Genomic DNA, 121,896 nt, shown 5'->3' on the forward strand with positions numbered 1-121,896 from the left:
TTTCTTGCATTTGGTTTATTAAAAGTAGAATCCTAAGTGAAACTCAAACTAACTCTTAGAAACATATTATTATGAACTTATCCATTTATAGGGTTAATTAAAAGTGGAATCCTTGATGAAACTCAAACTAACCCCTTGAAAGAAATTGGGATACGTCCCTAAACACTTCGGCCAATTAATTTATAAAACATGTATAAAATATATGTATTTTATGTTTCAAATATCTTTTTTTTTTTAAATGAGGATCTATCAGAAACATAATCTTTTCTCTTTATCCCGCAAAAGTAGGGATAAAGTTTGTGTACACCCTACCTTTTGTTGGGATCGAAAGAATCATGGTGTCATGCAGAAGCTTATAGTTATAAATCATGTCGGCGACAAATCAGACGACACATCAAACTATACTAAAAGAAACATAATATTATTATATGATATGGCCAATTGACCTATAAATTTAAAAATTAATAAAAAACATAAAAAATTGTAGAGAGAAAATCTCTCCATAAACAAAACACTTAAACGTCTACATTGTAGAAGCTATTGTATTATGTTATGAGAAGAGGAATCTTCAAGTTATAGAGCTCCAAACTTTTTCCAAAAAGAAAGAATAACCAAATATGAAAGAAAATTATTCAGAAAAAGTAAAAACAATTATGATAATACTTTGACTTTTCTTCTAGAAAAAAATAAAACTCAAATATGGTATGAAAATAAGGAAAAAACTCTAAACACTTTTTACACACTCCACTTGTGATACTATATTGGGTATGTTGATATTGTACGAATGTATATGTTGTTAATACACATATACTATAAATTTACATAATCAATATATAGATTGTGCACATTTCAATCATATTGATAAATTAGTTGGCCGGACTAACAAGTTCGTCATTTATTTAATTACATTTTGTGACAATTTTCTTGTCCCTATTAAAATATTATTTTTGTGATAAAATAATGAATCGTCTTTCTTTACATTTAATGAGTCAACCATATGGCTACGACGGATTGATAAATAAATTTTAAAAAAATAATTAAGAAAGACATACAATGACGAAATATAATATTTTAGAATGACAATTATTTTAAGATAAGTATTTTTAATAAGAGCGATAATTATTTTGTGAGGAATTAGGTAATAGAAAGAACAACTAAACATATAATTACGCATGATTGAACTTTAAAAACAAAACAAAAAAAATAAAATCTGACATCCTTCTTTATTTTATTTTATTTGTTTAATTTCGAACAAGTAGTGTACTAAGGTAAACAAATAATATGTTTGTTGGCAAAAGAGGGACTCCATTAAACAATGTAAACTTTTAACTAATCCATATGTATGATTAATTAAGGGCCTAAAATGTATATAGTCGGATTTAAAATTTTAATTTGTATAGTGATGTTAAGTTAATAGACTATAATAATTGATTTTAAGGTACTATTTAATTATGGATAATTTAGTGACAACACTTTTTTCTAGATCTGAGAGAATTTCTTAATAAGTGTACTAAAACACAATATAATATTCCACACAAGCGATAAAACCATGAACAAAAGGTTTGAATTAACGAGAAAATTACTGAATTTTTCTAAACTCGTACGCAGTACGCAACACTTTGTATATTTTGATTAAAAGAAATTGGAGTACGTGTAGATGATGGGAGACAAATGCATGGAAATTCACCTTGTACAACATTGTCAGTCTATGTATAACTTCTATATATATATATTTTGTACACCATCTTTTTACTACAAATCATATGACATACCTTTGTCCGACAGGACTAAAAAAGGTTGTTTGTCTATTTGATTTTACCTATGGTTTTGTCTAATTTTCCCTTCCATTTACAAACCTTTTTTTATTGACTATTTTTCCATTTTGTGATGTTAGCCAAACAAAATTAAGGAATTAGAAAGAAATGTAGAGTTTTGTTTTATATTAATTTTCTTCATGTATGGTATATATATGTTGTACAATGTATCTTTTTCTTGCGATTCCAGGTAAGAGCGGTTCAGAATTATGAGGTACCATTTTATCAAATAGAAAAGGTTGTAACACAAAATATACTTCTTAGTAATTATTTCATAGATCTACAATTATCTATAAGAAGAAGAAATACAAGTAGAAAGACCATATTAATGTAGATTGTAATGTGATGCATGATTGATTGAGATTTCTTCACTCTTAATCAAAGGTTTCGGGTTCGAGCTTTTGGGAAAAGAATAAAATCTTCTTGATAGTGTTGCCCCCCAAAATGGGTCCTGCAATGAGCAAATTTAAATTTAATCAAATTTTAATGCGAATATCGAACACCGAATGAGAAACAAAAAAGAAACGAGACTTAGAGCCCGTTTGGATTGGCTTAAAAAAAAGTAGCTTTTAAGTCAAAAATAAAAAGTCAAACTTAAATGACTTTTGAGTCAAAAAATAAAAAATAGGAGGATGCCTACTTTTGGTTTTTAACTTATTTTAAGTCATTTAAAACTTATTTAAAGTTATTTTTATATTTGTCAAACACTTTTAAAAGTCAAAAACTAATTTAAAATTAGATTTGACCAATTTTTAAGCCAATCCAAACGGGTTCTTAATGTATCATTATTCATTGGTTTTAAAAAAAAATAGCCTCATCCACATCATGATTGATATTAATAGTATTTTCCTCACTAAAAGGCCAAATTGGGTAATTTTCTCTTCTTTAAGATTTGGGTCAGCCCAATAATTGGGACAACAAGCCTGCTTTTAGCAGCCAAGTTGACTATTAAGCTTGGACATTCATAAGCTATCTATTTGGCTGGGCTGGAGACTTGAATACAGACACACATGACTAAAATTTTAGCCATTTTTAACATGCACTTCAGCCATACATAACTAAAGTGCATAGTCATACGTAACTAAATAGACACATTCATTTTACATGACATTCTGCATGGAAATTTTGTATCCTATGTAGTGTTCTATGTGTATTATGTCACGTAAGATGCGTGTGTTTACTTATTCAATTTTACACAAGTTTAAGTGTCTACTTGAGTATACCCAAAGTTGGAGGGCATAGATACTAGGTGAACCTAAGTTAAAAGGCATATTTATGTATTATGCCTAAAATTTTAGCCAACTTTTACATGTATGACTGAAGTGCAAACATACATGAAAATTTCAGACACACGATTGAGATTTTAGCCAATTCTTACATGCACCTCAGTCAAAAATGTCTGAAGTTAGCTTGAAAAGTTGGATAAATATCCAGAATCTGAGCTTGTCAAGTTCACAATTTCAGTAAAAAATATTTGAACTTGCCCTAGATCACCTTAAGGTTTGCGTAAGATACCTATATGGTTTCAATAGAGCATTTAGGAAAGAAGTTCTTGTATTAGTTCATATATATATGTATATATGTATATCATTGTATACTTTGTCAACTAGAGTATTCTACTTCTTCAATTATATAAGTTTATTTCTTGTTGTCCATTTATTCCATTACAGAATAAATTTGAGTACTTCCATTGCACTTTTTTCTACTTGATAGCTTTGTTATTCTATGTAATAGCTAATTACTTTCTTATTTTTTCAGAATACATTTACAAATATAATTAAGGAGAAGGTGGGTGAGACTTCAACATTAAGGAATAAAGAAGGTCTTGAACCACCACCAGATGGATCTGGTTCTACCCCAAACAAACCTTAGATAGTTTATGTTATGATTTTTAAGTTTTAAAACATGTTTTTTTTTCCTTTCTAGTTAATTGACCATTCAAAACAGTTGCTTCATATACTCCTTAACTCATTATATGGCTAGTGCCTAAAAGATGCAAAATTGGTACGGTAATGTGTATACCTGCGAATTTAAAAGTTTATTTTGCAAACCCGCAACCCGCTCTGATAAATTTTGAAAAAATATATTTATACTCGCTCCATCCCGTTGTTGGAAAAATGAGGACTAACATAAAAATATATACGGTCAAAATAATGAAATAAAATGAAAAAAATAATGACACCAAGATTTTATGTGGAAACCCTTTTAAATAAGGAAAAAATCACGGGTCAAGAGGATCAACTGATATCATTATAGTAAGGAATTTTACACTGGATAGTACCAAGTACAACAATAAAAAATGACTAACACACATTCAAAAGGAATAACATTCTTTTAATAGTCCACCTTACTAAAATATCGCTCACACTCTATTTTTCTTCATAGACTATTTTCTTATAGTATATGGAATACCTCACAGCTCAAATATATTTCTCTCTGTATATGAATTGGATGATGTTGAATGAGGAGCTGAAGAGCTCTTTTATAGGTGAAATTTTTATTTCACCGTATTGCTTTTCCACCGAAAAAAGGCTGCTTTGCTGCAATTTGTTTACAAACAAATGCAGCTATTATTGACAAGAAAAAGTATGCCAAATTGTTGCAATTTATTGACAAAACAAATGCAGCTAATGTTGACAAGAAAAATATGGGATGGACCGCACAAATCTCCCCCTCCAGTCCCATGAACTAAAGGGAGGTATCTTCATCGTCTCAGAAAGAGCTCATGCCAACAAGTTCTTTGCACAATTCGAACTTGTCTCTTGTTACCACTTTGATCAGCATATATGCAGGATTCTTATTTGTAGATATCTTTTCAATCTGCATAGATTCGTCTTTTATCTTTTCTCGAATCCAACGATATCTCACGTCTTTGTGTTTTGTCCTTCCATGGTACGGAGAGTTCTTGCTCAATTCTATTGCACTTTGACTGACAGAATAGATGACATATTTTTCCTGATGCAGGACAAGCTCTTGAAGAAATTGCTTGAGCTATATCATCTCATTACCAGCTTTAGTAGCCGCAAGATACCCAGCTTCAGTTGTAGACAGTGCAACACACTTCTGCAACTTTGACTGCCATGATATAGCTCCCCCTGAAAAAGTAAACAAATATTCAGTAGTGGATTTTCTGTTATCAAGGTCACCTGCCATAACAGCATTTGTATAGCCCTTCAAGATTGGATTTGATCCTCCAAAACACAAGCATTTATCTGAGCTTCCTCTCAGATACTTGAGTATCCACTTTACAACTTTCCAATGTTGTTTTCCTGAATTGTCAAGAAACCTGCTGACAACACAAACTACATGAGCAATATCAGGTCTAGTGCACACCATTGTATACATTAGACTTTCGACGATGGAAGAATATGGAACTTTGGTCATGCTCTGTTTTTCCTCCCAAACTGTAGGACACATTTTTTTTCTCAATTTCATATGACTAGCAAGAGGATAATAAAATCATTATCAACTTATCATCCACATATAGCAAGAGGATGATAAAATCATTGTCAAATTTTTTTTGTACAAATACACAATGATCTAAAGAAGTCTTTTTGTAGCCTTGCTCCTCCATAACAAATTTAAACTTTTTATACCACTGTCTAAGATCTTGCTTTAGTCCATAGAGACTCTTCTTAATTTTGCACACAAAATTTTCTTTACCATTTACTTTGAAACCCTCATGTTATTCCATATAAATCTCTTCTTCTAGGTAACCGTGAAGAAAAGCCGTCTTCACATCTATTTGCTCAATCTCTAAATTAAGACTAGCAGCCAAATCAAGAACTATACGAATGGACGATATTTTCACGATAGGAGGAAATATTTCGTTAAAGTCGATACCCTTTCTTTGACTAAATCCCTTAACAACCAATCTAGCTTTGTATTTGGGCTTCAAACTGTGTTCTTCAACTTTGACTTTGAACACCCACTTGTTCTTCAAAGCTCTCATGCCCTTAGGTAATTTCACCAACTCATAAGTGTGGTTCTCATACAAAGATTTCATCTCATCTTGCATGGCTTCAATCCATTTATCCTTATGCTCATTTTTCATGCCTCCACATAACACCCAGATTCATTCCCGTTAGTGAGTAGCACATACTCATTAGGTGAATAACAAGAAGAGGAAATACGTTGTCTTGTGGATCTCCTAATAGGAATATTTGATTCGTCCACAACTTCATGAGCAGGAGCATCATCAAGAACAACATCATTATTATCATCAATATCAACATGTTGATTTGGGACTTGATTCTGAGCATCACCATGATCATCATACCTATTAACAGCATGCACACTTGATTTTTCATGAAGACAATATCACAGCTTCTCACAAGCTTCTTCTCAATTGGAACATATAGACTATAACCAAATTCATCAAAGTCATATCCAACAAAGATGCACTGCATTGTCTTGGCATCTAACTTTGACCTCTCATCTTTTGGCACATGTACAAAGGTTTTGCAGTCAAATACTTTCAAATGGTCATAGAAAACATCTTTTCCATACGAAACTCTATTTGGAACATCACTTTGCAAAGCAACAACAGGAGATAAGTTAATAATATATGCAGCGGTCAATAAAGCTTCACCCCAAAAGAAGTTCGGCAACTTTTCTTCAGAAAGCAAACATCTAACTCTTTCCATTAAGGCCTTGTTCATCCTCTCAGCTAACCCATTAAGTTGAGGAGTCTTAAGAGGAGTCTTTTGGTGTCTAATACCTTGATGCTTGCAGTATTCGTCAAATAGTCCACAATATTCACCATCATTTTCAGTACGAATACATTTCTGTTTCCTTCAAATTTCTCTTTCAACTGAAGCCTGAAACTGCTTAAAGACACCTAACACTTGGTCTTTAGTATTCAAGACATTGACCCAAAGCTTTCTTGAGCAGTCATCAATGAAAGTGAAAAACTAGAATGCACCACCCTGAGTCATTGTCTTCATTGGACTGCATAAATCAGAGTGCACCAATTCAAGCAACTCTGTCTTTCTTGAAGAAGGGTTAGACTAAAAGGAAACTCTATTTTGTTTTCCAGCCAAGCAATGCTCACACTTTTCTAATTTAGCACTTTGAAAATCTGACAATAATTTCTTCTTGGCTAGAACATTAAGCTCTTTTTCACTGATATGACTAAGCCTTTTGTGCCATAATGTAGAAGAGTTATCGCTCTTAACTGCATTCACCATATTGGCATAAGTAGAAGTCATAGTCCCGTATAGACCACGATATTTGTTACCACGAGCCACAACCAAGAAACCCTTAATGAGTTTCCACTTTCCACCATCATTGGTACTAACATATCTTTCATCGTCTAGAACACCAACAAAAATTAGGTGCAGACAAACATTAGGTGCATGTTTTACATTGTTCAAAACTAGTTTAGTTCTAATACTAATTTTCAAACAGATTTTACCAACCCAACCACCCTAGATACAGTTTCATTACCCATACTCAAGGTTTCAAAGTCACCAGGAGTATAGGAAGAGAAAATTTTCTTCCTTGATGTCACATGTGATGTAGCATCAATGCCCACAACCTAAATTGATTCATCACAAGCAATATTCTGCATCAAGGACTGTAACAAGATCCTCAGTGGAGACGGTGGCTAGGCAATTTCATTTCCATCTTTTTTATTTTCCTCTTTGTCTTTGTTCTCCCTCTTCAATTTCTGGCAGAACTTCTTTGTGTGCCCTTTCATGCCACAATGATAGAACTCAATATCCCCAAGTCTGCCTCTAAATTTTCTCCTGCTCTGTTCTCTATTCTAAGAATCACGATTTTTATTTCTCTCCCTGGAGCCAGTTACTAGGACATCTGACGAAGAAGAAGAACTTTGAAATTTTCTTCTCATCTCTTCGTTCAAGACACTACTCTTGGCGGAATCCATAGAAATCACACCATCCGGAGCAGAATTTGACAATTAAGTTCTAAATGTTTTCCAAGAGTCTGGTAGGAAACCAAGTAAAAGCAAGCCTTGAATTTCTTCATCAAATTTAATGCCCATAGTATATAACTGGTTCATGATTCCCGAAAATTATTCAGGTGATCTATCATTGGAGAACCATCATGATATTTTAAACTTAATCTACTTTATTAAGAACATTTTATTGTTCACAGTCTTCCGAGCATACAAGCTTTCAAGATGCTCGCATAGGGTACGAGCATGTGTCTTTCCAGAAATATGGTTCAACACATTATTGTCGATCCTAATAAATTCACACATCTGTCTATGCAGCAGATTTCATTCTTCATCTGTTTTATTATCAGACTTTACAGTGGTAAAGATTAGTTAATAAAATTTCTTGATATAAAGCAAATCTTCTATTTTCTCTTTCCAAATGACATAATTAACACCATTCAAAGTAATCATTCTACTAGTGTTGACTTTCATCGTTTTTCCCCCAAAAAATATAACTATAGCAAATCAAAGTAAATCTTTTTTGATGTGAAAGTTCAGACTATGCTGCAACCACAAAGCATACTCAGATAAAACCTTGCTCTAATACTAGTTTGTTGGAAAATGCAGAATAACACAAAAATATATATGGTTAAAATAATAAAATAAAATGGGGAAAATAATTACACCAAGAATTTACGTGAAAATCCTTTTAAATAAGGAAAAAATCACGTTTCAAGAGGAGCAACTGATATCACTATAGTAAGAAATTTTACACTGGGTAATACCAAGTACAATACTCAAAAATGACTACCACAAACTCAAAAGGAATAACATTCTTTTAATATCCCACATTACTAAAATATCTTTCACACTCTATTTTTTTCACAAACTATTTTTTTATAATCTATGAAATACCTCACAGCTCATTTCACCGTGTTGCTTTTTCACTGAAAAAAGGTTGCTTTGATGCAGTTTGTTGACAAAACAAATGCAGTTATTATTGACAAAAAAAAAGTATGTCAATTTGCTGCAATTTGTTGACAAAACAAATACAACTATTGTTGACAAGAAAAATAGGAGATGGGGCCCACACCCGCAACCGCAAAACTTTAACCTACCCTGCCCCCAAAACACCACAACCCGCCCCGCCCCGCTATTGCCCCGCCTCATTGCCATTTCTGCTTACTTTTTCTTTCAGAATTTGATTATTGAAGTGTTAAAAAAATTTACACGAGTATGACAGTTATATTACTATTCTTTTCGAAAAATCTACAACTTTACCAGGATAGATATCAAAAAGAATATTTTATAAGTAGAAAAGCTTATAAGGAAGAAAATATATTAAAACTGATTGCATGTTTCCTAATAATGCAAAAATTAGCTCATTACACATCAGACCTACCTAACAAAATTTAGTTATTCCAATTTTTCATTTTATATCTAATTATTTAGCATATAATAATCAAGACATTTGATAAGCTACTATTTATCACTTTTGAGTATAATTTTTCCCTTCAAATCTATTTACTGATTATACTGTAGTTTTAATATTATCTATATCGTTTTAAAAAGTATGTATTAATAAACATGGACGCATATGCAATACACATGTCCAGATATTAATAAGACAATATAAGGAGAAATAGGATATTCCCTTAACTTTGGGACATTTGTAACAATATTTTTGGAATAGAAGCAACAAAGGTTTCTTTTTCCGCACTCATTTTTTTGTTCTAGTAATTTGTTCCTTCTCTGTGCATATGTTGTCTCTTTGTGCCTGTGATTTTTCACAAAGTTCAAGAATAGAGGGTGACAGATGCAAATGGTAAACCATGTATTGGGAAACAAAGAATAGCGGTTGAACTAATTGGTCGCCATTTAGAGTTGGTACCAATTATTTTTTAGACATCTTAATTAAATTTTGTTTATTTTAGATAATTTATGTCATGTCTTGTTGTGTCATTTTGATACTTTTTTTTACAATCAGCAAAATATATAAGGTGTGTGTAACACACTCGTCAATGATGTGTCAAAATGACAAATTAAAAAGACATGTGGCATATATACCAAAAATAATTTTTATGTGATAAATTTCGAGTTGAAAAAAAGGACCAATGACTCAATGACATGTAGAATTTTTATCCAAATAATTAAAAAAAGGAATTTAACCACTTTTTCAAAAAAATAAATATGAAAAGCACAACCCCGCCCCAAATTGTCTTCTCCACTACTGCCACCCCCGAACCCGAACCCCAACCCCTTCCCCACCCAGATCGTCTTCTGACTGAATGTAGCAAGTATGCTAGCTCCTTTTTGATGTCCTATTTGAAAAGATAAACAAAGATCGAGTGTTCAAATTTTGTTATCTTTATAAATGTATGCCAAAAGGAAAATTTTGAGCATCTATCGTTGCTTATTTTTAGCAGAGAAAGATAAATTTCACTTCGCAACCATACATTATCGCGTAATATTTTCTAGTTACTTTGGTGAAATGCGACACCATAAACAGCTTGTTACTTTTGCACTCCTTACCCACATAAGCTCACTTGAAGCAAGTTTTGGCACAATATAGATCAAATTAGTCCATCATAGGGAGAAACATAATAATTATGTGATACTAAAAATTACTTCGCTAAATTTACACAACACGATGATAACATACATCAATGGCACCTCTGTCATGACAATCTTCAACATCATACAGAAAACATCAATGGCATCTGGCCATCTGCACAACACCCTCCGCCCCACTTAACAACCACCTCTCCCTCCAGTGACAATCTTCAGTAGCATGCATATAAGGCATACAGAAAAGAGAGACAAAACGAAAAATGAACACTTCAAGATGCGAGGAATGATATTTGAGGTAGTTTTGATGCCTCCAACATACTTGATTTCTGGTCTTTGAATACATTCAGCAAAAGACAAAAATGAACCAAGAACCTTTAGAACTCCTGATAACCAAGCAGCAGGTGAAAAGGCAACTTTTTATGTCTTAACTCAGGAGCAATCGTCAGGGAAAATTAGTTGGAGTCTATTCACATACCGGAAGAGAGAGAGGACACTAACCTAATCTTGGGAGTTACATTCAACCCAGCCAGCAGCACTAGCTGCTACGCTGAATTCACCTTTTTGGGTCTGGCAAAACGAAAGGTAAATGAATAGGAAACAGAGATATCTGAGCATGTAACCACTGGCTGTGGCCAAAGAATGTTGTCCATAGGTCCATTTTCATTGATATAGACACAAAGAATGCTTCATCTGGATAAGTTATCTTCATATAACTTTTGCAAATAATAGAATCACAGAATGAATATACAGATGGCGAACCAATGAGTTCACTATGTCATGTCAGCAAAAAGTGTCAAAATGACACGGCAAAGTATGTCATGAGGTGTCTAAAATGAACAAAGTGTAATAAATGTGTCTAAGTGAAAGTTGGTGCCAACTTTAGGTGGTCACCGATGAATTTAGCCAAGAAGAGCACTATAAATGCATATGTAATGCAACTACAAAGTCTAAATGGCCAATCTACCCATGTCAAGTGTAAACAGTTACAGCATATTCCAGGCTGACTACATAGAGATAAAGCTACTAAAAGGAAAAAGAACGTATATGTCAAGAAAAGCAAATATTTTTGTGAATAATCATACAAGAACAGCTTTTTCTTATCAAAAGGTTCCAAAATATCTTAAAACAAAACCACAACTAAGTTAAAAACAAAAGAAAAACAATAAAATATACTCACGTCTAGCAATACTGATGAAATGATTGTCACTATATGAGTAATTTTTCATTTACTGTATGGCTTGCTATTGAATATGGCCTTGTTTTCGTCATTATCCAAATTGCACTGGTTGAGTGTAGCTAATCAGCTTTCTGACCAGAGGAAGCAAGCTAATCAAGGCAATTTGAAGCTGTTCTGAGCTGTTCAGGCGAATACTGACTTGTCCAGACCCTTTATTATTAATGTTGACACGTCCAATCAAGTTTGTGTATCGTCCAACAGGTATTTGGGTTTGTGAATTGCATCCAATAGCAAGATCTCCATGCCAGTCCATGACCGAGAGCCCCAACGTTGATAGGAAACGACCAAGAGGATGATCTTTGTCCCTTAATGTTGCTTCCAAGCTACCCCCATAAGCAACATCACCACGACCAAACATAGCACCCCCAGATATGACCAGCAGTCCTCGTTTGTTAACAATCAATTTGTCCTCAACTTTCACCCCACCTGTCATGACATCACCTAAGAGAGTTACTGAAAGACCAGCTGTTGCCTTATTTTTTCTGTAATTGCTGAATCTTGTCTCACCGCGTAGAGTGTAAGCAAGGTCTTTACCAACCGACTGCATATCAAAACCTAAAGAAGTTGCTTTCCCATTTCCATGCTTCACCGAACTTGCAATTTCCATTTGAAGATTGGTGTCCTTTTTGTCCTTAGAAAGCTGACTGGAAAAAGACAGAGGTATCTTGTCTTTGATAACAAACAACCTTTCTACATTAATGCCCTCATAACCAACATCGTGATCCCAACCATTAGGCTCTAGAACAGGCCTCACAAGCCACTGATTTGAAGAATCAAGATAACGGTATCTATGAGTTGGGTTATCAGAATCAAATGAAGCAGGTAAGGCCAAGTCTGGCATTGGAACTGGAACAGAAGCTGCACTGCCATTCTCCTCTTCCACTGTTTCGTTGGTATCAGTAGGCAAATCCTTAGCTGCAGCCTGGATTTTCTTCATCATTCTCCGTCTCTTTCTCACCTCCTTCAATTGCTTTTTCATAAAAAGCTTTTCCCTGTATTCTAGTTCATCATTGTATGCCTTCTTTTGCTCTTGGGTCAACTTTGCTAGCTGGGCTTTGGTCAACCGTTTGAAAGCTGGCAGTTGATCATATTCTGATTCATCTTCAGAATCCGAAGACTCATCCAGATCATCATCTAAAATCTCATTATCATCACTAAATTGGTCTGCTGGTAGCTTAACCTGTGGTCTTGACTGGAGAAGGGATGAAAGCAGGAAAGGTAAAGGAGGTGATCTTGATCGAGTGGCATAAGTCTGACCTGGTGGACTATCTTGTAACTTCAGCAGTGTATTTGCTTCAGCCAAAATTTTGGATGCAAATGACAGAAGCAACAAGTGAGGCTTCCAAACCTGACCATTCGGTAACACTCTCTGCCCAACCCTGTTTGTCCTGCATGCCAAGTGATTCTCGACCAGAGACACAGGATTCATAAGCCGCATATCTCCAGCTGCCTGCCGTATTGCTTGCTGAACAACATGAGACCGCTGAGTTACAAACATGTCATAACTTGTTGTAGTACCATTGGGGCCTTCAGGAGGAGCAGATGCAGCATGCGTAAGAACAACTATTGCATTGAACCATATTGATGGGCCAAAAACTTCAGTAATTGTCCGCAACAATGGCGTGTCACCATAATCTCTACTTTGCATATCTAACCTGTCGAGATACAGTACAATATCTGGTGACGTTTTCTTAATAAATCTTTTAACAGAACGAAGGATTTTCTCATTCCGTCGCTGGTCTGCCCAGGAAGGCAGAAGCCCAGGAGTGTCAATTACCCGAACTTTAATTCCCTGCACAGTCCCAATAACATCCTGAACCTTCTTTGTCCCTATCTGAAATGCATCAGTACCAAACTTAGCTTCATCAAATATCGAATTTATGGTCGCACTTTTACCAACACCTGTTTTCCCAAGAACCATAATTGTGCACGAGAAGTCCAAGGCTTCCTGTCCAGCTGCCTCAAGTTGCTCGGCCATGGCACTTGCACGATCAAAGCTAAAAGCAGCAACACGACTTCCATTTCTACCCCTCAGCTGTTCAGCCAACCCCAATCTATAAAGGACCTGGGCAACAACCACATTATGTGGATTCTGACCAAGCCTATGAGCAAGACGCAAAAACTTGACTCTTATCATCTGGAGTTTCTCACGTGTCTCATCATATTCCTCAGATTCTCCATTTGTGGGTTCTCCAACAAGTTGGTTTTGTACTGAAGACGCCGCTCCATTCACTCGAGTCTGCTGAACCACTCGGGGAGTAGGTTCCAATAGTGGGGCAGCACGACTAAGGCCAGCCGGTCGAGCAGGTAGTGGTGTACGAGTGACGGATGAACCAGAGGATGATGAGAGATCTCTTGCAGATCCAGCTTCTGGTTCTCTCACTCCAGTAACATTTTGCTTCAGTTCTTTTATATCAAGCTTTTCTGACTCCTGCGCTACAGCTTTTTTTACTGCAATAATTGCATCACCTAGTGGAGGTTGAGAAACCTTGGAACTTACTGACACAAACTCATGTGTGCTAACACCAACCTTTTCATTGTTGTTGGATACTGAACCTTCTGATGATTTCCAGTTCTCATCCTCCGCAGTCACCATCTCTCCTGATGAATTTTCTGTATGGTCTTCAGAAGCTGAAATGCAAGATACAGAAACATCTTTCTGCTCATCAACCTTGTCATTTGAAATCACTAGCCCCACAGCAGGTGACTCTTTAACATTTAGGATTTGATCATCAGTAGGATCACTACTCAGAACATCCTTTTGCTGCTCCACGTATAGCTGAACCTTGTAATTCACAGCAGGTGAATCTTTTCCTGTTGATACTTGATGATCAATAGCATCATTTTGCTCCTCGGCGTACTCCTGAACCTTGTCATTTGAATTCACTAAAGCCACAGCAGGTGACTCTTCTCCTTTCAGATCTTGAGGATCAGTAGCATCACAGTTCAGAACATCCTCCTGCTCCTTAATGTACTCCTGAACATTGTCATTCAAATTTACAAGTTCCACAGCAGGTGACTCTGTTTCGTTTAGACCTTGATAAGTCGTAACATCGTCACTCACAATGTCCTGCTCGTCCAGGCACTCCTGACTTATCAGCACTGCAACAGTTAATTCTTCTTCTTTCACTTCGGCATTTACGCCGGGCCTGCCTATTTGGGCAATAGGAGCAGCAGTATCAATTGGACAATCCATTTGCTCTTCATTCTTATTACTACCATTAATGGGCTCTGTACTAATTACTGATTTTTCTTTCTCATCACTTGGGTTCAAGCTTTCTCTGAGGTGACCATTTGTTGAATTATCATTAGGGGAAGGATCTTCCTGTTCTTTATCCTTAACATCAGATTTTAAAAGTTTGAAACGATGTGACTGCGCTTCCTCCAGTTGAATATCCCTTTCATCTTTCAGAATAGAGCCAGAACTAACTGAAACATCCTTGTGAACATTAACAAAGTCTTGATGCTCAGCGGGCTGAATATTAGATGTTCCAATCACGTGAGCATTCACTTCATCCCCGAGTAAAGCATCTCTGCATGAATGAACCTGCTTCTGAACATAATCATTACCTCCTTTTGCCTCATTAGCATCCTCAGTAGCTAAAATTTTATGCACCTCTCCATCCTGCCAATCCTTAATTGTTTCCTGTGCATCATGATGACTTTGAGTATTACCCAAATTCAAATGATCTAAACTTCCATTCTCAGACTTTGCAACTGAAGGCTCTTGATCTCCCTTAGCTTCCTTTGTCTCATGAGACCCATCATCAGTTTGTTGTATCTCGTGGGAGGCTTCAACCGCTTCCTCAAAGTTATCAACTTCATCCCTCGAATCTGAGTTCACATTCCCAAAATATCCAGCATTTCCACCCTCACTTACAACTCCAGGAGTCTCCGACTCTATTGCCTCCTCAAACACTTCATCCCCTTCTGATTCTTTCACTTCAACTAACCCCACTGCTTCCTTATCCTTTACAATGCCATCTTGTTCACCTTTTCTCTCCCCATCAAATACTTCCACCCCATTTTCCATCAGAAATCAACCTAGATTCACATAACATCCAGTAAACAAAATCAGCAACACACGTTAAAGTCTAATCTCAACAAACAACTGTTCCTGAAACCAAAACTAGTTTGGGTTCCGATATATGAATCATGCTGTACTACGATTCCATTTTAATCCAAAACCATATATTCATTAAAACTAACAATCAATTAACTCAATTTGGTTAGATTCAGCTATATCCATTCTGCTTTATTCAGTCTCATATCATTCCAGTACTGGAAAATGCATTAAAAGCAACAAGCTCCGCAAAATCAGATCAATCAATATTAGGGTTTTGAGATAATTAAGAAAGATTGACTGATTAGAAAAATAAATAAGGAAGAATAGAAGAAAGACTTACCCCAGCCTATGTCTGTGGCTGCTACAGTGAAAAAGGAGGATAAGGGTTTATGGATGGAAGGATGAGTAGCGGGTTTTGAGATGCAACCTCGGTACCTATACCTGCAACGTGAAGGTTTGCTGCTTGTATTCTAAGAATATACTTTTATCACCTTTTGGATGATTGTTATCTGAAAAAGATTCATTTTATATAATGATTGATGTGATATGATTACATCTTTATTTTAATATATTTTTTTTATTTTTTGTTTTTAATCATACATTTTTACAGGAGTTCTACTTCATATTCTATTTTTTTTATAAGTTTATTATTCAAATCATGAATATGTGATATTATGTAACTTTATAAACGAAAAAAGAATATCATATAAACTCATGAAAAATATATTCATCATCATTTATAAAATTCAATTTCAGATTTGACTAGGGGGTCACGAGTTTGAATTGTGAAAATAATCTTGCAGAAATGCTGGATAAAGTAGCGTACAATAGCATTTTGTGGTCTGATCTTTTATGATTCTCGCGCATAGCACACTATTAAAAAAAAGTCAAAATTGACCTCAATTCATAATTCAAAAAAGCTTGTGTCGAAAATCAAACGATCTGGGGAGAATGACTTTTTAGAAAAAAAAATTCTGAAAAATACCGACCTTAAAAGATTGATTGTTTTTTATGCAAGAATCAACCTCCGGAGATCAGATTTTGAAAAATAATAATGATACCTTTTTTGAAAAAAAAATTAAAACAAAGAGGTCGGGAGGTCAATTTTGCAATTTGTTTTGAATAAAATAATTTTTTGTGGTGGCATTTAAAAAAATCGTCTTTCTAAGATCGATTTGGATTTTTCTAATTTTTGTGCTAAAAAAAATTACCTTTAGGAGTCCTTTATATTTTATAAAATTTCGACTTTGCGAGGTTGGTTTTTCTGACCTCTTTTGAAATTGGATTTTTTAGGTTGATTTTAGGCATTTTTTTCGTTGTGGCGGGAGTTTAGTGCATCGAGCAGCCTTTTTTAAATTTTTGATTTTTCATATCAAAAAATTCCAACACCAAAAAGAATATAATAAAACATACCATCAAAGAATGTGGTGCAGTGGATGGGGCTGCTCCTTCCTTAATCAGTGTCTCGAGTTCGAGCCTTAGGTATGAAAAAGTTCTTAGTAGGGAGCGCTACCCCCTCCTGAATGGGGCCCTATCCGACATAAAATTCGAATTAGTCGAACTCTAATGCGGGTACTAGACATCAGGTGAAAAATAAAAAAAAGAATACAATAAAACATAATTACTATTGTGGTCAAATTGACCAAAAAAATATCTAAGAGGAAGTAAATGTTACGCTCCAACGCTACATCCTGAATTGTCACGCCACAACCTTACACGCTGAACGTGGTCGGCACTTTATGCCATTGATGGCCCAAGCGTACCCATATCATGGTAAGACATGAGTATATATCTAGACATGAGCGAAAATATAGTTATAAAGCATTTGGAAAGACATGTCTTACAAAGGAAACACTTTACATAAACATAAGTCATAGAATTTAAATCACCGTCAAAGGACACGAAGGGATAAACTAAAACATAACTAAATGTCCATCTATGAAGCCTCTAAAAATAATTGAGTAATATCTATCGGGACAAGGCCTCCGGTATACCTTGAACTCATAAAACATAAAGCACTAGAAAAATGTTGATTAAGCCCCTAGAAAGAGAGAGGAGCTCACCAATAACAGATGTGTCACGACCCAAGCTAGACCCTAGACATGACACAATAAATAGGATTCCGAAAGACCCTAAACAAGTCTTAAAACATTCTTATCATAGCAATCTCAAATAAAAGAAATATGGGAGTAACATCTTAAATGCGGAAGATAACATACTAGTCTGACATAGACTCTAACTACCATAGATGGGGGCATATGACAAGCCTTAGCTTACCCAAAACAAATCCGAGACTAAACGTCATGAAATGAAAGACATCATAAAAGGTGGTGCCCTCGAAGCATGAGGACTCACCAAAGTAGCAATGTCGATAGGAGCCAATACTAACTGCGAATCGGATGAGGAGCGTCGTGACCTATATTATAAAATAATATAGGCAAAAATATTATGTGGTCAGTATTATAGAATGTATTGAGTATGGAGAATGTCAATGCATGACATAAAATATGATAATGCAGTGACCAAGCTAAAACATGACATAGTCCTTAAAACATTATAAGAAAGATAAAACATGGTCAATGTAATGTCCGCAAGAAAATCATAAACATAACAGAAGTGACAGATACGGTAACCGACATAAACTATGTGAGTTATAACATGGGATCTGGTGTCATCCCTTCCATGCCGAAAAGTGATTGTCCTACTTGCCAAGGTAAGGACCATTAACATGAGCTATTATTGGATCCACTAGATTAAGCTTTGATTGTCCAATTTGGGACATCTGATGGGGGGCACGTAGTTATGGGACCTAGGCAATTGCTCCTAGTCCACTCGCTGCTAGGTAAACTTTCTACAAGAATATCATAAATAAACAAATGATAATCTTCGAGAGAAAAAGGTAAGAATCTAGTAATACCAAGTTCTTTATAAAATACATAAAACCATAAGAATAACTCCTTAAATCATATCATGAACTTCGCCCCAATCAAAGTCGATACTTAATCAAAAGCATCTAGATCATGATAAGCTTTTCATAGAAATCACACTTAAATCAAGTGGCTAAATCATGAAAAACTTTCATGATGAGATTACTTTTCTTTTGAAGCTGTCACGACCCAACCCCGTGGGCCGCGATTGGGGTCCGACCTGGACCCTCTCATGCGTATTTATCAACTACACTTAAGTTGAACCGTGTGTGATGTGATACTATATACAAAAACCCCAATAGGTTAAAACTTTTTCATGTATATGTAGCCTCTTTCATTCGTATCATATCATGAAAGGGCACGCAAGCCGACAAGGCTGCTATAATAAAAACATTCACAACATATCGAATAGGTAACACCGAAACTAACTCACAAACAACCCACATATACATATGTCTACAGACCTCTAAGAATAGTAACAGCAACATATGGCGGGACAAGACCCCCGCCGTACCCCTGAATGTACAAATATATACATTAAGTGACCAGCATCAAAATTTAGGCTCCAGAACAGTGAAGCACTTCCGACACAGCTGAGAGGAACTCCTATGCTGATGGATCTCCAGAATAAACATATGTACTTGCGGGTATGAAACGCAGCCCCCCGAGAAAAGCGGGGTCAGTACGATATATGTACTGAGTATGTAAAGCATAACACATCGTAACTGAGATCATAACTGAAATAGGGATGCAGGGGACAAGTATAATAACTAAATGAATTACTGTACCTGCACCTTAGGACACGTAAATCATACACATCATCATATGCTGTGCCCGGCCCTCTAGTGAACTCGGTGTTATAATCACTTCTTCATAATCACATATCATCATATCATAATGCATTTCATTTCATCATATCATCGTATACGGTATCATACCATCGTATACGGTATCATCTTATCATGTATATCATCGTATCACACCCGGTTCACTGCGGGGCTCAGGGTCACAATGTATTGCTTTAATCTCATATGCATGCCTACATAAAGTATCCGGCCTTTTAGTGAGGGACTCGGTGAATGGAGTGGTGTACGTCTATAGCGTACCATCATAATATACATATGTATCCGACCCTCTTAGGAGGGACTCGGTGTTCCTTCCTTATTTTACCACATATACTATCATATTACAGCCGGCCCGGGACTCGGTGAATAATTGTATCGTCATAACATATAACATATATCACACCTCACGTACGGCATCGTCTCCTCGTGCGTGGAACTATATACATCCGGCCCGGGATGCGGTGAAAGAAGCAGTAACACTGTGCACGATAACATATCCCAGCCCATCGTGGGACTCGAGGAAGGATGGGTTACAGTATGCACGAGTAGAGTAGTGAGAAACCATATGCAACTAAGTCATTATCTAAGACTCGATGAAACAGTCAAGCGAACCGTCACCTGAAGACTGGGGAGTAATTATCCGAGGTATCCCTTTAGATGTCATTAGGGCTTACATCAGTTAGGGCCTCAAGAATCACAGACATGCATCCAGACAATGCCATATAGCTTATGCAATCAGAAACATGGTTTATGCAATCAAAGACACAGTTATGCAATCAGAGACACAGTTATGTAATCAGTGACATTGATCATTCCAGAGATTTCAAGAAAAGGAGCTTGTATCTCCACTTACTATTCACTGTATAGCAGTCTTGAGAATAATTGTTTGACTACTTTCAGACTCTTAATATTCAGGAGTAACTACAAGTCACGAGTTACAATCAAAGCTCATAAATGGAATTACCTCTAAACCTATATCATATACCATTTAACTTAAAATTAAGCCATTCCAAAGGAAAGAAGAAATAGGCTTTACATGTACTAGTTTTCATCACATAAAAGACTTAAGGATAACAACTCAGCTATTGCAGGAGTTCTAACATCAAAAAGTAAATAAGAGTTTCGACTTATATTCAGGGCTTTATGAATGGATTGAATCCCACATATCATATACATATCATTTATAACTTACATCTAAGACATGCCAAAAGAAAAGAAAGATAGTTCTACATACTAATTCCAAAAACATGCCAAAAGAAAGCTTCCCATACATTGTATGAACTTCTCTTAATCACGTCCACATCGTTGTCCTCGAAACCTATTTAACATGGAAGTAATGTAAGTATTAACAACCTTGGACTTTTCAGCAACTTAAACTACCCACGAGTATTCATAACATTCATCCCTTCGCTCGCCTTCTCGACTAGTTCCTTAACTAGTTAGGATGTTAACGAAAATCGGACAGCGCCTCCCCTATAATGTGCCCTATCCGAAATCCCAACCATGTCCTTAGAACCTGCAGTCAACCAACAATGCAACCATCAGCCCATACATATACATATTATGACAAAATTACTCAATATGAACCCCCAATAATTCACTCGAAACTAAGATACCAAAACTAGAGTTTTTAATTTTTCTTTCGCGAATTCTTTAATTACAAAAGCGGAGGGTCATGTGGCTGCAACCAGCAGCTACCACACCTCATTTAGATAACTTTTAAACCCTGCAACATGCCACAACACAACCAGAAGCATCCCCTACGCGTACAACACCTTATTTCGATAATAACTTAACTATAGCGATTCTAAATTCGTTTATTCCGAACGCTGAACTTTTCAAACCTTTTCCCTAACTTCCATCAGGTCCTAAGGTGTGTAATACACCATAATCTAACATTATAAACTTAAAATTAGAGGGTAAGAACTTACCTTTCCTGAAATTGGCTAGAACTCGCCAAAATCGCGCCTCGGAAATATTTTCAGCGTGCTGTAACGTCGTGGCAGCTTGCTGTCCGTTTTTTGCTGCACCAAATCCTAATTTTGTACTACTAATACTTCCATATCATCGTAGTATATGCTAATTAATTAATTTACGGAATGAAAACGGGACTTACCTATTTTTCTCCCAAAGCCGTCGCAATTTTCTCTCTTTAGCTTTAGGGTTTTTTGTTCACGTTGCTGCTGGAAATTTTGATGAACAAGCTGAAGATTTTTGGATACATATCAACTAATATAGGTGGTCCCAAGGGGTGACACGTGTCAGCCCCTAAGGATGACACGTGTCAAGCCATGATTGGCCACCGTGTCATGCTGCCAATTAGGGGCTGCCACATGGCAGCGGGGTCTACCTCCCCCAAGCAGCTGCATCACCTACTTGACCCTAAGTAGGTGCATCACCTGCTTGCTTAAGGTGCTGCCACGTGTCGCTCCTCCATTGGTTGCCACGCATCGTCTTTTTCCCTTCCTCGCGGGTTCGTAATTTCGTCTCACTTTAAGAGCCTATATAATCCGTACTACGTAAGCTTGATATATCCTTAAGTAACTTAAGTGTATAAGACTCTTAACTTAGTGTATTACGTAGGTAAATCGAGTCCTACGACTCATTTCTTAGCCTCCAACTCTTTCCGGATTCTTATGACTCTATCTCCAACCTCCCTTCTCGCGAGGTATCACAATCTTCTTTCCTTAGAGTTGTTTGATAGTGTCGTAGTTTATCCGGCTCACATGATAGTGTCTAAGGAACTCAAGAAGACATTCCGAGCTCAAGAGTGCGGGGTATAACATCATTCCCTCCTTTAGAACATTCGTCCCCAAATGTTGAATAAAACTTTCCTTAAGACTTTATACGGATCATAGGGAGATTCATTTCTATGGCGATAACCTACATTTTCATCCAAGTAGTTTATATGTGAGTTCCAGGAGTGGGGGTTATCCGTAGAAATCGGAAATAGGTATGGACACTTGTGTTTCATGTCCTTTTCAACCTCCCAGTTTATGTCTTCACGATTCTTATTCCGCCACAGTACCTTGACGGAAGCTATGTCCTTAGTTCGCAACCCGTTTAATCTGCTGATCCCGGATGGAGATAGGTTTCCCCTCGTAGGATAACTCCCTGTTACGTGGACCTCCTCCACGGGAAATATTCTGGAAGCGTAGTTCCCATTCTTACGGAGCATTGATCTGTGAAAACTGAATGTATTATTTCAAATCGGACGGTAAGTCCCACTCATAGGCATCTTTATCTATTCTAAAAATGCCCAGCGAAGGATCAATGTATCCCCTTCTTGCTGACTTTAGGCTGCTAATCGATATCTTGTCCCGGAATAAGTTTTACTTCATCAATAATTTAATGGATCACTTCTGGGCCTGTCCCTTAATCGAAGGGAAAAATGTCATACTAAGATTCATCTGGGTTCCTCAATCCCTTTCGAAATGATTTCCAGTAGTTAGCTGTAAATTAAACTTTTCTATCTAAGATAATAGATGTGGGGACTCCGTGAAATCTTATTGTCTCCCTACTATGTCATTTCGCAGAACCCTCAGCTGAATATGCCTTTTTAACTGGAGGGGAACAGGTTGATTCTGTCAGCCCATCTACTATAGCCCGTATGAACTTCCAGTTCCTTAGAATGCAAGGTCAGCTCGTACTATAATACATATTAACTGCTTTTCACCTCTGAGTCGGGGTTTCCATTCCCTGAGATAGGCTATCAGACTGCTGATGCTTCTTTTAACTTAAGCTATTGTACAACTCCTCTTAATCCAACTTGTAATACCTTAGGTATGCTATATTTCTCTTTTACTCAGATCTTTTTTCCAGTTTTCTTACCATACATCATATTGTAATCCTTACATAAACGTGTGTACGGACATAGAGCAGTCCAAAAGAATTCCTTAGCGTTGCTATACTAGTGTCTTACCTCCTTTAGTCGGGGTCAAGGCTCCACTATGGCTCTTGTCCTTAATACCGATTATATCTGAATAGTTCTGCCTCGAACCATCTTACATTTTTCTTAAATAGATTCTAAATATGGCAATCATATTGTTATTACTGACTTTCTTTTATCGAGTAATCATTTGACCTCGCTTTTAGTATGCCAATATTCATAGGTTGCACAACTATTCTTGTGCCATTTTCACGAGGTGCATTGTATTTCAGTCATAATCTTTTTTGCTCTTGGCTTACTCTGTTCTATATGTGTCGTTGTACTAACCCGCTTTTATAATCTCTTTTTGTCATACTTATTTTGTTCTCTTTCTCACTTCTAGGGGGTCACCCATCCCAGTGCTACTCTCATTCGAGCACGCTTAACTTTGGAGTTTTGATAGAATCCGGTGCATCAGTTTGGGTATGATCACGTTCATCCCTTATGGGGTCTCGTTTGACGTTTAAGCGTCCCCATTTACATGCGATAGCATCAGTTGATTTTCTCTTACGCTTGTACTTCTCCTGTCCACTTCCCCCCTTTTAGGGTGTACCCATGTCATCCTCTGTTTATTTTCATCCATTCATATACGAATGATTCCACTCCACTATAGTTAACGTGTTATACCATATCTACTTCTTCTGTTAAATCATCCACACGTTAGGTTGCCTTTCTAGGAAATCCTAACATACTCGTAGGGTGCTTTAGTATTCGCAATGTATCGTATAAAATTTCATCTAACAATTGATATTCGAGTAATATCCGTAATGTAGCAGTACATTCAAAGCCATATTTCATTCATCCCAATCAGTAATTAGGGAGGGCTCATAATTGGTGCACATTCCCACTCGAGTGTACTTATACTTTAATGACTCATATTTCGAGCTTCGTCATTATACTAACTTTATTCCAGTGGATACCACTAATTATTAGAGTGGAGTCACGTGTACACCATACTTCTTTACGCCTCCTGAGCTTGCACCTTTGTCGTGTGCTTAAGGCTCATTTCTAATCCTGCTTAAAACCACATCAACTTCGTGGTAGTAGTGGCCTTGTCTTAATACTTTTTCATCGTACTATACCTCCAGTTCGTAACTGTATATATCTCTTTTTGTTTGATACTTATACTTAATTAATCACATCTATCTTGAGTGCCTCTATTAGAACTTCTGTATTATTCCTTCAACTCATTTCCATTTTTTGTTGGGCGTAAGGAATTCCATATTATCCTTTATTTCCTTGCACTAGCCATCCTTTTCATCATCATATAACCTTTATTCGAAACTTTCCTTATGGAACTTGATAAATCTTCCTTATTTGTTCCATAGCTTGCTTTTCCGTTCCACACCTATCTTTACATTCCATTTACATGGACCATATCATACCTTTTAGTTAATTCCTTACTAAGTTTTGCTTATTCTAATAATGGTTTTTATTATGTTCACCTGGTACCTTGTTCGCACTCAGACCCATAGTATAATACCGCTTGACTTTCTTCACGATTCTTACTATGGGTTACTTACCCTTCTTAGCTAGTCTTGTCCTTAATGTCTCACAAGCTATCTTATTAACACTTCATATCCGTCACAATTCTTTTCCCTTTGTACTCTTGTCTTACTCTTGTCTTAACCATACGGTTACTTCCTTCAACTATCACTTGTCATAGTTTATCCCTATGTATCAATTCAGGCAATGCCTTACTATCTCATTTTATCCCGATCTATCATTCCTCTCAGAGTCATTTTCTTTGGCTTATAGGTCCTTTCTAACTTATTCTACTATTCCAGTATCGTCCTCCTAGTTTCTATTGCCATTAACTCAGCAATTAACTTATTTCTCGAGGTCAGCCATACTTGTTTAGTCAAATCTCATCATTGTTGTGAGGACAACCTTTCAAGACATACTATAGCCTTATATCTCATTCTCCTCTTATTTCTAGGAAAATTTGGGCAGAGTTTCCTCTGTATTTCTTACTATCTCAACACCTGCATGCAGAAAATACCAACAATGCCTCACAGGGCACACATATATACATTCATATTGTATAACATCTCAGCCACATAGGGCATACATATATAGTCATATCATCTCATATCGCAGTCGCACAGGGCGCCCATAATTAACAGTATGGAAATGAACTTACCTGTTATGTCCACTCAAGTTGCACCTGTTATACTTTCCTGTTTACATTTCTTTTCACTTTTCAATTGTATCTGTCAATCGCATTTCAATACCTTACCTGACATAGGGCTTTCGTGCCTTTGCTTACCTGCGTGCTTCGTAACATCCAATATTGTCAGTTACTTTCTTCTATCGGCGTTGTCTTCCTGCTAAAATCGCAGGTTAGTATGAGGAATTTCATTTCCTATAGCTCTACTCTATCTCACGATCTTAGATATGAAAGAAAGTAACATCCTAAATGTCCTGTAGCCTCTTGTCTATAGATGTGGTGCACAACACACCGATAAACAAGACTCTACTAGACACGGTCTGTAGACATTCCAAGGATGAACTGCTCTGATACCACTTCTGTCATGACCCAACCCCGTGGGCCGCGACTGGGGTCCGACCTGGACCCTCTCATGCGTATTTATCAACTACACTTAAGTTGAACCGTGTGTGATGTGATACTATATACAAAAACCCCAATAGGTTAAAACTTTTTCATGTATATGTAGCCTCTTTCATTCGTATTATATAATGAAAGGGCACGCAAGGCGACAAGGCTGCTATAATAAAAACATTCACAACATATCGAATAGGTAACACCGAAACTAACTCACAAACAACCCACATATACATATGTCTACAGACCTCTAAGAATAGTAACAGCAACATATGGCGGGACAAGACCCCCGCCGTACCCCTGAATGTACAAATATATACATTAAGTGACCAGCATCAAAATTTAGGCTCCAGAACAGTGAAGCACTTCCGACACAGCTGAGAGGAACTCCTATGCTGATGGATCTCCAGAATAAACATATGTACTTGCGGGTATGAAACGCAGCCCCCCGAGAAAAGCGGGGTCAGTACGATATATGTACTGAGTATGTAAAGCATAACACATCGTAACTGAGATCATAACTGAAATAGGGATGCAGGGGACAAGTATAATAACTAAATGAATTACTGTACCTGCACCTTAGGACACGTAAATCATACACATCATCATATGCTGTGCCCGGCCCTCTAGTGAACTCGGTGTTATAATCACTTCTTCATAATCACATATCATCATATCATAATGCATTTTATTTCATCATATCATCGTATACGGTATCATACCATCGTATACGGTATCATCTTATCATGTATATCATCGTATCACACCCGGTTCACTGCGGGGCTCAGGGTCACAATGTATTGCTTTAATCTCATATGCATGCCTACATAAAGTATCCGGCCTTTTAGTGAGGGACTCGGTGAATGGAGTGGTGTACGTCTATAGCGTACTATCATAATATACATATGTATTCGACCCTCTTAGGAGGGACTCGGTGTTCCTTCCTTATTTTACCACATATACTATCATATTACAGCCGGCCCGGGACTCGGTGAATAATCGTATCGTCATAACATATAACATATATCACACCTCACGTACGGCATCGTCTCCTCGTGCGTGGAACTATATACATCCGGCCCGGGACGCGGTGAAAGAAGCAGTAACACTGTGCACGATAACATATCCCGGCCCATCGTGGGACTCGAGGAAGGATGGGTTACAGTATGCACGAGTAGAGTAGTGAGAAACCATATGCAACTAAGTCATTATCTAAGACTCGATGAAACAGTCAAGCGAACCGTCACCTGAAGACTGCGGAGTAATTATCTGAGGTATCCCTTTAGATGTCATTACGGCTTACATCAGTTAGGGCCTCGAGAATCACAGACATGCATCCAAACAATGCCATATAGCTTATGCAATCAAAAACATGGTTTATGCAATCAAAGACACAATTATGCAATCAGAGACACAGTTATGTAATCAGTGACATTGATCATTCCAGAGATTTCAAGAAAAGGAGCTTGTATCTCCACTTACTATTCACTGTATAGCAGTCTTGAGAATAATTGTTTGACTACTTTCAGACTCTTAATATTCAGGAGTAACTACAAGTCACGAGTTACAATCAAAGCTCATAAATGGAATTACCTCTAAACCTATATCATATACCATTTAACTTAAAATTAAGTCATTCCAAAGGAAAGAAGAAATAGGCTTTACATGTACTAGTTTTCATCACATAAAAGACTTAAGGATAACAACTCAGCTATTGCAGGAGTTCTAACATCAAGAAGTAAATAAGAGTTTCGACTTATATTCAGGGCTTTATGAATGGATTTAATCCCACATATCATATACATATCATTTATAACTTACATCTAAGACATGCCAAAAGAAAAGAAAGATAGTTCTACATACTAATTCCAAAAACATGCCAAAAGAAAGCTTCACATACCTTGTATGGACTTCTCTTAATCACGTCCACATCGTTGTCCTCGAAACCTATTTAACATGGAAGTAATGTAAGTATTAACAACCTTGGACTTTTAAGCAACTTAAACTACCCACGAGTATTCATAACATTCATCCCTTCGCTCGCCTTCTCGACTAGTTCCTTAACTAGTTAGGATGTTAACGAAAATCGGACAGCGCCTCCCCTATAATGTGCCCTATCCGAACTCCCAACCATGTCCTTAGAATCTGCAGCCAACCAACAATGCAACCATCAGCCCATACATATACATATTATGACAAAATTACTCAATATGAACCCCCAATAATTCACTCGAAACTAAGATACCAAAACTAGAGTTTTTAATTTTTCTTTCGCGAATTCTTTAATATCAAAAGCGGAGGGTCATGTGGTTGCAACCAGCAGCTACCACACCTCATTTAGATAACTTTTAGACCCTGCAACACGCCACAACACAACCAGTAGCATCCCCTATGCGTACAACACCTTATTTCGACAATAACTTAACTATAGCGATTCCAAATTCGTTTATTCCGAACGCTGAACTTTTCAAACCTTTTTCCCAACTTCCAGTAGGTCCTAAGGTGTGTAATACACCATAATCTAACATTATAAACTTCAAATTAGAGGGTAAGAACTTTCCTTTCCTAAAATTGGCTAGAACTCGCCAAAATCGCGCCTCGGAAATATTTTCAGCGTGCTGTAACATCGTGGCAGCTTGCTGTCCGTTTTTTGCTGCACCAAATCCTAATTTTGTACTACTAATACTTCTATATCATCGTAGTATACGCTAATTAATTAATTTACGGAATGAAAATGGGACTTACCTATTTTTCTCCCAAAGCCGTCGCAATTTTCTCTCTTTAGCTTTAGGGTTTTTTGTTCACGTTGCTGCTGGAAATTTTGATGAACAAGCTGAAGATTTTTGGATACATATCAACTAATATAGGTGGTCCCAAGGGGTGACACGTGTCAGCCCCTAAGGATGACACGTGTCAAGCCATGATTGGCCACCGTGTCATGCTGCCAATTAGGGGCTGCCACATGGCAGCGGGGTCCACCTCCCCCAAGCAGCTGCATCACCTACTTGACCCTAAGTAGGTGCATCACCTGCTTGCTTAAGGTGCTGCCACGTGTCTCTCCTCCATTGGTTGCCACGCATCGTCTTTTTTCCTTCCTCGCGGGTTCGTAATTTCGTCTTACTTTAAGAGCCTATATAATCCGTACTACGTAAGCTTGATATATCCTTAAGTAACTTAAGTGTATAAGACTCCTAAATTAGTGTATTACGTAGGTAAATCGAGTCCTACGACTCATTTCTTAGCCTCCAACTCTTTCCGGATTCTTATGACTCTATCTCCAACCTCCCTTCTCGCGAGGTATCACAATCTTCTTTCCTTAGAGTTGTTTGATAGTGTCGTAGTTTATCCGGCTCACATGATAGTGTCTAAGGAACTCAAGAAGACGTTCCAAGCTCAAGAGTGCGGGGTGTAACAGAAGCAAACATTAAATTCATAAAATTCATGATGACACTTTGTCTAAAGCATCGTTAAAATCATAGTTCATAAAGTCATGATGCATGCATAATTCTTCAAACTTAATTCATAATCATAAAATAGGCATAATGCTTGAGTTTATATAAATTTCATCAAAAACGTGTAATTAAGATCAATTCATATATAAAGAGATCATGGAGATTGAATAAAAACATAATTGAATGACTCAAATGCAAGATCATAAAAATTTAAGAAAATTGGATTAAATTTCATGAAAAAAGTAGGAAAATCTTTAGGACTCCATGGATGGAAGAAGATCCATGGATGAAACTCCCACATACCTTGATGAATCAAAGCCTTAAAAAGGTATTGTAATGGAGACTTGAGCTTGAAACCCGAGCTTGACTTGAAAAAAAGACTTGAGAGAATTTTAGAGAGAAGATTTTTGAGTTGGAGAGTTTGAGAGAGAATGGGGAGAAATTAGAGGATGTGGATATTTATAGTTTGTGGAAAAAAATTCCAAAACGATTTGGTATTGAAATTAAAAGAGTGGACAGAGATTAAATTCCTAGAAAATAGCTATCGAAATTCCTTTCATGGGAGCCCTCCACAGACCGTACAACCCTCCACGATCCGTGAAGGTGCTCGTACACAAAAGGGACTGGGTTCCTAAAAGGTCGATGTCCATGAACCCTTCCACGATCCGTGTAACTTCCCACGGGTCGTATAGGTGCCCATGAGGGATAACTTCCCTGAGTCCTTGTGGGGTCAAGTTCATAGACCATTACAAGGCCCGTGAAAACTTCCACGGTCTGTGGACCCTCCCGTGGAACCTCGCCTCAATTTCCAACTCCTAGGTCCAACTACGTGGATCCTTTCATGGTCCGTACAAGGGCCCCTACAAGCCCGTCTTTTGCAATACTTCAGTTCCTTTGCATTTTTCAACTTCATCTAAGTTGTTTCCTTCCATTTCGACTATCCGACTTTCAAGGTATAATAATATCTCCCTCCCGGGAACATTCATCCTCGCATGAAACTCAAGCTAGAATGAATAGAGTTGGAAAAGAGATCTAGCAACCGAACATGGTGCAAAACATAGCAAAAATGCATAAAACCAAAGAGTAACCAACTCCAAGCTATAAAATGGCTTTTCAAATCAATTTCATGAACATACATGCATATGGAAACATGAGAATAATCGAGATGCATGAATCCAAAAAAAAAAAAGTAAACACGAGGAACTAATGCCTCAGGCTAGACTGAAGTGGAGGAAAAGAAATGAGGATAACGGGACATCATATCGACTTTAGCCTCCCGTGTAACACCCTCAACTAGTTGATTCCTCCAAACACTATACTGAAGTAGTTTTTAATACTGAGTATCATCCATTATACAAATTAAAAATAACAAAATACTAAAAGAAGCAATATAATAATAAAAAACCACTGTAAAAAGCAAACCTTTTCACCCATTAATTGAGCTTTTAGCTTTAGCTATACGTTGAAGGAAAAAGCTAAAATTTGTAAGAGATTGGTAGATTGTAACAACTATTCACACAATAATTGTGTGCGCGTAATTTTTAATTTGAAAACTGAGTAGCAGCAGCAAAGTGGAATGAATTTCTACTAAGACTACTTTAATTATAGTACATAACTCGATATTTTTTTTGGTCGAAAGCTTAACTTTTATTCAACTAGTATAAACTTTGTGTTAGGAAGAGGAAGCACCACAACTAAAGTTTGATATGACAATAAATATGAAAATAAATTGAATACGAGAATTTTACGTGGAAACTTCTCTAACAGATAGAAGGAAAAAACCACGGGGTAGAAGGATCTCACTATTAAAATATGGAGTACACTGCTCTCAAATACAAGGAGAAAACAACAATTAATACTTTTCTCTTGTAAAAGGAACAACTACTAAAAAGGACACTCAAGACTACAATATTTTTCTTGGTGTATAACTCTCTTTGTATTCTTACTCTTTCTTTTTGGGATGAATTAAATGAGGGCAAGAGGCCCTCTATTTATATGAGATTGAAAACGTGTGAAATGATTTTACGTGTTTAATGAAATGCGTTGCTGACATAATTTTTCAACAAAAACTGCTAGCAATTTCAACAAAAACTGTTGTCTGTTGTGCCTACCTTTTGTCCCTTTTTGACTTTTCTTTTCACTTTGGACACCAATTATCAGTTTGAACTCTTAGCTCGCAAAAGGGAGTGAGTTGGTTGAGATCCGCAGGGGAACTGCTCCAAATAAATCCAAAAATAAACAAGTCCAATGAAAGCTCCTTCCTCCAGAGCCCTCACCTGATCCTCAGCTAGAGCACTCCTTTTCAAATCTCATAAATCTATAAAATCTGTCAACTCTAAACTCTACCACTCTACAATTTTAATGGGAAAATTGTTTAGTCTTTGAAGGAGATTCCTCCATTGGGCCTGATGTTGTCCTTTTGTATGGAGTTGGAAGATAATTTCTCGAGCTCTATGCTTGCTTTCTTATTGGTGCTGCTGAAATCTTCTAGTATTTTTCTCAGTCCAAACATGATATATGAAAACTTTAAACAACGATTCTAGTACCTATAATTTTGATTTCCTTTGTTTCACCCTATGTGACAACCATTAGATATCAGCCTTTCATTTTAATTATTTGTCTCTGTATCTATTTCCAGCCAATTCATTAGTGAGTTCCACAACTTTCTTGCATAACTACAGTTAACGAATAGATGTATGAAAGATTCCACTTCTCTTGTGTTACATATCATGCAATCTAGTGGCACATGTATTCACCACATACCTCTCTAATCTATCTACCATAGCTAATCTTCCTTGTAATGCTAATCATAGAATGAACTGGAGTTTCGCTACTGCCTCTGAGATCATTGTCAGACTCTTCTAGTTCACTTTCTAAAATTTTGACATAAAAATAGGTAAACTTGTTGATATTGTACTTTCCTTTTCAGCCTAACTACTGTTTCTGATTAGTGAGTAGTTATGTTATGATTGAATCATATTCTACCATTGAAAATCTTTCTCACAAGCCAACAAGTTTGTTTAGGAGTCTCCATTGTACGTGCCTATATCTTGTCGTGTAGCCATTTTTGGGTTATTATGTTTTAAGGACACAATCCATAAAAGCTTAGCAGCCTTGTTACACACTTAACAATCAATCGGCCTCCTCGAAAGAAGTGAATTGCTTCCTTAATTTCATTGAACTTGGTCAATATATATACAAATTACAAGATATGCTAAATACAAAGATTGATACTAATAGTTAAAACTAAAGAACCTAAATATATGATTGCTATAAATACAAAAGTACAATATTAATTAGAATATATTCAAAATATATTATTAAAGGCATAATATATTTAACATATTCTAACATATGCTTGCTATAAATATAAAAGTACAATATTAATTAGAATATATTCAAAATATATTATTAAAGGCATAATATATTTTAACATATACTTTTAAATTTGCACAGTTACCCTTCTTGATAACCAGTTATTCTTTTTAACTAGAATTGTGCATCTCAACTTGAAAAATAATATTAAATTAATTATTTAATTTATATTTGCAGAAGAATTATTCTTTTTCTGGTGAAGATAAAGTACTTAATTGTTCGAAAAACTTTTAATCGAGTGGGTAGTGAAAGATTGAGTGACAGTTTAGGAAAAGCAAAGAAAGCATTTTCAAGAACAAAGAAAATACCCAAGTTCATTGGGACCGTTTGATGCGATATTGGAACTCAGATGATTTTAAGAAAATATCAGCAATCAACTCGAAGAATAGAATGTCATCTAATAATGGAGAAGGTCCTTCCTTACACACTGGAGAAGAAGACTTGTAATTCTTTATTTTTTTTTAGTATTAATTTTATGTTATTCTATGATTTATGCTGAAAATTAACAATATCTTTAATGGTTGTACAAGGAACTAACTGGTGAAGAGGATGAATTATTTCTAAAGACTCACAAAATCAAAAACGAAAAGAAGTGGATCTGTGAAAAGTCAGAAAGGATGTGGGTATGTTTTTATCTCATTCCGATATTTATTCTGAATATTGTTTTTGTTTAACTTTAAATCCATGTGAATTGTTTTCTAAGAAGAAAAAAGAAATTGCTCTGTTACTGAGATTTTTTCCATTTTTTTAATTCTTGGGCATAACACCACGAAAGTGAAAGAACTTCGTGTATATTTGGTTGTCAGTTTAGGTGTTAGGTGCACTTGTTCATCAAACTCTAAAAAGATAAGTTGCTGATGTAATTTTTAATCGATAAAGTTGCAGATCAGGAGATTACGGATTCAAGCCTTGGAAACAGCCTCCGACAGAAATATAAGATAAGGCTGTGTACAATATATCTTTGTGTTCAGGCCCTTCTTCGGACCCTGTGCATAGCGGGAGCTTTAGTGCATCGGGCTGCCCTTTTATTTCCATGGGGGATGATTTTTGTGACAATTTAGTTTGAAAAGTTTTCCGAGTGCGGTGAGGGATAGTTGTAATAGTGTTTGATACTATTAGCATAATTTTAATAGAAAATCTTGACAAGTTGCACAGTACAATTACCTAAACATGTTAAAGAATTATCTGGTGAAGCTTTATTGATTTAAACAAGGAATAATAATGAATATAAACATGCAAGTACACATGTTTATGTGTTGCATACAATAATCTATCTTTTGCAGTCATGATTTATTTTAAAGTACTGCATGAAATGTTAAAAGTTTTTCATTAGAATTGGTGTCTTTATGAAATTGTATGTCTTCATTAGAATTCAAATTTAGTTAGACTTGCATTTTTAGTGAGTTAAGTCTGCAATTTTTAGGAGTCTCTAGTGTGTCTATATCTTGTCTCTTAATGTAGAAGTCATGTAGCCATTGAACCCAAAGATAGAGTACTTTTATTCCTCAATATTTGACCGTCTTATGAATTGAAATTTATTGACAATACACACTTGTATACATATATATACAAAGAGAGTTATATTTAGAGTTCAAACGTGAGATGTAACTGATAAGACACTTTTTAGTTAGAACTTTTGTCATTCAGTAAACGAAAAATTGCAAATATTCAGTTATGATATGATTATCAATTATAGGGGCATGTGATTATACAAAATTGACAACTTATTTTAAAATATAATTTTAACTCAATTGTTAGCAGCAAAATTGATTAGTGAGGTAAGTCTTTAATTCCCTCACATTATATCTATTTGATATGAATCTAGCTATTCTGGATAGTTAGAGGGTGAATTTTCTTCAAACTATTGACATGACATTACTTTTACAATGAAACTGTGTTTATTTTTACACGATAGAAATTACATTAAACGATGCAGGTCATCGCTGCTAGATTTGGTTATGTAACTTGATATAGGTTTATAGCTTGTTTGGATGGACTTATTTTAGGCAACTTGTAAATTGAAAACTGCTTATAAGTTAAAAAAATAAGTAGGTGTAGTCCAACTTACTTTTTTTTGACTTATAAATTATTTATAAGCTGCTTAAAATAAGTTCATCCAAACAAATCCAAATATTTATTGGGGCTTGTTTTAAGCACAAAATGACTTAAGTTGGCCAGTAAAATTCTCAAAAAAAACTAAAAACAACTTATAAACAGCTTATAAGTCAATTCAAACGGACTCTTACTATTGTTTTCACCATTCTACTAGTATATTTCTTATTGAACTCCATGTATTTCGTTTCTGTGTGACTCTTGTTCTAGTCAAACCATACCAAACTTTAGGCAAAAATATCTGATATTTAACCTTCACTCCTTCACAAAGTTAAACTTTAAACGAGATTATCTAATGTTATGCTGAACCGGGTAAACTTGCAACAAAAAATCAACCTAAAGTAAAAATACATGTCGATCCCAAAAACAGGTATTTATACACTTCGTCCTAAATTCTATGCTTTATTGGTCCAAAGAGTGAATAATAAGCACCCAATTTTTTTATTTTTTATTTTTACCCCCATTTTGGAGGATTTACAGTGTTTCCACACTTCCCCTCCAGTGTGATCTGTGTGTTACAAAGTTAGAGCCTTTAAGTGGTTTACATACGGTAGACTTGAGCAATCTGGAAAAAAAAGTCATAATACATAAATATGTCATTTAATTTAGTTTAGCTGTCATTTATGTCCTTCAACTTTAGGTGTACACAAAGAGACACTTAAACTTGTATAAAATTGACCAAGTAGACATATGCGTCCTCCGTGACATAATACACGGACACAAAATTGTCATATAGGACGTCACATAAAATGAATGTGTTTATTTGTTCAATTTTATACAAGTTTAAGTGTCTACTTGTGCACACCCAAAATTGGAGGGCATAGATGTCAGTTGAATCCAAGTTGAATGGCACATTCATGTATTATGCCTTGAAAAGAAGACATACAACCTTACCAGGAACAATGTTCCGCGAAATATACGATTCATGCTCCTTTAGATTCTTTCAATTTGGTGTGTAGTGTAGCTACTGAAATCAATGTAATCTTATCTTAAAATCAAACTAGGTAGCGATTATTATCGATGCTTAAGTATTAGCCAATCTTTACAAATTATTTAAGTTTAGATTTAATTTAAAGAGTAGGTAGAGATCAACTTATTTTTCTCAGCTTCCTCAAATTTCAAGACATTATATCATGAAGTTTAGTCTCAATTCAATACTTAAGGACATTTTATTGTCAAATTTCAGGACAATTCAATATACTTTGGGAAACATTATATGTGTTCTATGAGAATTTAGATAGCAAACTCATTAAGTTTTATTTTGTAGCAATAAAATCAATCAACTTAATAAGTTTTCTTTATCTTCCAAAACCATTCAACTTATAATGATTTTATTTTTCAAAATTACTCACTAAATAATTTTTTATGTTATATAAACACGAATTTCACAAATAAATAAAATTAAAGAGTTTGTCCTTCTTCTTGTTGTTGTTACTATAGGAGATATGTGTAATAAAAGTCGAACATATTTTAATAGAATTATCTTAGGAGATATATCCTTCTTATTGATAATTCAAATAATTCTCTGTCATAATAAACCTCTTTATCCTACGAAAGAAAAATAAAATTTATATATATCATATCCTTCCTGGAAGACAATTGTAGAATTACACATATGTTATTTTTATTATTGTTGATGATATTTCAATTATCTGCCAATGACATAAAAAAAATACTACTCAATAGTTATTGGTGTTAGACTTGAATTACTTTCTAATGGTTCTAAAGAGTTAATTTTGTTGTAGAAAGGTACTACTTTAGAGTGATCTTCTCTGAATTATAAGTTGATCTATAAATACAGTGACATATTAGATCCCAGTCACTTTTTTTTGGAATAAATTGATAAGCATTCAGTTTTCAATAGAATAGTCACTTCATTATATGTTTATCAAAGAAAATACAATTACTTGATTAATGTTATAAATTAACTAACTCGACAATTAATAAAGAAAAAAAGAGTAAGAGAATTTAGAGAGAGTAGAATTGATTTTCTTGTTTTCGTTTCTGTTTCTGTGTCCTCACTTCTCAATGCCAAGGACGGCATTTATAGAAGATGAGAAAGCAGTGCAAGATGAGAAAGCAGTGCAACAATCTCAAGTGGGCAACTTGCCCACTCCCACTTGAGAAAGAGACATCCATCATCTAATACTCCCCCTTGGATGTCAAAAAAAAAATACATATATTCTAATTAAAGAATAATTATACATAGTTATCTTGAACATCTATAGATGTTATGCCTCGTTAAAACCTTATTAGGAAAAAACTCAGTGGGAAAAGCCTAATGAAGGAAAAAGAGTACATAGATCTGGTAATACGCCTTGATTGCTGCCTCATTAAAAACCTTGCCAGGAAAACCCAGTGGGACAAAACCGTGGTTAAGGGAAAAAGAGTACAGCGCGTATTTTACTCCCCCTGATGAAAACTTCATTTGATATTTTGGAGACGGCGCATTCCAACCTTATGCCTTAGATTCTCAAAAGTTGATATTGGTAATGCCTTTGTGAATAAATCTGCAAGATTATTACTTGAACGAACTTGTTGTACATCAATTTCACCATTCTTCTGAAGATCATGTGTGAAGAATAATTTTGGTGAAATGTGTTTTGTTCTATCTTCTTTTATGAAGCCACCTTTCAATTGAGCTATAAAAATATAAACATAATATTTAATACATACAACAACAAAGAGAATTATTTAAATATTATCGGGCTTATCAACATTCATATTTACTTCTGGAAAATTAAAGAAATCAGCTACATCCAGATGCATGGGCTCAATATTGTCCTCAGAGATAAAATTTGTCTCTGGACAACGAAGGTTGGGCATATATGTTGGGTTTGACTCACCCTCCATAATTCGATACCTTGAATCGTTGATTGGAGATTTATTCACTGCTCGATTTGCAGATTGTCGGTTTGATGAAATAATTTTCCCGCCATTAGGGGGAGAAAAAAAGGAATCCGAAAAAGAAAAAAAAATTGCGTGGAAAGTTTCATCACTATCACATTTTGATCCACGCACCCGCACATGTGAGCAGGAGGTCCAGAAGATCATCCACTAACAGAAAATAGCAAATCAAATGCCAGATGCATTTACTGATTTGAAACGGATAACTAAGTCACATATCCCTGTAGTGAATGTACCTATCCGAATTGATGTCCCAAAAGGACCATCTACAAGTATCATAGCTTCTGAATCCCAAACATGCCAGAAGCGTGGTAGACCGTTGGGTTCAAAGGATAAAAATCTTAGAAAAAGAAGCGTAAGAAATAATAAAGATGATACTACACACGAACTTCCTGAAGAAGGTCAAGGTTTGAGTAACCCTGATATTCCTGAAAAAATCAGTGAACCCGAGATTCAAGTGAATGAAGAACTTTTAATAAGTTCTACCGGTGATGAGATAAATTTAAATCGATAAAAAATTATGGTGAATAATGTTTTTGCATATAATGTTGCACTTAACCTCATGCAAGATAGTAAAAGTCTTGAGCCTAAATTCGTCGAAGAATGTCGACGTAGATGTGATTGGCCAGAATGGCAAAAGACAATTCAATCAGAATTAGACTCACTTGCTAAACGTGAGGTTTTTGGACCTGTAGTCCAAACCCCAAACCCCTGAAGGTGTAAAACCAGTTGGCTATAAATGGGTTTTTGTTAGAAAACGAAATGAGAGAAATGAAATTGTAAGATATAAGGCACGCCTTGTTGCACAAGGATTCTCTCAAAGACCCGGAGTCAATTATGAAGAAACATATTCACCAGTTATGGATGGAATAACTTTTCGATATCTCATCAGTTTAGTTGTACATAAAAATCTTGAAATACATCTAATGGATGTAGTTACAGCTTACCTTTATGGTTCACTTGATAATGAAATTTACATGAAAATTCCAGATGGATTAAAATTGCCTGAAGCATGTAAAAAGTCTCGGGAAATGTATTCAATAAAACTGCAAAGATCATTATATGGTTTAAAACAATTAGGGCGTATGTGGTATAATCGCATCAGTGAGTACTTGATAAATGAAGGCTATATAAATGATGTCATTTGTCCATGTGTTTTTATTAAGAAAACGAAATCAGAGTTTGTTATACTCGCCATTTATGTTGATGACATAAATCTCATTGGAACCCCTGAAGAGGTCCAAAAGGCAATTGAATATCTAAAGAAAGAATTTGAAATGAAAGACCTTGGAAAGACAAAACTTTGTCTAGGTTTGCAAATTGAACATTTAGCAGACGGAGTTTTTGTCCATCAATCTGCCTACATTGAGAAAATCTTAAAAAGATTTTACATGGACAAAGCACATCCATTAAGCACTCCAATGGTTGTTCGATCACTTGAAGTGGAAAAGGATCAGTTTCGACCTCCAGAAGAGGATGAAGAAATTCTTGATCCTGAAGTACCATACCTCAATGCTATTGGCGCACTTATGTACCTTACTAACGCAACTAGGCCTGATATAACATTTTCTGTCAATTTGCTAGCAAGGTATAGTTCATCTCCAACGCGAAGGCATTGGAACGGTATCAAACATATTTTGCGATACCTGAAGGGTACTATTGATAGAGGTTTGTTTTATACTAACAAAGGTTGTGTAGACCTTATTGGTTATGCAGATGCAGGTTATTTATCAGACCCACATAAAGCTCGATCTCAGACAGGCTATCTATTTACACAAGGAGGAACTGCTATATCATGGCGATCTACAAAACAGTCCATTGTTGCTACTTCTTCAAATCATGCTGAAATAATAGAAATTCATGAAGCAAGTAGAGAATGTGTGTGGTTGAGATCGATGATACAGTTCATCAAAGAAAGATGTGGTCTGGAAAATTAAAGAAATCAGCTACATCTAGATGCATGGGCTCAATATTGTCCTCAGAGATAAAATTTATCTCTGGATTATTTTCTGCCCTTTTTAACGATGCCTGATATAGCTGAACCAAGCGTTTTAACGACCGGCAAATCCGCGACCAGTGCCCCACACCTCCACATCTATGACATATTGTTTCTGAATTATTCTTCGATAAAACTTCTGGCTTTTTACCCTGCCTTTTATATTGCTGGTTATTTCTCGGTGCCAGCCGAGGATCATGATTCAAATTTCTTCTTTGACTACGACCACGACCACGACTGGGGCCATGGCCTCTTTCTCGTTGGTTAGAATTTGCTTGATTCACTTCAGGGAGTGGCAAAGAACCAACGGGCCGACTATCATGATTTTTCATTAATAATTCATTATGGCGTTCAGCAATAAGTAAGTGAGATAATAATTCAGAATATTTTGTAAAGCCTTTTTCGCGATATTACTGCTACAGGAGCATATTCGCGGGTGGAAATGTAGAGTATATTTTTTTAAGTTTATCTTGTTCCGTGATTTCATCTCCGCATAAAGTTAACTGAGCTATAATTCTAAATAAAGCAGAATTATATTCAGTTATATTTTTAAAGTCCATCAGTCTCAGATTTAACCAGTCATAACGTGTTTGTGGAAGCATGACCAACTTCAGGTGGTCATACCTTTCTTTTAAATTTTTCCACAATTTCAAGGGATCTTTTAATGTAAGATATTATAATTTAAGACCCTCGTCAAGATGGTGGCGGAGGAAAATCATAGCTTTTGCACGGTCTCGACTAGATGCCGTGTTATCATCTTTGATGGTGTCTGCCAGACACATCGATTCAAGATGAATTTCGGCATCTAGTGCCCATGAGGAGTAATCTTTTCCAGAGATATCCAAAGCAACAAATTCAATTTTTGAAATATTTGCCATTTTATAAAAATAAAATTAAATAAAACTCTTACCACTTTTGTTACCTCGAAAAATTAGCCGGAGCCTCGTGCTGATAACGTGTTATAAATTAACTAACTCGACAATTAATAAAGAAAAAGAGAGTAAGAGAATTTAGAGAGAGTAGAATTGATTTTCTTGTTTTCGTTTCTGTTTCTGTGTCCTCACTTCTCAATGCCAAGGACGGCATTTATAGAAGATGAGAAAGCAGTGCAAGATGAGAAAGCAGTGCAACAATCTCAAGTGGGCAACTTGCCCACTCCCACTTGAGAAAGAGACATCCATCATCTAATAATTAAAAAAAAATGAAAATGTAACACAAAAAATCAAAATAGAATTGTTGAATAGGAGATGTGGTATTGAAGTGTTATGTCATACAAGGATACCTGCGAGAGTGAAATGCAAGTTCTATAAAAGGCTCATTTCACTAGCAATGTTACATGGCGGGTAATGTTGGGCCTCTCACTACTAAAAAAACTGTGAATACTGACCTCAAAATTATCGACCTCTAATGAAAGTCGGTAATTTCCGATTTCTGGAAGTCGGCATTGTTAAAAAAAATATAAAATAATTTTTTTAAAGAAAACCAACTTCAAGAAGTCAACTTTTATGCCAAAAAAATGCGGGAAAACAACATACCGACCTCCCGACGTCAAAAACTTTTTCTAAAAAAATAAATACAAGAAAAATCGATATCTTGTGGTCGATATTGAATTTAATAATTAAATAATAATATTTTATTTGATCTCAATTAAATATGAAAAAACAAAAAAAAGGCTATTTTAATCAATTTTAATTAAACCGTCCTCCGGAGGATGATTATGTGTAAAGTAAAAAAATAATAATTATAATACCGACTTTCAAAAGTAGCTTAAATTAAATTTTATGTAATTAAATTAATTTTCATTAAAATATGCATATAGTGACTACAAGAAGTCGATATTTTTATTTTTATTTAATTATTTTTATTAAAATCGACCTCCGGTGGTCTGCAACACATTAGCAAATTAAGAATAAAAATTTAGCCTTATCTGAATTGAAAATAGAGAAAACTAATAGAGTAATATTTTCAATTAACTTTAAATAAATTGTCCTCCGGAAGACGATTTTATGTAAAATAAAAAATAAATTAATATAAAATATCGATCTTCGGATGTCGGTATTATTTAATTTAACGTGACTAATTTTTTTAATTAAAGTTTATTGTGATATCGACCTCCAGAGGTCGGTATATTTTATTTTATCTAATTATTTTTTATAAAATCGACATCCAAATTTCATTTTTTTAAAAAATATTTCTATTAATCCTTATTTGTTTATTGTGTATAACATTAGATTTTTATTTTACGCTTACAATTAATTATTTTAAAAGTGTAACAACTCCGTATAATTTTATAAAAATATTAGACTTCATGAAATATACAAAGAAATCGATAAATCATATTCAAAGTACGAAATGACATTCATATTAATTATGAGATAGTTATATATATTTGTAAAATAATGTAACAAATTTTATTAGTCCGTCGTCAAATTATGAACTCGAGTCTGATGTACTGATGTAGCGGTGAAGATATGCGAGGTGTTACATGTATAAATGTCATAACAAATTAAATTATAATATATACACACACACACACACACACACACATATATATATAAATTATTATTCGTCTAACTTTGAATGTCTTGTCTTCTTTAATCATATATACAACAGAACAACGATAATTCGTTGATTTTAGGAGGTAATACAGACATATTCGTAAAGTATTTTACAAAACAAGTTCTATCAAGGTGAGTACGTCTGAATTTTGAATGGATGTCTCATGTAGTGATCATTCGAAGACATATGAATACGTTGATATTAAATAGGAAGTTATACTCATCACGTAGTGTAGCATAAACCATACATCGAACATTTATCTCGTTTAATGATATAGACAATGAAATATTGAAAATTCATTGATTTAGGAGATTATATATACTCGTCGAGTAGTGTAACAAATCAAGTCCTCTATGAAATATGTTGGTAGTAGAGGGTAATAAATATGCATTGTTATACTCGTGTAGTTATATATCTAATAACTTAAATTTAATTCTATCAATATCGACCTCCGTGAATAACCGATGATCCATCTATTTACAATAATTTATTGAAAGAATTTAAGTATATGTATAAAATATAATTAAAGATTATCCAAAAATTGACCTTCGTTAGTCGATAGATCTAAATTTAGATTTAATTTATTTATTTTTTACAAAACCGACCTCTTTAGGTCAATTTTTCATTAAATGTTTTTATATATATAAAACCAACGTCTTGAGGTCTTTATATTAAAATTACTTTTTATTTTTTATCAAATCGACCGCTATATTAAAATTATTTTTTATTTTTTATCAAATCGACCTCTAAGAAGTCGATATTCATTAAACATTTTTTTAATTTTAATAAATAAAAACTAACCAAAGCGTACGCTTTCCCCATTTCAGCGCATAAACCCTAGACCTTCTCTCTTTTCCACACAGCTATAGAAATCGAACCACCACCACTACAGCGGCGCAGTCTCATCCAGCACCACCAAGGTGGCGCGGCCTTCTCCAGCAGGTGAGTTTTTCTCTACGGCAGCACAATAAGATTCACATTAATAACAAATTCCAACCAAAATCGTAACTGCCATCAACTTCCACCCAATCCCATTAAAATATGGATACTAGTTAGATATAATTATTTATATTATTGATATAAACTTATATTTTAATTGTAACTGGATAGCAACTGTATGCGATGTTGAGTATGCCGTCAAATAGATATATTGCTTTGATTCAATATAAATTAGATAGACATACAAATATATGGAAATATGTGAAATAGAGTACACTCCATTTTGAATGATTGAAAACTACTGAATATTTAAGGAGATGGATGGATGGATGGATAACAAGTATGTATATTTGTTGAGTTGTTTTCAGAGATTGTAGTTCACTTACATATGGTCCCCAATACTAATTACCTGAATGTTGGAATGATTTTAAATGGATATATACAGGGGAGAATATATTGTTTACAGAAAATCATTTTCAGCTGCAATTATGAATGTACTAATTATTTTTAGTGTACAAAATTTTAAGTGTAGGGGTACAATCTAATTAAAGGTTCAAATCTTCGACGCCGTCGAGCCAAGTACGACAAACCCTTCCATCTCCAGCCCTAATTAAATAAAGTCGAGGTATTTTTTCCTCCAAAAGTTTAATTATTGTATATATTAGATTTTTTTATTCAATGTACAACACTTGCATTTTGCTTAGGATTTGTTTGAATTTTTAGAGTGTTCTTTAGTATAATGTGTTTGTTTAACATAAGTGACAACACTAGTTGATCCTATAGATGACAAAATTGATTTTGTTGCAAGATCGATTTGTGTTCATCTAGTGTTGACACTTAGCTTTAATTTGGTGAATAATGTATTTGTTTAACTAAGTGACAACATTAGTTGAACCTATAGATGACAAAATTTAACTAACTCCTAATTTGATTTATTATTTGATATAATGTGGTTTAGTTGGTGGATTTAGTTGTTTGAATTAGTTTAAAACTAGTTAGAGTTAATGTAGTTAATTGTTGAAATAAGTTCAAATAAAATTTAACTAACTCCTAATTTGATTTATTATTTGAAATAATTTGGTTTAGTTAGTGGATTTAGTTGTTTGAATTAGTTTAAAACTAGTTAGAGTTAATGTAGTTTAGTTGTTGAAATAAGTTCAAATAAACTTTAATTAACCTCTAGTTTGATTTATTATTTGAAATTATGTGGTTTAGTTGGTGGATTTAGTTGTTGGAATTAGTTTAAAACTAGATGTGAATATTAGGAGAGATATGCAAGCATACAAGATAATACACATTCTAGATGGTGCGAGTAATAAGCATAAAGGTAAAATCATAAAACGAGATGTTACTTGAGATAGGTTGGTCATATTTTATGTCAACCTCCAAATCCATAGTATGAAATCATGATGGTGGAAGGTGTTAAAAAAGGGACCAAGGTAAACCTAAATCACATGGAATTAAGTTTTCTCAAAGACCTACAAACTCTTGAAATCCATGTAAACTTTGAGAAAAATAGGACATAATGGAAGAAACAAATCCATATAGGCAATATCAATTAGTTGGGTCTTTTAGTATTGTTGTTGATTTATATGTTAGTAGACTGATAAGAGTATAACACGTGATGTATGGATGTTCAAATCCTATCACAGACAAAAAACATGTATTTAAGTGGAGAAGGGTAGAGGGTTAACCCCATTCACCAGCAAGTTTCAAATTATGCATCACTAGCTGTTGGAGATTACTTAATTATCAAAAAAATATATGCTAGCAGAAAATATGAAGAACTTTTGGTGCTAAGGAATATATTTAAAATAAAAATATATAAAATAAAGAGATAAGTGTCAAAAACATACCTAAACTATTCCCCTTTTTTTAGTTTCATACCTAAACTATTGGGACTGTGAGTTTCATACCTAAACTATCACTTATTAGTTTGAGAAACACACCTCTCTCTTTTATTCCACTCTCATCATGGTGTGTGTACTATATTCTCTTTCATTTAAAAAAAATTGTCATATCAAATTCCACATGGACAAAACATTCCACCTTGACAAAACTGAAATAAATTATTAGAAGTTAAAATTAAAGATTAAAGTATTACTATCCCCTCCCCCTCCAAAAAAATAATTATAAAATATAATATAAAATATTTTTATTATCCCACTCCATCACTTTCTCTCACCATACCCCCACCCCCAATTTTTTAGTTTTAATTTTAATTTAATTTTTAAATTTCTTTTATAAATTTTTTTTTTTAAAAAATTCTTACTTCACCCCTTCTTCAAATAATAATTTAGATATTATTTTAATTTTTTTAAATTTTTTTTGCCCCACCCCACCTAACTCTTAGCTTCCAAAAAAAATTCTCATTTTGCGTTAGATATAATATATACAACAACAAGAACAACAACAATTTGAAATAATTACAAATATGTTATAAATACATTGAATGTGAGAATTGTCCATTTAGCTAATACATGAACTTCTTACATTCATGAATACATATTCTCTAGGTTCTATGAACCATTTTGGATAAGTATGTATCTATTAATTTATTGTTGTTGTTGTTGTTCTTATTCTTATTAGGTTTGAAACCAAACTCTTCCTCAGGAGGATAAATGGGGCAATTCGGGTGAGATTCAATGTAAATCCAATTTTCGATTCACCCGCTTACTACACGAATGTATCATGATAAGAATCAATGCAGTCTTGTGAATGCCAGTTCTCCTATCTTCTTCGGGTAGCGAGACAGAGATGACTAAGTGACATATGGAATATGGCAACGACAACAACATGTCGTAGAAGGAGATAAAAGGTGAAGCTAACGACCCACTAAGACTAACCTATCTACAACTAAATCCCCAAGCGGTAGTCAAACGGGGGACGTGAATGCGAGATGTCAATGGAATGATCGGACGAACAGAGGCTAGGGCTGCTTCCTTCCCACCGCGTCCTTCCTTGTGTGTCAGAGATATAAAGCGAGTGCACCGAAAAAGAACGGGAACCCCTTTTACTAATAGTTGAGTGCTCATTGTTGTTCGTATTTTGACCAGATCCAAGCTTCCCAAGCTCTATAATGTTGGGGAACTCTGCAAGGGTCTTACCACCTTTTTAATAATAATAAGAACAACAACAACAACAAATTAATGGATACATACTTATCCAAAATGATTCATAGAACCTAGGTAATAGATATTCATGAATGTAAGAAGTTCATGTATTAGCTAAGTGGACAATTCACACATTCAATGTATTTATAACATAATTGTAATTATTTCAAATTATTGATGTATTTTTATAATTGTGTTATTATATTATTATACCATATTGTAAATTAAAAATTTAAAGATCCATTAGGCTTACGCCTCGTCCTATACTAAGTAAAACACCCCACCTTACGCCCCCACCTTTTAAAACACTTATTGCAAGGTGTCATTTATCATAAAATTGAAATTGAATAGACGCTGTAACAAAGCATCTGGAAATTCCTCCTTTCTTTCTCGGTAATAGAAGTTGCATTTCAATTCAAGGCGTTTCTATTCGGTTGCAATTTATCTCTGTTGTTTAACTCTGGTGAGTTAATTTCTTCTTCATAGAATAGAATATATAATTTTGTTTAATCTTTCTTCGTTCAAAGTACTATTTTTGTTGTTCTTAGTTGCAAAATCGCCAATTAGGGTTCAATTTCAATGGAGGAGTATAATACTTTATCCATACATTCTAAAGAATTTTATAGATTTATTAAGGAAATTGAGCTTTTCCTTCTTTTTTTCAAGTGGGTATTGTGCAGTTCTTGTATTTTTACAGTTAGGTTCAATTGAGTATGATTTGGTGTTGTTATTTGTGCTGTAGGAGATCTGAGTAGCTGAGATAAGGAAGGAATTTTCTGGTCACTGTTCTGGTATGTTCACTTCGACCATTTTTCTACTTGGGGTTTCTGTTTTTTTTTTGTTCTTAGATGCAAAATGTTCACTTGGTTCAGTTTCAGTGGTGTAGTATACTACTTTAGATTGAGCCCCAATTTTGATATAGTTTTTTGTCAAGCATTCTATGTAGCATTTTTTACTAGATATTGTTTTAGTTCTGTTCGACGGACCTAACGCTATTTCTCCTGAAAAGAATTTCTCTTTTAGTTAATGCCTCTACTTTCTCCTCTTTCTATCTGCTTTCCTGATTTCCACTTAGGTTTGTGATTTTTTTTTTCTTATCAATCGTTGTTATCTGGTTAGCAAATTGTAATCTTTGGAGGAAAAAAATTGAACGATTATTCATTCTTTTTATCAGGACAGATCTAGATTTGAAAAAAAAATGCACCTCTTCGTAAATTTATGTGTATTCTTCTTAATTTTTATGTGTTTGGTTCAGCTCACGGACTTTTAAGCAAGTTCTCCTCGTTTTGTTTTTGATGTTTGTGAATGAAATTATTACCTGCACAATTTCTGATTTTTGGCTGTAGTTTTACAGTTTTGGTACCTTAATAATTATATAAAATTGTTTGATAGTTTTTGTGTACAATGTAGTCTTCAAACAGTTGGAGCTGGTGTTCAATTAAGTGAAATTATTGGATCTGAATGAGTCCATGTAAGGAGACAATCAGTGCGATCAATTTCCTTATTTTGTTCCTCCTTCTCGTGGACCAAAAAAGGGAATGCTGAAGAAAGATCAACCTAAATTTGGAATAGGACTGGACAGGTTCTTAAAGGAAAGGAAAGTAATTTAATAACAATTGGTTGTGTTGACTCGGTATGCTATTGAGTATATTTTCCTAACAAGAACGTGACAATTAGGACTTGCCTTTTTGGACTAGAGAAATTAGTAATGATAAGCCGTAGGTGAATTCTTTTGTTAAATCCAGATTTTTTGAGTGTATATACATGCTAGATGTTGCATAATGCATATACACGCGGGAGATTTGAGAGAGTTAGAGAGAAATTTTGTACAATATAATGCTAGAGATTGAGAAGTACACTGGATAGTGCAGCATATTTCGTCTGTTGATTTTGTTCTTGCGTGGTAATATTTGAGAATTTCTTTATAAAAAAATAATATTTGAGAATTGTTCTGGATAATGAAGCATATTTCATCTGCTGATTATGTTTTTGTGTGGTAATTCTATAGAATTAAACTGGATAGTGCATTTTTTTTTATATAAAGGTTGATAGTGCAGCGTATGGCCATATTTCATCTTCATTATATTACTCTAATTTCTGTGTGGATAAGTCTCATGTTCAGAAGATGCATGTGGCGGGGATGAGGATGCTGAGATGGATTTATGGACACACTAGGAGTGATAAGATCAGGAATGAGGTTATTCGGGAGAAGGTGGGAGTGTCATCTGTGGTAGACAAGATGAGAGAAGCGAGATTGAGATGGTTTGGGCATGTGCAGAGGAGGGGTGTCGACGCCCCAATTAGGAGGTGTGAGCGGTGGGATTTGGGGGTTATGGGAGGGGTAGGGATAGACCGAAAAAGTATTGGAGAGAGGTGATTATACAAGATATAACGCTACTCCATATCACCGAGGGCATGACCTTAGATAGAAAGGAGTGGAGGTCGTGGATTAGGATAGAATCCTAGTAGGGATAGAATGGTGTCTGACCGTGTGCCGGTTTAGGGTGGTCGTAGGTCTAGGCGTGCCTTTATAGTTGTGTTGTTATTGCCTTTGATTTTCACTTTATCACATTACTTTGCTATCATTATTGTTCTTGTAAAATTTGCATTGCTTTTCGTTTTTTTTTGTGCCATTAGGCTATATATATTGTTTTTCTCTTTTACTTGGGACCGTGACTTTTGAATCGAGGGTCTTTCGGAAATAGTCTTTCTATCTCTATGAGGTAGTGGTAACGTCTGTGTACATCCTACCCTCCCAGACACCACTTGTGGGATTTCACTGGGTATGTTGTTGTTGTTTTAGTTCGGTTTCCTTTCCCTTCTATTTATGATTTTCGCTGTTTCTGGTTCGTATATAATTGGGTTCCTCCCTTTAATTTTGATTTAGAGAAACGAATTGCTTTTGCCTGTGATATAAGAATTGCTTGTTCTTCTGAAACCTTATTATTCTCATTATTATGCTTCTTCTCTATATATTGCTATTGAGCAATTGCTGAGTCAGCAGAACCATTGATTTACATTGGTGTCAAGTAAAATGTTACCCTCTCTTGGTGAAGTACTAGCAGAAAGACCCTTTATTAAATGAACATAATGTGAAGTGAATCTCCTAAAGTCTCTGCCAATGAGATTTTGTTGAAAGATGAAACAAGAGAACATTTATTTGAAAAGGCAATAAATAATTTACATTTGCTTTTGCAGGAGAATCCTAAGTGGGTGAAGAGTATGAGATACAATTTTGAGGAGGAGGATGGTGGCCGTCAATCCGAAGATGTCGAATGGCTACCCTTACAACACCACCCTGTCTTTTCTACTCCCCCGGATAGGGATAGGGACAGGGATTCCTCCACCTTCACAGTGCCCAAAAATCTTTTAGCTTGGGATGGAGCTTCTCGTCTCTACTTTTGGGACTCTTACAGAACCTGTCTGCATCGACTCTCTGTTGTATTGGGCGAACCAGATCCTACTTCCCTCCTTGCAGCTTCTCCTTCAAAGGTAAACTTCTTATGTAGAAAACTTATTTTATTATTAATCAACTTCCTATTCCCTCTCCATTCCATGTTTATGTTTTAGTTGTCACTTTTCTTAGGAAACTGAACCTGAGTGCTTGAATAGAGGAGGATTATAACAATTTGAACAGTCTACTTGTAACAGATAAAAAAATACATCCCCTTCTTTCTTACCGAGAATTTCCGTAAAATACTAACTTTTACGACAGGTTTTGTATTTATATATTTTGTATATAATTGTATAAGTATTATCTAATTGCATACGAGTGTAACAGTTTGAAGTGAATGGGGAGTAGAACATTGAAACTGTTTGATCCTTATGAACCTTAGAATATGTGGGATGTATCTATGCATTTTATTTCTTTTTCACTTTTTATTCCTGTGTTAAGTCGTCGGATTATTTCTCCAAAGTCGAAGCATCTGGATGGATCATTCTTTGAGTTCCTCAGAGTTTTCTGTTGAAATGTGGACTTTCCTTCTCCAAAAGTAAGAGAAAAGAAGCTGAATAATTTGCATTATCAGTTGGCATAAATTTCAGTACACCATAAAATTGTTATTTCTCGTCTTCTGGTTCAGCCTTTCTGGTACAGCCTAGTTGACACAATACATAAACTTCTGCTACATTATTGCTTGATGCTCTTGGCATTTTATCTGAAAAAGGAAAATTGTGCCAACTTAAACTTGACTTACGTATTTATTTTATTTAAATAGATCATCTTTTGTGCTTTGAGATAGTTATGATATCAGATTCATTCTTTTAGGCAATAGATTGATCTGACAGTTATGTTCACTTTGATAGCTGAACCGTCATTTATTGACTGCATGCTAGAGTCTTTATTCTTCTGGACTTCTACAAAACGCGCTTTCCCTCTTTTGACTTTTTCAGCATCTTTTTCTCGCTGTGCAAATGTTAAGTATGAAATACATAGAACAAGAATCGAAGTCTTAACATTCCTATGCCATGTTATCAGATCACTAGTCCATTGATGGAAGATAGAACGTATCTTTATGTTGTCATGGCTTTTTTGAAGTGCATTGGTACTACTACCACCTGATATCAAGCTACTAATTATTGAAGCTACGTATTTGATGGTGCTGGTTGTTGCTTAGGTACTGCAAGCTGATGTGCAGTTGAATTTTGAGGTTCAGCGAATTTCCATTAACAGAAATGGATCAACACTTTTCCTAGTTGGCTTGGATGGTTTATACGTCATGTATCTCTATGGAAGGACTTCGACGAAAGAAAATACAATTATTTGCCGGTATAACTTCCTCATTTTGGTTTCGTATGGTTATGTTTTCTTTGGACTCCAGTGTGTTTCAAATAATAGTGGTATTGTCATTGTCCTACTATCATTTGTAATTATTTGTCATTTGAAAGGTAACTTCTCCTTTATCTTCGGAAGCATTGTATGTATTTAACCAGTCCTATGCACTTCTATTCTTGGTTTCCTGGAGGAAATTATGACTTTTCTGGTATAGCTATTTGAAGCCACCTTTCCCCGTTTCTTTAATTCAATTTTGGCTGTAGCATTTGTTTTTGAAAACTGTTCTTGATCTTGCATATGTAGTTTTCCTTTTTGAATGGCTCCGTAAACTACTTATTCTAGGATACCTTATTTATGTTTTTGGAGTTTCTCATTCATCAAGAGACATGTGATTCCGTAATTACATGCTGATATCTTGCCTAATTCAAGGCAAGAGGCAGGTCAGATTTATACGTGACTGCAACGAGTAATGCCATCTGTTAGGTTATCTCCTTATTCTGGCTACTGCTCATCAATGATGATATTGATATGACTTCACACCTAAATGGTTCCTGAATCTTTGTAAAAAATGTTCTTGGGATTCTTGGGACAAAATATTATATTTAAGAAGCACTTTGGGTGTGTTAGAAGCTCAAAAATGGCAAGTAGTTGCAAAATTTGGCTGTTCGGTTTTTCTGGTGAACAATAGGCTTATTCTCCTTGATTTGAAATAGAAGTGTTTGAATATATAAAATGATGGTATAGTTATCCTGATATGCCATAACTTAGCAGTAATGGGATCTGTGCTAATGAGCTAGCCGCTTTTCAATTAAATGGTCTGATGCATCGTGCATAAGCCATCCCTACTCTTTATGATTGGAAATCTCGAGTAGCTTATTCAATTACAATAATGGTGATACCAGTTTTTCTTACTACACCCAATCTCATTTGTCACCCTTCTAAGATCCTTTTCCTTATGCCTTCGATCTGCTTTGAATAGATGACATATGGTTGGCTGTGATATTTAGGTTCTCTTTCTTCTTTTACGTTGGAAAAGCTACAATTTTCAAGAACTTGAGGAATAAAGGAAGGAGTCGCTCTTTGTTAGCTAGGTAGATGGAGGAGAGAGAAAAGAACAACTTTAACAAGCCTTTTTGATCATTGACTACATCTCTAAACTCAAAACATTTGGGTGAGCATAACCAAATTACCCAAGAAGTCAAGACTGCGCTAGAGGAGTCATGTGCCAAGAAGGTGAAACTGTTCGATGAGTCAACTTTGCACATTCATGAGGGATATTCCAACAACACAGTTAGGGAGTCACCTAGGTTATTCTTTTCTATCTGTCCACACTTTCTAGCTGTGCTTTTCTTGAATTTCTCATGATTCCTTTGTCGAAAGAAGGAAGGCGAGAGTAAGACTCATACTTCTCTCTAGAAGTCCATTAATTCAAGTCACAAATTTACAAGGAAGCCTTGACTTGGCCAACACTTGACATAGAAGAAGTTTTAGAAGATTGGATGGTGAAGAACCTAGCTAGTATGCAAATTTGCTTGGTTGGAGGTTTAATGAAATGGGTTGATTGTTAGTCAATAACTCAATATATGATATTTGAGGAACAACAACTATGGATTTTATATACTTTCTTTGCATGCAATTCTTGTACTTTACCTCAAGCTCCTTTGGTCAATGTGGTAGGTGGGCATATGCTAAAAATATTGAAGTTGGTAAATCACTAGAGTTTTCGGTAGAATTATTTTTAGGGTGGGGTGGGTGGAATGTGACTGCTTCCATTCTTTGAATAAAACTATCAATAAAGTCTATACACTTTACACAATCTTTGTTCTCTAGTAAGTGAAAAATTTGATAAACCTTATTCACACATGCCATTCAGAAGTTCTCCTCCATCCAAATTATGAACTATCTTGTAGATTTATCTAAAAAGAAATTAAAATGCTAGCCCTGCGAGCGACTCACTAGGTTAATTGAGCTAACATTTTGGAGGCCTTTTCAAATGAAGGACTAAGATGGACCGTTGAATTCTCCACCCAAATAGAGCTGGGTTAGGTTGGGAAAAGTCGTTTTAACGATTTTGCTAACTACATACTTGAAGATGTGATTACTGGGAGACATTAGAGAAGTCTTCATTCGTTTTGCTAATTTAGAGGAAGCCAAGAGAGTTCTATACAAAGGCAATACATTAGGAAACAAAACTACATTTTTTTTGGACTTGAATAATGGAATGAGTTGATAGGTGTGCAATGACCATAGTGTTCAATATAGCTCAAACCGAACAAAACATATTGAAAATGATCGACACTTCGTCAGAGAGAATGTTACTAGTGGCACCATGAGTTTGCTTCCTGTACTATCAGAAAAAGAACTAGCGGATGTGCTTATAGAAGGCAACAAAATGACTTTTCATACTTTGATTTGCTAGTTGGGCATGTGCGACATTTTTGTCGAACTTGAGGGGGAGTGTTGATTGTGTTAAATATTGAGGAGGGAGAGCAAGAAGGGGAAAGAGAAAGGACAAAAGGGAGTGGTCTTCAGACTTCCCTTTAGTGAGTGCACTAATCTGAATGTATCCTATTTTGGCTATTATTTTCTCCATTTCTATGTTCTCATATGTAATAATATTCCGCTAGCTGGTTTCCTTAACAAATTCTATTTGTTTTTTGCCACTTTGGTTTGTGGGGTTTACTTTTTCGCATGGCTATTTTTTCTTATTAAATCTAATAGTAGTAGCTTGATTCTCAAGGTATAATAAACTCGTAACAAGAATAAGGTTGTAATTTGGAAGGACTAAGATAATCAATCTTCGAGAAGAACAATTAAGGAGGTTCATCACCCAAGACACATGCTTCATAGGGGAGTAGGCAACTAGTAGAATTGGGCAATGAAGTCAGGCTTGATAGGGAGAATAATTTTTCGAGAAAGAAAGCTATAGGAACATAGATTAAAATGGCCAACCTTTCAATGAAGGGTGGAGGAGAATGTCAAAGTGGGTGTGGAAACAATTCCTCAACTTTGGGGAGTTTTGGGGGTTTCTTTTAAAAGAAAGGAAGATATGGTTGTAGAGTTGCTTATTGATATTTCAATAGGCAAGAAGAGTTAGCAGAGATGAAAGGGGGGTGGGTAGTAGGTTGGCCAAACCACGAGGAGGAAGAGGTAAAATTATAGTGTACGAAAGGAGATATGGGTGACTATGATGAGAATGATAGAAGTGGAACGGGGATACAGTTGTAAGGATATATTAGCTATTGATATATAAAGATATTTTTTGTAAGGGGGTTGGGTGACACAAACGAAAACGGCCATCATCCAAGTAGGTGCTGGAAAATGGGAGGTGAATCTACTACGTTTCCAAGAAACTACAATAATGAAGCTCATGACAGATGCAATGATGAGAAATGTGTGTCTGGGGATGATGGTTAAGTACACCACAATAATGTCTAATAATATTGAGTGAGGGAAGTGTTTTATTATTATGGGATAAGAGCAAATTGAAAGCTCGAGTGGCTTAACGTAAGGGCCCTTGTTATTTCCCATACCGTTCAATTTGGTGATGGATGTTTGAAATAAGATGATTGATGAAATTGTGGTATGAGGTTATTTGAAGATTTTTTCAGTTTAACATACTAGTGCGTATGTGATGAAGATAGTTTCTAGTTGTTTTCCTTGAATTAAACCTTCATATAATTCAAAGTAGTGTCAAAGTTCAAGATCAACATTAAAATTTAAGATCATCTCAGTGGACGAGGTGGACAATGTTGACCACCTCATACAAGTGTTCAATTGCAGGTGGACAAGCTCGTGAGGCTTGGGGTAAGGGGTCCATTATTTTCTATGTTGTACAATTTGATGATGGAAGTCTTAAGTAAGATGATAGATGAAGTTGTGACGGGAGGTTAGAGATTCTCAACCTTGATTAGTGAACATATTTGCATGATGGTCGCACACCTATTATTTGCTGATGACATACCAGTGTGTATCTAATGGGGCTATATGTTCAGATATTTTCTAGTTGAGTTCCTTGAAATAGACCTTCATATAATTCCAAGTAGTGTCAAAGCTCAAGATGTTTCACTTAAAGTGAGATCATTTTCGTGGATAAGGTGGACAATGTTTAACACCTAGCACAAGTGCAATTGTACGAATAAAACTCTCCTTACTATTTACCTTGGATTGCCATTGGGTGTTTCAAACAAGGGCAAGTTGTGTGAGATTCAGTAACTAAAAGATTTGAAAGGTGACTAGCAGGCTGACAGAAGAGATATTCATCAAAAGGGGGAAAGGAAGCACTAGTGAAGAGCACAATATGAAGCATACCCACATATTCCATATTTCGTTGCAGGCTCCATTTAGTATAGGGCAGTGTTTGGATGGCGAAAGGCGACAAGGGTCTGCCTCGCGGCGAGGCGCTAGCCTTTTTGATTTAGGCGCCACCAAAAACTTAAAATATTAATTGCATATATAAATATTCATAATCTCAATAGCAATAACATATATTAGCAAATGTTTCAATTCAAAAACTAATAGTAGATACTAAAAATCAAGAACTTGAATGACTCAATAATTCATAAGACAATTGACAAGCAATTCTAGAACTCTAAAAGTCTATTCTTCTTCAAGATTATCAAATTAGTATAAAACTAAATTGAGAAGGACAGAAATAAACATAGAAGGATTAATTTTTTTTTTTTTAAAAAATATAGGCAGATTGCAGTCAGTAGCTCCAGAAATAAAAAACAGAGCATAAAAAACAGAGACTGCACACTGTTGTGCTCAATGCATATGAAAGAATAAGAAGAAAAGAACAGAAGAGGAACAGAAGAAGAAGAGAAAAGAAGAAAAAAAGGAGCTGAAAATGTACCTGCTGAGCTGAGAAGAACTGAAGAAGAAAGAATAAGAGAGAAGAAGAGTTGCACAGGAGAAGAGAGTTGCGAAGGAGAGAAGAGTACCTTATATATAGGAGTTAACTCACATTGATGGTATTATGAACCTTACTAAAAAAAGATTAAATAAATATTTTCAAAGAATCTCTGGTTTACTTTAATTTGTTTGTATTTTAATATCAAATAGAGGACTTTTATAGTCATTGAATGCAAGGCTGTTTGTTTGCACCTTCTAACTTATGTTCTATACTGTAAAGGGCAATATCAGGTAATATCAAACGAAGAAGAGTCTCTTTCTAAGAATGAAGAACATTTATTACTGGAATCCTTGAGCAAACCAGTCTGATTATCCTCTCATCTGTATTAGGAGATAAAATCAAAATAGACATGATAGCTACTTCTTGAGTACCAATATTTGAGGATAATTTTGTTTTCTGATAATCAGTTGTGGTGCATTTGAAGTCGCATTAAATGTGTTCATTTCCCATTGCCGGTTACAGGACAGTTTTAGTTGGTTCAGAGATCTACTTTGACAGAAACAGCCCAATACGCACATTGAAGGTTTGTTGGCACCCTTACAGTGACACCCATCTTGGAATTCTCTCTTCAGATTCGGTTTTCAGGTACTTATTTCTTCATTGACAATTTAACATAGGACTATCTGATGATGCAGTTCTCAAGCGGTGTATGTTAAAACCTTAAAAGAGTTGCTCAATCTGTGTTTTTTAGACATTTTAATAAGAGTAGTCTCTCGACACGTGTGCTGCACGTGGTTTCGGAGTCATCTAGTCAAGTTGATAATATATTGCATGACATTGGAGTGTATAGTTTTTGTTAAATTATATCAACACTATTAAGTTAAAAATTATACACAAATGAATAAAGTAAGCGATTTTTGGAGTGATCAATGTTGATCGTTAAATGGTGTCTTGTTTGCAGATTTCAAGATAATTACATATTGTCTAAACCTTTAAAGATACAATCAACATTCAGTTAGAACATGTAATTGCTTTTACTTATTTTGCTTTTGTGAGGTACACTCATGTAATTAACCGTATCTCACCTAATGCTTTCTTCTAGATGATATTCCAGGTGTATGTTCCTTTCATTCGTTGCTCTGTCATAACCAAAACTCTTGTTATTGACATTGAAATCCCTCTTGGAAGTGCAGCATAAATTTGACCATGTGAGAAAGCATGTTTCAGCAGATGTATAATTTGGTCATAAGAGAATAGATGGATTTGACAAACTTGAAACTTTTAGGAGTAGATAGAATTCTAAACTAAATGGCGATTTGCTTGTTTAAATTGTTGGATACTGTGAGAAATATGATAGAAAAAATATTATTGATTGTGTATCTACATCATTACAAAAAGAACCCTATTTATAGACACTATAATACAATCCTTTACCAAGTAGGATACTTATACTATTTTTATTCCTATTCCTATTCTATTCTAAGTAGGATTGTGTATACCTATTCTTATTTTAACACGCCCCCTCAAGCAGTGTTTTGAGAAGCGAGAAGCGGAAAAAAGCGACGAGGGCTCGCTTCACAAAAGCGGGAAGCGAAGTGCACACTTTTTTCAAATAAAGCACCATTTAGTATAAAAATAAAAAATATTAAATAGACATAGACAAATAATCAAGAACTCAATTCTTAGATTTAAAAGTAACTAGATAGTCAATAATCCTCCTAAGTCATAACATATAAAGCAAATGCATAAACAAATCGCAAGGAGAGCATTCATTGGAGTTCCATACGCCTAAGCTGGATCCCTTTTTTTGTGCCATCGAATAAGAATATACAACTTACTACAATAAAAAATAGAACAATAACTCAGTCACATAACAAAAAAAATGAAAACAAAATAGAGACAAAACAGAGCAGCAAAACAAAAAAAAGAACAAAACAGAGCATGGCAGTAGCATTACAAACATGCATACGTAGTAACTGAAAACCTAAAATCAGGAAGGAAAAAAAACAGAGTAACGCTACTTAGGTAGCACTATAAAAAGAAAATTGAAAAGAAGAGGAGATGAACAAAGAAGATAAAAATACGTAGCAGAGAAACACATAGAGGAGAGGAGAGGGGATGGGATGGGAGGAGTGGTCGTGCAGTCACAACAGAAAATATTTAGAAAAATTGAAGTAAGTATTTTTACAAAAATTTAAAAATAAAAACCGTAGTTAGCGCTTATCTCGCTTAAGCGAGCCTTTTCTCGCTTTTATCAAAAGCGCGCTTCTCGCTTCTTCAATATCGCCTCGCTTCAAGGCAGTAAAGCGCAACAATGTCGCTTTGCTTCGCTTCTTGATTTAATCGACGAAGCGGTCGCTTTTAATAACACTGCACTTTAGCTGGTGCATACAAATCATATGTACTTAGCTTGTTACAAATATAATTAATACGATAACTTTTGTCATAAAAAAAATATTAATACGAGGACCAGTGAGGAACTTGGTGAAGATATCTACAAGTTGATCACTTGACTTCACAAATTTGGTAACAATATCTCTTGAGAGTATCTTTTCTCTGACAAAGTGACAATCAATCTTAATATGTTTAGTCCTCTCATGAAATACTGGATTTGATGCGATATGAAGGGCTGCTTGGCTATCACAAACAAGTTTCATTTGATCGGTTTCTCCAAGCTTTAGTTTTCTCAATAACTGTTTGATTAGCTCACAAGTTGCTACATCCATTGCTCGATATTTTGCTTCTGCACTAGATCGAGCAACCACACTCCGTTTCTTGCTCTTCTACGACACCAAATTACCTCCTCCTAAAACAAAATATCTGGATGTAGAACGTCTATTAGAGGGTGATCTTGCCCAATCAGCGTGTGTATCCAGTGATATGCTTATGGCTTTGATCCTCGAAGAGTAGTCCTTTATCGGGGACTACTTTATATATCGCAGAATACGAACAATTGCATCCCAATGACTATGGAGAGGTCATAAACTGACTTACGACACTCACAGGAGAAGAGATTTCAGTCCTAGTCACTGTGAGATAATTCAACTTTCCAACTAGCCGTCTATACCTTTTAGGGTTATTGAGTGGCTTCCCCTCTCCAAGAAGGAGTTCAACATTTGGATCCATAGTAGAGTGTCAATGGGCTTGTATCCCATTATTCTTGTCTCCTCGAGAATGCCTAAGGCATACTTGTGTTGAGAAATAACAATATCTGATCTAGATTAAGCAACCTCAATACCTAGAAAATACTTCAGTCTGCCGAGGTCTTTAGTATGGAAATGTTGAAAGAGATGTTGCTTCAAATTAGCGATACCATCTTGATCATTGCTGGTGATAACGATATCATCAACGTAAACAACCAAATAAATACATAGATTTGGTGCAAAATGTCTATAAACACAGAGCGATCAGCTCCACTACGAGTCATGCCAAACTCCTAGATTACTGTATTGAACTTTTCAAACTAAGCTCAAGGAGACTGTTTCAGACCATAGAGTGAACTACGCAATCGGCATGCAAGACTACTAGACTTACCCTGAGCAACAAAATCAGGTGGTTGCTCTATATAGACTTTTTCCTTAAAAGCATTCTTAATGTCCACAACCAACGATGAACAACAACCATAAAAAAAGACATTCAAATGATAATTTAGCCATGGGAGCGAAAGTGTCGCTATAATCTAGCCCAAGTATTTAACTATATCCTTTGGCAACAAGGTGAGCCTTAAGCTGATCAACTTGACCGTCTTGACTTTTGACTGCATAAACCTAACGACAACCAACAGTAGAATTACATGCAGGAAAGGAGACAAGTTCCCAAGTGCCACTCGAATGTAAAGCAAACATCTCATCAATCATAGCTTGCCTCCATCCAGAATGAAGAAATGTTTCACCTGTAGTCTTAGGAATGAAAATAGAGGACAAAGATGATAGAAAAGCATAATGGAGTGAGGACGAACAATGATAACTCAAAAAAGTATAATGTGGGGTAGCATTTCGAGTAGATTGTATACCTTTTTGAAGTGTAACCTATTGGCTAGGAGAGGGCAAGTCTGCAGTAGGAGCAGGGTCAGGCGCATGACATGAATCATCTGGGACTAGTGCTGGACGCAGACGACGATGAAGAGTCAAGAGTGGTGGCACTGTTATCGGAGATGTAGAAGTAACCATAGATTCCTCAAAAGTCAGTACATGTAAGACCGGAGGTATAGGTAAGACCTCAGAGACATCAGGATGATCAGAAGATGTATAGTAAGGTTGGGATTCAAAGAATGTGACGTCGACAAACATATAGTATTGATGAAGGTCAGGTGAAAAATGATACCCTTTTTGAACTTGAGTGTAACCAGGGATTTGATGCAATATGTTGATAAAACACAGAGTGACAAATTCTTGAATTGCAATATTGAACTTCCCAAACCAAGCTTGAGAAGACTGTTTTAGACCATAGATTGACTTGAGAAGACTATTTCAGACCATAGAGTGACTTACAAAATCGACATACAAAGGCTACCAGACTCCCCCTGGCAACAAAATCAGGTGGTTGCTCCATATAGACTTCTTTCTAGAGATCACCGTGGAGAAAAACATTCTTAATATCCAACTGATTAAAAGGCCAATGGTGAACGACACAACTATAGATAGAAAAAGGCGGACATATGCTACTTTAGCCACTAGAGAGAAAATATCACTATAATCTAGTCCAAATATCTGAGTATGCCTTATTCTTCTTTTTTTGGCTAAAGTAAATCTGAAACAGAAAGAAAACACTGCAGGAAAATTCAGATCTCTCAGAAACAATGCAATGGCCGCTGCAAAATGCTCGAAATCTGGTATAAAATATATGGAATGTCTCGAAATCAAGAGATGAGTAGATCTTAAACAAGAAAGTCACCGTAAAACTGGTCGGAACATGCTCATGCCTTAGATTATTAGATTTGATGGCTGAAAATGGTCACAATCTAAGAAATAAAACTATATGGGTAGGGTCAGAATGATGGCATGACCCTACTGAGAAAGAGCGATATGTGTAGGATCGAAATGATGACACGACCCTACTGGAAAATCGAAATTATATTGATAGGGTCGGAATGATGGCACGACCCTACACAAATAAGAAAGTAGTCACCGAAAAGATGGCACGGTGCTACGCAAATCAGATATGAAAATGTAGTCACCGGAAAGATGGCATGGTGCTACACACATCGAATATGAGAAAGTAGTCATCGAAATGATGCACGGTGCTACACAAATAGATATGAGAAAGCAATCATCGAAATGATGCACAGTGCTACACAAATAGATATGAGAAAGTAGTCCAAAAAAATGCACGGTGCTACACAAATTTAATATGAAAAAGTAACTGAAAAGATGCAAAGTACTACACAAATTAGATATGAGAAAATAGTCACCGAAAAGATATACGGTGATTACGACTTTTGCTAACATAATCATTGGCCAGACGGGCGGCATATATGAGTAATATCTGCCCGCTTGCAGCAGAAGCTCTTTAATTCTTTACCAAGATCTTAGAGACTTTGATACCATGTGAGAAATATAGGAGAAATATTATTGAATTGTGTAAGAACAATATTACACAAAGACCCTATTTATAGACACTATAAAACAATCTTTTTCCAAGTAGAATACTATAAACTATTCATATCTCTATCTCTATTCCTATTCTAAGTAGGATACTATAATCTATTCTTATTTCTATTCCTATTCTAAGTAGGATTGTGTACACCTATTCCTATTCTAGCATAAACAACATTGGACAAAAGTGATTTGTTACCAGAATTATGATCAAACGCACTTGAGTCCATGACCCATGATCCAGTAGTACTAGATTGTGAAACACAAGCAAAAGAATTACCAGCGACAAAACTATCTGGCTGAGCAACCGTGGCTATTTGTGGAAATACTTGCTCGATACTGAAGGAATTCATCATATTCTGTCTGGGGAATATGAGCATTATTAGATGGTCAATTAGGTGGAGCAACCGAGGCTACTTGCGGAGACATCTGTTTACTTGCACGATTCCAAAGAAACTCATTATATTACTTTAGAGCAATAAGATCATATATGGGTGGTGGACCATGTAAAATATAACATATGTCATGAGTGCGTCCAAGTTTATGGCAATAACTTCACTTGGATCGAGGTTTCCCATAACAACCCCCTCCACGCTGATTTTTCGTAGACTGATATGTTCGTTTGTTTATGGTTTGAGATGCGAAAATAGAGGAGTCAATGGTGGATGATGAAATGCCTTTTTGACTGGGAGGTGCCGCAAGACGAAGCAGTCGAGAAAATAACTCATCTATTGTAGGAACTGTCAGATTAGCTAAAATCTGATCACACATTGAATATTGCGCAATAGGCAGTCAAACAAGTGTAAGAACTAGAAGCAACGTTTGTCTGTGCTCTTGTTGTTTTTCCACATTCGTAGTGACGGGCATCAATGTTTCAAATTCCTCCGTGACTACTTGTACTTATCCCAAGTTAGTAAACATATCAGATTCTTTTTTTTTTAAAGTTGGTCATTCTAGATATTACATCATAGAAATGAGATATGTCATTAGTGTATAAAGCATGAGCCTTTTCCCAAACTGAATAACATATTTGGAATGGGCGCAACAAGGGCATCAACAAGGGCATCAACCTAGAATCAATTGAGCGCCACAAGAGACTACATAATTGAGCATCAATCTTCTACCATTGTGCTTTGGCTGTTGCATCTTTCGTACTAGACTTTGCCTTTTCATCTACCACACATGCTTTGTTCATTAAGTCATCTTGAACACCTTGACCTTTGCACCACGGCTCAATCGAGGAAGCCCAAGCTAGATAATTTTAACTTTCCATTAGTGGTTCAAAAGCGATCATAGCACTCGAACTTTAAATTCTCATATTTTTTATTCCAAAAGTGTCAACCCCAAAAGACTCTTGTGCAATCAGAATTTTCCCCTAAAAGAAATTGGAAATAAGGTGCCAGAATTTGGAAAATAAATATTCTGTCGCCAGAATTTGGAAAATAAATGTTCTGTTGCCGGAAATACGATCTGGTTGCCAAAACTGATTGGAATAAAAAAATAACTATATGGTCAGCCTCAGAATGAGAGGCGACCTCACTGGGAAAAAAATGTCGAAAGAACTGGTTGGAAAGGCTCGCATGCGCCGGCCCTTGAGGAGTATGATGAAGCGTGAAGGACCAGACCTCAGAGGAGCTCACTAGGTTTGCTCGCCTGAGTATATCACACCTTGTGGTGGTGTTGGTTTTCGCACAACACTTAGATAACCGAAAAAAGATGTAAACAGTCGTTGACAGTCACCAGAAAATCTGCACAATGACGTGTGATTTTTTTTCCCACAAATGCTCTGATACCATGTGAGAAATATGAGAGAAAAAATATTATTGATTGTTGTAAAGATTTGACACCTGGGCGTAACAACCCCAAAAGCTAGCTCTTGAGAGGAGGATTACCCACGTCCATATAAGCAGATCACCAATTCATTCTCCAACCAATGTGGAACTTTTATCCACTATAACACCTCTCTTCACGCCCAGGCCAACTGTTGCCTGGATTGGGAGCCCAAACGGGAAGTATTTGGCTCTGATACCATGTAAAGGTATAGCACCTGTGCCTAACTCAACCCTAAGATGTCGTTTGGTTTGAATACAAATTATGTTGGGATTAATTATGATGAGATAAGTTATGTTGAGATTATTTCTTGTTGATTGTTTGGATTGTTGTATTCAAAATAATATGCATTACATAAATTTTAAGAACAAGTTGTTTGTTTACAAATATACCCTTTACTTTATTTAATTTTTTATGTTTTCTTTGCAAGCTTTAGTTATGCATTCTTAGAAATAAAAATTTCATCTTATTTAGCTTAAATATTTTTGTGTGTGCATTCCCATGATGATACCATATGTATTTAAAAATAAAACATTCATCTTATTTAGCTTAAAAATAGAATTTTCATCTTAAATTTGTTAAAGTAAAAGAGAATTTATTATTTATATCACTTCATTTAAGCACATATCACTCTTAAATTGTAAAATACTAAAGTTTTCATTTTAGTTGATACATAAAATACAAACTTTCAAATGACTCAAAATATATATAATTTCGTAGTAGAGAAATCAAAACATAAATAAACATAAGAATTAGTCATATAAATGAATAAATAAAAATTATATTTGTATAATCTAATTTTTTAATTAAAAAATATAAAGAATTATAATAAAAATAAGGAGTAGTGAAGATTGTAAATGTTATTATACATGGTATTAAAAATAATGTGAATATACATGAATGTGAAAAGTGATGTATAAAATAAAGGGATATTTTTTTCATTTTCTCTAGTTTATCCCAGGATAAGTCATCCCGGAATTACTATACCATCCTAGAGGAGGAATAAATTATCCCAGGATAAATTATTCCAGACTTGCTAACCAAACAACAAATTAAGTGGCACTATAATTTAATTCCGGGACTATTTGATGTTATCCTTCACACCAAACGACCCCTAAAAGCTAGCTCTTGAGGGGGAGGATTGCCCAAGTCCATATAAGCAAACCACAGTCCATTCCCCAACCAATGGAGTACTTTTACCCACTCTAACAATTGTGTATCTACATTATTACACAAAGAACCCTATTTATAGACACTATAATAAAGTCCTTTACCAAGTAGGATACTATATACTATTTGTATTCCTATTCCTGTTCAAATAGGATTGTGTATACCTATTCCTATTCTAACAGATATTGGACAAGAAAAAAGCCCCACACTTTTTTTCTGTTAGAAAATACCATGTGCATTTCTTTAATCTTATTTGGGAGGCAATAAGTACAAAAGAAAGTGCATCTTGCAGTACACATGAAAAGGAATTTATAAGCAAAACGGAAAAGAGATATGGTGTTGTATATCAACAGGACATGGTGTTCTAGTGGAAGGTCTTGTTTGGTGCATAGTGCTATATAGTTGTCGAGCTGTCAATATATATGCTTCTTCCACATGAGGAAATAATTGTGGCGTGGACCTCTTCATGGCAAACATGTCATTCAATTGGCTTATTCAAACTAGATTAATTGTCTATGATCTTCTTCTTTTGGTGAACATGACAATGTGCACCCAAAATGGAAAGGACAGAACAAACTGAAACCTCTTTCTGTTAGTTCAAATCCTCAAATGACAATGATATATCTCTAAAATAAACAGTTCCCTAAGTTGTACAGGTAGGTTTTCTAAAACAAAAGACTTGTGGAGAACAGCATGCTGCTTTTGGTCTGCTACATGAGTTTATTTGTGGCCATCTGAAAGCGCTCTAAAATTTCTTAGTGAGATGCAATACTTCATTAGCATATTTCTTTCAAGAAGCTGATCCTTTTTTTTTTTTTGAAATTGGTAAATTGTATTCATGGGCATTTAGGGTGTACTTGGCCACCTCCAAAAGAGGGCAATTACAAGCTTCCTATCAAATCTACAATCTGATTTGCATCTTCTATACAAAGTTGTTTACACCAAAAAAGTAAAGATACAATTCCATTTTACTTTATGTATGGAATTGGACCTATCTCTAAAGCATCTCCCATTTCTTTCCTTCCATATTGACCACCATATACCTGATGGCATTAATCTCCACCATCTCTTGTGTAAGACAAGCTCTCTTAATCAATAACCAAGTAAAACATTTCACTTTGGTGGGCATGACACTCTTCCAGAAGTACCTCCAAGGATATTGTGTTCCCCGTCATATCATGTAGACCACTCTTATATGCACTTTTGATTGAGAAAGCCCCATCCTTGCTGAGTTTCCACAAGACCCTATCTGTAGCTGTTGGGATGATACAAATTCCATCTAATTTTCCCAGTAGATCTGCCACCCTCTCTATTTCAATCATTAAGCATTCTCCTAAATGATATGTCCCATCCCTGCTCTGTCCAGCAATCACACCCTCTATCTTCAGGATTCTCACAAATGAGGAACAAATCTGGGAAAAGATCCTTGAGAGAGGTTTGATCAACCCATCCATCCTTCCAAAATTTTGTTTTGTTTCCATTCCCACTTTGAGATATAAATTTGCTTCCATCTTGGCCAAAGATTTCTGATTGTTCTCCACACACTCACACTATAAGGTTCAGACACAGTTTCTGTACACTAGGGGTCTAATTCACCATACTTTGCTACTATGACCTCCTTCCATAGAGCTCTTTCCTCACCAATGTATCTCCACAACAACTTCATCAGTAGACTTTCATTTTGCAACCTCAGATTTCTGATTCCCAGACCACCTCTTTCTTTACTGAGAAGCAGAGTCTCCCAGTCTACTAAACAATAACCTTTTCTTACTACAAACTTACCAGTTTTAAAAAAAAACAATAACCTTTCCTTTCTTTATTTCCATGCCACAGAAAGTTCCTCCTTAGCCTGTCTAGCTTTTCCACAACTTTTGCTGGGATTGGAAATAAAGACATCACATAGGTGAGTAAGGAATCTAGAGCAGAGTTTATTAGATTAGTCTTCCACCTAAAGACAAATATTGAGCTTTCCACCTAGTTAATTTCCTTTCAGTTTTTTCCAGGATACCATCCCAGATATTCAAGAAGTTGATCCTTTTGGACTTGATGATCTGAAAGATGTTAGGAGTATCAACAAATACCAAAGAGGACAGAACCTTACATTTGGAAGTGAGCTGTCAGTACACCTGTCTTATTGTTCATTAGGACAAATTGATGATGCTCTTTTCATTTGCAGTAATGCATGTTGATAGAGATTAGAACTCGGATGACTTGGATCCACTTACATGTGGAGCCCAAATGTTGGGTTCAGTAGAACCATGTTATTGCATAAAACGACACTATCTACACAGTAGCTTCTTTTCCCCTCCCCTTCTCTCTGGTACTGAACCATGTTATTGCATAAAACGACACTATCTACACAGTAGCTTCTTTTCCCCTCCCCTTCGCTCTCGGTGTGCATGTACAAATGATCAATATTTTTGGGGCTTGTAGTTGTCAGAGCTTGTTGAATAGCTGTGTAGCATTTCATTTGTTTTCCACTGGTGAGACAGTCTTTTCCATTTTAATCTCTATGACTTCGTTAATATATCAGTTGCATGTCAAATCACTTGCTGATTGGAGAATTATGGGTTATTTCTGCTTATTGACAAATTACATTGTGTTATACTTACTGATGTATTACTTCGTTTTCAGGGTTTTTGATTTGTCTTTGGCCCTTGGCCAGCCAGAGCAGGAGTATTATCTACAGCCCGTGGAGCCTGGCAGTTTGCACAATGCTACAGCAATCTGCCCTGTCGATTTTTCTTTTGGGGGTGATCATATGTGGGACAGGTTCAGTGTAAGTTCAATTTTTTTTTTTTTTGCAACTGGCAACAGTATATGTATATATAAATCATGATCAAAACAGTACATGGGTTGTACTAAAACCACATATACAAGAGAGCTCACAAATTCTACTGTCCTATGATTAAATTGAATCTAAGACATCAATCATAGAAGCAGTTCCATTTGAGGATATCTGATTACACCAAAAACACAGGATCAAGAGAGAATTCAGCTTGATCTTTTGCATGCTGTTCTTCACATTCTCAAGACATCTAGAGTTTCTCTCCTTCAAGATTGTCCACCAAATGCAAGCAGGGACAACTCTCCATCTACTTCTCTCTTTTGCTTGCACACCTACTTCCTGCCAGCTCTTGAATGCCTCTGAAACCTTACCAGGCATAGTCCAAGATATGCCTTAAGGTTTAAAAATATCCTCCAAATCTGTCATGTAACCTTGCAGTGTAAAAGTAGATGATTAACTGTCTCTGCCTTTTCCCCACAGAAGAAACATCTGGAGCAGAAAGGGATCCCTCTTCTCATCACGTTGTTCCGTGTAAGGACTGTTTCCTTCGCCAAAATCCACACAAAACAAACTACTTTGTGTGGTATTTTGGTTTTCCAATTGAGCTTCCAAGGCCAGTAGTTGATTTGTTGATTGGAATGGTTCATCATTATGTAAAGTGACCAAGTTCAAAAAAAAATGTTTCATCATTCTGTAAGGTGCACTAACTTTGAACGAACCATTGTTACTGCCCAGCCACCATAAAGCATCTTCTCCTATCTGAAGCCCACTGAATACTTCAATTGTGCCAAAAATTTGAGCCATTCTTTGTTCAATTCTTTATACCTTTCTGTTATTTAAGACAATGTGCTTATAAGCTCAGGTATACTGTGGTGATGCCCTGTTGACAAATTTTGTGGACTTCACAGAGTAGACTTCATCAGTGAATCATGATCTTTTCACTATGTGAATATGTTGGATGATAAGAATTAAAAGAAATGGCATGGTAATAATTTTTGAATCGTAGCTGCATCGATATGTTTGGTGATAACAATATATGGAACTAGTTTATCACTATATAGAGTAAGCAGATTTAATGTCTATTTTCTAAAATCCATCTCCTGCAGTGGTGGTTATTCATCAAGTGGTTTTACCATCATTAACTTTGTATGTGAAAGTTGAGTAATTATATTATTTTATGCAGGTTTTCGTCTTGTTTAGTGATGGCTCAGTTTACATCCTATGTCCTGTTGTTCCATTTGGAAGGTAATTTGCCAGAGATCATAATGCTGCTAATCTTGAGGTTTTGTTAGGAGATGCTTATGAACAGAAATATAAACTATGATGGTTGTGAGTGATATGAATTTTTTTAAGGTCTATATTGTTATTAGCCGTCTTTCGGAAAAAGCCATCCTACCTTGGTAGTAGTCAGGTCTGCGTACACTTTACCCTCCCTAGACCCCACGTTGTGGGATTTCACTGGGTTGTTGTTGTTGTACTGTTATTAGCCGACACAAAGACTGTCTTTTTCCATAATGCTTCTGACATTTCTTATTTTTGCTCAGTAGTAAACTTGATCAACTTATAGGTTAATTTCCTAATTTCTTGATACTCGTGCGTGTCTCTATAAGAGATCTCATAGACTATTGCCTTTCCCTAAGAGCAATTATTCCCCCTCCCATGTGTCTGATTTTCATATTCTCCCCAAGACTTCTAATTTGCATATGTTTTTCCTTATGTTCCGTGTTGCTATTTTTGGCCCGTGCAAGTGGCTGGTCGTAATACTTCACTTAATCTCACCAAAGTAGCTGCTTTCTATTGGAACAGTGTGTACAAATGGGAATCTGTACTGGAGTTATATAGTGATGCTCACATGTTTGGTCTGAAATCAGCGAATTCAAAAGCTGTGATAAACTCAAATTTGGCAATCTCTTGGTTGGGAGCAACATTTCCTGAACTAACTCAGAAAGAAGTTCATACAGAAAATGTTTCTGTTCTTAGAGCTCAGCCTTATGCTTTATTTGATGCTGCAATCTCATTACAGGTACTCTTTTAACTTACGGTACTTATTTTCTTGAGTATAGCCAGCTGGATGAGAACCATCTTTAGACATCATGGGAAATTAATCTCTTGTGCAATTACATCTTGATTTTGTTTTCGTAAATTCTTTTCTTTCCCTTCTTAGTCAATGCCGCATGTGAATATTTATTGTTGAAATACTATTGAGCCGAGTGTCTTTCGGAAACAGCCGTCCTGTAGGAGTCAAGTCTGCGTACACTTTACCCTCCCCACACCCCACGATGTGGGATTTCACTGGGTTGTTGTTGTTGTATATTGTTGAAATACTGTGCAGAACACCGCCCTTTCTTACAGGGGGAACAAACTATTTGATTTTAGCTTTATGTTCACGAATCGAATTCTCTTTGTAGAATTTGAGAAAGAAGAGAAGGCTTCTAACGTCTTTCAATATACTTTTATGTTCCATGAGAAGTGGTATTTATACCAGTGAATACTGACTTAATTAAGAAACGACTATCAATTACAACAAAAGAAAAAAATGTTCTTTTAATTACACCGGGAAAAGGAAAAATAAAGTCCATTAAAATCATGCTAATTAATTAACACAATCAACATCTCCTAAGATGGAGCAAAGATGTCACACGTGTCGAACTTGCAAAAGTATTAAGGGCTATGCTGGCCACCTCCAAAAAGTTGTTACAAGAGAAAAGAAACGACATAAATACTTACAAATATCCTATTAAATTCACTAGCTGGATCTCCTCTTCTATATCCCGTTCTTTACACCAATAAAGAAGTGATTGCTTTCCACTTAATCTTTTGTATAGTACATTCTTTCCCTTAAAAAATTCTTTGATTTCTTTCTTTCCATATATTCCACCAGATGCATGCTGAAACTGTTCTCCACCACCTCTTCCGACTCTTGCTGCCTCCCTTTTTAATTCAACAGCTTAATAAATCTGCTGTGTGTTTGGGCATAGTTCAGTAGTCCAGTTTACACTGGCTATGCTGGTAAATAAAGCCCAGACCTGTGCTGTTATCTTGCAGTGGAGAAACAGGTGCTTGGTTGTCTCCAGAACCTCTTTGCACAGAAAATACCCAGTACTCCTCTTCTACGATGCAGTGGAGAAACAGATGCTTGTTGGTCTCCAGAGCCTCTTCCCACAGAAAACAGCTAGAGGCTATGTTGGTACCCCTCCTATACAGTGCCTCTTGAGTCGGACAGACTCTTCTGGTTACCAGCCAAGTGAAGCTTTTCACTTTGGTTGGAGCCACTCTTCCATATTGCTTTCCATGGGCCTGTAGTTCTACATGCACTTCCTAATACCCCGCAGTTATATAATCTATTTACAGTGAACTCCCCATACCAATCTGTCTGGTTCCAGATTAGTACCAGGTAATCCACCATTCCATTTCAACAATTTTCCACCACCTCAGCAATTCCCCAATCATTTAGCAGTCTTCTAAAGACAAGATTCCACCCCTGTGGAGACCACATCTCCTCTATTCTCTTGTCAGGATTGGGACAGATTGAGAAGAGTCTAAAGAATAGGTTCTTTAATATCCCTTGTCCACACCAATCATCTATCCAGAAATTGATCTTGTCCCACCTGCCCACTGCAAGCTTTGTGGTGTTCTTGAGGTCCATCCAATAATTTCTGATGCTCCTCCATACCCGAACTCCACATGTATCAGTTAGACAGTCACTTCATTAGTGCACTAGTGACCTTCTTGCCCATACTTGTGGTGAATTACCTCCTTTCGTAGAGCCTGGTCCTCCTGGTCATACCTCTAGACCTAGAGCCCGTTTGGATGGGCTTAAAAAAGTAACTTTTATGTATGAAGTGCTTTTAGAACTTTAAAGTGCTGAAAGTTATTTTTATAAATAAGCAGTTGAGTGTTTGGATAAAAGTGCTTAAATGAGGAAAATTATGTGAATTTTAGGGTTAAAAGAATAAAAAGGGTAGTTTGGGAATTTAGTTAAAATATAAGGGATATAAAAGTAATTTCCATGGTCAAAGAAAATGACTTTAAGCACTTAGAAAAAAAAAGTTAGGAATCCTAACTTTTCATTTTTGACTGACTTTAAGAACTTTCTGGCTTAAAGTTAGCATTAGGCAAACACGTTCAAAAGCTTAAAGCCAATCCAAACGGGCTCCTATTTTGATAGCACTCTTATTCTGCAGTTTGAAGAGTTTCACTCCCAAGCCTCCATTTTTTCTGCTTTGCTGAACTACAATTCATTTCACCAAGTTAAACCCCTTCTCAAGGCATCCAGTGCTTTGACCACCTTTCCAGGTATAGAGAGAAAAGACATCACATAAGTTGGCATATAATCTAGTACTGAGTTAATCAGAATGACTCTTCCTCTTAGAGAGAGATATTGAGATTTCCATATGGCCTGTTTTTTCTCAGACTTCTCAATTATGCCATCCGAGATTTCTATTGCTTTGTGTTTTCCCAGGGCATGCCTGAATAGACTGTTGGCAAATCTTCTACTTTGGACTTCAAAATATTTGCAAGAACTTCGTTCTGCTGCACCCTCTTGACTGAGAATATGCTGCTCTTTCTCCAATTAACTTTGAGAACCCGAGCAAGCTTTAAAAATAACCTATATCACTCTTAAATAACAAATCTGTTCCTGTACTGCTTCACAAAATACTAAAGTATCATCTTCATACAGTAGGTGAGTCAGCTCCATAGGCTCATCTGCCCTGTTCTTGATACGGAAGCCCCTGATCCAGTTGTTATGAGAGGCAATTCTCATTAAGCTGTCCAGACCTTCCATAGCTAATATAAGCAAGAAGAGGGACAAAGGGTTCCCTTGTCTTAAACCTCTTTCTGCTGTGAAAAAACTTGTTGGTTCTCCATTTACAAGAATGGAGATACTAGTGGTTTCAGTGTTATCAAAGGCTCGCTTAAAGCGCACTTAGGCCCTTGCTTAATGTGCGCTTCAGTGTCGTTATCAAGGTTCCAAGGCATACTTTTTCTTGCCAGTGAGCCTCTTCTGAAGAGGCAACACGAAACAATTGATATTTCACTTTATCGTAAAAAAATTCAATTTATTTGTTCATATATTTATCATTCATGCTTATAATTATTAGTCTTAGACTAAACATGTATATTTTTTTTCCCTTCGCGCATTTGTTCATTGAAGTCTGTGCTTTACTTGCGCTAAAAGCCCAACAAACCTTAGAGTTTTTTTTTGTGCTTTTTGCTTTTGATAACACTAGGTGGTTTTAATGCAGAATTCTATCCGTCTTAGCCATCTCCACCCAAATCTATCTGTCTGGGAGTGTTCATCGGAAACTCTCAGTTTAGATGGCCATAGGCTTTTCCAATATTTAGCTTGCACATTACCCCTAGGACATCTCCTGTGATTAAGTATCAATGCACTCACTTTCTATAAGGGCATCATCCATGATTTACCCATTTGAGGCTTGTTTACTAGCTTGCTAATTACCTTCTTCAATCTCTCTACCAGCGCCTTGGCAATGATTATGTAAACCTTGACTAACAGGCCTGATGTCCCTCAGCTCATTGGCACCCGCTTTCTTTGGAATTAAGTCTACAAAAGTAGCATTAAGACTCTTCTCAAACACCTGCTGGGAATGAAAGTTATGAAAGGTATGCATCAGGTCCTCCTTTACTGTTCCTAGAAAGCAAGGAAAAATGCCATAGTATAGCCATCTGGACCAGGTGCTTTGTCAATAACACATAATTTAATCCCTTCCAAGACTTCCTCCTCTTCAAACTTTCTTGAAAGCCATTCTTGTTTCGTTGAACATTCATTATGTTTAGAGAAGGTCTCCATCTTTCTGGTTCTTTGTACATATCCTGATAGAACTCCACAATTGAGGTTTTTGTTGCGATTGGATCAAAGGATAATTCTTCATTTATTTTCAGAGTGTCAATAGTGTTGAGTCTCTTGGGCTATGTAGCCATTCCGTGAAAGAACTTGGGGTTCTTATCCCCACTTTTGATCCCTTGAATTCTGGATCTCTACCTCCAATGGATTTCCTCAAAAGGCTACTTCCTCACAATCCATGGCCAGGTGAGCCCTCATCAGCTACTCATAATCAGTTGGAGGTTTAAGATCTAGAGTGGCCTCTGAACTACCTATATTCCAGGATTTGATCTTTCCTAGCCCTCTAGTTGCCCTTGTTTTTCTTTCTCCAGAAGGACCACCAGAGGAATAATCAGGTTGCCCTAAGGTGGCTTTAGTACATTTCTTGATATCTGGGTGTGAGAGCTCTTTTCATATCCACCAAGACTTCCAAAATAATTGTTGTATTATTAATGCACTCCATAAACATCTCTTCTTCTAAGTCTCTATGAAGAAATGTGTTCTTTACATTCAACTATTGCGAGACCCAATCAAGATTAGCTGCACCGGACAAGAATTGTAATAGTGTTCATCATTGCAACTGGAGTGTCACTTGATAATTTACCCAATACATTTGAGTGAATCCCTTAGCCACCAATCTTCATTAGTATCTTTCAACCGAGCCGTTAGCTTTATGTTTCACAATGAAGACCCATTTGCAGCCAATCAATATTTTATCTGGTGAAATCTCATATACACAGGTATGGTGACAGATGTTGAATTAAACCTTCCTTACTTTAGCCAACAGTCGTCACCCACGGTGACCACTAAAACAACCATTGATTAGGTCAAAATGGGGGAGAACAAAATTTAATTTGCAGTTGGTTTCAAGTTATATGATATAACGAGACTGGATAGCAGAACAGAAGCTTGGTTTTAATCGGTGTAAAGAAGCCAAAACTTGATGCGCAGAACTATGATATAATGAGACTGGATAGCAGAACAGAAACTTGGTTTTAATCAGTGGAAAGAAGCCGAGACTTGATGCGCAGAACTACTTACAACAAGAAAACCGTGGAATGGCTAATCTTTGTTATGCGAGACTTCAAAGGATTCTAGAATACATATGAGAAGGTGGAAGTTTAACGGCAAGTTCGCAGACTGTTATTGTTCCAAAAAGCAAAACAAATTTGGGAGATTTATTAGTATTGTAACATTACAAGGAGGGAACAGATCAGTTATTATAATTCTAGAACCTGCATTAAATAGGGTTGGGGGGGTTTTGCATTAATGATAGACAACTTCATTAAAAAAACAAAAGGAAGCCTCGGGAACAAGTAAACCGAGATTGATAGATCCAAAAATATGCTTTGCAGACTCAGTCAGAATCAGCAAACGCAATCAAAGATAGCATCCGGAACAGAAGTCAATCATAACAGGGGAAACACGGCCACTCCAGAGGTTGACACGAACTACAGCATAGTGTACTTGGAAGGTGCATTGTTGGAAGTTTTCATGCAGAGGAGAAAGAGATAGTGATAGGCACATGGGCTCTATAATCAACAGTACAGCTGGTGGGGGCCCTGGATCACATGAGCAGGAGGAGGGCTCTAATTTAAATGACTTTGGGCTGTATTTGGAGAGAAAGAAAACACATAAAAGACATGGATTTTCATTTAAAGGAGGCCCAACCCCACTTAATGAAGTCCAAATTCTTTTTGATGAAGCCCAATTTCTGGAACCCCTACTGACTCAAGAGTTCTAGAAAGTAACCTCGCCAACGGCCCAGTATACTTTAATTGTTATCCCAATTTCTCGGTAGATATCCATGATCCAAACATTATGGATACTTTGACACTTAACGTTAAAACCAAGAACATGAACAACAAACTAGATACCAGAGAAATAGCTGTAATATATAGGGTATATTACAAGCTAATGAAAACCACTATAACCCCAAAGGCTATAGCCACTAGCGTCAAAGGAGTAACTATGCTCATGGAAGCAAACGAAGAGCACAGTACTACCTTCGTCCCTAGGCTCCTTAAATGGGATGATATCCTTACCGATGAAGAGTGGAAATTTGAATCTATCATCAACCCTTTACCTATTCAACCCGAACGGTCTCAAATCGATTGGGTCATTCACTTTCCAGATGGCTCTATTAACCTTAAGTTTTTAAGATCCAACTCTTATAGCCAAGCTTCTTCAAGCAGAAGAATGTCTTCGGCTAGACCTTCTTCTTTTAATCCCCGGGAGGAGGATGACTCTACTGAAAACCCTGAGCATGGAAAAATTCAAGGAGTATATTTTTCCAAAACCATTCCAAAAGTTTACTACGAGGCTACAACCCCTTGAAGCCCCACACCTAGATCCATGAAACCTGATCTTAATTATCTTAATAAGAATCGGTAACAACTACAATTGACCCTATGATGATAGAACTTGAAACAAATTTACCTGAGGGAGAATTCTATGACAGTGTCGTCGGAGAGACGAACACAGATGAGCAGGAGAGAGGAATTCACAAAACCAATTGAGTGAGAGGAATTTGCTGATGCAGCAACTAGCATAGATGATGGAAGAACTCATGCCTCTTCCAACATCTCTCAATTAGACATGCAAATGGTGGAAGGAGTGGAAACGGAACCCTGAAATATTGAGGAGGCAGAACCACTAAATTTTCTTGATGCAGTAGAGGAAAGTGATGGGGAGATGGATGTACCAATCTGGGTACACCCAAGGAGTTTGGAGTGGTCTTTAATGGATGAAGAAAGGAAGCATTGCCACTCTTTATGAAAATAGACAGCAAAAGGCACAACACAACCAGGAAGTCACCACCAAGACAAGTGGTGGAACCTATCAAAATCAGGGGTATGCAAGAACTTAAGGGGCTGGCCATTGATAGGAAATTTGAAAGCAATGGGCCAAGAATCGGGGGAAAGGAAAAATTGCAGGTACATGATGAATGTGAAGATAATTTCATGGAATGTGAGGGGATTAAACTGCAGGGTTAAGAGGAGAATTATCAACAGTGTATTTCAAGAGTTGAGGGCAGATGTCCTATCTTTTACAAGAAACAAAGTTAAAAGATGAAAATGAGAGGTAATTAGACTGGTGTGGGAAGCAGGTGAGTTAAATTTGGTCAATTGGAGGCTAGTGGCACTAGAGGGGGATCCTAATTCTTTGGGACAGTAAGCTTTGGGAGGGGAAAGTTGTGGAAATTGATTCTTATACTCTGACATGTGGTTTTAAAAATTGTGATTTTGAATGGATCCACCAGTAATATTGAAAGATAAGAAGTATGGTGGGAAATTGGAGCAGTTAGAAGTCTATTCTCTGGACCTTGGATTCTAGGTGACGACTTTAATATTGTATGGTATGCCTCAAAAAAGAAGAATTGCTCAAGAAACTCCATTTATATGATTGAATTCTCCGATGTGATTGAGGAAATGGAGTTGATCGACCCTCAACTATTGGGAGGTAACTAAACTTGGACAAGGGGGAACAACTCAGAGTATGGATCCAAAAGTGACAGGATAATGTACTCCGCTTAATTTGGGGGGGGGGGGAGAGTTTCACAATGTAAAGCAAGAGTTGTTGCCAAGAGCATGTTCAGACCACTCACCAATTGCACTCACAAGTGGCAGTTGGGTATGTACTAAATCTTACTTTAAATTTGAAGGGTGGTGGCCGGAGACTAAAGGTTTTAATGATAAAATTAAAGAATGGTGGACATCATTTGAGTTTGAAGGAAGGCCATACTATATCTTAGCATCTAAGTTAAGAGCTTTGAAGACCAAATTTAAAAGGTGGAGCTCAACTACATATGGGAATCTGGAAAAGGAGAAAAAGGATTTGCTCAACAGAATCATTGAGTTTGACAATATTCAGCAGGACAGACCCCTATCTAAGGAGGAAGTAATTCAAAAGGCAAGCCTAAACAAGGAGTTTGAAGATTATGCTAAAAAGGAAGAGATAGCTTGGAGGCTAAGATTAAGGACACTGTGGGTTAAACAAGGGGACAAGAACACTAAGTTCTAAAGGATTGCAAATTTTTATAAGAGAGCCAATCATATTGACAAATTGGTGGTGGAAGGTAATGAACTAATAGAAGCATCAGCTATCAAGAGGGAGATGGTCTTATTCTATAAGAAGTTGTATTGTGAGTGTGAAAATTGGAGACCTTCTTACATCATGAATCCATGTCCTAGGATTTCCAGGGAGGAGCGACAAGAGCTACAAAAGCCTTTTGAAGTAGAGGAGGTCCTCAATGGACTCAAGGCCTGTGCTATAGACAAGGCACCAGGTCCAGATGGGTATACTATGGGTTATTTTGTGAAGTGCTGGGAGATTCTAAAGAGGGATGTGATGGATACTATCCAAAACGTCCATTCTCATGAAGTTTTCGAAAAAAGAGAAGAATGGAGCTAAAAAATTGAAAGATTTCAGACCAATCAGTCTGATTGGGAGTGTTTATAAGTTGATCTCGAAGATTCTAACAGAAAGATTAAAAAAGGTGATGCCCAAACTGGCGGCACCCAACAGATGGCCTTTTTTAGAGGAAGACAGATCACGAATGCTGTCCTCGTTGCAAATGAATGTCTTGACATAGAGAAGGATAAGATCCCAGGAATAATGTGTAAACTGGACATAGAGAAGGCATATGACCATGCCAACTGGGAATATTTGCTTGGAATATTGCATAGTATGGGTTTTTGGTGGAAGTGGATTAGATGGATGATGTTCTGCTTTAGTACTGTTAGGTTTTCAGTTTTGATTAATGGTTCTCCTGAAGGTTTTTTTCCAGCAACCAGGGGATTGAGACAAGGTGACCCTCTGTCACCATTTTTTGTTTGTGCTAGTCATGGAAGGCTTGAATAGTATGCTTAAAACAGCTCATAGGAATGAATGGATAAGGGGTTTTCAATGTGGCTAAGGAGGTGATTGGAAATCACACATCTGCAATATGCAGATGATACTTTGATTTTCTGTGATGCAAAAGACAGCCAATTAAAACTTTTGAGGATAATCCTAATATTGTTTGAAGTCAATATCAGGGTTGCACATTAATTGGAGAAAGAGCCACATATTCCCAATCAATGATGTGCCCAGAATCCAGAGTTTGGTGGACATTTTGGGGGAAGAAATAGGACAGTTACCCTCAACTTACTTGGGCATGCCTCTCGGAGCCAAAAGCAGATCTAAAGAGATATGGAATGGAGTTGTGGAGAGATGTGAGAAAAGACTGTCTAGATGAAAGTCTTAATATTTATCAAGAGGTGGTAGACTGATATTGATCAAACTCAGTCTTAGATGCATTACCAACCTATTTAATGTCTGTATTCCCTCTCCCTGCAAAAGTGGAAGAAAGAATTGATACTGTAAGAAGAATTTTTTTGTGGCATGGAGAGGAGTATAAAGGTTTCCACCTAGTCAAATGGAAGACACTATTACTTTCTAAGCAATAGGGAGGATTGCCCATTAGAAATCTTAGAAAGCAGAATAGAAGCCTTCTCATGAAGTGGTTGTGGAGATTCCCTTTAGAAGAACTGTCCTTGTGGGTGAAGGTGATTCAAGCCAAATAAAAAAAGGAAGGGCCTTGGAAGACCAAGGAAGTAACATCCACGTATGGAATCAACTTGGAGATCAGTCAGAAATTTATGGCATAGTTTCGATGCAAAAATAGGTGAACAATGGTAGGAAGATCAGGTTCTGGGAAGACAACTTGTTAGGGTATGGAAGCCTCAAACTCATGTTCCCAGATATCCATCACCTCAAACAACAACAAATGTCTACTCTCCATGAAGTATGGTCTGAGCATGGGTGGATCCTCACTTAGACTGATGCATGATTGGGAGTTGGGGATATTGTCTGAATTTTATGGCATACTTGATTAGTTCTCAGGCTTCAAGGAAGGAGAAGACACCCTCAAAGGAAGTGCCAAAGCAAATGTCAGTTCACTGTTAGCTTTGCATAGAGAGATATGAATCAGATGAAATCCCAAGTTAATTTTCTACCATCTTATATGGAAGGTTAAATTACCTTATAAAGTGACAGTTTTTACCTGGTTGGTGGTGAAAGAGGTTGTCCTTACACAAGAGAATCTTATGAAGAGGGGAATAGAGTTGTGCCCAAGATGTTGCTTTTGTGAGCAGTTTGCGGAGACAAGTAGACATCTGTTCTTACATTGTAAAGTGGTAGGTCAGTTGTGGAATTTATTTACCAGTTCAGAGGTATAAGCTGGACTCTTCCTAAAAGAACAGGACAAGCTCTAGAAAGTTTGAATTTGGAGGGCAATGGCAACATAGACGAGCAGATGGAGAATTGTCCCAGCAGTTATTTGATGGACCATATGGAAATTGAAAACAAGAGCCGCCCCTTGCACAAGATTAAAACGAACTACATGATCACTTTTTGCTATTGGTGTAGTTCAGAGTATATAGATGATTCTGTGGCTATTGTAGACATCGTAGGATCCTTATAAGATGAAGGAGGATCTAGTGATAGTTTTGCTTTTTTCTTTATCTTTTTGTTTGATAGGTACACTCCCGTGGATGTAGGATATGCTGTAAATTTTTGGATACCAGCTTTGAGCTGATGATTGATATACAAAATGTTACCTTTATAAAAAAAAAAATTGTCTTGTGGTAAAATGATAAGTTTCCATAAAGCCTTATTTCTTCAATAAATAATAGATTGCTTCCATTAAGGATCTACAAAAGCTTCCTTCCAATTCTTGGGAATAGACACAAAATATAGACAAGGTCAAGGCTTTATAGGAGGGAGACGAAGAATATTAAAGACAAAAATAAAAACGTGATGTTTAGTACAATATCCAACTTCTTTTCTATAAGCTATAGCAATCTAACTCATTAGGAAATGTGAGTATAATGACTTCTTCTGCTCTATTACTTAAATGACCCTCCCCCTCCCCCCGCGCGGGAATTCTTTCTTCAACTAGAACTAGAATCGTCTCTTCCTTCTTATTGCTCTCCTCTTGAGAAGGTAATGGTGTAATAGCAAAATAGGCCTCAGATGGAGGCTGATAGCATTTGTATTCTTTCCACGTAGGAATCCAGGCTCTAGGACTAGGATCAAGTTTTCCAGAATTCCTAGAGTAAACAAAGTAGATACGCTCAAACATTTCGGAGGAACAATGTATTTTTCCTCACCTTTTAAAGCCTTTAGAAGACTCTAAAATTGAGGGTATTAAGTTGCATTCTGTTGATAAGATAGTCAACAACTAGAATGACATTTCCTAGTAGGTTTTTGGTAGAGTCATGGTAAACATAAGAGATCTTGTCACTTCTAACACATGCCTAATTTTCCTCTCAGTCACATTTTGTGCACTAGAGTAGGTACAAAGTTTGATGGATATCCCATTAAACTCTAAATAAGCACCAAATCTTTTTCCATGTATTTTATGCCATTGTCAGTTTGCAAGATTTTTATCTTAGCCTCAAATGAGTACAAATCATCTTATGAAATGACTGAAAGCAAGTATTCAAAAGTGTGCCACATAAATTGCTTAGTGATTTGGGGGTGCATAAGCATTCGAAAGTTATGTCTTAACAAGTGAATTATCGGAATCCCATAGACTATTATCATATGCAGTAGATTGGTTCTGCTCTCCGTTAATATAACCAAGCAATTTTTCTAGATTTAATATAGAGCAAACAAGACCTTGACTAATCACGATACACGCCATATAATTTCATAACATTGATTTTTGCAAGAGAATTATTATCTATTGCTTTGTGTCCCCCCACAGAAGAAGAAAAACCAAAGAAAATCATTGGATAGATCAGCTCGTTGGAAAACCAGCTCTGCTTTGATGGAACCCTAACTCTGGTTATCAGAAAAATCTGAAACTTGGTGGGTACGCTTGGAATTAACAAGAAGCAAGATAATCTCTAAAACATTCGGGAGAAGCCATTGGAGACAACTTCAAGGAGAGAGAAAACCCCCTGCCCTCCCCCCCCCCTTTTGTTTTTATTTAAAAAGGAACCCTAATGCTACGAGGGAGAAACTCACCTCAAAAGGCAGGAACGACTCTGATACCATGTTGAATTTGAGTAAGAAGAAAAGGCTTCTTTGTATTTCAGTATATCATTTCATTGTATGAGAAAGGGCATTTATGTAAATGAATCCTAACTAATTAAGGAAAGAGAGTCATATTCAATAAAAGAAAATATTCTATTCCTATAATTACGCTAGGAAAAGGAAAAATAAGTTTCCTAAAGTTGTGCTAATTAATTAACGCAATCAACACTATTTTTTTCAATATTTTTTTTGTGTTTTACCATGCATGTTAGATATAGCAGTCATTAGATGGACTTCATCGGGCACCATTCACCTTGAACTTCTTCAGAAACCAACATTAATTCGAGTTTCAGAATATGAAGGAAAGGCTTCTATGTGTCTACCCCCTTTTATAAATTGGGATAAACGATGATAGTAACATGGCAGTATTAAATATTGTTAAAAAAACAGAAGATTTATTGATATTGATGCATGTAGGAGGAGGACAAAAGTTGTCTACCCTTCAATTGAACATACATGGTAGAAAAATATTTTGGCATTGCTTTCCGACTGGATCGCGCTAGGAAGAAGCAAGATACAGTAGAAAGTCTTTCCCGTCTGTCCTTGTTACCTAGTGCATTGAATTTTCTGTCTTAGTTACTTGTGTATCAGCGAAGGAGTTCAGACTTGGACAAGTTTTAGAAACTTTAGACTAAAAGTTGTGGTGGAAAACATGGTGAAACCAATTGAGACTTATTTAAACAGAAATAGCTCTATTTTCTCTTCCATGCATCTCCTCAGAAAGAAATCCGCTGAACTTTCATTCCTTCGTTTGGAGGGGCCTCATTCCAGTTCTCTTTCTTATCCTTTTTATGCTGAAACAAATGCCACTATAAGCTTGAATAGATGACCACTGCATTCTCATTTTTTCTGTTTCTTGAAGTGGAGAAAGTGTACGTGAAATTGCAATTTTACATGGGAACATCTAAGTTTGGCTACACTGCTATTCTTATTTCTCTTTATGAAGGAAAGGAGGTTATTTTCAGTGATTACAAAACACCTTTGTTTGCTGGTTATGTTTTGGTTATATTATGGAACTGTTTTTCAGATGAGATAGGTTGCTTGTTTCTCTTTCCAACTATGCAACACCTTATGTCGTAGCACTGGCTTCACCTGCAGGGACCCTTACGTAAAGTAAGTCACGGCGTTGAAGATGACTCAGTTCACCCTCCAGTTTGTGAAGGGCGTGCTGTCAGTTTTCTTTATGATTTAGTTAGCAAAGATTCTATCCTAGTAACTGCTTGGAGTGGGGGGCAGTTGCAGATAGATGCTTTAGCTGATGAAGTACAGCCTATCTGGAAGGTTGGTAGTCCACCTCGGGTATGTCTGGATTCAACTGATAGTATAGTTGGCCTTGCAATGATTTGCGAGTCATTGTCAAGTGACACCTCCATTTTGAAGCTTGATCTGCCACCAGGTCATACTCTATGGTTGGGGCATCCACCTCCTCTTTTGAGGTTGGCTATCGTGGATTTAGCTCTGCCCAGAAGAAGTGGTTCTGTTTTATCAATGTTTGTTGATCCCATTATTTCAGAAAGAATATATTGCCTTCATGATGGAGGAATTGATTCAGTAGTGTTGCACTTTTTGCCTTTCACTAATCCGACTCGTGGCAAGGAAGACATGATGAGAAGTCCCTCTGTGCATCCCGTTCTTAGCACTTTCCAAGGAGAAGCATCCTCAGCCACCCCAGTTTCTGGTTTCTTAGCTCTATCAGATTCTTTTGGAGATTCATGGATTGTGGGTCTTACCCCTTCTAATGAGTGTATAGTGGTTGAGATGGAGACTTGGAATACACTTCTTCCCCCAATTATTGATAAGGCTGACAAACTCATAGGTGCAGAAGTGCCAAAAGATACAGATATTTCTACTATCATAAGCAAAGAGCTCCTTACTGGGCCCAGGGTAGTTCTTTTGCCCCCTTCTTCACCTCATTTGTGCTCAGTTGCTGCGGATTCAATTGAAGGCCGATCAACCCTTCATCAGTATTTCAAGCTTTTTCATGAAAACTATGTGGAATATGCCCACAAGGTAACATTCTGCTGTTCGTATGCTATAATTCTGATTTCAGATGTGACTTTTTCCTGTTGATCACTCTCTTTTTGAGTTAGATGTTGTCTTATCATCTATAAGTCTTCATATTTCCCCCTCGGAGGGGTGGGTGGGTTGTGCCTTATTTTATCTGCTAGTGAAAGTTTTGGTGGCAATATTCTTTTATGACATAATGTTCTGTCATTTTTAAAATTGCTTAACCATGTACCTCCTTTAACATGTCTGGTCCACAATTTCCCTAAAATCATCCATGTATTTTCAGACATTGGAGTGGCTTTTTGTAGTTGAACTGCTATATGTATCATGTATTTCGTAGTTTTAGAATGTTCATCATGCTATATTTTTTTAAAGTTACGGGAAGAGTCTAGAGAAAGAAATTCCTCTCTAGATTTCCTGCAATACACCATTTCCAACCAACTTTAGTTCAAAAGAACGTCTTTAAATCCACCACCTCACGTCAATCCACACCTTTTCACATCCTTTTTAGCAACTTTTGGCAACTCAATTCAATTAATTCAATCGTAGTAACATAAACTTGGTAGACGAGGATGAGACTGGAATAGTACTCTGAAGGTAATAATGCAAAGGAAAACTTCCCTTGTTACTGGATTGAAGACTTCCCTAAAAATAGACCACGGAAAAGCTGTCATAGTTCAAATTCACTTGAGTGGCAAAGATAATTTATGAGAGGGATGATGATTGATGGACAAAAGCTAGATTGGATCTGCTATGTCTTAAAACTATATTCTGAGGCGTTGGTTGAACGGATTATGATGGGAGAGTGATTCATAGATATGAAGAGGCTTTCTCTCAAACAGTGGTCTCCGACTATCGCATACAGTTGGGACAGAGCTGCATCAAAACATGTCTGGATCAGATTGGTGGCCTTTTCCACATCAGTTAAGGATAAAAGTGCTTTCCACACATTGTGAAAAAAAAGGATTTCTGAGTTTGGATGCTGCAGAGAGCCAGAGACGCCCTTTCAGATAGGCGAGAAATAGAGAAAGAAAATCGAGAAAGGGATTCTGCAGACCATTAACATAGAGGTAGGAAATTAGAGATTCGAAATTTAAATTTGGGATGAACTCACAATAGGAGCGAGAAAAAGTCCTCATACCAAAAAACAAAGAGCGAGAAAAAGCATGGTCTGAAATAGACAATGGCCTAACTCTGTTCTCCGGAGGTCGTCCTATGGCCAGCTTTGGAGAAGTTGGAATTTTCAAATAAATATAGTTGTTGGAACTAACAAAATGGTGACCTAAGGTATGCTTGCTAACTCTTAAATGTCATACCAATGGAAGCGGGGGGGACCAGTTCCTTTTTGTTCTTAACATAATGACGGAAATAGTACTGATGAGCTGGAAAGATGAGTAATGGACCAGATCAGAATAGAGCCACTTATTTACCTCACTTCTGCTGCAGATTTTCAATTTCTTCAACTTCTGGGAATTGATTCAATGGAATTCAGTTGCAGAATTTGATTGAATAAAAAAATTATTCCGCAAATAGTCTTCTGTTCCTAAATGACACAAGCAGACCATCTTGTGGTCAGGATGGAGTACTTTACGTAGATGATTGGATGCATCTGTTGGATGCTACTTCGTTTCTGTGGAGCATATTGCATAGATATTTCTATATGCCTTGTAAATGAAGTTCCTTCCCCTCCATTTCATAATAAGCAATTTACTTATAAAATTGAGTGGAGGACATTTTTTTTTAAATCGTTAGCAGTTCTCTTCTTGTTATGATGGTGTTGTTAGTTACCCTATTATCTCAGGATGTATTTCAAATTTCAACCGTGCGTTGCTTTGCGCGGAAGAGGAATTTAATCCGTTGGTTCTATGCCCTCTTCCTCCTCATTTCTCACTTGGTTCAGAATCAAAAGAAATCTTTATTTTTATTTCAGTTCTTTTGACAGTAGAGTGGTCTCTTCATGTGATGACAAGCAGTACTTTTGTTCTGTTATCAGGTGTACTTTGAGCTTCAACATCATGCACCTCATGTAAAAAGGATCATTGATGACCAGCATTCTCGATTATGCAAAGCACAGCAGAAGATTTTGGAAGTTGAAAGGAAACAGGAAAAGATAGAGGATCGTGTTGAGCATGCAGTTCGGTTTCACAGTGAGCTAGAAGAGCGCTTGCAAAGCCTGAGACACCTACCGGCAGCACATAAGAGATCTCTATCCAAAGCTGAACGAGAGTTCAAGTCTGAACTTGGTAATATTCTCATCGAATGCTAATGCTTAATGTAGTTTTATTTTGGTTTAGTGTGAACGCTCATGGTGTAGAAACTGATATAATGCACGTAAATATGTCTAGTCTTCTGCATTTGGCCAACAGCCTGTTTTTACCACCTCTCTGGATGCTCTAGAAGCCACCCCCAATGGAGACTTGCCTGTAAGCCCTAACAATGGCCAATGAGTAATTTGTCGGGCTTAATTCATAATATCCCCAATATTTCCACCAAATTTGTTGTTTACACACCTTACAAGGGGCAGCAGGGCGGGGGTTCCCTTTACCCATCTTATTTGAAAATTCCTTAGCTAATACCCCACGATTTGGACACATGATAGGCGTATGTTTCCAACTCTTTAATCGTGTTAAGAGCTCAAATTTTTAAAAATAAACTGAGGTAGAATAAACTGTCCTGATCAATTCAAACGATCCAACGGTCAATCTTTTTTATTCTATTATTTTTTTCATTCTCCCTTTCTAGAGTTTTTCTTTCCCAGCACCTCCTGCTTCTCTACCTCCACCTACACGTCCCTCAAAGCCACCACCACCACTGGCAACACCCTTTGTTCTCCACCACAACACCGCTTTCAAGACCTCAACAATCCCACCTCAAACCAGTCTAGTGGAGTTGCTGGGGTCAGAGATGTTTGGCGGCATTTATGGTGGTCGTGTCTTTTTTCTTTTCGGTGGAGATGATGCTAGATTGGTGGTAGAGAGAGAAACTGTGAGGTGAGTGAGAGTAGAGAACATGGGGTTTGGGGGGGGGGGGGGGATTATGGGTAGTGGTCGTGTGAGGAGCTGTATAGATTTTTTGAATGGCTGAATGGGATGTTTTTGCTAGAAATGAGGGTGTACAAAGATTGTGGCTGGTGTTTTTCTTTTTCTTGTGGGAGGAGTTTGAAAGGAAGCAAGTGTTCTTATGTTGAAACAAATGGAGCGGGTGGTTTGTAATGGGCTTTCGGTGCGAGTTTGGGATCATTTGGCGCTTTAGCCTTTGAAATTTTGTCAAATAGTGTCTCACTGTACGAGTTGCGTGTAATACTCATGCCGAGATAAAGTGGTCTTACGGAGGTCTTAGCTACATAATTTTCTTTATTATGTTAGTAAACGGAATCTGTTTTTTTTTTATGACAAGGGAAACCCGCAGTCTACCCTTTTGGTGGGCACAGGGTCAACCCTCGCTCCTATGCAATAACTCACAAACCATGCAAGAGAGGTAACTCGCACTAGGCAAGCTCGACCTAGAAGGCAAATCCCTTGCTTTCGCTTGCAAGGAGTTTCGAACTTGAGACCTCCAACATGAAAATCCCAAGCCAAACCACTTGGCCACCCCGAAGGGTAAACGGAATCCTATTCTTTTAGGGTATAAACAGGAAATAGGTGTAAGCTGGAGTGGAAAAGTATGCATTAAGTCTTAACCTTCTTCTGGCTTTAACCTTCCCATATGGAACTGAACATTATGTTTTTATGTAATGCAGACAGATTTAGTGGAGTGGAATTGGATGCTCTACGCTCTTCTATTGGAGCAGTAAATGCCAGGTTGAAAAGATACGCACATTCTCCACAGGCCAACCGATCAAATGAACAGCGACAACTATCAGTGAGGAGAAAAAGCCATGTTCAAGAAAATGAAATGTCACTGCTTAAAGCATTACTTGAAAAGCTCTCAGTCGTGAACAGTGAAAATGCTAAGAAGGTTAAAGTTGTTGAATCGGCTCTGAAATGCCGCGAAATAGGCACTTCATGATATCACACCGGTTATTACCCTTAACTACATATTTGGGATTGCATGTTGATGGTGTGTGAGGCTGGATCTCTTGGATAGAAGTCATCTGATGCTCTTACAACTGCTGTCTGCTTTGAACTGTTATATTGAAATGATCCAAACACAACATTAAACAAGTTATAAAATCTGTACAGTAGCTACATACTAAATGCTGTATAAGTTCAAAAAACTAGAAAGATTTGACATTGAGAAACAAAAAAGACACATGGGCCGTATCTGTTATGATCATGCAAGCAATGCAACCATTATCAGGGAAACTCCGAGCAATGGAAGCATCAAGAGCTTGATGATACTGTTTTGTGAGCTCAACCCAACCCCCTAAACCACCCCCTAAGGTCTCCAATACACGCTGAACATATCAATTTACAATCTTTATAACCATGCTAAAAGATAGAAGCTTATTCACAGTACTTAATAAATTATTAAAGTGTAGAAAAATAGTTACTTGAGTTGACAACATTAATTTCACATCATGGGATTGATAGTGTGTATGCAGATCTAACGGAGGTAGATATACTGTTTTCGAAACACACTCAATAAACTAAAGTGAAAATACATTGAAATTTATTCAAAAAGATTAGTCTTTTAATGTATAACATCAAATAGATTAGCTTTCTTGGATAACATCAAATAGATTAGCTTTCTTGGATAATCATATTGTGAACCCACAACCCATCATAAATTCAAATTTAGTCGAACCCATGAAATTAAATTGACCAAAAACTACAGCAAAAATGAGAAAAAACAGTAAAAGTACTTACTTTGTGAGCAAGGATTGAAGTGGCGGGTAATGAAACAGGGGATTTTTTATTAAAGGTGATAAAAAAAATTTAAAACTAAGAAAGAATGACACAAGTCTTAATTATTGAATAGAGGTGACAATTTTCAGATTAGTGTTAATGACACTAATTTTAAAATCCTCAAATTTTATTATTTACACAAAGGTCCATCCCATCCCACCTCACCCCTCCTCCTCCTCTGTCGCCCTCCCACCCCACCCCTCTTCCTCCTCTACCGTTAACATCATCTCTACTCCTCTTATTGCCGCCGCCGTGGCTCTCACCACCATCAACTCCACTGCTACTACCACCAACTCCTCTTCTTTCTTCATCACCACCATCACCACGTTATTCTCTCTCCTCCTCCTCTACCACCACATTTTCCTCCTTCTCTTCCTCTTTCACCATCGCCACAACAACCATCACCTCTTCTTCCACCTACACCACCAAACTTCTCCTCTGAAACAACCATTATCGTATTCACCAGCTCCTCCTATGTATACCTTATTTTTTATAAAAATAAAATTAAACAATTGTCGAAGCTGCTGCAGCAATTATGTAGAAGTTGCTATAATAATTCAACAATTGTTAAATTTGCTGCGAAAAATCAAACAACTATTGTAGTTGCTGTAGTAACTGTGATAGTTGATGCAACAACTATTTGTAGCAACTATCGTAATTGTTGCAACAATTATCATAGGTTCTGCAACAACTATCGCAATTGCTGCAACAACTACTATAGTTGCTTGATGTTCTATAGAATTTTTTTCAACGAATAATTTTTTTTTAAAAAAAAACTTTCAACATCAAAACAAAAAAGTCCGTAAAAATAAAAATAAAAAAGATAAATAGAAAAAAATGTGATAACAAGAATGAACGACGGCAGCAGCGACGGTGGTGATAACAATAGAGACGACAAAGAAGAAGAAGAAGAAGAAGAAGATGTAGGAAAAAAGAAAGAAGAGGATTGGTGGAGTGAGAGAAAATCTGAAAAGAAGGAGAGAGAAAGAAAGAAAAAGAGATTAAGATTGGTATATAATAAAAAAGAAAAAAAATTTAAAATTTGAAAATGAAATAAGAGGGAAAACCTTTAAAAAAATTTAAATTCAAATATGCATCCCAAAGTCTTTAATTACTCTAATCAGGTCCATATTCTATTTAATGACATTTGACTAAATCAACATCACCTTTTTTTAATTCAAAATTTTTTAGCCACTTACTACTAAATTTTCTCACGAAACAGAGAATGGTAAAGGGTTAGTAATAGATTTGTTGAATGAGTAAGAAAAATGGGTTCTTGGAGAAGAGAAAGATGATGGGATTATTGAGTTTTGGATTGGCCTATTTATAGTAGTAATGGAATTTGGAGGATGGCCACAAATAGAAATCAACTCAAACATGATTGGTGATTTTGGTCTGCCACAGGCAAAAGCCTCTCTCAATTTCATCTTCTATTAAAAAAGGAAATTAGTATTTTTAGTCCTTTAAGTATAGAAATATTCTAATTTTGGTCCTTGTGATTTCTGATTAATTGAGAATTTTTATAAATATAATGAATTATTAAGTGTTATATCATTCAATTCTTCATTTATTATGATAAGTTTGTTGATGTTTGATTTGCAGATTAAGTTATTTTGAGATAATAGTCTTAGAGTTGTAATTTATGCGTTAAGGCATAATGCGTAAACGTGTCATTTAACTTAGTTTCATCTGACATATATGTCCTTCAATTTTGGATGAGCACAAGTAGACACACGCATCCTATGTGACATCTTATTTGTATTATGTCATGTAAGATGGATGTATCTACTTCTTCAACTCTCTACAAGTTTAAGTGTTTACTTGCTACACATCCAAAGTAAAGGACATAAATGTCAGTTGAGAACAAAGTTAAAGAACATATTTATGTATTATACTTTTATTTTACATGAAAATGGGATAAAATAACATCAAATTTAAGTTTGGATTAATTTTTTAGTAATTTATTTAGTTTAAGAAATAATATCTAAACTTTCACCTTACTTATGAGGATTTGATTCTCCACCTTATAATCTCCTCCCTCTTTCCCTGCCCCTTATGTAATTAAAAAAAATTAGATAATTCCACCACAATAACAAACTCAGTATAATTCCACATAACAGAAATTGAAAGGGTAGAATGTATGCAAACCTTATCACTATCTTAAAGACAGAATAGTTGTTTTCAATAGATTACCAACTCAAAAAGATCAAAAACATATTCAAATTAATGAAAAGCTAAATATATTTAAGATATATATGCAAGCATGGCGGGTAGTATTGGGCCTCTATGGTCCAACATATCCACTAAATGTGTGTCACAAAAATGTGAATATTAAAATAGCATACAAGATAATACACATTCTAGATGGTGCGAGTAATAAGCATAAAGGTAAAATCATAAAACAAGATGTTACTTGAGACAGATTGGTCATATTTTATGTCAATCTCCAAATCCACAATATGAAATCATGATGGTGGAAGATGTTAAAAAAGGGACCAAGGTAAACCTAAAATCACATGGAATGAAGTTTTTCCAAAGACATACAAACTCTTGAAATCCATGTAAACTTTGAGAAAAATAGGACATAATGGAAGAAACAAATCCATATAGGCAAAATATCAATTAGTTGGGATTAAATTTTAGTCATGTTCGTACATTTACTTTAGGTCAATATTTATTAGGAGTCTTGTAGTATTGTTATTGATTTATATGTTAGTAGACTGATAAGAGTATAGCAAGTGATGTATGGATGTTCGAATCCTATCACAAACAAAAAACATGTATTTAAGTGGAGAAGGATAGAGGGGTAACCACATTCACCCCCAAGTTTCAAATTATGCATCACTAGCTCTCGGAGATTACTTAATTATCAAAAAAATGTATGCTAGCAGAAAATATGAAGAACTTCTGGTGCTAAAGAATATATTTAAAGTAAAAGGAAAATATATAAAATAAAAAGATAAGTATCAAAAACACACCTAAACTATTTCCTTTTTTGAGTTTCATACGTAAACTATAGGGAGGGTGAGTTTCATATATAAACTATCACTTATTAGTTTGAGAAACACACATCTCTCTTTTATTCCACTCTCATCATTGTTTGTGTACTACACTCTCTCTTTCATTTAAAACAAATTATCACATCACAGTCCACATTGACAAAATATATCACCTTGACAAAAATTAAATAAATTATTAGAAGTTAAAATTAAAATATTACTATCTCTCCCCCAGTTCCAACTAATGAGAAGCCTAATGACCCCCCGCCCCCACTCCAAAAAAAATAATTATGATATAAAATATAAATATTTTTCTTATCTCATTCCCTCTCTCACCATACCTCCTCATTTTAATTTTAATTTTTAAATTTCTTTTATAAAAAAAATTAAAAAAAAATTCTTACTTCACCCTTCCCCCTCCTCTTCAAATAATAATTTAGATATTATTTTAATTTATTTTAAGAATAATTTATCCCACCCCACCTAACTCTCCGCTTCCATTTTTTTTATTTTGTGTTATATATATATATATATATATATAAATATTATAAAATAAACTAACTTAGCAAAATAAGAAGGAGAGAGTAAGAGAGAAGAAAGACAGTAAGAGAGAAGAGAGTTGAGAATAGAGAATTCAGTGTATTTTTTTTCTGCGCGTAAGGCTATTTATAGCCTGAATTATTAAGGGATAAGGGACAGGGTGCAAATTTTCTCCTAAAGTGGGTCCCACAACATGGACATCCACTACTACTTTTCATAATACTCCCCTTTGGATGTCCACATGTAAAAAAAAAATTTTACTGAAAGAACAAATATACATAATTATCCTAAACATCCATAAATGTGTGCCTTGTTAAAACTTTAGTAGGAAAAATTCAGTGGAAAAAAGCCTAATAAAAGAAAAAGAGTACACACATCTGGTAATACATCTTGTTTGCTTCCTCATTAAAAACCTTATCAGAAAAATCCAGTAGGACAAAACCATGGTTAAGAGAAAAAGAGTACAACGTGTATTTTACTCCCCCTGATGAAAACTTTATTTGATATTTTGAAAACGACGCATTCCAATCTTATACCTTAGCTTCTCAAAAGTTGATGTTGTTCATGCATTTGTGAATAAATCTACAAGACTATCACTCGAACACACTTGTTATACATCAATATCATCATTCTTTTAGAGATCATGTGTGAAGAATAATTTTGGTGAAATATATTTCGTTTTGTCTCCTTTTATGAAGCCACCTTTCAATTGAGCTATACACGTGGCATTGTATTCGAATATAACTGTAGTACTTTTACATCATTTTCTAGGACACAAATTTCTTTGATAAACTGTATCATCTATATCAATCACACACATTCTCTACTTGCTTCATGAATTGCTATTATTTCAGCATGATTTGAAGAAGTTGAAATAATAGACTGCTTTGTAGATCGCTATAATATAACAGTTTTTCTGTCCTCCTCACTACCTGTCCTCCTCACTCAAACTCGTCGTGATACTCAACCATCTCTATCATCCACTTCTTCCTCACCAAACTTCGCCCAAATCCTTATGCATGGAACCTCTCCTAAAGCTAAAGGTCCTTCCATACCAATGAAAGAGGTATCGTACCTTGAGGGTACCCCGGTGGTGCGCTGGACAGCCACAGAAGTGTTAAGAATGGAGCAGATGGAAAATCTACAAAATGCTATAGTGGGTAAGTTTTCTTATGGATGGCCGGAGTTGCAAGAGTTGAGAACAATCATCCCTCAACAGTGTGGAGTGAAGGGAAAGTGTGATATCGGTCTCTTGAGAGACAGACACTTACTGATAAGATTTTCTCTAATGGAGGATTTCATCAATATTTCCTCGAAGGGTGCCTATTGGTTGAAATCTAAGGATGGTTCTACATATCAAATGAGGCCATTAATTTATACTTCTACCTTTAAGGTTGAGGAAGAAACGTCAATAGCCATGGCCTGGATCTCTTTCCCGAATTTACTCCCAACATATTTTGTGAAAGAATCGTTATTTACTTTGGCATCTGCAGTTGGGAAACCTCTAATTTTGGATATGGCTACCATAAATAAAACTAGACCCAACTGCGCAAGGGTAAAGGTCCAGGTAGATTTGCTATCTGATTTACCTAAGTGTGTGCTGATGGAAATTGAAGATGAGAAGACTAAGGACATCAGAGTTGAAAAGGTGAGAATACAATATGATCATTTGCCAAAATATTGCACACAATGCATGTTACAAGGACATTCAATTGATGACTGTCGAGTCCTGCATCCTGACCTGGTGGTAAACACTGCAAACATCAATGAAGCTGCAAAGAAGAAGGGAAAGGAACATGAGAAAGGATACGATACAAAAAGCAGAAGACAACAGGGATGGACACGCCCCTACCAAATATATGTTCCTAAAGTTCTATCAAGTGGGAAAGTTGTTACTTATCCAGGAGAAAAAGGAATAAACAACAATAAGAATCATGGCAAAATGGGGAGTGTTGTATCGACCCATAATAATTTTGCTGAGTTAGGAACAATCTTGGAAGAAGAAGCTGATAATGTAGAAGGCAAGGGAACAGATGATAAGATCAAGGAGGAAACAAGGCAGATACTAAAAAATGAGCACGAAAGTGAGAGTGAGGTGACTGATGAAGGTCTCTGTGTTATTAATGAAACAGATCCTAACAAGAAGGAAATTGAATCGACCGATCTTTCTAAGAATTTTGAAGAAACAAGAGCAGATTTACAACAAGTAAGTAAGGATGGTATCAGTCCTAATGAGGAAGACATACTTTCTGACAATGGACACGACTCAGGTTTTAATTTGGAACAGACAGAAATGAGCCCAGTCAATGAAATGCAGGGGATAGAAACAAGTGGGAATGATATGCAGATTTCAACAACAGGCAAGAAGGAGTTGGAGATTGAGGAAAACCAGACTTCAAAGCTTGCACATTTGGATCACAGCCACGAATTCTATCCTAATGAAACAATGAAAGATGGGGATCTGAGCATCTCAATTGACAATGGAATAGGCTCATTTCCTCCGCAAAGGGAAGTGAGCATGGATTTAGCAGTGGCACAAGTGGAAATGAACAGCTCTCAGTCATCAATCCACCAAAGAAAATCTTCTCCTTTGAAGGAATTGCATGATGTGATCTCTCATCACATACATGAGGCCACTGAGGTGCATAATGTAGAGGACTTTTTCTCTAAAAGTGAAGAAGAAGATTCAGTGAAGCAGATTTTAAGCACTGTGGTCAAAGAAGTAGATCTTTCACCAAGGTCTAAGCAACAAAGTCTCAAGAAAGGAAAGAAACAAGTAAACATAGATGCTATTCCCATGAGAGTGGTGCCAAGGAGAGGTTGTAAGCCAATTTTTAAATGATGATGAAGACACTATTTTGAAATATCAGATCTGTGAAAACACAAAAAGCTTTTCACAGAGTTCAAATGTTACACAGACATCACAAATTTTCCATTATAGCTTTAATGGAACCTTTTCAACACTACAGGCATATTCAGGCTTTTAGAAGAAGATTAGGCATGACACATGCCCACTACAACTGCAATGGTAAAATTTGGTTCTTTGTAAATGAAAATATAGATGTGGACATTATACAGGATCAGGAACAACAGATTACTGTAAAGCTTTTTTTCCAGGAATTGGAAAAATCACTTATAGTAACAATGATCTATGCAAAGTGTGATCATCTTGATAGAATCAGTTTATGGGATAGTCTATACAGTCTGGCTGATCAAATGGAATTACCATGGTTGGTAGGTGGAGATTTTAATGTCATTATGAATGGAGATGAGAAGATTGGTGGATTGCCTATTTTCCCACATGAATATGAGGATTTTGCATTTTGTATCAACTCATGTGAACTTCTTGAAATAAATTATAAGGGCAGCATATTCACTTGGTGGAATGGGAGGACAGGTAGTGACTGTATATTCAAAAGGCTGGATAGGATGATTGCAAACTCAAAATTACAAGATTGGTTTGCACACCTGGAAGTGCAACATCTATCCAGAACTGGCTCAGACCATGCTCCTTTACTACTTACTTGTGGTGAATTTGCACAACACATAAGGAAGCCTTTCAGATTTTTAAAATTCTGGACAGAACATGACACATTCTTGGAAGTAGTTAAACAAGCATGGAAGACAGATTTTGAAGGAAATGATTTTGTCAGTTTCAAACTGAAATTGAAAAATGTGAAATCTGCTTTAACTCATTGGAGTAGGGCTACTTTTGGTGATATCTTTAAACAAATAACAGTAAGAGAAGAGGTGGTAAGAATTAAAGAGCAATGTTTTGAAGATGATCCTACTCCTGAGAATAGGATGGTACTACAACAAGCACAAGCGGCTTTAAAAAAATACCTGCATTATGAGGAAGAATTCTGGAGGCAAAAGTCACATATGACTAGTTTTGCAGAGGGTGACAGGAACACAAGATATTTTCATAATATTGTGAAAGGTAGGAGGAAGAGATTACAAATCAGAACGATTAAAAATCAACAAGGTGCTTGGGTAGAAGGGGATTCACTAATAGCAGAAGAAGCTTGCAGTTTCTACCAACAACAATTCTCACAAGAAACTACCATTCTTGATTTCAATCTGCTAAAACATGTTCCCAATATGGTGGATCAGGGAACTAATGATCAACTGGTAAACATACCAACTTTAGAGGAGGTGAAGAAGGCTGTTTTTGCATTAGCTCCAGACAGTACTGCTGGTCCAGATGGGATGACTGGTACCTTTTATCAGGTGTGTTGGGACATAGTAGGTATTGATGTGCACAGAATGGTGAAAGCCTTTTGTGATGGCCAAACTCTTCCTAAATCAGTAACACATACCAACCTGGTTCTGATACCAAAGAAGAACAACATTGAAACTTTTGCTGATATGAGACCAATCCGTCTCAGCAATTTTATCAATAAGGTCATTTCTAGAGTGATCCAGGATAAACTGGAAGGCATCCTACCTTCTATAATATCTCCTAATCAGTCTGGATTTATCAAAGGCAGAAGTATCATTGAAAATGTCCTCCTAACACAAGAAGTAGTGACGGACATTAGACTAAGAGGAAAACCAGCCAATGTGGTACTCAAGCTTGATATGGCCAAGGCATATGACAGAGTGTCATGGAGTTACTTAATCAGAGTTTTAAGGAAGATGGGATTTGCAGAAATCTTCATAGACATGATTTGGAGGTTGATAGCAAACAACTGGTACTCTGTACTAGTTAATGGTCAAACACATGGTTTCTTCCACTCCACCAGGGGGGTGAAACAAGGAGACCCTCTCTCTCCTGCTCTATTCATCTTATCTAATGAAGTTCTATCAAGATCATTAAACTCTTTATTTGAGCATAATGAATTTAGAAGCTATGGAATGCCCAAATTGAGGGAAAATCTGAATCATCTAGCTTATGCAGATGATACAATAATTTTTTCTTCTACTAATACTACTTCTTTAAAATTAATTATGCAGGTGCTACAATCATATGAGCAATTGTCAGGTCAGCTCATAAATAAAAACAAGAGCTCCTTCTATGTGCACAGTAAAGTGTCTAATGATCTGATACAACAGATGGAGAATATTACTGGCTTCAAAAAAGGTACTTTCCCTTTCATATACTTGGGTTGCCCTATCACTCACTCAAGAAAAAGGAAGGCTGACTACAATGAGCTGATCAAGAAAATCAAAACGAAGCTGCAGAATTGGAAAGGAAGATTACTATCATTTGGTGGAAAGGCTGTCCTGATCAATAATGTATTAATGAGTATACCAATACATCTATTATCAGCCATCAAACCTCCAAAATGTGTTATCACTGACATGCACAAAATCTTTGCAAAATTCTTCTGGAACAATAGTGAGGAAGGCAGAAGAAGACACTGGGCATCTTGGATACATCTGTGTAAGCCAAAAGAAGAAGGAGGAATAGGATTTAGATCTTTATTTGATGTATCAAAAGCATTATGTGCAAAATTATGGTGGAAATTCAGAACAACAAATACACTATGGGCAAATTACTTGTGGATCAAATATTGCAAAAGAGACAACCCTCAGACTGTGCAGTGGAAGGGGGGTTCTCAAGTATGGAAAGCTATGATAGAGGCTAGAGACAACATAGAGCATGAAATATGGTGGGAACCAAGGAGTGGAACTGCAAATATATGGTTTGACAATTGGACAAAATTAGGGGCTCTTTACTACATCATCCCACAAGATTTTGTAATAGATGAGAGTGTTCAAGATGTAAAGCAAATTATGTTGCAGGGTGGTTGGAATATACAAAAAATGCATCAATTGTTTCCTACTGATATTGTGGATCATATACTAGAAGACTTGCAATTTCATGAAATAAATGAAGATTGGGATAAACCAAGATGGATGATGACAGCATCAGGTAAATTCAGTTTAGGTACTGCATGGGAGTTATTGAGGAGCAAAGCAACCAAATCAAATGAATATAAAAACATATGGATACCAGGGGTACCTTTTAAGATATCTTTCTTTGTATGGAGGTTGTGGAAATATAAAATACCAGTTGGAGAGGTTGTAAGAAGGATAGGGATCACTACAGAGGCATCATGCTTTTGCTGTGATCAAAGACAATATGAAACTGTGGATCATCTTTTTGTTACAGGAAATTTTGCAAAAAAAGTTTGGAACTATGTTAAAAATGCTGCAGGCATCACAGCACAGTTCCAACAACTCAAACAACTACTACAAATCTGGTGGAACACAGAGTATCCCTCAAAGTTCAGTAACATTTTTAAAGCTATTCCTTTGGTTACATTGTGGCAGATATGGAAGTGGAGGAACACAGTTATACATGGAGGGAAGATGTCCATCAACAAGGTGCTATATGAGATAAACATGATCATCTATCATTTGTGCAGAATAAGGTTCCCAGGGCAACAAAATTTACCAAGATGCATACCTCAAATTCTTCAATCTTTTGAAGAATACAGGCCTAGAATTATAAGCAAAATAGTGAAATGGGACTTTCCTAAACAAGGATGGTATAAATGTAACACTGATGGAGCCTCCAAAGGAAATCCTGGACCAAGTTCTCTAGCATTTTGCATTAGGAATGCTACAGGTGATCTACAGTATGCAGCAGCAAAAAGAATACCAGATGGTTCAAGCTTGGTTGCAGAAGCAAGAGCAATACGTGAAGGGCTCCAATACTGTGTTACTCACACATTGCTGCCAGTAGTTTTGGAAACTGACTCTTTGACTATGAAAATGATCTTAACAGAACAGTGGGAGGCTCCATGGAGTATATCAATGATCATAAATGACATCTCAAAGCAGAGGAGGGATAAGGAAGTGAGGGTGGAGCATGTTTTGAGAGAAGGAAATGGACTGGCTGATTTTTTAACTAACTATGCTTTTGATTTTGCAGGAGATCATCACTTTGACAACTTTACTTCACTCCCTGTGAAAGCTAAGAGAATTTTAAACACAGAGAAACTACACATACCATACATGAGGATTAGACCAGCCAAAGATCATCACATATATGCTTATTAGCAAATGTGAAGACCAACAACAACACACAACATCTGCATAATAGCAGATAAACTACGGAGCTGCGACAATGGATAATATTTCAATTCTTCCCAAGATGTTTGCAATTACGTCACAAGGAATATGGAGGATTTCTACTCCATCCTGGAAGCCTGAATAAATATTCTTTTGACTTTGAATCATAGCACCTGGTGAGATTTTATAGGTGTCGAAAATGGTAAAAAGTCAAGGCCAGAGGATCTGCAGCAGGATACTCTCCATACTAACATTGGATGTAATACTTTCATCACATTCTGTAATTTTCATATTAGGATAGTTATTTTGAACTTCCTTTTCTTTTACCTTATGTACTGATATACTCCTATTTTAATATACTACCAAAATTTTCTTTGGTAGCCAAAAAAAAAAAAAAAAAGGTAAGTTGTGACTACATTCATTAGATGTATTTCAAGATTTTTATGTATAGCTAGAATGATGAGATATCGAAAAGTTATTTCATTCATAACAGGTGAATATGTTTCTTCATAATTGGCCCTAATTTTTTGAGAGAATCCTTGTGCAAAAAGACGTACCTTGTATCTTACAATTTCATTTCTCTCTTTTCGTTTTCGCACAAAAACTCATTTATAGCCAACTGATTTTACACATCAGGGGTTTGGAATACAGGTCCAAAAACCTCACGTTTAGCAAGTAAGTCTAGTTCTGATTGAATTTTCTTTTGTCATTTTGGCCAATCACATCTACGTCGATATTTTTTGATGGATTTAGGCTCAAGACTGTCACTATCTTGCATGAGATTAAGTGCAACATTATATGCAAAAACATTATTAATCGTGATTTTCGATCGATCTAAATTTATCTCAGCACCGGTAGAACTTATTGAAAGTTCTTTATTCACTTGAGTCTCGGGTTCACTGATTTCTTTAGAAATATCAGGATTATTCAAATCTTGACCTTCTTTAGGAGGTTCTTTTGTAATGTCATCTTTATTATACCTCACGCTTCTCTTTCTAGGATTTTTATCCTTTGAACCCAATGGTCTACTACGCTTCAAACGTGTTTGGGATTCAGAAGCTATGATACTAGTAGATGGTCCTTTTGGGACATCAATCCAGATAAGCACATTCACTGCAGGGATATGTGACTTAGTTATCCGTTGCAAATCAGTAAATGCATCTGGCTTGTGATTTGCTATTTTCTGTAAGTGAATGATCTTTTGGATCTCTTACTCACATGTGCGGGTACGTGGATCAAAATGAGATAATGATAAAACTTTCCACATAATTTCTCTTTCGGGTTCCATTTTCTCTCTCCCTAATTGCGAAAAAATTATTTCATCAAACTGACAATCTGTAAATCGAGCAGTAAATAAGTGTCTTGTCAATGGTTCAAGGTAGCGAATTATGGAGGGTGAGTCAAACCCAACATATATGCCCAACCTTTGTTGACTACATGCACGTATACCGCACAACTAAAAATTCGTAGATGGGCTATATTTGGCTCATGACCAAATACTAATTGTGACGAAGAGTAGTTATTATAATTTGTTAGTCTGAGACGTACAAGTGCTACTGTAGATAAGATAGCATGACCCCAAACAGTAATTGGCAATTTTGTTTTTTTTATTAGTAAAGGTCTTACTATCAATTGTAGGTGCTTAATAAATGACTCTGCAAGGCCATTTTGAGTATGAACATGAGTAAAAGGATGTTCAATTTTTATCCCAATTGATAAGCAATAATCATCAAAAACTTGAAATGTAAATTCTCCAGCATTACCAAGGCGAATAGCCTTAATTGGATAGTCTGAAAATTGTGCCCTTAATCTTATTATTTGTACTAACAATTTTGCAAACTTCAGGTTGCGAGATGATAAGAGGCCCACATGACCATAAAATATCTAAATAATCTACTAGGTGGATGAATAGGTTCGCATATATCCCCATGTATATGCTCTAAAAAGGCGGGAGATTCGATACCAACATTCAGGATTGATGGTCTGGCAATTAATTTGCCTTGATAACAAGCAGCACATAAAAATTCATCATTCATTAGAATCTTCAGGTTCTTTAACGGATATTCAGTTGAATTTTCAAGAATTCGTTTCATCATTATTGATCCGGGATGACCTATTCAATCATGTCATAGCACAAATATATTTAGATCAGTAAACTTCTGGTTTACAATCAAATGTGCTTCAATTGCACTATTTTATGTATAATATAGGTCAGACGACAAAATTGGTAATTTTTCTAAAATATATTTCTAGCCTGAGACACTGTTGGTTATACCAAGGTATTCAATATTCATTTCATTTAGTGTCTCAACATGATATCCATTTCTGCGGATATATTTAAAACTTAACAAGTTTCTTGGGATTTAGAAGAAAATAGTGTATCTTCTATAACAATCTTTGTCCCCTTAGGCAGAAATATAGTAGCTCTTTTGGAGCCTTCAATAATTTTTGAATTACCCTAAATTGTAGTAACATTTGTTTTTCTTCTAAGCAAGTTAGAAAAATATTTCTTGTCATTAAAAATGGCATGAGTCGTTTCACTATCAATTACACAAATATGCTCGTGATTGATCATTGAATCTTCAAAAAGAAATAAAGTAAACATTATAATTAATACATGGCTCATTATACAAATTTTATTTATTTACATAAATTAAAAAAATACAAACATATTATTTAGTATGAACAAATAAAAAGGAAATTCTTTAAATATTATTAGGCTTATCAATATTCATATTTTCTTCTAGAAACTAAAAAAAATCAGCTACATCCAGATGCATTGGCTCAATATTATCTTCACAGATAAAGTTTATCTCTGGATTATTTTTTGCCTTCTTCAAGGATGCCTGATATAGCTGAACAAAACGTTTTGATGGCCGGCAGGTCCGTGACCAGTGCCCCATAACTCCACATCTACGACATATACTTTTTGAATTTTTCTTTGGTATAACTTCTTTCTTTTCACTCTTCTTTTTATATTGCTGATCATTTCTCGGTGTCAGTCGAGTATCATGATTATAATTTCTTCTTCGACCACGATCACGACCACGACTGGGCAATGACCTCTTTCTCGTTGGTTATAGTTTGCATGATTCAATTCAGAGAATGACAAAGAACCAATAAATCGACTATCATGATTTTTCATTAACAGTTCGTTGTGGCATTCATCAATAAGAAGGTGAGAAAGTAATTCAGAATATTTTTTAAAACTCTTTTCGCGATATTGCTGCTGCAGGAGCATATTCGCGGGTGGAAATGTGGAGTATGTTTTTTTAAATTTGTCTTGCTCATTGATTTCTTCTCTGCATAAATTTAACTATGCAATAATTCTAAACAAGGCAAAATTATATTCAGTTATATTTTTAAAATTCATTAATCTCAGATTGAGTCAATCACGACGTGCCTGTGGAAGGATGACCAACTTCAGGGGGTCATAGCTTTCTTTTAGATTCTTCCACAGTTTAAGGGGGTCTTTTAATGTGAGGTACTGTAATTTTAACCCCTCGTCAAGATGGTGTTGGAGAAATATCAAGGCTTTGACACGGTCTTGACTAGATGTCGTATTGTCATCTTTGATGGTGTCTGTTAGACCATCAATTCTAGGTGTATTTCGGCATCTACTGCCCATGAAAAATAACCTTTTCCAGATATATCAAGGGAAACAAATTCAAGTTTAGAGATATTCGACATTTTAAGAAAATAAAAATCTTACCCTTTTGTTACTTTCTTAAAATAGCTCAAAATGATGGAGGCCCGTGCTGATAACGTGTTATAAAATAAATTAACTTAGCAAAGTAAGAAGGAGAGGGTAAGAGAGAAGAAAGACAGTAAGAGAAAAGAGAGTTGAGAACAGAGAATTCAGTGTATTTTTTCTTCTGCGCGTAAGGCTATTTATAGCCTGAATTATTAAGGGATAAGAGACATGGTGCAAAATTATATATATATAATTTTAGGAAAATATTTTTTACTTTCCGCAAGACTTTTCTGAAAATACAATTTTTATTTATATTATATTTGGAATGCAAGTAGAAAAAAATATTTTCCTAAAAATATATGTACATATCTAACTCAAAACGAGAAAAATGTTTTAAAAAATAAAAATAAATTAAGAGAGGAGGGTTAGATGGAGTTGGTATAATTTTATTTTTTTTAAAAAAATAAAAATAATAACATTATTTTAGGAAGGAGTGAGGGTAGGGGTGAAGTATGATTTTTTTAAAAAATATTTTATGTAAGAAATTTAAAAAAATAAAAGGACGGGGATTGTCGAGGGGAGGGGGGAAGGTGGTGGAGTGGGTGAGAAAAATATTTTAAATTTTATTTTTAAAAAAAATAACTTCTTTTGTGAAAAACTAATTTTTTTTTTGAGGATAAAAATACTTTAATCTTTAACTTTTAATTAATATTAATAGTTTATTTAATTTTTGTCAAGAAGGAATATTTTATCCATATGTCAAGATTTTTGCAAAAAGGAGCAGAGAGATTGTATTACACACACCAAAAATGTGTGTTTCTCAAATTGATAAGTGATAGTTTAAGTATGAAACTCAAAAAAATGAGATAAGTTATGTTGTTTTTGACAGTTATCTCTAAAATAAAAATAGAAATCAGAGAAAGCAAGGCAAATAGAAATAGGAATAGGAATAAGAATAGTTGGGAATTGTTTACACTGCTAGATTGTCCAGTTAGGGCTGTGTAAAATTCGAGTCAAACCAATAACCTGAATCGATAATCGATTTATTAGGCTAGCGGGTCGAGATATTGGGCTAACGGTTCGAGTACAGTAATAGTAGTTTGCGCGAGACTATCCTTTCTATCACTTGCCCTGGCCTTTCAGTGTCGGTTTTAGATAGCAGGATATTGGGTAATCGGTTCGGGTGTCGATTTGGCTAAGCTAAATTTCAGGCCACCCGATGACCCGATATGAAATCGTTAATATATTTTAGGTCTTTTTAGAATTTTTATACTTTAAACCCAATTGACAATTAGGGGTGAGAGCCTAAGACCTCAGTTGCTCAGAAATCACAATTTTCACTTCTCAAAACTCAGAAGTCGCTCCTCACTCCTCTGACGACGACTTCACTGCTCGAGAGTTCGATGGTCGAGCTGATGCTCGACAGTTCGAGTGTTCGACTGCTCAGTGACGATTTCACGGTTGAAGCTCTGAACTCAGAACTGAAGCTCACGATTTCTCATTCTCTGCGCTTGCTGCCGCCTGGTAAGTTTCAAATACTCAATCTCATGATTTCACTATGACGTATAGGTTTGATTTATGAGAAAACTATCCTAAATTTCAACCCATGTTCTGGATTTCCCTGTTTTGTTTCTGGGTTCAGTCATCTTTGTGGTTTTTAAATCCTGAATTTCAACTTGAAATAGTCCCCTAAATTTCAACCCAATTTCATGAATGTTTAGTTCTTGTTCAATGCTCACTTTTCAGCCTTTGTTTAGTTCTTGTTCAACTATATTTTTTATTCGTTGCCTAGCCGACCGTTTGTAGTTCTTGTTTAGCCGTTATTTCTGTTCTGCCTTTGTTTTTAGCTATTGTTTGGGCTTTGTTTAGTTCCTTCAGAAGTTCATCCACCTCTTGTATGAAACTGTTCAATCAATGATGTTTTTATATCTTCTCAGTCTTGAGTCGTTGGGGAAAGTGTCATGGCTGAAAATATCATATTCTTCCAAGTAAGAAATGAACTTGTGTTTAGTGGGGTATTTTGGAAAATTTTCAGGGAAATCAAACAATGGGGGTTGGCAGAATTGTTTAGGGAGATGAAGTTTTAAGCGATCATAAGTTTTGTGTTGCCATAAAGAAGCAGTACAATCACTTCTCTCAAGAATAAGTGAAGGGACTCCATTTTCTTTAAGACAAGCTGAAACTGCTAAATTAGAAGGACCTGCACCTATTATAATAGGTCCATTAGTTACAGTCTTTTATGTGATTTTCATTAAAAAAGAAATGTGTGAATCGTTAACGGTTAACCCGATACTGAACCGATAACGATTGATAACCGATTAACCGATATCTTAATGGTTCTTTAACGGTTTAGCGTGTCTACAAATCGATAGCAATTAAGTAAAACCGATAACTTTCATAATTGAACCGACCAATACACAACCCTAGTTTAGTATAAAAAGGAGGCAAATCCACAAAGTCTTATATCTCACAATTCTTTCACCCACAAAGAGGCGAAAAACCTCTGTTGAATAGGGGTGTGCAAAAATCGAATCGATCAACAAATTGAATTGAAAAAAATGTTATTGGGTTATTGGATTAACGAGTTTTTAATGATTTTATAACCAAAAATTATTGGGTTATTGACTTGATTTTGTAATATAGGGTTATTAGGTAAACTGAGAACCCATTAAGACAAAAGTAATTTACTACTTTACCTTTATATAAATATTAAATATTAATATCAGTACCTTATTGGTTACTACCTTTGCCCTTTAGCCTTTGATTCACATTATTGTCCTATTTCTTTTATTTGTGTTGCATTAATATAGTTTTTTTTTTCATGTTAGTTACTATTGTTTCTATTTTATGAGTATTCTATAAAGTTACATTATTTATTGTCATGTTGCACTAAATTGTTGAAGAAGTCATATAATTATTTTATGAATATTTTTTATTAGTTAAACCGAAAATCGAATCGTTAAGGACCAAAAATTGATAAAAAAATATCCTATTAGATTGATTATCGATTCAGCATATTTAAAAATCGAATATAAAACCGACCGATGCACACCCTACAATGTTGATCCCTTCTGCCGTTCTTAAACCCAAATCTCTTTTTTTTTAATCCATGAATCTCATCATTAATACTCTCTAAAATCTATCGCTTTTCTCCCTACTTCAACAAGCTGTCAAAGGCCTTCAAAAATTTGATCTCAAGGTAATTTCTTTCCTTTTTTTTAATAAAAAATTTATAGATTTGATTTGACTTTTATATGATATGGATAAACTAAATTATGAATTGTTTTGAAAAATTGGGATGAGATTAATAGTTGAAATACTAGGGTTAAGAAAATCAAGAGAATCCATAGAGCTTTTGATGAACCGAATGAATTTAATGATGCAAATAGGTTGTAATTGGTAGATTATTTGATTGGTTTGAGTTACCCATAGATGGACAAACATGATCGGACGAATTGAAGGTCAGTTACAGTGAATAGATTATGATGGAAGTTCGTAAAGCTAACAAATAGATTCTTTTAGGAGTCATTTAGTGTGAGGTATAAGGTACGATAAATCAAGGGATAAAGTGCAGGACTATTTATCCTGCCTTTGGTTGAAGGTATTAGGCAATCCTAGGATTATTTATCCCACCATTTATACCTTAGTAATGAGATAAGTTATTCCATATATACATGGTGGAATAACGTATCATAGGATAACTTATCCCGGGATAACTTGATTCCAACCAAATGACCCCTTAGAGTTATTTGGTAGTTGAAGAAGTCAAATAAATGGCTCGTAGTGACGCGTTTGGTATCTCGGCACAAGTGTTGTGAGTACTGACTAGCGAATTTTCTACAACTCATGTTTTCACAAATTGCATGAGTTATACATAGTTTACATGGAAGCGGATTGAAAATGAATTGTGTTGCTGAATATTGTGAATATTGCTTGTTAGATAAGTCCTTTGCATCATGATATTGGAACAATTTTAACTTTATTGATGATCTGTATCGAACCTGAACTTAAGATATTCCTACCCTTTTTTGAGATGCCTTTACAATTACTTTATATGCTTAGTGTTACTGTAATAAGTTTGTTGTTACTTGAAAAGTATGGTTAACGCTGATTATTTCTTGAATGAACCAACCGTTGTATTTAACGAGTAATTACCCACAGATATGTTTAAATTGTTAGGTTATTGCTCTATGAACCTGCAAATATGTTGATTTACTTTACCAATGAACCACACAATCTTAATGCACAGAGGTCTGTTATGGGTTTTATTGTATGTTTTTAGTCATCCATATTTTCTAACTGTAATGATATTGCATTTATAGTTCCTTATGTTCTTTGCAGCAGTGTAATCAAAAAAATTTCTTCTTGTAGGCCATTAAGAGAAGTCAAGGTTAGCAACATGGACCTTAAACCATTCAAATTAGACATTGACGAGCTTATAAATGAGTTTGCCAAGGTACTACTTACTTGTTTATGCATGTTGTTTATTTTAGTCTAAGTGTATTGTAGATATCAATCTCTATTTGTTCATCTTGCACTTCTCATTATTGTTCATACCGTAATATGGTGATTTGTAGGGTGGATCTCCTACTTTTGCAGAAATGAAGAGAGTGTGGGCTTCTAAAAAGTTCTCCTATATTTTCGAGGCTAGTCCGTCTAAAGATCAGGCATGCTTTATGCAATCACTCTATGCATATTGCAGTGGTATGCTAAATGTTCTCTATTTCTGACCTTGTTTTAGTTTGCCTAATGTAACATTAGTTTCATAGGGCGAGAATAGTTCTGATTATTGTGGCATACTAAAATGTATGACATATTAGCATCCACTGCACCCCAAACAAAAGGAAAGAGAAAGTACGACCAACCGGATATATAATTTTCTCTACCTTTAATGTGAAATATGACCATCATGAGGTGCATAGTATAGGACTGTTGAAGAATGTTATAGCGTTGAAGTACCAGTAGATTTGTGATGCGTATACCTTTTTCTCTTAAGTAGAACTTGAATCAATTTCATATTCAAGGGAACACCATTTTATTTATTTATTTGATATATGTGATTTCATATTAGATTTATTTGATAACTAATATGATGCATTTAATGTGCTATTTTAACCAAAAATTATTTGGTCTATCGGTCTATGAGTTAGAATGTGGAGAAAAGAACTAAGAGCCATATCACTGAACATAAGAAAATGTAGAGATACCTTATACGTTTTTCCATATCATTTTCAATTTATGTTAATATTCATTCCCTCTTTAAAAAAAAGGAGTGTAAAGTCTTAGCACTCTTAAGAAAAGCCTTTGTTTTTCTCTTAAATTTTGGTGGAAGGAGCAGTCATCATACAATAGGATTTTCATCTTGACTGATATTTTCTTGCAGCAGATTAACCAAATGTAATGTATTGCAGGTTACATGGTGTCTACTAATTCTCTTTTGAGTAGACTGGGGGGACTATATTGCCTATATTGCCTCTATGAGACACAGCCATTCAAGCCTCCTTTCAAGATTTATATATCTCTGGGTATAAATACAACCTTCTTAACATGATATGACATGAAATTCTGCAGCATATGTGATGATTCTCTCTTTGTGGTGCAAGACTGGTCTAATGAGATGTAAAAATTAACATCACATCCAAATCTTAATTAAAAAACATTAGAACCAATTCTTAATCAGTTGTTTCAGTAATTGCAAATCTCTTTCTTTTGTAAGTAATGGTAAATTGTATAAATGGAAAGGACAGGACTAAGAAAGTGCATCAACATTTACATATTGTGCAGCTCCACAATATATCTAACAAAGAATCAACATTATTTACGTAGGCCAAATTGCACCAAAAGTCTAACAAGAAAATGTCTAAGTTTAAGCCTACGTATATTCCTCCTTTTGACTTCAAAAATCCTGTTGTTTTATTCTATCCAAATCGTCCACCAAATGACCAAGGGTCTATGTGTTCCAAATCTTGTGTGCCTTCTTGTTGAGCCCAACTCTGTTCCAAAGCAGAAATTCTAGAATACAGTGAGGCACTGTCCGTTTCATGTTAAAAATTGCAAAGAACATCTTTGAATCTGGAGAGTGATCTTGCAGTGAAAAAATAAGTGGCATGCCACTTTAGGGTTCTCTTCGCAAAGGGGACATCTGCTACATAGTTGTATTCCTATTCTCTCAAGATTTGATTGAGTGAGACATGCTTTTTCAACCACCAACCAAGAGAAGCAAGATACCTTCAAAGGTTGCTTTGTTGTGCCAAATTTTCCTCCAGTCCCAAGAAATGGTATGGCCATTTGTTAACAATTTGTAGCATGACTTCACTGAGAAGTTTCCATTTGCAAGAGCCTTCCATTTAAAAGTAGCCTCCTTTTGTTATGGTGCCAAGTAGAATCAAAAGAGAGCATGCTCTTTCTATTTTCTGGTCAATTAAGCTTCTTCTGTGAAAAAGATTCCAACTATGTTCATCAAAAATCAGCATCTTCCCCGAATCTAAATCTTCTGCAAAAACCTACCAGGAAGCTTCCATTTGTTTCAAAGAGACCCTAATGTGTTTGAATATGCTTCCAGACTCCATGAGGGACATTTGAAACTTTGGTATGCCAAAACCATCTAGTGTGAACTTATCAACTAGAATCCTCTACAAAAGTGTGCTCTCTTCCTTGTTAAACCTCCAATGCATTTTAGTCAAGAGCAACATTATGAAACTTTAGGTTCTTAATGCTAAGACTGTCATTCTTCTTATCTCTGGTGACACTGTTCCACTTTACCAGGGAAAAGACTTAAGACTGTTTATTTCATTGCATAGAAAAACCCTTGCAAATTTGTCCATGCACTTTAAGACTGAAGCAGGATCAGGAAATAGTGATATTGTTCAAGTAGGAAGAGCATTCGGAACACTATTGATTAGAGTGACACTTCAACCCAAAGAAAATTATTCTTGTTTCCAGTTGGATAATTTTTCTCCATCTTTCCAACAGCCTCATTCCAAATGGCCACTGAATTGTATTTATAGATCTAATAGTGCATCGTATGATACACCGAAGTGTTAATATCAGAGACATGGTTGACCGGGAATATTGAATTTGTTCCAAAATTAATACCAAGACCTGAAACAACCTAAAAATTGTTAGAAACATCCTCAAGAACATAAGTTGCTGTTCCTTGGCTTCATAGAAGATTTGTGTCGTCAGCATAAAGAATATGAGAGGTTTTCAAACATTCAGGACCCCTAAAATATGCAGAGAAACCAGAAATCCAATTTGCCTGAGCCGTTGTGAGCCATCTCAATAAATCCAGCATGAACTTTTTCATTAACATGATCCAAATGCTTTCTCGATGTCCAATTTGCAAGAATTCTAGGTTTCCAATTTTCATCCTTGAGTCCAAACATTTGTTAGCTATCAAGGCTGCATCAGTGATATTTCTGTCATTTAAGAAAATCACCTGAGAAGTGTTGATCAACTTAGGTAGCACAACTTTTAATCTGTCCATAAGAGCATTAAATATAATCTTATAAAATCTATCTATCGAAATGCTAGGTTTAAAATCCCTTAAGTTCTTTTATTTCTCTTCTTTGGGATGAGAGCAGTAAAAACGGAATTTAAGCTTTTCTCAAAATGCTCCAGATCGTGGAAATGATTTATAGCCCACATCAGGTCTCCTTTAACCCGTATACCAACAGTATTCATAACAACCCATAGAGACTTGATGCGGGCCAGATGGTTTCTCCTTCAACTGTATACCAACTTCATCCTATGTGCCTCATATAAAGAAAGAATCCCATAAGTAATCACATCCTTGTCTTCTGTAATTGTCTCATTAATCTCTAGCTTGTCAATTTGGTTAAATCTATCTCCTACGAGTGTTTGCCGTCTTGAGAAAGAAGCTAGTGTTATGATTTCTTTCAACCATAAACACCTCGATTTTTGTCACTGGGAGATCTCTTCCAATCTTAAAATCTCCCCCAGCTCGCTCTGATTGTGCACCTTTTGACATTTGATGCTCATCCGAAGCTGGAGAATTGATGGATTCTGGTCCAATTTCATAATCCTGTTAAGGAGGAAGAATTTCTTATTTTCCAATTGTCCAAAAAGAAGTCATGTTCCATTCCTTGAGCTTACTTCAATAATTTGAGTTTCTTTGCAAAAGATGAAATCTGGCCTGCCAATAATGTTGAAAGAATTCCACCATTCTTTGTCCAAAGTTCCGAATCCAATATGTTCTAACATGTTTTCAAACTTGAAATGCAGATGCAAATCTCATGTTTTTTTTATGGCATTGTCTAGAGCATATGTCATCATGGATACTTCCTAGATTTCTGTGTTAAAATGTGTCATGGAAAATGGAAACTGATTTAACACAAATGTATGCTTTAGATCAGATCAATTATGAAGTAAAAGCTACATTTATTTTCCTTGCATTGGTATAGTGAATTACTCTAGTGAGGATGTTGATTCATAGTTTTATTACTCATACTATACGTAGGTTGCTTTAGGCGAGTTCTCCAAACATGTAACTGGACTATCAAGTTTCTATATTTTGCAGGTTATGTGAATGGATTTTGACCACTATTAGGTGTCCGCAATTGTTGCTTCGACTGATGTTAAACCTTTTCTTGCTTAGCTTTGGGACATTAACCTGTATAATTGAAATCACAGGTGGGTCAATACTGTATTCAGTTTTCTCAGCGATTCATAGTAATAGTTGAAGCACACAATTCAAGGAATTCTTGGATAATTTATGAAAAAAATGAAAATATAGGTGATGAATAAGTTGGTGTTTCTGAGATCACCAATCACAATATCAGCTTATACTATAGTTTTGCGAACAAGTTCTTAAGTGGTAGTTTCAATTTCATTTGAAAGACAGATCGTGTTTTATTTAAAGAACAATTATCAGCAGGACTTCTTACGAAATATTCCCTGGATGCCAAATGATCTCCTCTCTTTCTCTCATTTTTCAAATTACCTTTTGGCAGTTCTATATTTATGAGAAGTTGTTGCATCTTCAGCCTCAGAAAGACCCCAATGAACATCATAAGTTTTGAACTATCATCTGCAGATCCAATATGCGTTAGTTCACACTTCTAGACTGGTTCACCATAATTCAGTGTTCATGATATGTAACACACCCTTGTTATAAATGAATTACCACATTCTATTCATATTCCTTAAGTTGTAGATCTTTGAGAATATAAAAAAAATTGTGTTTCTTTGGGTGCATATCCCATCAACTTCTTATCTTGTAATGCCAATCAGAGAGAGAAATTTCTGTCTAGGAGACGTTCTAAACAGCTGATCAATAGTGAAGCTCCAGCAAACCATTGGACTATAATGCTATATTAGTATGAAATTTCTTGTTGCTTCTGGCTGGGCTCCACATTAGGATGTATACCATCTGATTAATGTCTGTGGATTCCTTTTATATTGGTATGTGGAGGTTTAAAACTGGTACTTCGGCTAGAATTTTTGTTTAACAAATTTGTTTATTGTGCATCTCTGACTTGCTTTTGATGCATTTATCGTCCTGTGATTTGATGATATTTCTTCAATTCCATTTGACAGGCGAGTTAAAGAACCTTAGGAACGTTGTAGCTGAGGCAAAGACCAAAGATGTTAAAGTTATCCCTGCTCTAGTCAAGCGTATGTTAGATAGGAACATGTTTCTTTTTGGGTTTGTGGATGTGAATGAAAGCTCTGCTGCAGAGAGATTAGACGAATTGACAGAAATACAAAATGCAAGTATTCAAATAGCATGCAAAAAGTATGTTACTGATACTTTTCCTGCTACAGTTTGTTATTTCACATTCTACTCTAAACCTTCCCTCATCTTGCTTCCTTGGATGATGTAGGTTATTTGCAAATAGCCGGATCAAGCACTTCACCCACATGGATATGGTATGTTTGTTTTCTAGAATATACTTCCAGCTCTGGTACTTTTGCATACAGTGTCATATGGATTGATGTGGCTAGTTACAAGGATTCGTTGAACTCGAGCACCATTTTGATGGAAATATTTTGTAGACCTGTACTTCCTATTGATTGCTAGAAAATAATCAGGTGACAACATCATCAAAATAAAAAATATAAGTAATATTTAGTTATTTTAGAGCAATCGACTTTGTATAACTTTGACTTTAATTTGGTTGGAATTGCTCCCTTCCAAAATGTGAACCAATTTTGTTTGCTGGAATAGAATATGTTTCTGCTGTTGTGGCGGTGTTTCAGTGTTGTTGTAAATGTAATTTTGCTAGTATCTTCAGAATCGCATGCAAGTGTTATTTATGTTGTTCTCCCTTTACTAATTTCCTGTTTATGAGATAAAATCAAATGGAGGGTTTTGAGCTTTAAATGACGCAAACTCAAATATTTTGTTAGAAGATTATTTGAACATGTGGTCATTCTTTCCGTTAATTGGATTATTTGAATGTTGGAGTTGATCAGTATAGCAAGTTAGCTAGGTGGGAGGCTGCAGTAGTTGATCAGTATAGCATGTCTCCATCTTTGACTTCAGACTGCTGAATTCATATTCCCATTTGTCCTAGGGATTGGAGCTTGAGGTGGATTTGCTCAAGCAAAAGTCAGCAGAATATGCAAGGGCGAAAGAACAAGCTATTAAAGGTATTTCTATGAGCATAAAGCTTTTAACGGAAAATATATTTTGGTCATTTTCTATATATTGTCAGCACTATTATGTGTAAGTAAGGCATATTTAGTATTAAAAGTACTTAATGAGCTTCTTAAGCTTTTAACGGAAATATATTTTGGCCATTTTCTATATGTGGTCAGCACTATTGTGTGTAGAGGCATATTTAGTAATAAAGGTACCTTCATAAGCTTTTAACGGAAATATATCTTGGTCATTTTCTATATGTGGTCAGCATTATTGATGTGCTAAGTAAGGATATTTAGTATTCAATAACAGTGAAAACTATGCATCGCGTACAAACTGAAGTTGTTGTGAATACTTTGATGCAGTGAACGTGAAGCTACCCCCATTTCGTTCACAGAAGTATTGTTCCTTTTGTTCAGATAGGTATAGGTAGTCTAAAATTTTCCTCCGAAGTTGTGAGCGTAGTTTCAAGATTGCGTTTGGGCACACATTAAATTCCACAAGTTTCTTTTGCATCCAAGGTTTTAACTTCCCCTTCAAAAAAGTCGAGGAGGACATCTTTTCACTTGTTTTTTCTTGTTTTTTTTCTTTTCTTAAAGGGGCTAGTGACATTGTGGATGTAGAAAATATAAAGCACATAACAGAGAACCAGACATTGATAGGAGACATGGTCGGGAAGACTGCTGATGACTGGAAAGCTCAGAAGGAATTATATTATCAAAAAACAGGCATTCGTCATCAGCCTGTCAAAGACTCAGTTGACGTTGTCGGAGAAGAGCAGGATAAGTCCCAACAAGAAGTGGCTGAAGAGCAGGATGACAATGAGGACTTCAGTAAGGAACTTGAAGAAGTGTTATTGTCTGCTCAGAACGACTCTGACTTCGAAGAGCAGAGGACTCTTGGAAGGTTTAGTTGATAAGTCATAAGTATGATTGTATGTGTTTTTTGAGTAAATGAGAATGATAGAGCAGACCGTCTTCTTATTTTGAACTTTCTCCAGAAATGGGACAGTAAGATCAAAAGTTGTTCTTGACCCAACAACATAGTATGGTGTAATCTTACCAGTGAAATTTGGGTAGGGTCCAACACTTGTTATATTTTTGTATGTCTTTAATGACCTATGAAAGGATTTTAAAATTTACACATTTAGTGTAATCAACATGACAATGACATGTACGATGTTTAAATTTTTTGTTACCAATTAATGATTTCTCATAGGGATTCACTTGTTACTAATTTATAGGTAATCTAAATGCATCAAGATTTTTTTACCCCCGCCAATACATAAAACTCGCACTCAGTGGAAAGAGGATAACTATATAAACTGATACTTCTCGTATTTGTGTGGGTGAGATGTCAAATTTCAAGTAGAATCTCGTATTTGTGTGGGTGAGATGTCAAATTTCATGTAGAATAATCAATGTTCGTACAAATTGGCCCAGACGTCACATTATTGTGGGGGATTGGGGTGGGGAGATGAAAACATTTGTCAAACACAATCATCACATTATTGAAGGATATCCATATTCCATTATAAATGGACCACATAGAACTACAAAGTTTATTAAATCCCTTCTCTTAGATCATCAGCTTCTGCCATGCCTTTCTTTCCATGAAAGGCAAATGGAGCTTAACTATTTAATGGTGATACAAATCAGTGGGGACAAATACTAGGGATCATAATCTAGTAAGGGAAAATAGAGCAACCCGGTGCACAAACATCTCGCGTTAGCAGGACAAGTTACCATAAATCTAAGTCCCAATCCCACTTTTCGAGTCCCCAAAATAATTCCCTTCTGAATAATCTAGCCAAATAATGTCTTCCCTCCTCATCATATTCTATACTTCTACTTCAATGATATGCACTTTCTGATCTGCTGGAGGCATAGTATCAAGATTCAAAGTTAACAAACCAGATTCTGAGTTATAGGCAAAATCAACCATATCTCCACATACACTGCACATCCTCGGCTTGACAGACGAGTAAACACCAAATCGACCACATCCCTTTACTTCCATAGACACTACTGCAACTGCTTCTGTGCTCAAGTTCTCAATTTTATCTTCAGCCACAAGATTTCCTTCGCCTTGATATCCAGCCTCGAGCTCAGACAATTCCGCGCCTGCCTTCACCTCATATTTTAGTCCTTCAATTGCCCCACCAGCATTGTACATGTCAATGAGCCCCAACGGTGCAAAGCTGAAGCCAGGTGCCAAGATCTTAATAGGCGTGACAGTGTATGTCTCGTGCTCAAGGATCTTAAAAGAAACAGGCATTGCTGCATTGTAAGGGAGAACAACAAGCTCAGCACTTCCATGAGAGTAAAGAACACAGTCTCCGCTCCAATTGGGGTCCAAGGCAGCTTCAGATATGAAATGGACATCACGGCCCCTGATATAGCCTGTTATCGCCTCTGAGTTGGTTTTGTGGAATGTGGTCTTCTTCTCAACCGTGCTCCACGCTGCACCTTGGCAGTTGTATATTCCAAGAACACCAGTGTATTTGTTCATGTTCCATATCTTCAAAAGGCTGAAAACATCATTGTATTAGTTAGACACAACTCTCACTATTTGCAATCAAATTACCAAAACAGTTCACTTCCCATGTTCAGCCACAACTTAACCATAGTTATAAAAATAAAAATAAAAAGGAAATAGAGGAATATAAACTGCACATTCTTGTGGTTAAATTCATTACAATTCTCTCCTCTATCCTTACTTTCCATTCTAATCAAACCAAACCCTTCCAGCTCAAAATTTTCAACTAAGGACCACTTAAGCAGCACATTCAAGAAATAGCATTAATGGTGAAAATGGAACACATACCTAACACCATCACGAGAAGGATCAGTGAAAAGGGAGTCCTTTGTAGGTCGACCAGGAAAACGAGCACGAAGAATTGAACCATCTGGAAGAACAAGCTTCCTCAGGACATCAAAGTTGTGCTTGCCAGGTGCATCACTGTCATTCAGAACATAGCAAGAGAATTAGCAACACATCGCAAATCATCACATAGTAATTTGTCATTTCAAAACAAGGATTCATATAAATACTCGTTGGACATAAATTTCTTGCCTAACATAGACAGGTCCACCACTCAACGCCCTGGCTGAGGCATGATACTCGGCCGCTGGATGAAGGGAGTGGAACATGTCCCAATCAGGCTGCATAATTTCTCCAAGGAACACACTGTTGTATGCAACACAAGCAATGTGAATCGTGTGTGAGGCTGGATCTCTTGGATAGAAGTCATCTGATGCTCTTACAACTGCCGTCTGCTTTGAACTGTTCCATTGAAATGATCCAAACACAACATTAAACAAGTTATAAAAAATGTACAGTAGCTACATACTAAATGCTGTATAAAGTTCAAAAAACTAAAAAGATTGACATTGAGAAACAAAAAAGAGACATGGGCCACATCTGTTATTGATATTATCACCACCTCTATATCAACTTGCCAAAAAGCTATTTTTATAAGCAATTCCATCAACTTGTTGGAGGAAACCATGGCATCTAAAGTATTTTTCATTTGGCATATCAGGCCAGCCAGAAGCAACATGAATATAATACTATGTGTTTATACTTTACACTACTTTGTATGCTAGTAACCAAAGAAAAAGAAAAGGTGAGCACTTTTAACAAATAAGGAACACTTAGATGGTAATACAATTAACTTTGTTGAAGCCTTTAGAAATATTCTATTTCTTAATGAAAAATAATCAAAACACAACAAGAGAATAGTCTGAAAAACCAGATCTTTACATATTATAATATGCCTTTACTTTCCAAAATCAAGAAAAATCTCAAAAGTTTCAAGAAACTGACCAAAGAATTAGTGGATAACATGAGAAATATAGATCATGCTAACATCAAATGAATCACTTAGAACTAAATTTCAGCTGTTAAGACTTGAGGTTCATCATCAAAAATGAAAAATATTTAACCAAAATAGAAAGTGAACATACCAGTAAAGAGCATCAGTATTGTGGCTCATGCAAGCAATGCAACCATTATCAGGGAAATTTCGAGCAACGGAAGCATCAAGAGCTTGATGATACTGTTTTGTGAGCTCAACCCGACCCCCTAAACCACCCCCTAAGGTCTCCAATATACACTGCACATCCACCTTCAATCCATCCACCCCAGCTGATGCCAAATAACTATGCATTTCATTATAAAACTTATAAGCACTTTTCGGGTTAACCAAACCCAAACCCTGAACCGCTATTGCGTCCGTTTTCCAACCTGGTTCATTCTCCATCACCCCTTTTGTAATATCCGGATACTTCACAACCGACCCGTATTCCTCCATCCCCTTTACTCCGGGTTGGACTCCACCCCAATAACCCGTTATTGCGTGCCATACGTACACATAGTTCAACCCGTATTTCTCTTTAGCTATATTCACAATGTTTTTAATCCCCACCGTTGGATCTTCCTCCTTCTGAAATTTTTCGTTTTCTTTGATTCCTGTAAGTCTCATCAACGGTTTCTCGACTCCCGGATCACCACCGACTGACTGCCAGCCGTCATCAATGATGATGAATTTCGGCGGTATACCACCGGCAGTGAGACTTTCTAGGCCAGCTTCAACGCCTTCCTGAGTAACTTGTTGATAAAAAGCATCCCAAGTACACCACCCGAAGTAATCAACAATTCGGGGGAGTTTCTTCTCGTGTCGTTGCCGGAAAGTCTTGAGATGTAACTTCATCGCCCTTATCGCCTCGGTGATCACGACAAACGGATCACAACCAGCATGCATATAAACGGCTTGATTAAATGTCGAGCCGACAGTTTCTTTATCTCCGCTTTCAAGGCATAATTCAAGCTCATCTTCAGGATTCCCCTGAAGAACAGCTCGAAATGAACCTTCAATTAATGGAAGGAAAACAGCATACACAATATTGTCATCATTGATGTTGTTGTTGGATCCGAAATGCGATCCATCTTTGGTTTCTACAAGAAGAAATTGTGTTTCCATCGGAATTTCACTTCCTCTATCACCCATTTTCTGAGCCATCCACCATAATTTGAACCTGAAACAAGACAAGAACCGAACATCCTGTAATTTCCCGAGTGACACGACATGGCGACTGTTGTCTTGATCGAATTCTGGACCAAGAAATACACCCTCCAATGGACCTGATGCAGCACTGGAAGTGGTGATTACATTGTCAGGTACATTCGTTAATATTGTTCTGTCTTTCACCACCAGTTTCCTATCGGAAATCCTTATCACCGGAGTGATCGTCATGGCTGCTGCTGCTTCTTCTTCCTCCTCAACACCTTTCTCAAATTCTACTTCACTTCCCTAAAACAAACCCAAGAAAAAAAAAACAAATTACATTCTTTTATCAACAACATACCCAATGAAATCCCGCAAGTGAGATTTGGGACTGGGAATCCCGCAAGTGAGATTTGGGACTGGGAGTACAGAGTGTAATCAGACCTTATTCCTTTCTCGTGAAGATAAAAAGGTTGTTTCCAAAATATCTTGGGCTCAGTAACACATCAAAATACAATCTTTATAACCATGCTAAAAACAAGAAACTTATTCCCAGTACTTCCTAAATTAATAAAGTGTAGAAACACAGTTACTTGAGACGACGACGACAATAACATCATACCTACTGTAATTTCACAACATGGGATCGATAGTGTGTATGCAATCTAACAGAGGTAGATAAACTGATTTTGAAACACACCCAATAAATTAAAGTGAGAATATATTGAAATTTATTCAAAAAGATTAGTCTTTTAATGTACAACATCAAATAGATTAGCTTTCTTGGTTAATCATATTGTGAACCCACAACCCATTATGACGGAGTGATTAAATCTTGATATAGGATTTTCATAAATTCAAATTTAGTCGAACCCATGAAACTAAATTGAACAAAAACTACAACTAAAATGGGAAAAAAGCATAAAAATACTTACTTTGTGAGCAAGAATTGAAGTGGGAGGTAATGAAACAGAGAATGGTAAAGGGTTAATAATAGATTTGTTGAATGAGTAAGAAAAATGGGTTCTTGAAGAAGAGAAAGATGATGGGATTATTGAGTTTTGGATTGGCCAATTTATAGTAGTAATGGGATTTAGAGGATGACCAAAAATAGAAATCCGCTCAAACATGATTGGTGATTTTGGTTTGCTACAGCAAAAGCCTCTCTCAATTTCATCTTCTATTAAAAAAAAAAGGAAATTAGCATTTTTAGTCCTTTAAATATAGAAATATTCTAATTTTGGTCTTTGTGATTTCTGATTAATTGAGAATTTTTATAAATTTAATGAATTATTATGTGTTATATCATTCAATTCTTCATCTATTATGATAAGTTTGTTGATGTTTGATTTGCGGGTTAAGTTATTTTGAGATAATAGATAACGTGTTATTTAACTTGGATTTATCTGACATATATGTCCTCCAACTTTGGATGAGTACAATTAGACACATGCGTCCTACATGACAACCTATGTGTATTATGTCATGTAGGATGTGATGTGTGTATACTTGTTCAATTCTATATAAGTTTAAGTGTTTATTTGTTGAACCTCCAAAGTGAATGGCATAAATGTCAGCTGAGATCAAATTAAAGAACATATCTATGTATTATACTTTTATTCTACATGAAAATGGGATAAAATAACATCAAATTTAAGTTTGAGATTAAATTTATAATATTTTATTTAGTTAAAAAAATAATATCTAAACTTTCACCTTACGTATGAGGATTTGATCTCCCACCTTATAATCTCCTTCCTCTAAAATTTGATAACTCCACAACAATAACAAACTCAGTATAATTTCACATAATAAGAACTGAGATGGTAAAATGTATGCAAATCTTATCACTATAAAGTTGTTTTCAATAGATCCTCAACTCAAAAAATCAAAAACATATTCAAATTAATGAAAGGCTAAATATATTTTAATTAAATAAATATATTATATAAAAAATAAAAATCTATTAATAGTTAAAGGACTAAAGATGCAATTATCCAATAAAGAAAGGAGGGAAATACAACCATCGTTAATAGTGACGGTGGATCAGACAGCCACGTTGGACCGCCGTTTTCCGCCTCGGTAAATTGTGCACAGTTTGCGACTCCTCGATTCATGAAAATTCAAATAACGATTATTTCGGTTATTCTATTATTTATTGTTAATATTAATTTTTAAATTGTTATCGTTAATATAATTTCTTCACCCGTTATATTTCTTTGTCAAATATTTTTAAATATATTTTATATTTACAAAATATGAATAAAATTTGCATGCACATTACTTCACCACTTTTTTGAAATCTGGCTGATAAAACTATATTGAGTATGTTATCGAGATATGTGTTATAGTTTTATTATTTGTATTTTTTTCACGATATTTTAATAGCCGATAAGATTTCATCACGTGGATGCTTTAAGGTCATCAAATGATTGATTTTTTTAATTATTACATCATTTGTCTTAATTTATATAACACATTCATTTCTTTTAAGAATAATTTTGATATATATCAAAATCTTCTCATATTTTTTAAATTCTATGTCTAATTAACGAATATTATATATTCCATCACAAGCTTTGGTGGTGAAAAGTGAAGTTTTACGTGACAGCTTAGAATTGAGTTACTTAAATTATTTATTCATTAACAGGGTGATTAAGTGAAGTTAAATGCATCTAATTTTATTGGCAACTAAGAATTGAATTGTTGAATCATTCACCATTTAAATAATTCAGATGATTATTCAGATTAGATAAAATTTCTTGTCTTTAAGGAACTAATTAGTCAGAGTGGGGTCCACAAGCACAAGCATTGAATAAACACCTGTAATATTTGATTGGGATTTAATTGTTCTTTAATATTCTTAATTATTGGATTCAAATTGCTGAGCTGGAACTGATGAATGACTATCTCAGATTCATTATTATTGCTTTTTGCAAGTTTACGTACGTGTAAAGTTGTTTTCTTCTCATCTAAAAGTCATGAATCAGCACTTGATTGGACATTTAAGGGTAAAATACTGTTTTGATATGAATCGTGAGAGCGATGTCAAATCAAGACAAACTCTAAATACTAGATATGACCTCAACATAACAGGGATCAAGATCGGCTAGTGAGACTATGGGGGATAAGCTTCATTGTCGAGAGAAAAATAGTCTGGATCACCAACCTAAGATCCCTAAATGACCGCTCAGTGAAAAGGAGGTAGGGGTGCAGAGACAACCACGAGGTTTGTTTAAAAGCAGCCACCCTTGAAAAAGTGCGTAATAGCTCACTGATCGAACGTATTGAGAAAACGCATAATGAAAATACAGATTTTCACGTCAACTCTAAAATACTGAATAATTTTTTAATTTATTGAGTGAACATATTATAATTTTTTGTATTTTCGTTGATTCAATCAAAATATCTATAAAAATAACCACTAAATATTTTTGAGTAAAAAAATTCAAAAGAATAATAGTAATTTTCTAGTACCAATATATCCACTATTAATCAAATATTTTAAATTTGAATCTCTAAAAAGAAATAATTGTGTTGAATTTTATATTGAACGAATCCAAATTTAATAATTATAAATATTAATATCGAACTAGTACCTTAATAAATAAATATCTATATATCATTAGCGGTGGCCCTTGTTTGCGTATCTCTATTTTCTTCTATCAAGACATATTTTCAGAAGGATAAGGGAAGAAAAAATCGTTTTGTCAATAATATGACATCGATTTGTTGACTAATATAAATCGTGAAACATTTAATTATATATTAGTCATATTAAAAACGTTTCTAACCAAACACTTTTGTTGTATATGATAGAAATTCAAGAGTTACATGTTAAATAACGTGTCATGTTGAGTCAAATAATATTATATATTAAAATAATATAACGTGAAATAAGCTCAAATGCTTTTAAAGTTAT

General features: G+C 35.7%; 4 protein-coding genes across 12 annotated transcripts; 2 read left to right on the plus strand and 2 right to left on the minus strand.

Moving 5' to 3' along the window:
- Positions 1-11,332: 11,332 nt before the first annotated feature.
- Positions 11,333-16,073, minus strand: LOC129891408 (translocase of chloroplast 120, chloroplastic-like). Its single transcript, XM_055966757.1, has 2 exons — positions 15,931-16,073; positions 11,333-15,568 (listed from the first exon to the last, which is right to left on the minus strand). Exon 2 carries the CDS (start codon positions 15,555-15,557, stop codon positions 11,556-11,558), a length of 4,002 nt encoding a protein of 1,333 aa, XP_055822732.1. The 5' UTR covers positions 15,558-15,568; positions 15,931-16,073; the 3' UTR covers positions 11,333-11,555.
- Positions 16,074-43,049: 26,976 nt separating this feature from the next.
- Positions 43,050-87,561, plus strand: LOC129891409 (nuclear pore complex protein NUP88). 7 transcript variants are annotated; one of them, XM_055966762.1, is made up of 14 exons: positions 43,050-43,199; positions 43,724-43,821; positions 45,786-45,831; positions 45,907-46,218; positions 47,052-47,100; positions 49,508-49,801; positions 50,926-51,077; positions 56,461-56,583; positions 67,167-67,311; positions 68,504-68,565; positions 69,127-69,343; positions 82,349-83,260; positions 85,251-85,500; positions 86,997-87,561. In XM_055966762.1, exons 6-14 carry the CDS (start codon positions 49,532-49,534, stop codon positions 87,263-87,265), a joined length of 2,400 nt encoding a protein of 799 aa, XP_055822737.1. In that variant the 5' UTR covers positions 43,050-43,199; positions 43,724-43,821; positions 45,786-45,831; positions 45,907-46,218; positions 47,052-47,100; positions 49,508-49,531; the 3' UTR covers positions 87,266-87,561. The 7 variants fall into 7 exon arrangements, with proteins under 7 accessions (XP_055822737.1, XP_055822738.1, XP_055822734.1 ...); XM_055966763.1 differs by having other exon boundaries at positions 45,907-46,014; XM_055966759.1 differs by lacking the exon at positions 45,907-46,218 and having other exon boundaries at positions 45,786-45,843.
- A 16,086-nt stretch (positions 87,562-103,647) lies between these two features.
- Positions 103,648-114,153, plus strand: LOC129891410 (uncharacterized). 3 transcript variants are annotated; one of them, XM_055966766.1, is made up of 8 exons: positions 103,648-103,884; positions 106,702-106,816; positions 106,938-107,064; positions 107,772-107,885; positions 111,919-112,117; positions 112,206-112,251; positions 112,899-112,974; positions 113,566-114,153. In XM_055966766.1, the coding sequence occupies exons 2-8, from the start codon at positions 106,760-106,762 to the stop codon at positions 113,880-113,882; spliced, it is 936 nt and encodes a 311-aa protein (XP_055822741.1). In that variant the 5' UTR covers positions 103,648-103,884; positions 106,702-106,759; the 3' UTR covers positions 113,883-114,153. The 3 variants fall into 3 exon arrangements, with proteins under 3 accessions (XP_055822741.1, XP_055822742.1, XP_055822740.1); XM_055966767.1 differs by having other exon boundaries at positions 106,705-106,816; XM_055966765.1 differs by having other exon boundaries at positions 106,732-106,816.
- A 298-nt stretch (positions 114,154-114,451) lies between these two features.
- On the minus strand, positions 114,452-119,143 carry LOC129891412 (probable galactinol--sucrose galactosyltransferase 6). Its single transcript, XM_055966768.1, has 5 exons — positions 118,910-119,143; positions 116,935-118,280; positions 116,042-116,251; positions 115,793-115,927; positions 114,452-115,496 (listed from the first exon to the last, which is right to left on the minus strand). Exons 1-5 carry the CDS (start codon positions 119,102-119,104, stop codon positions 114,806-114,808), a joined length of 2,577 nt encoding a protein of 858 aa, XP_055822743.1. The 5' UTR covers positions 119,105-119,143; the 3' UTR covers positions 114,452-114,805.
- Positions 119,144-121,896: the final 2,753 nt, after the last annotated feature.

The sequence above is a fragment of the Solanum dulcamara genome, chromosome 6 (genome assembly GCF_947179165.1).
Source record: "Solanum dulcamara chromosome 6, daSolDulc1.2, whole genome shotgun sequence".
NCBI classification, from domain to species: Eukaryota; Viridiplantae; Streptophyta; class Magnoliopsida; order Solanales; family Solanaceae; genus Solanum; species Solanum dulcamara.

Excerpts from the sequence above, each read along its gene's own strand:
- LOC129891408 (XM_055966757.1), bottom strand. The coding sequence starts at position 15,557 with ATGGAAAATGGGGTGGAAGTATTTGATGGGGAGAGAAAAGGTGAACAA.
- LOC129891412 (XM_055966768.1), bottom strand. The coding sequence starts at position 119,104 with ATGTTTGAGCGGATTTCTATTTTTGGTCATCCTCTAAATCCCATTACT. Across the intron at positions 116,252-116,934 it reads AATACTGATGCTCTTTACTG|TTCAAAGCAGACGGCAGTTG; the intron begins GTATGTTCACTT and ends TCAATGGAACAG. Across the intron at positions 115,497-115,792 it reads CCTTCTCGTGATGGTGTTAG|CCTTTTGAAGATATGGAACA; the intron begins GTATGTGTTCCA and ends TGATGTTTTCAG.
- LOC129891410 (XM_055966766.1), top strand. The coding sequence starts at position 106,760 with ATGGACCTTAAACCATTCAAATTAGACATTGACGAGCTTATAAATGAG. Across the intron at positions 106,817-106,937 it reads TTATAAATGAGTTTGCCAAG|GGTGGATCTCCTACTTTTGC; the intron begins GTACTACTTACT and ends GGTGATTTGTAG. Across the intron at positions 107,065-107,771 it reads ACTCTATGCATATTGCAGTG|GTTACATGGTGTCTACTAAT; the intron begins GTATGCTAAATG and ends AATGTATTGCAG.
- LOC129891409 (XM_055966759.1), top strand. The coding sequence starts at position 49,532 with ATGAGATACAATTTTGAGGAGGAGGATGGTGGCCGTCAATCCGAAGAT. Across the intron at positions 67,312-68,503 it reads ATATGTGGGACAGGTTCAGT|GTTTTCGTCTTGTTTAGTGA; the intron begins GTAAGTTCAATT and ends TATTTTATGCAG. Across the intron at positions 68,566-69,126 it reads CCTGTTGTTCCATTTGGAAG|TGTGTACAAATGGGAATCTG; the intron begins GTAATTTGCCAG and ends CTATTGGAACAG.